The sequence below is a fragment of the Schistocerca cancellata genome, chromosome 5 (genome assembly GCF_023864275.1).
Source record: "Schistocerca cancellata isolate TAMUIC-IGC-003103 chromosome 5, iqSchCanc2.1, whole genome shotgun sequence".
Classification (NCBI taxonomy): Eukaryota; Metazoa; Arthropoda; class Insecta; order Orthoptera; family Acrididae; genus Schistocerca; species Schistocerca cancellata.
The window spans coordinates 375,047,575-375,191,753 of NC_064630.1; the positions used below are offsets into that span (position 1 = coordinate 375,047,575).

Sequence of the window (144,179 nt, forward strand, 5' to 3'; positions counted from 1 at the left end):
TCCCATACATTACAACACACTGTTGTACTTCTCAACCTTGTTTCATTATTGTTGGCCTACTACAGTACTTTGAATTGTGTTTGCATTAGGTAGTCACAAAATGGAAGGCAAGAAAAGAAGACTACCATATGAATCTACTTTCAAACATAAAGTAATTCTTTATGCTGAAAAATATGGTAACAGAAGAACAAGAAGAGAGTTCAATGTAGGTGAGAGTAACATTTGCTGATGGATAAAACAGAAATTGGGATTATTTGCAATTACCGCTACTAGAAAGAAATTCACTGGATCTCGCAAAGGAAGGCATCCTGACGTTGAAGTAAATGTTTTGGAATTCATTCAAGAATGGAGGAAGAATGGGCAACCTGTGACCAGTGACGCCATAATAAAAAAAGCAAAAGAGGTGGCTGCAGATCTTAATATATCGAAGCAAGAGTTTAAGGCTAGCTGGGGATGGGTTCAGCGCATTATGAAACAAGCGGGCTTATCTCTGTGACACTGTACAACAATATGCCAAAAGCTTCCACAGGATTTTGAAAAGAAACTTCAAGAATTTCAGTGGTATGTTATCACCTTTCAGAAAGTGAAGAACTTTTCAATGGGCCAAATAGGCAATGCTGATAAGACTCCAATTTTGGTTGATATGCCATGTAATTATATAATTGACAAGAAGGGTACAAAAGATGTTACCATCAAAACACCTGAGTGTGAAAAACAGTAATTTTGGCAATCACAGCAGATGGGAACAAACTTTCCCCTTTTTTAATCTTCAAGCAAAAAACAAGCACCAAGACTCCAAAAAAATAAAAGCTATTTCCTGATGATGTCATTGTTCCGAATCAAGAGAAGGGAAGGGTGACTGAAACTTTGATTCTTTACTGACTCTGAAATGTGTGGGAACTCCGTCCTGGTAGGCTTTCCAAGCAACTGTCAATGATTTGTCTTGATGCATTTCGTGGTCATCTCACTGACGACGTAAGCAAGAAGATCCACAGCGTACTGAGTGACCTTGCCATTATTCCTGGAGGAATTACTTCTTTATTACAAACCTTGGACATTAGTATAAATAAACCTTTCAAAGGTTATGTTCGGGAACAGTACAAAAACTGGTTCTGTAAGCCAAATCATGAACTGACTCTGACAGGAAAAATTAAACATGCTGCACCCTACATTATTGCACACTGGGTTTTGGCTGCCTGGAAACACATCAAAGTACCAATGATTGTAAAATCAATCAAGAAATGCTGTATTTCAAATACTCTGGATTGCAGTGGAGATGATGATCTCTCAAATAACACCAAGGATGGTGGGGAAGGCGGAAATGAATCTATTTCTCATGTAGACTCTTCTGAGGATTCCAGTAATGAAGACATTAGTGAATAATGATGCTTATAATTTACAGTATGTTTCTTTGTATGTCATGTAGGTAATCATGTTAGGCGTTCTTTTTTAATAATGAAAATGTCATTTACTACCATAATGACTAACTTAAAAATAAATTACTGTTGTTTTTCATAGTTCATGTATACATTCACTATTGTTTGAAATAAAGTTAACATTGTAAAATAAATTTCAACAATACAAAAATACCCTACCTGTGATGTGCCACCTTTTTTTTATTAATTTAATTTTTAAAATTAGAATGCGCATTACATTCAATGGCACTTTAGATTCACATAAATATGGTGTTGTTATTTCTCTCCTGTGATGAAATCTGGAGCCAGGAACTCAACAAATGCTACAAGTAACTATCTCATGAGGAAAAAACCAGATTTGTTGGAGTGTACTTCGCTATTTTCAGGGCCATTTTGTTAAAACTATGAAAAAATGTTCACAGTTCATTCCTTGAACCTTTAGATCCTAGCTCTGGAAAGGCTCCGAAGAATTTGAAAGGCAAAGAGTTTTGCTGCCTTTAAAAATGTCTGCTCGTGTCTGTGTATGTGCAGATAGATATGTGTGTGTGTGCGAGTGTATACCTGTCCTTTTTCCCCCCTAAGGTAAGTCTTTCCGCTCCCGGGATTGGAATGACTCCTTACCCTCTCCCTTAAAACTCACATCCTTTTGTCTTTCCCTCTCCTTCCCTCTTTCCTGACAAAGCAACCGTTGGTTGCGAAAGCTTGAATTTTGTGTGTATGTTTGTATTTGTTTGTGTGTCTATCGACCTGCCAGCACTTTTGTTTGGTAAGTCACATCATCTTTGTTTTTAGATATATTTTTCTCAATGGAAATCAGTTAGAATAATTAATGACTCCAGGACAAAATGTTTAAGAACAGTTTACAAGAGACAATGTGGAATTAAACCTGTAATGAAACAAATGCTAACATAAAATTTAATCTATTCCATGACAAATTCATATCATTATTTGAAAATAGCTTTCCACTTAAGCTAATCAGAAAGGACATTAAACTGCCATGTAAAAAAACCATGGATCACTAGAGGGATTAAATTATCTTATGAATGGAAAAGGGAAATGTATCTGTTGGCAGGAAGAAGTAGAGATCCTGCACTAGTTGCACACTACAAAAACTGCTCAAAATTATTAAGAAATGTTACTAAAAATCAAGGAACATGCACATCATGTCAGATCAGTAATTCTAACAACAGACTTAAGGCTATATGCATGGCAGTGAAACAGAAAGGACAACTAGCCACAGAACAGGATAGCATCACTATTGAACTATAAGGGCTACAAGTAATGAGCTACAAGTAGCAAATAAATTTAATAATTATTTTTTTAAATATAGTAGAAAATATAGAGAAACAGTTCAAGAGAAAAGTCATAGCAGTATATTGAAAAAGTAACTCTCATATAATTCAGTCATATAAATGTATCAACAACTTTTCCTTCTGAAATTATATATATAAAAACAAAGGTGAAGTGACTTGCCAAAAGAAAGCGCTGGCAGGTCGATAAACAAACACAAACATACACACAAAATTCGAGCTTTCGCAACCCCCGGTTGCTTCGTCAGGAAAGAGGGAAGGAGAGGGAAAGATGAAAGGATGTGGGTTTTAAGGGAGAGGGTAAGGAGTCATTCCAATCCCGGGAGCAGAAAGACTTACCTTAGGGGGGAAAAAAGGACAGGTATACACTCGCGTACACACACACATATCCATCCGCACATACACAGACACAAGCAGACATTTGTAAAGACAAAGAGTTTGGGCAGAGATGTCAGTCGAGGCGGAAGTAAAGAGGCAAAGATGTTGTTGAAAGACAGGTGAGGTATGAGTGGCGGCAACTTGAAATTAGCGGAGGTTGAGGCCTGGCGGATAAAGGGAAGAGAGGATATATTGAAGGGCAAGTTCCCATCTCCGGAGTTCGGATAGGTTGGTGTTACTGGGAAGTATCCAGATAACCCGGACGGCGTAACACTGTGCCAAGATGTGCTGGCCATGCACCAAGGCATGTTTAGCCACAGGGTGATCCTCATTACCAACAAACACTGTCTGCCTGTGTCCATTCATGCGAATGGACAGTTTGTTGCTGGTCATTCCCACATAGAATGCGTCACAGTGTAGGCAGGTCAGTTGGTAAATCACGTGGGTGCTTTCACACGTGGCTCTGCCTTTGATCGTGTACACCTTCCGGGTTACAGGACTGGAGTAGGTGGTGATGGGAGGGTGCATGGGACAGGTTTTACACTGGGGGCGGTTACAAGGGTAGGAGCCAGAGGGTAGGGAAGTTGGTTTGGGGATTTCATAGGGATGAACTAAGAGGTTACGAAGGTTAGGTGGACGGTGGAAAGACACTCTTGGTGGAGTGGGGAGGATTTCGTGAAGGATGGATCTCATTTCATTTCTCATCTCATTTTTGAAATGAGAGGAAAGTTGCTACTCACCACATAGCGGAGATGTTGAGTCGTGATAGGCACAACAAAAAAATTCACACAATTATAGCTTTTGCCCATTAAGACCTTTGTAACATTCCAGCCTGGATTTCACATTGTTTGATTTAACTCACATCTGTATATTACAATCAATAAATAAATAAATGTTCAGAATGTACAAATTTACAATGCAAATGTAAAATGACTCATTCCACAACATGAAACTAAGTAAATAAATACCTACCAGCGTGTCGAGTTCCCTGCCATATACACTGAAGAGCCATAGAAACTGGTACACCTACCTAATATTGTGCAGGGCCCCCCACGACCACACAGAAGTGCTGCAACACGATGTGGCATGGACTCAACTAATGCCCGAAGTATTGCTGGTTGGAATTGACACCATGAATCTTGCAGGGCTGTCCATAAATCCATAAGAGTACGAGGTCGTGGAGGTCTCTTCTGAACAGCACATTGCAAGGCATTCCAGGTATGCTCAATAATGTTCACCTATGGGGAGTTTGCTGGCCAACAGGAGCGTTTAAACTCGAGTCTTTCTGGAGCCACTCTCTAGAAATTCTAGATGTGTGGGGTGTTGGATTGTCCTGCTGAAATTGCCCAAGTCCGTCGGAATGCACAATGGACATGAACAGATGCAGGTGATCAGAAAGGATACTTACATATGTGTCATCGGTCAGAATTGTATCTAGATGTGTCAGGGGTCCAATATCACAAACACATCCATCCACTCGATACGATTTGAAACAAGACTCACATGACCAAGCTACATGTTTGCAGTCATAAACAGCAGTGTTGAGGGGCCCAGGCCAGGTGTAAAGCAATCATCAAGAATACATGAGTGGGTCTTCAGCTCTGAAAGCCCATATTGATGATGTTTCATTGAATGGTTTGCATGCTGACATTTGTTGATGGCCCAGCACTGAAACCTGCAGCAATTTGTAGAAGGGTTGCACTTATGTCATGTTGAATGATTCTCTTCAGTCATTGGTCGTGTTCTTGCAGGATCTTTTTCCAGCCGCAATGATGTCGGAGATTTGATGTTTTATCCAATTCCTGATATTCACAGTACACTCGTGAACTGATGATATGGGAAAATCCCCACTTCACGACTACCTCGGAGATGCTGTGTCCCATCACTCATGTGCCGACTATAGCACCACGTTCAAACTCGCTTAAATCTTGAAAACCTGCCATTGTAGCCGCAGTAATCGATCTAAGAACTATGACAGCAATTGTTTTATATAGACATTGCCATCTGCAGCACTGTATTCTGCCTTTTACATACCTCTCTATTTGGAAACACATGCCTATACCAGTTTCTTTGGCGCTTCAGTGCATATCAGTGGTGGAACTTTGAACCTGACTGAGCACCAGACTATAGAACTCACTGTCACATGCTTATAGAATATTTTGTGTTTGTTTCTCACAAGATAGAAAAGTTACCAAATGGTCACAGTAGCACACATTAGTGACTTTACCTGTGGAAGCAGGTAGTGACACTGTTGTGTTTAAGTCATCTATGAAAATCATGTGCACGCAGTGCTCTACAGCTTGTAAATATCTATTAAAAGACATTTTGCTGTACACGGTAAGCTGCATGTAAAAATATACAACAACTAGACTGGTATTTGGAAATACAGCCCATCATCATTGGCATATACTATGTATATCTGCATCAAATGATGTGTACATCAAGTATTAATTTAGCATTTGATAGCTATAAGTCATACATTAAATATTTTCACATTCCATTCATATTGTTGTCTTCAGTCATAAGACTGGTTTGATGCAGCTCTCCATGCTACTCTATCCTGTGCCAGCTTCTTCATCTCCCAGTACTTACTGCAACTTACATCCTTCTTAATCTGCTTAGTGTATTCATCTCTTGGTCTCCCTCTATGATTTTTACCCTCCACACTGCCCTCAATGCTAAATTTGCGATTCCTTGATGCCTCACAATATGTCCTACCAACCAATCCCTTCATCTAGTCAAGTTGTTTCACAAACTTCTCTTCTCCCCAATCCTATTCAATACCTCCTCATTAGTTATGTGATCTACCCATCTAATCTTCAGCATTCTTCTGTAGCACCACATTTTGAAAGCTTCTGTTCTCTTCTTGTCCAAACTGTTTATCGTCCACGTTTCACTTCGATATATATCTACAGTCCATACAAATACTTTCAGAAACGCTTCCTGACACTTAAATCTATACTCGATGTTAACAAATTTCTCTTCTTCAGAAACGCTTTCCTTGCCATTGCCAGTCTACATTTTATATCCTCTCTACTTCGACTGTCATCAGTTATTTTGCTCCCCAAATAGCAAAACTCCTTTACTACTTTAAGTGTGTCATTTCCTAATCTAATTCCCTCAGCATCACCCGACTTAATTTGACTACATTCCATTATCCTTGTTTTGCTTTTGTTGATGTTCATCTTACATCCTCCTTTCAAGACACTGCCCATTCCGTTCAACTGCTCTTCCAAGTCTGTCAACACCTGCTTTCTTTGGGATTGGAATTATTATATTCTTCTTGAAGTCTGATGGTATTACGCCTGTCTCATACATCTTGCTCACCAGATGGTAGAGTTTTGTCAGGACTGGCTCTCCCAAGGCTGTCAGTAGTTGTAATGCAAAGTTGTCTACTCCCAGGGTCTTGTAATGACTCAGGTCTTTCAATTCTCTGTCAAACTCTTTAACGCAGTATCATATCTCCCATTTCATCTTCAGCTACATCCTCTTCCATTTCCATAATATTGTCCTCAAGTACATTGCCCTTGTATAGACCCTCTATATACTCCTTCCACCTTTCTGCTTTCCCTTCTTTGCTTAGAACTGGGATTCCATCTGAGCTCTTGATATTCTTGCAAGTGGTTCTTTTTTCTCCAAAGGTCTCTTTAATGTTCCTGTAGGCAGCATCTATCTTACCCCTACTGAGATAAGCCTCTACAGCCTTACATTTGTCCTCTAGCCATCCCTGCTTAGCTATTTTGCACTTCCTGTCGATCTCATTTTTGAGACGTTTGTATTCCTTTTTGCCTGCTTCATTTACTGTATTTTTATATTTTCTCCTTTCATCAACTAAATTCAATATTTTTTCTGTTACCCAAGGATTTCTACTAGCCCTCATCTCTTTACTTACTTGATCCTCAGCTGCCTTCACTACTTCATCCCTCAAAGTTACCCATTCTTCTTCTACTGTATTTCTTTCCCCCATTCGTGACAATTGTTCCCTTATGCTCTCCCTGAAACTCTGTACAACCTCTGGTTCTTTCAGTTTATCCAGGTCCCATCTCCTTAAATTCCCACCTTTTTGCAGTTTCTTCAGTTTTAATCTACTGTTCATAACCAATAGATTGCGGTCAGAGTCCACATCTGCCCCTGGAAATGTATTACAATTTAAAACCTGATTCCTAAATCTCTGTCTTACCATTATATGAACTATCTGATACCTTCTAGTATCTCCAGAATTCTTCCATGTACACAACCTTCTTTTATGATTCTTGAACCAAGTGTTAGTTATGATTTAGTTATGCTCTGTGCAAAATTCTACCAGACAGCTTCCTCTTTCATTTCTTACCCCCAATCCATATTCACCTACTACGTCTCCTTCTCTCCCTTTTCCTACTGCCGAATTCCAGTCACCCATGACTATTAAATTTTTGTCTCCCTTCACTACCTGAATAATTTCTTTTATCTCATCATACATTTCATCTATTTCTTCATCATCTGCAGAGCTAATTGGCATATAAACTTGTACTACTGTAGTAGGCGTTTGCTTCATGTCTATCTTGGCCACAATAATGCGTTCACTATGCTGTTTGTAGTAGCTTACCCACACTCCTATTTTTTATTCATTATTAAACCTACTCCTGCATTACCCCTATTTGATTTTGTATTTATAACCCTGTATTCACCTGACCAAAAGTCTTGTTCCTGCTTCCACCGAACTTCACTAATTCCCACTATATCTAACTTTAACCTATCCATTTCCCTTTTTAAATTTTCTAACCTACCTGCCCGATTAAGGGATCTGACATTCCACGCTCCGATCCGTAGAACGCCAGTTTTCTTTCTCCTGATAACGACATCCTCCTGAGTAGTCCCCACCCGGAGATCCGAATGGGGGACTATTTTACCTCCGGAATATTTTACCCAAGAGGACGCCATCATCATTTAACTATACATTAAAGCTGCATGCCCTCGGGAAAAATTAAGGCTGTAGTTTCCCCTTGCTTTCAGCCGTTCGCAGTACCAGCACAGCAAGGCCGTTTTGGTTAGTGTTACAAGGCCAGATCAGTCAATCATCCAGACTGTTGCCCCTGCAACTACTGAAAAGGCTGCTGCCCGTCTTCAGGAACCATACGTTTGTCTGGCCTCTCAATAGATACCCCTCCATTGTGGTTGCACCTACGGTACGGCCATCTGTATCGCTGAGGCACGCAAGCCTCCCATGCAATGGCAATGTCCATGGTTCATGGGGGGGGATTCCATTCATGTTGTGTAGCAAAGACTCATCAATATTTAGCACATGTTGCAATTAGTTCAATATTATTCTTCTGGGTGTGCTTCTGTGAGTATAAAATGACCATCAGTATTATACACCAGATCTGTTAGGTAATATAGTCTGACAATTTCCCAGCTCAGGGGTGCTCTTATACAAGGGACTTCAAAAAGTAAGTCATGCATTATTATGGCAGGCCAAGTAACTTCTATTTAATGTTGCATTACACTTCAAAGTGGCATCGTTTATCAATAAAATCACCAAATCTCTGTAAATTATAGTCAGAATATTCTACCATTTGTTCAATTCCTCGGCGATAGAAATCTGCTCCTTGGTCATGGAGCCATTAGTGAATCACCGTGTTAATGTCCTCATCATGTGCAAATATGCAATTATTGTGAGTCTGTTTCTCAACTCCTGGACATTTTCACCTGTTGTCGATATCAATGGCCTCCGTTCCCAACCAGCATCACTCACATCTTACTGCCTCGATCAAATTGTAGGCACCATCTCACTACAGCTGGATGCAACATTGCATTGCATACATATATTAGATTCTCATGGTGAATCTGTGTGAAATTTAGCTGTTTTACCCATAAGAATCATTCTGTCCTGCATACTTATACTCTGGAAAACATTTCCAGTTGCTGCACCATTTCACTCCCACACTGTGAGGCACCTGTTCAATTTCAGTTTCAATTTATTGCTCGTCACATGTAATTTTACATGCATGTGCATTTTCATCTAAGTATAAAGGTTTTACAATTACAATTTTTTTAGTTTACATTATAATTCATGATAAATTCAAGTTATAAGGGCATTTTTGGATAAGCCACTTCTTGACTCACTTTTTAAAAGTATCCTCGTCAGTATCTTAAGCACATTTGGTAACAAGTTATTAAAAACAGCTCCTTTGACATAGTGACTTTTCGCTGTTAAAGTTAATCTTCTGTTAACCATATGAATGTCTTTTGTATGCCTTGTTTCATAGTTGTGAATATCCATGTTTCTTTTTGTGATCTTTCTGTCTTCTTTCACTAGTATTATTGTTTCTAGTATAAATGTGGCATAGACTGTGAAAATAGTGTGTCTAATGAATAGGGCTTTCCCTGACGTTTCTGGTTTTACTTTTGCTATGATTCTCAAGGCTCACTTCTGAAGTATGAAAACCCTTTTCGTATTAGTTTGGCATGTCCCACTCCACGATAAGATTCCTTAAGACAAGAAAGGGTATGATAATCCATAATATAGAGTCCTTAGGATTTCAGAATTGAGATATAGTGATTAATCTTCTTGATACATATAGACTGGGTGTTATTTTTTTACAGACATAATCAGCTTGCTGCTTCCATGAATGTTGATCATCAGTGCATACACCCAAGAATTTACAGTCTGTACAGGTTTTTGGTAGAATTTCATCAATCACAGTATTTTGTCTGTTTGGACCACTTGGTTTAAATTGAATAATATTAGTATTTTTTATGTTTATTTTTAGGTTGTCTCTTTCAGAGTGAACTCTTGCCTTTTTAATAAAGTTATGTATCTCTTCAACTAGGTTGGGCTCACTGTCTGCATAGCAGACACCTGATGTATTGTCCACATACATAGTGATCAATTGCTTGTTGTCAAGGTAACTTGGGAAATCATTTATACAGCATATGAATAGGACTGGACCTAAAATGGAGCCCTAAGGAACGCCAAGATGTATATTTCTTATACTTGACATTCTCCTCTACAGTATTTATCCATTAGAGTATATCATCTCTGTGCACTGCTGCCTACCCTTTAAATTTGTTTCTAGCAATTGCATGAGTTTTCCAGTGAGACCACTCTTTGCAGTGTTTGATTAGAGCACATCATGATGTACACTATCAAAAGCCCTTGACAGGTACAGGAATACCTTCTTGGGATTTTGCATTTATTTTTTCAAGTACATGATGGACAAATTACACTACTACTGATGTGATACTTCGACCTCTTCTGAAAACATGCTGGATATCAGTTAATGTGTCAGCATCGTTGTAATGTTCACGGACTTTTTTTAATATTATTTTCTCTATCAGTTTGCTGAAAGTTGAGGTTAGGGCAATGGGTCTATAGTTCTGTACATTCTCTATTTCCCCCTTTTTGTGTATTGGTTTAACTACAGCCAGTTCCAACTTATGAGGGAACACACCTTCTTCGCGAGCACAGTTTATTAGATGAACTAGTAGTTCCATTAGTTCATGTTTGCATTTCTTCAATAGACATGGAGAAATTTCGTCTAATCCTGCTGATTTTTTGTTTCTGAAGCTATCAGTAAGCTGCAGAGTGTCATATGTGCATACTGTGGGTAGTGTACTGCAGTTCTGTTACTGGACTCGAATGTGTGCTGTGTATCCTCATTTCATAAAGATGTCGTTTTCAACAGTATCTATGACGTAATTATAAAAAATATTGCTGACTAGAAGTGGATCAGAAATATCATCATTATACCAGTTAATTGCACATTATTTATTTCAGTTTCTGTTTAATTGCTTCAGGTTTTAGCTACAGTTGACCAGCATGTCTTTGAACCATTACCTGCGCCTCGTATCTGATGGCTGATTCTTTCTGATTTTAATCTCCTGACTTCTTTGCGGTGCTTATATTTGTACTGCTTGTAGAGTTCTTTATCTAACTCTGAGTTTGTCAGTCTGTGTAAGCTATACATGATTTCCATTTTATCTTTCAGATCTCTTGTTTTAAAATTTAGTGACACAGGTTTTGATTTTGAAGGTTGATTTTTCTGGATACTCACTTTTTTTAGTGGCATGGCTCTATTTGCATGCCCAGTCAGAATTTCTATGAACATGTTCCATTTATTGTTGACACCAATGGTTGTCATAACTGATTCCCGTGATTCCTGGCTTAAACTACGTCTTAGTGTAGCAGTTGTTGTTCACAGATAATATTCACCTGTACTCGTACACTTTTCTTGGTCTGAATTTGGTAATACATTTCAGCACTAGTGTTTGGCCTAACAATTTGAGAGGTGACTATTTATGATGATGTCTGTTGAGATGATGTAGTCATATATGTGATAACACGATCAACTGAACTACTATGTGTGTTAGCTGTTCTGGTGAGTATTAGTCCAAAAAGATCTTAAGCCCCATAAAAAAATAAAAAAAGGATACAATCTGTAAAATGTTTGCTTGCCTGACCAGTATGACAAGATTTACACTTCTACAATCTGACATCAATTTACTTAAAACTCCATCAACTGATTTCAGAAAAGCATCAAAATTTCCACAGGGGGATCTATATACTTCTATGATATAGAAAGGAACAGTGCAAAATGTGAGTTTAAGAATTTCAATTTCGAAATCTTTTTCAACACAGAAATTGTTTCCCCATAGCATTTTTTTCCATGGTGGTTATGAACTTACATTTTCTTGAGTAGATGGCAACATCAACACGTGTTTACAGTAGAACATAGCTAGGTTGTAACCTTCTAACTTGCAATACTGAATGTTGTCCACCGTTTTCTGGTGTTCTGTAACTATTACTATATGTGGAGATAGTCCTGTGATAAACGATTCAAAAGCTTCTATTTTGTTTCCTAAGCCCTGTGCATTATAATGCAAAAGTTATAAATTATTCTTGTGTGGATTGAAGTCTGTGTAAGGCACATATGAATCACATACACTTACATCTGGTGTTGCACTGGTGTAAGGTTTTATTGTCCTAAAAGCGTTGCTCTTGTCCCACCAATGTATTGTTTTTCTGACCTGGCATTTCATCACTGATTCTCCCAAGTATTCGTTATTTTTATCCTTGAGAGGGATGGCCTCTGTAGCACAACATTTCACATTCAATTTGCTGTTTATTACTTTTTGGGTCCGTGTTATAACTAAGTCCTTCCCTAGTCTGTTGAGATGTAAGCCATGGGATGTGTGGAATCTCCTTCCTATGCAGCTTATGTTCACAAATATAACACTTTCCAACCTCATACATATATTTAGGATCTGTTTATTTGTGGTTCGCACTTCTTTATTTACACACAACCAGATTGAGAAGTCATGTCTATGTGGAACAAAGAAGATGATCATGTTTGAACTTCTCAGCTCATGTAGCCTTCTTTTGAGTGAGATTACTAGGTCTTTCATTTCATTTTTTGCTACATCATTTGTTCCCACTAAGCACACGAACAAGTTGTTATTTGTTGTTGCTGTTTTCATGTTGTGGTTCATGGAATCACTGCCTGAAATTTTGCACCTGGTTTCACTATGCTAGTTATTTTGTGATTGCTTCTAGACAGAAATTCGGCAGCTGTGTTCTGTCCTTGATTATCTGCAAACAGGTTTATTTTACACATTTTTGCTGGTTGATGATAACTGATTTTCGGCCTGCCAGTACTTGGGTGTTGTGTGGTGGCACTGTTTGTTTTGTCTTGTTTGTTCATATTAGTCGATCACCGATCTTGACGGATAGTTGATTATGATTCAATGTCAGCGACTACACTCGTGGTAGAAAATTTTTTTTTCCCACCCTGTGGTTGAAAGCGACTCTGTCATTCTTTGTTTTTGATGTCCTTTTTCTTCCCATGTGATGCAATGTAGCTAACTGAGATATCACAGTCTACAGTTGAAAGCACCTCACAAGTCTGACACACATTCCTTTAACTTCATGATTTTGTCTTTACAATTTGTACACGCCTTTTTAATGGCAAAATCAACTCTTTTCTGCAGAAAAACATGTCGAACCTTCACATTATCCATATTGCAACAAAACTGTGCCTGCAGGAGACCCAGGAAGTGTACCCCCTTCTGGCAATGCACCACTCTTGTTGTGCAGTAGTCTCTGTTGTGACTTGGCAAGACAGCCAAGCCACTATGATTGGTAGCCGAAAAACACGCGTTTAAGCTCACGCAGGCTGGCATGAGGTCTGGAACAGGACAATGTAATTAATATAGCCAATAAGGTACGTTGCTGCTGGAATACTTAACTTTAATTCATAATTGATGAACATCGGTCTGACGGTACATGCATCACAAGATAAATAGCAAATGATAATGGCGCCTTGCTAGGTCGTAGCAAATGACGTAGCTGAAGGTTATGCTAACTATCGTCTCGGCAAATGAGAGCGTAATTTGTCAGTGAACCATCTCTAGCAAAGTCGGCTGTACAACTGGGGCGAGTGCTAGGAAGTGTCTCTAGACCAGCCGTGTGGCGGCACTCGGTCTGCAATCACTGACAGTGGCGACACGCGGGTCCGTCGTATACTAGTGGACCGCGGCCGATTTAAAGGCTACCACCTAGCAAGTGTGGTGTCTGGTGGTGACACCACATTCCTCCCCCGCAAATTGGTTAATGGTTGTGTTATAAGGCTTCCGCCCACCATGGGGAGGACCCCATGTTGCCGTATGCGACGAGGTGGGGAGCCTAACAACAGGCGAGGCTGTGCCACCCGCACCCTGCCATTCGGTCCGAGGGGAGCTAGGAAACGCCTGAAAACCTAGTCCAGGGTGCACGCCAACATGCGGTGTACACGCCCGTAGAGAGACAGGAGGGGCCGAAGAGTCGACCTCCATCGGGTCAGAGCACCCGACGGGCGAAGATGACACATGGTCCGGAGCGGGCAAAAGTTCCATGGCGGAGGACAACTGGTCACGTGAAGCGATTGGCGGCGGTGGCAGCGCGTCGCCATGGGACAAAATGGAAGGCAGCGTCGGTAACACCTGGGGTTGAGGCGAGCCAGTGGATGGGTCCCCAGGGCGCTGACCAGACGGCACCATCACTGAAAGCAGACGGGGAGCGGCAGAACCCGTGCGATGACAGAGGCGCAGCTGATTGAGATGCCGACGCACCTCACCAGAGGCCCCCAAAACCAGATACATAGCACGGCCGAGGCAGCGAAGAACATGCCCTGCGAGCCAACGCCGTGAACCGCGATAGTTGCGATAGTATACAATGTCGCCTGGGGCAAAAGCAGGTGTCTGCCGCTGCACAGGAACCTGATGCGGTAGATGTAGCAAAGACATCAAGGTTCGATGAGGGCGACCGTAGAACAACTCAGCCGGCGAGCGACCATCTCGGGGCTGAGAGCGATACGAGGACAAAAAGAGCAATAACGCGTCCTCCCGAGAATGCGACTCTTTCAACTTCAACATCTGTGACTTGAAAGTCCTGACCAATCGTTCAGCGGCACCATTTGACTGTGGCGAAAACGGCGTGGACATCAGATGTTGAATGCCATTGGCCGTGCAGAATGACCGAAATTCTGCAGACATGAAGTGTGGGCCATTGTCGGAAACAATAGTCTGTGGAAGACCTTCAATGCAAAAGATAGCGGATAACGCTTGGATGGTGGCAGATGCCGTCGTGGAAGACATCCGGACAATAAAAGGAAAATTACTGAATGAATCGACTGCAACCAACCATTGAGCATTCCAGAATGGACCAGCAAAATCGATGTGTAAGCGTTGCCAAGGGGAAGTGGCTTTTGGCCATGCAAAGAATTTCCGCGGTGGTGCGGATTGTTGTTCGGCACACGCCATGCAAGAAGAGCACATATTCGTAATCGCGGCATCGATTCCGAACCAAGTACAGTGCTGACGAGCAAGTTGTTTCGTTCTCACTATATCCCAATGTCCTTGGTGGAGAAGCCATAAGACAGAGGACTGTAACGAACGTGGGACCACGACCCTGGACTGATCATTATCAGAACGCAACAGCAAACACCACGTCGTACAAAAAGTCTCTCCTTGTGAGCAAAAAATCGGCGAACCAACGGATCCTCGATCCATGACTTTGACAAGGGCCATTGCGTAGCAACAAAACGCAAAATGGTAGCAAGAACAGGGTTGGCAGCTGTAGCTGTAGCTACACGACGAAAATCAATCGGAAACGATTCGACCACGTCATCGGTTTCCGAATCAATGAACATGCAAGCAAGCTCGGAAGTATCGAATGCTCTATCCTCAGCAACAGGCAAATGGGACAACGCATCGGCGTTTCTGTCCTTAGCAGTGGACCGATACAAGATATCATAGTGGTACGTACTGCGAGAGGAAAATAGACCAGCGAATGAATTTCTGCGCTGTACGTGGAGGTACAGGCTTGGTCAGATGAAAAAGCGATGTCAAAGGTTTGTGGTCTGTGTTGATGGTAAAGTGATGACCATACAAGAAATCATGAAACTTTGTAACACCAAATACGAGAGCCAAAGCTTCTTTCTCGATCTGTGAATAATTTCTTTGCGCAGAGCAATTTGGACGCAAAGGCAATAGAGCGATCGTGTGAACCATCTTTGTGCGCAAGCACAGCACCGATCCTGAAATCCGATGCATCCACCTCAACAAAAGGGGTTTCTGGGGATCGAATAGTGTAAGGTAGGTATTGGAAAGCAACGCCGATTTCAACTGGCGAAAGGCGCGTTCGCATTCTGTCGTCCAAACGATCGGAACACCCTTACGGTGTAAGCGATGAAGCGGAGCTGAAATGGACGAGGCATGGCTCACATATTTCTGATAGTAATTGATTTTTCCCAGCACACTCTGTAGCTGCTTCAAATTCTGCAGTGGAGGCAAGTCTGGTATGGCACGGAGGTGCTCTGGACTGGGATGTATGCCTTGGGCATTGGGTACATGTCCCAGATATGGCAAATCATGAGCAAAAAACACACATTTGTCCTTCCGCAAGCGAAGACCAATTTGTCGCAAGACCTGAAATAATGTTCTGAGATTGGCTAAATGTTCTTCTTCCGTCTGTCCAGAGATCACAATATCGTCCAGATAGTTTGCCGCTGTAGGGACCGACGCACAAACAGTTTGTAGATATTGCTGAAACAATGCAGGGGTGGATGCACACCCGAATGGCAGTCTTTTGAATCGGTACAAACCAAGATGCGTGTTAACCACCAATACGCACTGGGATTCTTCGTCCACCGGTATTTGCAAGTACGCATCTGCTAGGTCCAACTTTGAAAAATATTTACCCAGGCACAGTTTGTCAAAAAGATCTTCCGGGCAGGGTAAAGAAAAAGTTGCAGTCACTAGTTGTGGATTCACTGTTGCCTTGAAGTCCACACAAAGTCTCAATTTTCTGGATGGTTTTGGCAAAATTACTAAGGATGATGCCCAGAGAGAAGCCTGCACACGTTCAATTACACCTTATGATTCCAAATCATTTAATGTTTTTGCGACCTCATCACGCAATGCGTGGGGAACATTGCGCGCTCTGAAAAGTTTTGGTTGCGCGTTAACTTTCAGTTCCAAATGTGCTTTATAGTTCTTAGCGCAACCAAGGCCCGGTGCAAAAATGTCCACAAATTCTTCACATACATGAGAAACACTGGCTGAAGGCACAGTCTGGTTCACTGATAGGACCTGATTTACTATAGACAAGTTAAACAACTGAAATAAATCGAAACCAAACAAGTTCACTGCAGAAGAAGAACGAAGTACGTAAAATGACACAAGTTTTGTTTGTCCCTTGTATGTTGCAAGAAGGCTGCACTGTCCTAACACAGGGATCGCCTGTCCGGAATAACTAGTTAGCTTAACAGTTGCCGCATGCAACGGAGGTGTGCCCAGCAGTTTGTAAGTGTCTTGATTGATCAGTGAAACTGCAGCCCCGGTATCGAGCTGGAATGGTATCACTTTGCCATTAATGTCCAAGTCCACAAAAAGTTTATTGTCCTGCTAACGACAGAGCGACTGTCTCGTGCAACGTGAACTGACACCGGTACAGAATCACTTGCGACATGACGGGATTTCCGGCGATGTCGACGCACACTATTTGTGGGGTGAAATCAGTCACTGTTAGAGAGAGTAGCACTGGGCGGAGTGGAATGAACTACATGAATTTCCATAGGCGAAGTGTCGCAAGCCTGAGTATCCTTGGTTCGATTCCGACGCGAAGCAAAGGGCCTGGAATGGTTGTGAGTGTCCGATCGGAGCTTTTTCTGGCAAACACTTTGAACATGTCCTTTTTTATTACAGAAAAAGCAAATAGCCTGGTGTGACGGGCAATTCTCATGCGAATGTCTAGTAGCACACCGCGGGCATGATTTCACTGTAGTTGCATGCCGGCACGGGACACGTGGCTGAGAGCCAGGCGGGTTTGGCGCTGCCAGGCGCGAGGACTGTTTACTGTTCCGTGCAGCTCGCCCGGCAGGCCGGTTAACGTGACACACAGGTGGCGAAGTTTCAAATCATTCCTGAGCAAAGTCAAGTGTGTCCTGCCGATCCAATATGTCCATCACTTGTTGAAGGCAGGGATTGACTAGTTTCAAAATCTGTTCCCGTATGCGAACATCAGAAACGTTCTGTGCAATTGCATCACGCACCATAGTATCTGAATAAGGGAGTCCACATTCACACTCAAAAGCACAATCCCTAGTAAGGCCTTGCAAGGTTGCAACCCACTCCCTATTAGTCTGACTGGCCGTACGTTTTGTATGAAAGAATGTATACCTCTTCGCAACTACATTGACTGATTCTTTGAAATATGCATCTAATGCAGACAAAATTTCTTCATAGGACAGAGTTGCTACGTCGCGTCGGGGAAATAATTTGACTATCACACGGTACGTGGTCACCCCGACGGAAGACAACAAAAAAGGCTGCCATTCGTTACCTTGAATTCTGTAGGCGGCAAGATGGAATCCAAATTGGCGTGACCTCTCCGTCCAGCTTTCCAGTGCAGCATCAAAAGGACAAAAAGTTGGTGCAACTGCGTGTTGTGGCTGCGTTAGCGGTGGAGCGGCGGCTGCCGTATCGTTTTGCAGTGCACGTTGACCCTGGACAAGCTGTCCAAGGGCATCCAACAAGGCCTGCGTCTGCTGATTCTGCAAGCGATAAAATTCAGACAGTACATCTGGAGAATGTGGCAAAGCCATTACACAAGTAAATCAGAAAATCTATACGAATGCAAAATTCTTGTCGCCAATTTGTTGTGACTTGGCAAGACAGCCAAGCCACTATGATTGGTAGCCGAAAAGCACACGTTTAAGCTCATGCAGGCTGGCGTGAGGTCTGGAACAGGACAATGTAATTAATATAGCCAATAAGGTGTGTTGCTGCTGGAATACTTAACTTTAATTCATAATTGATGAACATCGGTCTGTTGGTACATGCATCACAAGATAAATAGCAAATGATAATGGCGCCTTGCTAGGTCGTAGCAAATGACGTAGCTGAAGGTTATGCTAACTATCGTCTCGGCAAATGAGAGCGTAATTTGTCAGTGAACCATCTCTAGCAAAGTCGGCTGTACAACTGGGGCGAGTGCTAGGAAGTGTCTGTAGACCTGCCGTGTGGCGGCGCTCGGTCTGCAATCACTGACAGTGGCGACACGCGGGTCCGTTGTATACTAGCAGACTGCGGCCGATTTAAAGGCTACCACCTAGCAAGTGTGGTGTCTGGCAGTGACACCACAGTCTCAGCATAGGAGGACAAGTATAACTTACTTTTTGAAGTCCTCTCATAGTACTCACCAATACAGGAATGGTGATCCCATGAACACATATATAATTTAGCACACTGTTTCATTACTGCAGATCTATTGTACTTTTGTAGGTTAGCAAGTCAAATGACAAGAATGTGAACAATAACATCAGTTTCTAAATTTTGCCCAACCTGCTGACACCAACGCCATATTCTCTGTGTGTGACTGTGTGACGGTGGCCCTGTCTCAGAAAAGGTGACAATGAGGCTTTAGATGGACCATGAATTGTCACTGTACTGTGTTCATTCGCACAATATACTTCACTGACAAGAAGCATGATTAAATCCAGGTTAGACACAACACAGCACAAGAGTCAGCTGAGTAAACTGGGTATCCTGAAAACAAGAGCAAGAGGATAGTTATATTGCAATTAAAATAACTTTGTGATTGGTATGTCACCAAGTTGAGTGTTGGGGGTCAGCCATCACCCATTCATAGTTCTTTCTTGAGCACTATGGGCTAGCTCTGTTGCCTGTTTCACAGGTATATGCAAAGCTTCCCCCAAAAGTACGAGGGTGAGTCATATGAAAACCTTAAATATTTTTTAAAATATTATTTATTGTGCAGAAGTGGTACAAAGCTGTATCACTTTTCAACATAATCTCCCCCACGCTCAACGCAAGTCCTCCAGCGCTTACAAAGTGCATAAATTCCTTTAGAAAAAATTCTTTTGTTAGTCTGTGCAATCACTCATGCACTTCGTGACGTACCTCTTCATCAGAACGGAACTTCTTTCCTCCCATTACGTCTTTGAGTGGTCCAAACATATGTAAATCACTTGGGGCAAGGTCTGGTGAGTATGGTTAATGAGGAAGACACTCAAAATGCAGGTCTATGATTGTTGCAACTGTTGTACGGGCAGTGTGGGGCCTTGCATTGTCATGTTGCCAAAGGACACCCGCTGACAGCAATCCACGTTGCTTTGATTTGATTTCAGGCCGCAGATTTCTTTTTAGGAGATCTGTGTATGATGCACTAGTGACAGTGGTCCCTCTAGGCATGTAATGCTCCAAAATGACGCCTTTTTTGTCCCAAATGAGAGTCAGCATAACCTTCCCTGCTGATGGTTCTGTTTGAAACTACTTTGGTTTTGGTGATGACAAATGGCGCAATTCCTTGCTCACTCTCTTCATTTCTGATTGGTGGAAGTGAACCCAGGTTTCGTCCCCAGTAATGATTCTTGCAAGAAGCCATCTCCTTCTCGTTCAAAGCACCGAAGAAGTTCTTCACAAGCATCAACACGTCGTTCTCTCATCTCAGGAGTCGTCTGCCGTGGCACCCATCTTGCAGACACTTTTTGAAAGTGGAGCACATCATGCACAATGTGGTGTGCTGACCCATGACTAATATGTAAACATGCTGCAGTGTCATTCAGTGTCACTCGGCAGTTTTCCTTCACTATGGCTTCAACTGCTGCACTGTTCTGTGGAGTCACAACTCATTGTGCCTGCCCTGGACGAGGAGCATCTTCCACTGAAGTCACACCATTTACGAAATTCCTTCTCCATTCGTAGACTTGCTGCTGTGATGAACATGCATCACTGTACTGAACCTTCATTCGTCGATGAATTTCAATAGGTTTCACACCTTCACTATGCAAAAACCGAATAACAGAACGCTGTTCTTCCCTGGTGCAAGTCGCAAGTGAGGTGGCCACCTTTATACTGCTACTGCAACGGTATGTGTGCATCTGCACTATGCTGCCACCTAGAGGCCATTCTGCATGCTGTTTGTAGCATGCTTACCAACTTACAGGATAACAGTGCAAAATTTCGATTTGTTACTACAAATTTAAGGTTTTCATTTGACTCACTCTTGTACGTTGGAGTTTACATCGCTTGCCTTATGGTTATTGTATATGTGTACATTGGTGGAAATATATGTTAACATATATAATGAAGGCTATGGTTTCAGAATGGACATTGTAGTCTGAAATAGCCACTGCAAATCAAAATTTTTGAACATAACTGTGATAGAAACACAAGGAAAAAATAAAAAATAAAAAGGATGTAACAACTATGGGATCTGGAGCAAATATTACAGTCCACTACCACATAAAGTTTGTTTAATAGGTCAGACAACTGTTGCAGATGCAACTAAAAAGGCATGTCAAATTTAAATCAACACAAAATTCCCAAGACTGGCGAAGTTTTACAGAAGCTGAAAATTTAGCATGGACTTCAGCGTAAGTTATAATAATGTCAGGAAATCTAAGGAGATATTAGTTTATATAATGCAATCAACACCTTCACCATGCTAATTTGTAATTTATTTGTGTGAAACATGTAATTACATGCATAGCAATTGGTAGTACAATACAACAGTACATAATCTAATTTTACTTTATAATAGGAACTTAATTAAGACTGTAGTCCAAATTATTTGACATAATAATACTTTAGATTTTAGTTTCTACAGTAAGCTATAGAAGCACTGTTCAATGAGCCATGATTTTAGATGTTTTTTGAATGTCTCTAGAGTTATTACCTTCAGTTCATTTGGCAGTGCATTGAAGTATTTTGCTCCATTAATATATGGACTGTTTGCTGTTTTTCTCAGTCTTCTGTGTATCATATGGTAATTTTGTGCATGTCTAGTATTGTGATCATGAATTTCTGCATTATGACATGTATATTTCTTATCTTCTACTGTTAATACTATTGTTTCAAACATATACATATAATAGATAGTCAGAATTTTAAATTCTATAAACAATCCCTTACATGATGTTCGTGCATCTTTTTTTACTAATATTCTCAAGGCTCTTTTCTGGAATTTAAATACTCGGTCTACATGACTTTTGGAAGCACCGTCTACATGACTTTTGGAAGCACCACCCCACAATGAAAGACCACATGCTAGAAATGGATGTATTAAACCAAAATACATCATCCTCATGTTTGGGTATTGACGTATGGAGCTATTCTTCTTAAAACATATAGGCTAGATGATAGCCTTGCACATACATTGTCAATTTGTTGCTATAGCAATGCTAATGGTAATGTTCCTGATGACAGTGCCATTAAAGCAGAGTTACTAAATATAGTTTTCCAAAACTCCTCCACCCAAGAAGACCAAGTAAATTTCCAGAATTTGAATGAGGAACAGCTGTCAATGTGAGTAACTTAGATATAGATATACTCATTGCAGATAAGCAGCTTAAATCACTGAATAAGGGCAAGCCTTCTGTTGCAGATTGTATAACAATTGGGTTGCTTTCAGAGTATGCTGATACAATAACTCCATACTGCAATCATATACAATCGCTCACTCGATGAAAGATCTGTACTTAAATACTGGCAAGTTGCACAGGTCACACCAATACTGAAGAAAGTAAACAGGAATTATCCATTGAATTACAGACTGATAACATTGCAATCAATTTGCAGTAGGATTTTGGAACATACACTTTGTTAGAACATCAGAATGACTTCTAAGAAAATGATCTATTGACATGTAGCCAGTGTGGATTCACAAATAGCTCTTTGGTCTCATAAAGTAATGGATGCTATAGACAGTGCATCTCAAATTGATCACATATATGTAGATTTCCAGAAAGCTTTTGACACAGATCGTCACAAGCAACTTCTAATTAAGTTCCATGCCTACAGAGTAACCTCTCAGTTGTGTGAGTGGACCTGTAATATCCTGTCAGAAACGTCATAATTTACATTCTTCTGCACCTGATGCACAGTATATGTCTTTTAAGGACATTGTATAATTATAATTCGAAGTACGTTGCTAAGTTGGAATCCTTTTATTTTACAACAGCCTTATTTCAGCTGAATTTCCATCACCAGGTTATTTGTAAGTAAATGGTATATAATTTTGGTACATTATTACTAATTTTATAGGCAATTACTAAATGAGTTCCATTATTGCACACTTTTATGTACATCTGATGGTTCTCACATCCATGTGATACGGGCAGTTCTGTCATTGATTATTTGCTCGTTAGTTATATTCCGTTGGTGTTATTGTAGTAATAATGATTGGTTATCACCTTATCTGACTTATTACTTTATTCAGTTGTGAAAACCATCAGATGTATGTAAGAATGTGTAATAGTGAAATGCATTTAATAATTACCTACAAAATTAAAAATAATGTACCAAAACCATGTACCAATGTTATCGAAAGGATATTTGCTACTCATCATATAGCGGAGATGCTGAGTCACAAAAGGCACAACAAAAAGACTGTCAGAAAGTTAGCTTTCAGTCAGCAAGCCCTTTGTCAAAAATAGACATCACACACACACACACACACACACACACACACACACACACAAGGTGTGGTAAAGAGGACGCTGGCGCAGGGGGGAGGAAGGGATAGCAGGGTAGGGGAAGGGGTCAGTAAAGTTCTGCTGTGAGCTTGCAGGGATGAGGTGGAGAGTAGGGCAGCTAGGTATGGTCAGCAGGTTAGGAGGGCAGGGGAGAGAGGGCAGGTAGTGGAAAAGGAGGCAAGTAAAAGACTGGGAGTATTGGTGGAATAGAGAGCTGTGTAGTGCTGGAATGGGAACAGGGAAGGGGTTAGATGGGTAAGGACAATGACTAACGATGGTTGAGCCAAGGAGGGTTACAGGGATGTAGCATATACCGGGTGATCAAAAAGTCAGTATAAATTTGAAAACTTAATAAACCACGGAATAATGTAGATAGAGAGGTAAAAATTGACACACATGCTTGGAATGACATGGGGTTTTATTTGGAAAAAAAAGTACACAAAATGTCCGACAGATGGCGCTGGACAGCAAAATGTCAGTGACTGCGCATGACAATTTGTGTAACTGCTACTGTGACGGGTGAGAGGTACGCCAATATGTTACAGAATCGCATCATCCCCAGCCTGGCTGATTAACATCTGCTGGAACGTATGATTTTCATGCAGGATGGCGCTCCACCCCATATTGCTAGATGCGTGAAAGATCTCTTGCGCGCGTCGTTTCGTGATGATCGTGTGCTCAGCCGCCACTTTCACCTCCCAGGTCCCCAGACCTCAGTCCGTGCAATTATTGGCTTTGGGGTTACCTGAAGTCGTAAGTGTATCATGATCAACTGACATCTCTAGGGATGCTGAAAGACAACATCTGACGCAAATGCCTCACCATAACTCCGGACATGCTTTACAGGGCTTTTCACAACATTATTCCTCAACTACAGCTATTGTTGAGGAATGATGGTGGATGTACTGAGCATTTCCTGTAAAGAACATCATCTTTGCTTTGTCTTACTTTGTTATGCTAATTACTGCTATTCTGATCAGATGAAGCACCATCTGTCGGACTTTTTTGAACTTTTGTATTTTTTTTTTATCTAATAAAATCCCATATCTTTCCAGGCATGTGTGTCAATTTGTACCTCTCTATCTACATTATTCCGTGATTTATTCAGTTTTCAAATTTATACTGACTTTTTGATCACCCTGTATACTGCAGGAAGACTTCCCACTTGTGCAATTCAGAAAAGCTGGTGTGGTGGGAAGGATCCAGGCTGTGAAATAGTCATTGAAATGAAGAACATCGTGTTAGGCAGCATGCTCAGCAACACAGTGGTCCAATTATTTCTTGGCCACAGTTTGTTGGTGGCCATTCAGGCGGACAGGGTTGATGGTCATGCCCATGCAGAATGCAGCACAGTGGTTGCAGCTTAGCTTGTAGACACATGACTGGTTTCACAGGTAGCCCTGCCTTTGATGGGATAGGTGATGTTTGTGACCAGACTGAAGTACATGGTGGTGGGAGCATGTATGGGACAGGTCTTGCATCTAGGTCTATTAGAGGGATATGAGCCATGAGCCAAGGGGTTGGGATCAGGGATTGTGTAGGGATGGATGAGGATATTGTTTAGGTTTGGTGGGTAGCAGAATACGACTGTGGGAAGGGTGGGAAAGATAGTGGGTATGATAGTTCTCATTTCAGGGCACAACGGGAGGTAGTCAAAGCCCCAGCTGAGAATATATTTCAGTTGGTCCAGTCCTGAGTCACGAGGGGAATGCTCCTCTGCGACCGGACAGTGGGACTTTGGGAGTTCTTGGGTGACTGGAAAAGTAAGGCACAGGAGATCCGTTTTTGTACAAGGCTGAGTGGATAATTATGATCTGCAAAGATCTCAGTGAGACCCTCAATATATTTCGAGAGGGACCGCTTGTCACTACAGATGCGACAGCCATAGGTGGCTATGATATATGGAAGGGACTTCGTAGTATGGAATGTGTTGCAGCTGTCGAAGTGGATGTATTGCTGGTGGTTGGTAGGTTTGATATGGACAGAGGTATTGATATTGCCATGTTTGAGGTGGAGGTCAAAATCAAGGAAGGTGGCTCGATGGGTTGAGTAGGATCACGTTAAGCAAATGAGGGAGAAGGTGTTGAGGTTCTAGAACTTGGATAGGGTGTCCTCACTGTTGATCCAGATCACGAAGATGTCATCAGTGCATCTGAACCAGATGAGGAGATTGTGATTTGGGTGTTTAGGTAGGATTCCTCTATATGGCTCATGAATACGTTGGCATAAGATGGTGTCATGTGGATGCCCACAGCCACATCCCAGATTTGTTTGTAGGTAATGTCTTCAAAGATGAACTAATAGTGGGTGAGGATATAGTTGGTCATGGCAACTATGAAGGAGGTGGTTGGTTTGGAATGTGTTGGGTGTTGGGAAATGTTTTGTTCAATAGTAATAAGGGCATGTCCAATAGGAATGTTAGTGTAGAGGGAGGTGGCAACAATTGTGACAAGCAGGAACAGGAACTGTGGAGGAGTCGGCAGTGGAAATTGTTGGTATCTTTTATATGGAGGGTAGGTAGCAAGTAATATGATGAAGGTGTTGGTCTACAAGAGCAGATATTCTCTCAGTAGGGGCACAGTAACCAGCCACAATGGGGTGTCCTGGGTGGTGGTTAGTTTTATGAACTTTAGGAAGCGTGTAGAATGTAGTAGTGCAGGGAGTGGTAGAGGTGAGGATAGAGATGGACTCCAGGGAGAGGTTTGGCATGGGTGTAAGGTTTTGAGGAGAGACTGGAGATCCTGCTGGATTTCTGGAATGCTGTCACTGTGACAGGGTTTGTATGTGGATGAAACAGACATTTGGCAGAGCCCTTTTCCAAGGTTATGTTAGTGGTTCAACAACAGTGGTGGAGCCTGTATCAGCATATCGGATTATAAGGTCGGGATCAGTTTTTAGGCAGTGGATTGCAGATCTCACTGTAGATGTAAGGTTAGTTTGCACATTGAGGGATTTGGGGAATAATGGTGAGGTAAGTTTGAGGCTAAGAAATTCTGTGAAGTCAATAGGAGATGATTTGGGGGCTGTGGGGGTGGATCATGGTTGGATGGAGGCAGGGTTCAACACTGATCATTGGTTGAGTCTGATTGGTAGGGTTGTGCAAACTAAACTTACATCCACAGAAATATCCAGACCTTATAATCCTGCCTGCTGACAAAGGGTCCACCACTTTCATTTTGAACTGCAAGGATTACCTGACAGCTGTCAGATTCATCCACCTACAAACCCTAGTGACTCCATTCCAGAAATCCAGCAGGATTTCCAGTCTCTCCTCAAATCCTTACGCCTATCCCAGAACCTCTCCTCAGAGTCCATCTCTCTCCTCACCCCTACCTCTCCGTACACTCCTACCTTGTACATGCTTCCTGAAGTCCATAAACTCAACCACCCTGGACACCCCACTGTCGCGGGTGCTGTGCCCCTACTGAGAGAATCTCTGCTCTCATAGACCAGCACCTCCAGCTGCTACCCGCAACCTACCTTCCTATATAAAAGATACCAACCATTTCCACCACCAACTCCTCCACAGTTCCTGTTCCTGCTTGTCACTATTGATGCCACCTCCCTCTGCACTAACGTTCCTACTGCACATGTCCTTATTACTATTGAACAAAACATTTCCCAACACCCAACACACTCCAAACCAACCACCTCCTTCATAGTTGCCATGTAAATCTGGGATGTGGCTGTGGGCATCCACATGGCACCACCATATGCCAACGTATTCATGGGTCATATAGAGGAATCATAACTAAACACCCAGAATCCCAATCTTCTCATCTGGTTCAGATGCACTGATGACATCTTCGTGATTTGGATCAATGGTGAGGAGACCCTATCCATGTTCTTCTAAAACCTCAACACCTTCTCCCTCATTTGCTTCACGTGATCCTACTTCACCCATCGAGCCACCTTTCTTGATGTTGACCTCCACCTTAAACATGGCTATATCAATACCTATGTTCATATGAAACCTACCAGCTACCAGCAATACTTCCACTTCGACAGGTGCAACCCACTCCATACCAAGAAGTCCCTTCCATACAGCCTAGCCACCTGTGGCCGTCGCATCTGTAGTGACAAGAAATATATTGAGGACCTCACTGTGGTCTTTTGCAGATGATAATTACCCACTCAGCCTTGTACAAAAACGGATCTCCTGTACCTTATTTTTCCAGTCACCCAACAACTCCCAAAGTCCCACTGTCCGGTCGCAGAGGAGCATTCCCCCGTGACTCAGGACTGGACCAACTGAAGTTCTCCACCAGGGTTTCGACTACCTCTTGTTGTGCCCTGAAATGAGAAGTGTCCTACTCACTATCCTTCCCACCCATCCCACAGTGGCATTACACTGCCCACTGAACCTAAACAATATCCTCACCCGTCCCTACATAACCCCTGCTCCCAACACCTTGGCTCATGGCTCATATCCCTCTAATAGCTCTAGATGCAAGACCTGTCCCATACATGCTCCCACCACCACATACTCCAGTCCGGTTACAAACATCACCTATCCCATCAAAGGCAGGGCTACCTATGAGACCAGTCATGTGATCTAAAAGCTCAGTTTCAACCACTGTGCTGCATTCTACATGGGCAAGACAAACAACAAGCTGTCTGTCCACGTGAATTGCCACCAACAAATTGTGCCAAAGAAATAATTGAACGACCCTGTTGCTGAGCACGCTACCCAACACAATGTTCATTTCAATGACTGCTTCACAGCCTGTGCCATCTGGGTCCTTCCCACCAATACCAGCTTTTCTGAATTGCACAGATGGGAACTCTCCCTGCAATAGATCCTACATTCCCATAACCATCCTTGCCTCAACCATCATTTGTCATTGGCCTTACTCATCAACCCCCTTCCCTTTTTCCAGCCCAGCACTACACAGACCTCTATTCTACCAACACATCCAGTCTTTTTACTTGTTTCTGCTAACCCCCCTCCCTCCCCCAGCCTCTTGTCTCCTACCTCCATCTATCCTCCAGACAGCATCTAGCCACCCTACTCTCCACCCTGTCCCTGCAAGCTCCCAGCAGCAAGTGCTTTACTTTACTTTACTTTACTTTACTTTCCCCCACCCCTACGCTGCTATCTCATCTTCCTTCCTGCTCTAGCCTCCTCCTTACCCCACCCAGCTGCCTCTCCCAGAATGTGTTGCTGCTCACAGTCTGCCTCCAGCTTCCAGAGCCTATGTTCATGCGCGCGCGCGTGTGTGTGTGTGTGTGTGTGTGTGTGTGTGTGTGTGTGTGTGTGTGTGGTCTATTTGTGACAAAGACCTTGTTGGCTGAAAGCTAACTTTCTGACACTCTTTTTGCTGTGCCTTTTGCAACTCAGCGTCTCTGCTATATGGTGAGTAGCAACTATCTTTTTCACAATATTGTTATATTCCATCCTGGATTTTCCACTGTTTAAAATTATGTACCATTTGCTACAGATAACATGATTATGGGAATTCAGCTGAAATAGGGCTACTGTAAAATAACAGCAGTCAAAGTAGCTTACCTGGAATTATAAATGATAATTATACAGGGTGTCCGAAAAGTCTTTCCCTGAGTACATAAATTGATAACTCAGGCTAGAAGTAAGATACAAATATGAAACTGGTGTCTAATTGTTTACAAACTATCAAAGTTTTTTTCACACATCACATCAGCAAACTTCCTCATGAGCACCCTTGGTAGCACGTAGCACATCTAGGCGATATTCAATTTCTGTCCACACATTAGTCAACATCACTGGAGGGATCGATTCAACAATTGTGGTTATCCGTTGCCGCACGGTTTCAAGATCTGGTACATGTGTTCTTGACATAACCCCATAAAAAGAAGTCTAATGGGGTTATGTCAGGAGAGCGTGGAGGCCAAACTGTTGGCCCATCATGACCAATCCATCGCCCAGGAAAGGTCATATCGAGATAGGCACGGACGTCCAAACCCCAATGAGGCAGTGCACCATCTTGCTGAAACAAGACATCAGGGTGATACTGAAGCAGCTGAGGAACAGCATACAGTTGCAACATGTCCAGATACACTGCAGATGTGACAGTAGCCTCAGCGAAGAAGAATGGCCCGATAATTCGATCATGCAATAGCGCACACCAAACATTCACCTTTGGACTGACTCTGGTGCACTCCATGACCTCGCCAGGGGGTTGTGAACCCCAAATGCACACATTATGACGATTCACTACTCCACTGACAAAAAATGTAGCTTCATCGGAAAAGGCAATTCGTCTGAGATAACCATCATCGTCCTCAATACGTGATAGCATTTCGACCACAAAGTCATATCAACGTGTACTGTCATTGGGCAACAAGGCCTGACCGATTTGCACTTTGTATGCACGGAACAATAAGCGTTTGTGTAAAATGTCATGGAGAGAGCTTTTTGGCATCTTTAATTCGCGTGAGGCCCTGAGCACTGATTTCTTCGGACTTCGCAGGAAAGACTGCCTTCGAGCTTCCACCCTGCCTGCTGAGATTCTTGGTCGACCAGACCTCAGAAGGTCAGCAACCGATCCTGTGTTATTGAAACTCTCATACCACGCTTTAATACTCTTGACATCATGTGTATTCCTTCCAAATGTTGTCTGGAAGTGTCTCTGCACTGAGGTTGGTGATCGTGTCTCATGGTACCACAGGACACACTGTGCCTTATCCTGATTGGTTAACATGGCTTCTTGGGCACTGCACCTCATCCACTACTTATGTACTGCGAACCTAAAACAGAAAAAAACTTTGATAGTTGTAAACAGTTCGACACAAGTTTCATATTTGTATCTTACTTCTAGCCTGAGTTATCACTTTACGTAATCAGGGAAAGACTTTTCGGACACCCTGTACTATGTCCTTGAACAAAAGATCATAGCTTGTAGTAACTGACAGTAATGATTTAAGAGACAATCTGAGCAGTCCTATTAGATTGTTTGCAGTTGATGCCTCATTTACTGTCTAGTAAAGTCATCAGAAGATCAAAATCAGTTGCAAAATGATTTAGACAAGATATCGTATGGTGTAAGAAGTGGCAATTGGACCTAAATAATCAAAAGTGTAAGGTAATCCACATGAGTACTGAAAGGAATCCATTACATTTCAGTTACATGATAAATCAGACAAATCTAAATGCTGTCAATTCAACTAAATATTAAGGGATTACAATTATAAACAACTTGGATTGGAACAACCTCATAGACACTGTTGTAGCCAAGTTGAAACAAAGACTGTGTTTTAGTGGCAGAACACTAAGAATATGCAACAAATCTGCTAAAGAGATTGCCTACACTGTGCTTCTCTGTCCTTTGCTAGAGTATTTCTGTATGGCACTGTATTATCCTTACAGATAGAGTTAGTGGAGAACTTGCAAAAAAGTTCAAAGAAGGACAGCTTATTTTGTATTATTGCAAAATAGAGGAGATAGTTTCATGGATATGATATGTGAGTTAAGGTGGCAATCATTAAAAAGAAGGCATTATTCATTGCAATGAGATCTTTTCATGAAATTTCAATGCACAACATTCTCTTCCAATTGCAAAAACATTTTGTTGACACCCACGTACATAGGGAAAAATCATCATCACAATAAAATTAGAGAACTCAGGGGCTCGCACAGAAAGATTTAAGTGTTCGTATTTCCTGTGTGCTGTTTGAGAGTGGAACTGCAGAGAAATAATGTGAGAGCGATTCGATGAATCTTCTAGGCACTTAAATGTGAACGTCACGTAAATGTAGATGTAACCACCGAACAGTGGCTAAAATGTTATTTCAGATTGTGGTAATAAATAATTTAATAGGGATACTCGAAGCAAACAAAGGAATATCATTTTTAATAGCACAGTAAGCAGTATCAGTTACTGGACTAAATCTTAGGAAAATTGTCCACATATACAAGTCCCTCATTTTCTACCGCTGCACCTATGCATACACTCCTGGAAATGGAAAAAAAAACACATTGACACCGGTGTGTCAGACCCACCATACTTGCTCCGGACACTGCGAGAGGGCTGTACAAGCAATGATCACACGCACGGCACAGCGGACACACCAGGAACCGCGGTGTTGGCCGTCGAATGGCGCTAGCTGCGCAGCATTTGTGCACCGCCTCCGTCAGTGTCAGCCAGTTTGCCGTGGCATACGGAGCTCCATCGCAGTCTTTAACACTGGTAGCATGCCGCGACAGCGGGGACGTGAACCGTATGTGCAGTTGACGGACTTTGAGCGAGGGCGTATAGTGGGCATGCGGGAGGCCGGGTGGACATACCGCCGAATTGCTCAACACGTGGGGCATGAGGTCTCCACAGTACATCGATGTTGTCGCCAGTGGTCGGTGGAAGGTGCACGTGCCCGTCGACCTGGGACCGGACCGCAGCGACGCACGGATGCACGCCAAGACCGTAGGATCCTACGCAGTGCCGTAGGGGACCGCACCGCCACTTCCCAGCAAATTAGTGACACTGTTGCTCCTGGGGTATCAGCGAGGACCATTCGCAACCGTCTCCATGAAGCTGGGCTACGGTCCCGCACACCGCTAGGCCGTCTTCCGCTCACGCCCCAACATCGTGCAGCCCGCCTCCAGTGGTGTCGCGACAGGCGTGAATGGAGGGACGAATGGAGACGTGTCGTCTTCAGCGATGAGAGTCGCTTCTGCCTTGGTGCCAATGATGGTCGTATGCGTGTTTGGCGCCGTGCAGGTGAGCGCCACAATCAGGACTGCATACGACCGAGGCACACAGGGCCAACACCCGGCATCATGGTGTGGGGAGCGATCTCCTACACTGGCCGTACACCACTGGTGATCGTCGAGGGGACACTGAATAGTGCACGGTACATCCAAACCGTCATCGAACCCATCGTTCTACCATTCCTAGACCGGCAAGGGAACTTGCTGTTCCAACAGGACAATGCACGTCCGCATGTATCCCGTGCCACCCAACGTGCTCTAGAAGGTGTAAGTCAACTACCCTGGCCAGCAAGATCTCCGGATCTGTCCCCCATTGAGCATGTTTGGGACTGGATGAAGCGTCGTCTCACGCGGTCTGCACGTCCAGCACGAACGCTGGTCCAACTGAGGCGCCAGGTGGAAATGGCATGACAAGCCGTTCCACAGGACTACATCCAGCATCTCTACGATCGTCTCCATGGGAGAATAGCAGCCTGCATCGCTGCGAAAGGTGGATATACACTGTACTAGTGCCGACATTGTGCATGCTCTGTTGCCTGTGTCTATGTGCCTGTGGTTCTGTCAGTGTGATCATGTGATGTATCTGACCCCAGGAATGTGTCAATAAAGGTTCCCCTTCCTGGGACAATGAATTCACGGTGTTCTTATTTCAATTTCCAGGAGTGTATGTAGTAGGTACTGATGCAGCTCCTCCAAGTTATGCCACTCTCTTGCTGTTTGAATCCAAATACCTGCCTTCAGCTATTTGCTGGACCAGCTCACAAATTTGCACATCACCTAAAACACATATATCTTTCTGCACATATCCTTTGTTTTGCCAATATCTATCAACTCAGTAGTACCAGTGGACTCAGTTTAGAGTACATAAACATGTATACAAGTTTATTAAATATAAGCATAATATTCTATACAAATTCTATTTGTTCAAATCATGAAAATAACAAGGTGATAAAAGGATAGGCCCCTACATATGTTTAAAGTATATATTTCAAAATATATATAACACATCTAAGGCTTCATATGAATTTAATATTTCCTTACCCCCATTCATGAGTGGCACCCTTATGTCATTCAGAAGAGAAGATAAAAGTAACACCACAGTTACATATATAATGATAGTTACACATTTTTATAGATCAAGGATATAAGTTTTCCCACATTAACTCACATTTGGAAGAAAAGCCAACTATGTCATTGTATTTGTCTATTGGTGATCATCATGTCAGCCTGTCTTGTGATTTCCTTCGACACACTTTTTCAGCACAGAAGCTCTGTGTTTCCAGCAAAATATGGTGTAATTTGCTATTTTTTGTTTTGCCCCATCAGAGAATGGTGAAAGGAGCAGACTCCCATGGGATGGAGTGGAAAGTGGAAGGAATTACCGCTGCCCTGGACACAGACTATTGTGAGGAGAAGTGGGATTAGTGTGTAACCATTACCTCACACAATGACAGCCTAACAGCATTAGAAATAGAAAACATTTGTTGTTAACTTTGAGAAATTATAAATTTAAAACTGATCACAGAGGTACGAAATACAATAATTTAGAGAAAACTGAAATGTCTATTCCCTCAGAATATTCAAACACAACACTACAAAACAGCAGACAACTTTCTTAAATTACACAGAAAAGAAAAACAAGAATAATAAGGAGTAGTAAAGGATCTGTTGAAAAATCAAAACTAATGGAAATTGCAGGAGTATTGCATAAAGAATAATATACAAAATTTCTGTCAGATCTTGAAAAACAATCTAAACAGCTATCCAGCACTGAATATTTGCTTCAGAGATGTAAATACAAAATTGTCTTTAACAATAACAAGAACTCTGAAATACATTCAAAATACTTTAAAAACTTTCCAGAACACATGGATTAGAAAGACATGGATTAGAACTCCCAGAGATTAATGAAAACCTAGAAACTGATTCCCCACTTATAGTTAAGGAAGTAGAGTAGCAATGAAATCTCTAAAAAATAATGAAGTGAGTGAGGAAGTCACCATTACACTTTATTTCTTAAAGTGGTCCAAACCAAAAAGATCCCCGAGGAATATAGTGTGGCCCTAATACAACTACTGCAGAAGAAGAGTAACAAGCAAGCTAGACGTTGATGATTATAGAGATATAATTCTTTTACCAATTGCTTATAAAACATTCTCAAGAATATTATTGAATCAGGGTATAATCCATGCTTGAGAGTTAACTAGGCGAATATAAAGGTGGTTTTAGAAAGGGAGATCCTGCTTCAATTATATTTTCAATCTGAAGTCCATTATTAATAACAGATGAATGAACTCCAAAGACATACAACATTTATTGATTTTAAAAAAGCTTTTGACCTTGTCAATAGAGAAACACCAAATAAAGTCATCCATGAATTTGGAGTTAAATCTAAATTGGGAAATCTTATCCACGAAACACTTAAAAACACAATTTCATAAAATTTATGGGTGTGGTATCCTAAGCTTTAAAAATAAATACAGTTCTTAGACGAGGCAGTGGCTTATCTCCACTCCTTTTCATTTGCATCTTGGAAGACTTTAAGAGACTTTAGAATGAAGAATTTCACTCATACTGGGAAGAAAGTGTGGTGTCACCGCCAGACACCACACTTCCTAGGTGGTAGCCTTTAAATCAGCCGTGGTCCGTTAGTATACGTCGGACCCGTGTGTCGCCACTATCAGTGACTGCAGACCGAGCGCCGCCACACGGCAGGTCTAGAGAGACTTCCTAGCACTCGCCCCAGTTGTACAACCGAATTTGCTAGTGATGGTTCACTGACAAAATACGCTCTCATTTGCTGAGATGATAGTTAGCATAGCCTTCAGCTACGTCATTTGCTACGACCTAGCAAGGCGCCATGTTCAGTTACTATTGATATTGTGAATAATGTACAGTCAAGAGCAATGTTCACCATTTATGGATTAAAGTTAAGTATTCCACCAGCTATGTCCGTTTTTCTAAATTCTAATTTTCTTGACCTGTTCCAGACCTCACGCCAGCCTGCGTGAGCTAAAACGCGTTCCTTTCGGCTTCCTCTAATAACACGGTGTTGGCTCTCCTGCCAACCCACAACATTGGCGACGAGGCAATACCACATTCGTAACTATACTGCCCTGATTTACTTGTGTAATGGCTTCGCCACCATCTCCAGATGTACTGTCCGAATTTTATCGCTTACAGAATCAGCAAATGCAGGCATTACTGGGTGCCCTTGGACAGCTCGTCCAGGGTCAACATGCAATGCAAAACGATGCGGCAGCCGCCGCTCCACCACTAACGCAGCCACAACACGCAGTTGCACCAACTTTTTGTCCTTTTGATGCTGCACTGGAAAGCTGGACGGAGTGGTCACGCCAATTTGGATTCCATCTTGCTGCCTACAGAATTCAAGGTAACGAGCGGCAGCCTTTTTTGTTATCTTCCGTCGGGGTGACCACGTACCGTGTGATAGTCAAATTATTTCCCCAACGCGACGTAGCAACTCTGTCCTACGACGAAATTTTGTCTGCATTAGATGCATATTTCAAAGAATCAGTCAATGTAGTAGCCAAAGGGTATACCTTCTTTCGCACAAAACGTACGGCAGGCCAGACTAATAGGGAGTGGGTTGCAACCTTGCAAGGCCTTACTAGGGATTGTGCTTTTGAGTGTCAAAGTGGACTCCCTTATTCAGATATTATGGTACGTGATGCAATTGCACAGAACATTTCGGGAGTTCGTATAAGGGAACAGATTTTGAAACTAGTCAATCCCTCCCTTCAATGAGTAATGGACATATTGGATCGGCAGGACACACTTGACTTTGCTCAGGAATCAATTGAAACTTAGCCACCCGTGTGTCAGGTTAACCGGCCCACCAGGCGAGCTGCACGGAACAGTAAACAGTCCTCACTCCTGGCCGCACTGCTGCCGCCAGGCTTTCAGCCACGTGTACCACGCCGGCAAGCAAATGCAGTGCTAAAATCATGCCCGCGGTGTGCTACTAGACATTCGCGTGAGAATTGCCCATCACGCCAAGCTATTTGCTTTTACTGTAATAAAAAAGGACATATTCAAAGTGTTTTCCAGAAAAAGCTCAGATCGAAAACTCAAAATCATTCCAGGCCCTTTGCTTCGCGCCGGAATCGGAACAGAACCAAGGATACTCAGGCTCACAAAACTTCGCCCATGGAGATTCATATAGTCAATTCCACTCCGCCCAGTACCATTCTGTCTAACAGTGACTGTGTTCATCCCACTAATAGTGTGCGTCGACATCGCAGGAGCTCCCGTCAAGTCGCAAGTGATTTTGTACCAGTGTCAGTTCACGTTGCACGAGACAGTCGCTCTTGTCATCAGCAGGGCAATAAACTTTTTGTGGACTTGGACATTAATGGCAAAGTGATACCATTCCAGCTTGATACCGGGGCTGCAGTTTCACTGATCAATCAAGACACTTACAAACTGCTGGGCACACCTCCGTTGCGTGCCGCAACTGTTAAGTTAACTACCTATTCAGGTCACAAGACCCCTGTGTTAGGACAGTGCTGCCTTCTTGCAACATACAAGGGACAAACAAAACTTGTGTCACTTTACGTCCTTCATTCTTCTTCTGCAGTGAACTTGTTTGGTTTCGATTTATTTCAGTTGTTTAACTTGTCTATAGTAAATCAGGTCCTATCAGTGAACCAGACTGTGCCTTCAGCCAGTGTTTCTCGTCTATGTGAAGAATTTTCAGGCATTTTTGCACTGGGCCTCGGTTGCACTAAGAACTATAAAGCACATTTGGAACTGAAAGTAAACGCGCAACTGAAATTTTTCAGAGCGCGCAATGTTCCCCACGCATTGCTTGATGGGGTCGCAAAAACATTACACGATTTGGAATCACAAGGTGTAATTGAACATGTGCAGGCTTCTCTCTGGGCATCATCCTTAGTAATTTTGCCAAAACCATCCAGAAAATTGAGACTTTGTGTGGACTTCAAGGCAACAGTGAATCCAAACTAGTGACTGCAACTTTTCCTTTACCCTGCCCGGAAGATCTTTTCGACAAACTGTGCCTGGGTAAATATTTTTCGAAGTTGGACCTAGCAGATGCGTACTTGCAAATACCGGTGGACGAAGAATCCCTGTGAGTTTTGGTGGTTAACACACATCTTGGTTTGTTTCGATTCAAATGACTGCCATTCAGGTATGCATCTGCCCCTGCGTTGTTTCAGCAATATCTACAAACCGTTTGTGCGTCGGTCCCTACTGTGGCAAACTATCTGGACGATATTGTGATCTCTCGAAAGATGGAAGAAGAACATTTAGCCAATCTCAGAACATTATTTCAGGTCTTGCGACAAAATGGTCTTTGCTTGCAGAAGGACAAATGTGTGTTTTTTGCTCGTGACTTACCCTACCTGGGACATGTACTCAATGCCCAAGGCATACATCCCAGTCCAGAGCACCTCCGTGCCATACAAGACTTGCCTTCGCCATAGAATTTGAAGCAGCTACAGAGTGTGGTGGGCAAAATTAACTATTATCATCGCTATGTTCCCCATGCCTCTTCCATTTCAGCTCTGCTTCATCGCTTACGTCGTAAAGGTGTCCCGTTCATCTGGACGACAGAATGCGAACGCGCCTTTCGCCAGTTGAAATCGGCGTTGCTTTCCAATACTTGCCTTATGCCATTTGATCCCCAGAAGCCCCTTTTGTTGATGGTGGATGCATCGGATTTCGGGATCGGTGCTGTGCTTGCGCACGAAGATGGATCGCACGATCACCCTATTGCCTTTGCGTCCAAATTGCTCTCGTCTGCGCAAAGAAATTATTCACAGATCGAGAAAGAAGCATTGGCTCTTGTATTTGGTGTTACAAAGTTTCATGATTTCTTGTATGGTCGTCACACATCGATTTTGCTGGTCCATTCTGGAATGCTCGATGGTTGGTTGTGGTAGATTCATTCAGTAATTTTCCTCTTGTTGTCCGGATGTCTTCCACGATGTCATCTGCCACCATCCAAACGTTATCTTATATCTTTTGCATTGAAGGTCTTCCACAGACTATTGTTTCCGACAATGGCCCACAATTCCTGTCTGCAGAATTTCAGTCATTCTGCAAGGCCAATGGTATTCAACATCTGACGTCCGCACCGTTTTCGCCACAGTCAAACGGTGCTGCTGAATGATTGGTCAGGACTTTAAAGTCACAGATGTTGAAGTTGAAAGAGTCGCATTCTCGGGAGGACGCGTTATTGCTCTTTTTGTCCTCGTATCGCTCTCAGCCCCGAGATGGTCGCTCGCCGGCTGAGTTGCTCTACGGTCGCCCTCATCGAACCTTGATGTCTTTGCTACATCCACCGCATCAGGTTCCTGTGCAGTCGCAGACACCTGCTTTTTCCCCAGGCGACGTTGTCTACTACGGCCACTATCGAGGTTCACGGCGTTGGCTCGAAGGGCGCATTCTTCGCTGCCTCGGCCGTGCTATGTATCTGGTTTTGGGGGCCTCTGGTGAGGTGCGTCGGCATCTCAATCAGCTGCGCCTCTGTCGTCGCACGGGTTCTGCCGCTCCCCGTCTGCTTTCAGCAATGGTGCCGTCCGATCAGCGCCCTGGGGACGCATATACTGGCTCGCCTCAGCCCCAGGTGTTACCGACGCTGCCTTCCATTTTGCCCCATGGCGACGCGCCGCCTGTTCTCCCGCCGGCGACACCTGCAGTGGACGCGCCGCTGCAACTGTCGGGCGCCTCCCTGGGTCACGCACCGCCGATCGCTTCCCGTGACCAGTTGTCCTCCGACATGGAACTCTTGCCCGCTCCGGACCATATGTCGTCTTCGCCCGTCGGGTGCCCCGGCCCGATGGAGGTCGACCCGTCGGCCCCTCCTGCCTCTCTGCGGGCGCATACACCGCATGTTGGCGTGCACCCTGGAGCAGGTTTTCAGGCGTTTCCTAGCTCCCCGCGTTCCGAATGGCAGGGTGCGGGTGGCACAGCCTCGCCTGTTGTTAGGCTCCCCACCTCGTCACATACGTCAACATGGGATCCTCCCCACGGCGGGCAGAAGCCTTATGCCACAACCATACGCCGATTTGCGGGGGAGGAATGTGGTGTCACCGCCAGACACCACACTTGCTAGGTGGTAGCCTTTAAATCGGCTGCAGTCCGTTAGTATACGTCGGACCCGCGTGTCGCCACTATCAGTGATTGCAGACCGAGTGCTGCCACACGGCAGGTCTAGAGGAACTTCCTAGCACTCGCCCCAGTTGTACAACCAACTTTGCTAGCGATGGTTCACTGACAAAATACGCTCTCATTTGCCGAGACGATAGTTAGCATAGCCTTCAGCTACGTCAATTGCTACGACCTAGCAAGGCACCATTACCAGTTACTGTTGATATTGTGAATAATGTACAGTCAAGAGCGACGTTCACCATTTATGGATTAAAGTTAAGTATTCCACCAACTATGTCCGTTTTTCTAAATTCTAATTTCCTTGACCTGTTCCAGACCTCACGCCAGCCTGCATGAGCTAAAACGCGTGCCTTTCGGCTTCCTCTAATAACACAGTGTTGGCCCCCCTCCAACGCACAACAGAAAGAATTCTGACTCACTAATTTAAATTTCCTTGTCTGCAACATCCATATAGGTGTCTCACATGGAGAAATTCTTTGCCAATATGGAAATAAACAGAGTGCAGATCTTAAACTCCTTTTGGGATATAGAAGTCTGATTATCATTCTAGTGCTCAGTCTCTTCTTTCTTTGGTTTTCATTCTTTTTATTGGTGAAAAATACTCTTTCCATGCTTATCAATGACTGATAACATGCGAACCATTTGTGTTCCATCTCCCCACTTCATCTTATGCACAGAGAGCATTTCAGAATTCATCAGGATCTGTACTGTGCATTCCTACTTACATAGTACGTAGAGCTTCCATTTATTGTCAGTTTCTTGAATGTTGTTTATCATTAAATAGAAATTTTTATGCAAGTCTAGCAATAGATGGAATTCTCTTGTCTCTGATGAAAACTGGAACAAGTTCCTCCATAAATTTTACAGTGTTATCTACGAAAGGGAAGTCTGTTCAGCATTTTCAGTCACATCATCAAAATTCTGTACCTTCAAAGTTCTTCCACTGGTCACAAGTCAGTCCATATTTATATTAATTTTCAACAAAACCTATGTTCCTACACTTCATCAAGAGATTGAAAATAAGAAAAAGATAGATTGCTACTCCCTGTAAAGATGACATGTTGAGTTGCAGACAGGCACAAGGAAACACACATATTCATTCACACAAGGAATCACATTTCAACCACACATGACCGCCATCTCCAGGAGCTCAGACCGTATTCAACTGACACGTGGAATGGAAGCAGCAATCTGGAGGAGCAAGGAAGGGGAAAGGGTAGCAGGGTATGGATTGGGGGGGGGGATCGGGGAGCAAAAAAAGGACAGGAGCAGGAAAGAGGAAAGAGTCTTACAGATTAGCTTTTGCTCAGAGCTTTCCTCAGAAACGGAAACACACACACACATTCATTCATTCACACAAACAAGTGCAGGGGTCTGGTGCTTTGGGAGGCTAGGAAAGTCTCATCCACATGGCTCATAAACAGGTCGGCATGTGGGTGCCCATGGCTGTGCCACAGATTTGTTTGTATAATTTTCCATCAAAGGTCAAGTCGTTATGAATTAGGATAAAGTTAGTACGGTGTATGGGGAATGAGCTAGTGGATTTGGAATCTGAAGGAGATTGAGAAAGGTAGGCGACGAAGGAAGTGGTTGGTATCTTTGATGTGGGAGGCTAGATTACAGGCAATTGGTTAGAGGTGTTGGCCAGAGAGAGGCAAAATTCTTTCAGTGGGGGCACAATAACCAGCTACAGTGGGGCATTCTGGATTGTTGGGTTTGTGGATTTTGGAGAGCATATACACTCCTGGAAATTGAAATAAGAACACCGTGAATTCATTGTCCCAGGAAGGGGAAACTTTATTGACACATTCCTGGGGTCAGATACATCACATGATCACACTGACAGAACCACAGGCACATAGACACAGGCAACAGAGCATGCACAATGTCGGCACTAGTACAGTGTATATCCACCTTTCGCAGCAATGCAGGCTGCTATTCTCCCATGGAGACGATCGTAGAGATGCTGGATGTAGTCCTGTGGAATGGCTTGCCATGCCATTTCCACCTGGCGCCTCAGTTGGACCAGCGTTCGTGCTGGACGTGCAGACCGCGTGAGACGACGCTTCATCCAGTCCCAAACATGCTCAATGGGGGACAGATCCGGAGATCTTGCTGGCCAGGGTAGTTAACTTACACCTTCTAGAGCACGTTGGGTGGCACGGGATACATGCGGACGTGCATTGTCCTGTTGGAACAGCAAGTTCCCTTGCCGGTCTAGGAATGGTAGAACGATGGGTTCAATGACGGTTTGGATGTACCGTGCACTATTCAGTGTCCCCTCGATGATCACCAGTGGTGTACAGCCAGTGTAGGAGATCGCTCCCCACACCATGATGCCGGGTGTTGGCCCTGTGTGCCTCGGTCGTATGCAGTCCTGATTGTGGCGCTCACCTGCACGGCGCCAAACACGCATACGACCATCATTGGCACCAAGGCAGAAGCGACTCTCATCGCTGAAGACGACACGTCTCCATTCGTCCCTCCATTCACGCCTGTCGCGACACTACTGGAGGCGGGCTGCACGATGTTGGGGCATGAGCGGAAGACGGTCTAACGGTGTGCGGGACCGTAGCCCAGCTTCATGGAGGCGGTTGCGAATGGTCCTCGCCGATACCCCAGGAGCAACAGTGTCCCTAATTTGCTGGGAAGTGGCGGTGCGGTCCCCTAAGGCACTGCGTAGGATCCTACGGTCTAGGCGTGCATCCGTGCGTCGCTGCTGTCCGGTCCCAGGTCGACGGGCACGTGCAACTTCCGCCGACCACTGGCGACAACATCGATGTACTGTGGAGACCTCATGCCCCACGTGTTGAGCAATTCGGCGGTACGTCCACCCGGCCTCCCGCATGCCCACTATACGCCCTCGCTCAAAGTCCGTCAACTGCACATACGGTTCACGTCCACGCTGTCACGGCATGCTACCAGTGTTAAGGACTGCGATGGAGCTCCGTATGCCACGGCAAACTGGCTGACACTGACGGCGGCGGTGCACAAATGCTGCGCAGCTAGCGCCATTCGACGGCCAACACCTCGGTTCCTGGTGTGTCCGCTGTGCCGTGCGTGTGATCATTGCTTGTACAGCCCTCTCGCAGTGTCCGGAGCACGTATGGTGGGTCTGACACACCGGTGTCAATGTGTTCTTTTTTCCATTTCCAGGAGTGTAGAAGGTGGGTGTCCAGGGTGTCATAGGGGTGAAGAGGGAAATGAATTCAGGAGACTGGTTCTGGGAAAGGCCTAAGGCTTTAAACGAGGCTTGGAGGTTATGTTGGACTTCTAGGATGGAATCACTCTGGCTGAGTTTATAGGTGGAGGAGTCACATAATTGGCAAAGGCCTTCCTTCAGGTAGTCACTGCAATTCATAACAATAGTGGTGGAACCTTTGTCTGCGGGTAGGATGACTGAGTCAGGATTTCTTTTGAGGCTGTACATGGCTTTCCTTTCTTCTGCTGAAATGGTGGTGTTCTGAGGAAGGGACTCGGGGAAGGATGGTGACACAAAGTTGAAGGGAAGAAATTCCTGGAAGGTGAGCAGGGGATGGGGTGCTTAGGTGGGGGAGGGGGGATGATCATGGTTGCATGGTGATACAAACCACGAGAGGCAGGTTTCAATGTTGGCTTCGGTTGGAGGGATTGGAGGCGAAGAAGTGTTTCCATTTCAGGGATTGGCAGAAAGAGAGTAGGTCTTTGGAGGGCTAAACATGAGGCCTTTGGATTAGACTGAAAATCTTCTGTGGGGCTGAGCGTCTTGGTTGACAGGTTAACAGCAGTGTTACAGGAATGTTTCAGCTCTGGATTTGGTGGAGTGTTGGTAAGGAGTTTCAGGGGATGTGGCAAGTTGAAAAAATCAGCTAGGCAGGGTCTGGGTGCTATGAGGGGTAGACAAGGAGGAACACTGTGGGTAGGATAGTGGTGCCACAAGTTGGCAGGTAGGATAGTGGTGCCACAAGTTGGCAGCAGACTGTAAGCAGTCTGGATAACTTATGGGAGTGCTGTATTGAATGCTCCTCCAGGTGCTGGAGAGATGAGTTGTGTGTAACAAGGATTGCACAGTAGCAGTATCTTCCAGAGGGAGCAGAGGTGGCTCTGGGACACCTGTGCCATGCAGATGTGGTTTTGCAATATCAGGTTTGTGAGGGCCAGAGACTGGCAGAATCTGTGAAAGGAGAGGTGGGATCCACAGAGAATGAATTTTTACAGTTAGGCCATGGGGGTGGATTAGGTGGTTTAGACAACATTTAGGGAACACGATGTGGGGCTGAGTTTTTTGCCAGAGAAGGGGTACTTTTCTGACATGGTGCAGAAAGTTGGATCAGGTGTTCATTGTGACAGAGACAGGGTAGGGAAAAAAAGGAATGATATGTAAATATATGCATAAATATGCAAAAATGCATGAAAATACATAAAAATATGTTAAAAATGAACAGAAGAGGGGGAGAACAGGAATGCCTGAAGTATGGGATTATGTGTGTGAGTGCTGAGAAGAGAGAGCGAAGGGGAGTGGCAAAGATTAGAATCACAAGATTGTATGGCATGGATTGATGTGAAAAATAAAACACTAAAACATGTGAGGATGATGGAGGAAGTGGGATCAATAGGAGTAAATACAATTAACAAAGGAAGAATTTGAGGCTTTATATTCTGCAACAACAATAAGTGTGTTGTATGCACACAGGAACGTAGATATAACATGCCTCGAAAGTGCATATAGTTTGAAAGGCTGTGAATAGACACAGGAAAGAGGGGAAAGATTGGACACTGAGAAGAATTTTGCTATACAGAATAGTAACAAAGGAAAACATTATGGGATTGGTGCATAGAAGAAAAGCTATTAGGCAGAATCAAACAATGGAAACTCCAAGTTGGAATAGAAACAGTATAAGGAAGAGATGGACTGCTGTTCACCATAAAGATGAAACACTGAATTGTAGGTGGGCACAACAAAAAGCCACTTACACGTTAGCTTTTGGCCTAAGCCTTCTTCAGAAAAGGAAACACACAAACAATCATTCGCACAAGCAAGCACACATCACACACGCTTGACTGCCATCTCTGGCAGCTTGGACTGGAATGCAGCTGTAGAATGGAGGCAGCAATCTGGAGAAGGCAGGGAAGGGGAAGGGATAGCAGGTTGTGGGTGGGGGAGAGAAGAGTGCTGTCTGACAGTGTGTGCAGGGACTAGACTTTTAACAGGTGCAGCATCATGAGGCTGTGGGGCAATTAGGTGTGAGGGGAGGGGGGTGGTGAGCAACAACGGAAAGGAGAGGGGAAGGGGAAAGTAGCAGAACATAACACTTTCGATTTATAGTAGGAAATACTGAATACTTCCAGTATCTAATCAGCGAACAATCTTGGAAAGAAGTATATGATACCTCTATTACCAATGAAAAAATGGAAATTTTTTGAACATTTTCAAGCATAACTTTGACATAGCTTTTCCACAAAGGAAAGTGATTTCCAAAACCACAGATAGATTCAAAAACTGGATTACATCATGTATCTTATAAAAGAAAGTGGGAACTTTTTCTGCAGTCAAAAACTCATAGCAGTCCAGAATTTATTAATTATTTCAAAAATACTAGCTGGTTTTTAAACGTGTCATAAAAGAGGCAAAAATTAAGGAAAATGACAAATATATTACGAATTCATCCAATAAAACTAAGTCCATGTGGATAGTTGTGCAGGATCTTACAAGGAAGAAGACAACTCACAAAAATATTGTGATATCACATGATGGAAAGAATGTCACTGACACTAGGGCAGTTGCAAACAGTTCCAATTCTTATTATGCAACTGTTGCTGGAAAATTAGTGAAGGAAAAATTTGGAAATCCACATAATACAACATGGAAAGAACTTTCATCTATTGAAATAAATAATATATCCATGTTCCTCAGCCCAATAAGCCCAACAGAGCGCCTAAATGTCATTAATTCACTAAAGAGTAATTATTCAACTGGTATTGATGACATTCCAGATTATATTATAAAAATAACAACAAGACAAATACTGTGGCCTTTATTGGACATATGCAATTCATCCTTATTATGTGGTGTCTTCCCTCAGCAACAAAAATGGCAAAAGTAATACCCCTATATAAAAAAGGTGATCAATGTATGGGTAACTATAGGCCTGTGTCTCTATTGTCAGCAATTTCGAAAATTATTGAAAAAGTATTCCTTTCAAAACTAACTACATTCTTCAACAATAATAATATTATTTCTGGATGTCTGCATGGCTTTCTATTGAAACAGCCACTTTCAATCTGATAATTGTCTTAAATGCAGTGGACAACCACAGAAATATCTCAGGTTTATTCTTGGACCTAAAAAAGTTTTTGATGTGATTGATCATTCTGTACTCCTGAGGATGTTTGAATGGTATGGTGTAAGAGGTGTGCCAAATCAGTGGATTAAATCATATTTGGAATATCACTCTCAGGTAACTGAAATTAAGCACATGGAAGGAAATGAACTTCAGGTACACCTTTCAGAACCATGTGGACTAAGTCATGGTGTTCCACAGGGCTCCATTTTAGGTCCCTTTCTTTTTTTCGGTTTACATTAATGATTCCCTTTCCTTTTTTGGTTTACATTAATGATATCCCATCACACGTCAGAGATTATGAACCAGTACTGTTTGTAGATGATACCAGTCTATTGATTGAAGGGAATAAAGAAGAAAATCTTACTGCATCTGCAAAAGTATTACAAAAGGAGTGTCTGAATGGTTTAGCCAGAAACAGGCTAATAGTTAATCCCCAAAAAACAATACTCATGAATTTCCACACTGATCAAAATAAAAATCTGGCACAACCTATAATATGTATAGATAGCCGAAACATTAGTGCTGTCAATGAAACTAATTTTCTTGGGATTCATATCCAGGAAAATCTTAAACGGAGCACTCGTATCACATCCCTAAATTCAAAACTAGCAACAATGAGCTATGTAGTAAGAATTCTTTGCAACAATACTCGTGCAGAAACAGTTAGGGCTGTATACTTTGCTCATGTACATTCAATACTGAAGTACGGTATCATTTTCTGTGGAAATGTACACCAGGCCATAACAGTTTTCAGGAAACAAAAGGCAATTATAAGAATAATGAAACAAGTGAGCAGCAGGAAACCATGCAAACCTTTCTTTAAAGTTCTAAAGAGCCTACCACTTCCCTGCATGTATATACTGGAAGTAATCATGCATGTCAAAAACAGCATACTGAGAAAAGAAAACCTTTTTCCTCGAAACAAAAGTGTCCATGATTACTGCACCTGGTCAGACAGTGACATACATGTTAATCATAGTAACACCACATTATGCCAAAAAGGTGTATATCACGCAGGAACAAAACTTTACAACAGATTACCAAGATACATAAAATCTCTTCCTGAACTACAGAGCTTTAAAAAGTCTGTGACAGCCTACCTTCTGAAAAACTGCTACTATTCAATCTCACAGTATCTTATGCAAGAAAAAAAAGTAATTTGTATCTTTAATTGTAGAAATAAGTTATAAATATACAGTATTTCAAAAAAATTGTAGTTATTAACTGTATAGATCCAATTTGTTATAAAAATTTAAATAATGTATGTTTGACATGTGAAAAACCAATAGCTAAAAAGGTTTTCTGTCCAATATCCTTTGTACAATATAAGTACTGAAAATGAGATTTATATGCACAAATAAATAAATAATAAGTAGATTTCAGTGGGTACTTCACCACCTGAGCCACCAGCTTTTCTGAACTGCACAAATGGGGGTTATGGTTATCTTTACAACACATTCTCCACTCACTAAATTATCCTGGCCTCAACCTGTGGTAACTTGCTGACCCCACACACTGCACCCAACAGTTTCTGCTCTCTCTGCCCTATCACCTCTTCCCTATTTTAGTTCCCTCTCTCTCTTTTTGTGCCACTAACTGCCAATGTAACTGCCTGCCTTTCCCCTTTCCCTCTCCTTTCCATTTTTGCTCACTATCCCCCTCACACCTCATTGCCCCACAGCCTCATGATGCTGCACCTGTTAAAAGTCTAGTCCCTGCACACACTGTCAGACAGCACTCTTCTCTCCCCCACCCACAACCTGCTATCCCTTCCCCTTCCCTGCCTTCTCCAGATTGCTGCCTGCATTCTACAGCTGCATTCCAGTCCAAGCTGCCAGAGATGGCAGTCAAGCGTGTGTGATGTGTGCTTGCTTGTGCGAATGATTGTTTGTGTGTTTCCTTTTCTGAAGAAGGCTTAGGCCAAAATATAATGTGTAAGTGGCTTTTTGTTGTGCCCACCTACAATTCAGTGTTTCATCTTTATGTCATCCCACAGGGTGGTCTACTTTACTCTTGGGCACAGTTTTAGGGTGACCATTCATTCTGATTTGGCAGTAATACCAATTTAAAAACCTGTGCTTAGTCAGTGGATCAAGGATGGAAAAGACCCACTGGAAAAGACCCACTGTAGCTTAATAACGAAATTCAGAAAATGAAGCAAAGGCTGTTGCACTCTCTGTTCAAAATAGGACACATAAATGACAGCAGGCAGAGATTAGTAGAGATTCATGCAACTGTGAAAAGATCTATGCTTGAAGTATACAACAGCTACCACCATCATACCTTGGCTAAAGATCTGGTGAAGAATCTGAAAAATTCTTGTCCTATATAAAATCTCTAAGCAGTCCAAGGCTTCCATCCAGTCAGTTGTTAACAGTCTCATTTGGTAATAGAAGATAGCAAAAGGAAGGCTGAAGTTTTAAATTCAACATTTAAGAAATTGTTCACACAGGAACATTTCACAGTATCCCCTATGGCTAACATAGTAATGAGCATCCCTGGTGTAGAGAAACGACTGAACAGGTTGAAAACAAATAAGTCACCTGGTTCGAATGAAATCCCAATTTGGTTTTACAAAGAGTACTCCACATCATAGGCCCCTTACTTTGTTTGCATTTATCGTAAAACTTTTGAACAGTGCAAAGTGCCAAGTGACTGGAAAAGAGCAAAGGTACTCCTGTATATAAAAAGGGTAAAAGAATGGACTGGCAAAATTACAGACTAATATCCTAAACATCGGTTTGCTGCAGAATTCTAGAACCTATTCTGAGTTTGAATATAATAATTTCCTAGAGACCAAAAAGCTCATGTCCATGATTTAGCATGGCTTTAGAAAGCATCACTCATGCGAAACTCAGCTTTCTCTTTTCTCACATGATACATTGCAATCTATGGATGAATGGAACAGGCAGATTCCATATTTCTAGATTTCCAAAAAGCATTTGACATGGTACCCAACTGCAGACTGTTAACGAAGCTAAGTGCATACAGAATAGGCTCCCAGATATGTGACTGGCTCAAAGACTTCTTAAATAACAGAATGTAGTATGTTATCCTCGATGGCGAGTGTTCAACAGAGACATCAGGTAACATCAGAAATGCACTCGTGAAATGTGATAGGACCAATTTTCTGTATACATAAATGATGTTGCAGAAATGGTGAGCATCAATCACCATCAGGTGGCTTGCGGAGTATGGATGTAGATGTAGATGATGATGATGTGGTGTACAGGAAGGCGTCGAAGGTAAGTGACTGTATATTGATACAAGATTATCTAGACGAAGTTTTGAGTTGGTGTGATGAATGGTGACTGGCTCTTAATGTAGGAAAATGTAAGTTAATGCAGATGAGTAGGGAAAACAAACCCATGTTGAGATACAGCATTAGTGGTGTCCTTGACATAGTCACATCATTTAAATATCTGGGCATGACGCTGCAAAGCGATATGAAATGGTATGAGAGGACTGCGGTAGACTTCGGTTAATTGGGAGAATTGTAGGAAAGTGTTGTTCAACTGCAAAGGAGGACTGCATATGCTAGTGCGACCTATTCTTGAGTACTGCTCAAGTGCTTGGGATCCACACCAGGTCAGATTGAAAGAAGACATTGAAGCAGTTCTGAGATGAGCTGCTAGATTCGTTGACAGTAGGTTCAATCAGCATGCAGGTGTTGCGGATATGCTTCCGGAGCTCAAATGGGAATCCTTGGATAAAGGCAGACATTCATTTTAAAGAACACTACTGAGAAAATTTAGAGAACTGGCATTCGAAGCTGACTGCAGAACGATCATACTGCCGCCAACATACATTTTGTGTAGGGACCATGAAGATAATATATGAGAAATTAGGGGTCATATAAAACCATATAAACAGTTGTTTTTCCTTCACTCTATCTCAGAGTGGAACAGGAAAGGAAACGACTAGTTGTGGTAAAGGGTATCATCTGCCATTCATTGTATGGTGGCTTGCGGTGTATGGATATAGATGTAGATTGCAGCATAGCTGTATATGACATCGCTGCTTTCGCAAGTGACCTGGCCTCTGATGGGAGTAGGATAAGCCTGTGACAGGATTGGAATAGGAAATGATGGGTGGACTGGGTAGGTCATACATTTGGATCTTCCACAGGGATATGTTCCCTGTGGCAAGGGTGTGGCATTGGAAGTGGCATAGGGATGATCTAGGATGTTGTGGAGGTTGGGTGGGTGACTGATCATCTCTTTAAGAGGGTTAGGAAAACACCTAGACTGGTTCTGGTTATTGATTATACCTTCTAAGATCTGGACTCAGGGCCAAGACACCCTATCCTCATTCCTTCATGACCTCAACCCTTCTCTTCCATCCGCTTCACCTGACCCCCTCAACCCAGCATGCCACCTTTCTGGACGTTTACCCTCTCCTCTCTGATGGCTCCAGGACTGTTGTAGTCCTCATTAAACCCACCAACCACCAACAGTATCTACATTTGGACAGTTATTATCCCTTCCACACTACAAAAATGCCTCCCACACATCCTGGCCACTTGGGGACAGTGTATCTGCTGACAAGAACTCCCTCACCCAGTATGCTGAGGGATTCACTAGGGGCTTCACAGATAGGCATTATCCTCCTAACCTTATCCACAAACACATCTCCTGTGCTATTTCCCCACACTTCCCAACACTCCCACATCCCCCAAGAACCAGCCACAAAGGTGCACCCCTTCATCACACAACATTACCTTGGACTGGAACAACTGAAACACATTCTTCATCAGGGCTTTGATTACCTGTCATCATGCCCTGAAATGAGAGAGATCATATCCAAGATCCTTCCCATCCCTCCTAAGGATGTGTTCATCACCCACCCAACCTCCACAACATCCTAGTCCATACCTATGCTACTTCCAATTCCACCCCTTGCCACAGGGATCATATCCCAGTGGAAGACCCAGGTGCAAGACCAACCCAATCCACTCACTCAGCATTTCTCATTCCAATCCTGTCACGGGCTTATCCTACCCCATCAGATGCCAGACCACCTTGAAAGCAGTTATGTCATATACCAGCTCTGCTGCAGTCATTGCACAGTATTTTATATTGGTATGACTAACAAACAGCTGTCCAGAAGAATGAATGGCCACTGCCAAACTGGGCCCAAGAGTAAAGTAAACCACACTGTTGCACAACAAGTAGCAGAACATAACACACTTGATTTCAATGGCATCTCCACTACCTGTTCGATCTGGATCCTCTCCTTCACCACCATCTTTTCTGAACAGCATGGATGGGTGTTATCTTTACAACAAATTCTCCACTCTCTAAATTATCCCGGTCTCAAGCTACAATAACTTGCTGTACCCACATCCTCCATACAACATTTTCTGCCCCCTGTGTGCTATCACATCCTCCCTGTTGTAGTTCCCTCACCCTCTTTGTGAGCTGCCCTCTGCCAATGCACCCGCTCATCTTTCCCCTCCCCCTCTCCTTTTTTGTCCCCCCCCCCCCTCCCTCCACTCTAGCCCATGCATGTACCAGCAGACAGCACTTTTCTCTTCCCCCACCTATACCCTGCTATGCTTTCCCCTTTCTTGACCCCTCCAGATTGCTGCTTCTATTCTAAATGACAGCTGTATTCCAGTCTGACCTGCCAGATATGGCAGTCATATGTGTGTGAGGTGTGCATGCTAGAGTGAATGGATGTGTGAGTATGCTTCCTTGGTTTTGACCAAAAGCTGATATGTAAGTGGCTCTCTTCAATATTCCTGTCTGCAACTCAATGTACCATCTTTATGGTGAGTAGTGATCTATCTTTTCCTTGCATTGTTGATATTCCAACCTGTAGTTTCCATTGTTTAATTTTGCCTAACGGCTTTTCTTCTATCTGACAACCCTGTGATGTTTTCTTTTGTTACTATTCTCTATAGCACTTCTCATTCTTTCTATTTTTTCCTGTGTTTATTCACTGCCTTCCAAACCACACACACTCGAGTCACATTGTATCAACTATCTCATCTGGCCATGCAGATTGTTGATGTAGCATCTGATGTCCCTGATTATTCCCACCAATAATTATATTTACTCCTGTTGGTCCCACTTCCTCCCTCATCTTTGCACATTTTAGAATTTATTTTCCACATCTACCCATACCACACAAACTTGTGATCCTCGATCTTCCTCCTTCTCCCTCCCTTCCCTTTTTAACGTATTTGTTCATAATTTTACATAGTTTCATGCCTTTTTTGCATTTGTGTGTATTTATATGTAGTTTCTGTGCATACTTATACATAGTTTCGAGCATTGCTACATATTTTTACATACTTGTGTGTATTTTTACGTATCTGTGCGTTTTACTGTGTGTCTTTTAAGTATTTTTTACACCACTTTTCTGCTGTCCAGCTCCCCTCACAACTGTCTAACACCTTCATTTGCCCACTCCTGTGTCATCCTGTTCCCCCTACCCTCTCCCTGCCACACTGGACCCCTGCTCCATCTTTCTGTACCAGTTCAGAAAAGTATTCTTTTCCCTGGCAAAAACCAAGCTCACATCCTCTTTCTTAAATGCTGCCCCACCAAAAGCCTAGTCATAAAAATTTCTTTCTCTTGATCCCACCTTTCCTTTTACAATGACCTTCAGCTTTTAGGATTCCACCAGTCACTGGGCCTGGTACAGCCAAAACACACCTCCATGGCACAGACATTCCAGAACCACCTCTACTTTCTTTGGATGATGCTGCTACTGTGCAATTCTTGCTATGTACATCACATCTCTGAAATTGAATCCCTTGCTCCAGAAACCACATTTGTAAGTTATCCAACTGGCTGACAGCCTACTGCCACCTGGGGGCAACACTATCCAAACCATATCCTAATCACAGTGGCAACCCCTCATAGCACCCAGTCCCTGTCTCACTGACCTTTTCTGCCTAGCTGAGATTTTCAGTCTGCCACATCCCCAAAACTCCCTACCAGCATTCCACCAAATCCAGAGCCAAAACATTCCTTAACACTGTTACTAACCTTCCCACCAAAACCCTCAGCCTCACAGACATATCAGTCCTATCCAAAGGCCACACCTGTAGCCCTACACCCAAATTTAACCATGTTGGACTTGTCAGAGACCTACTCTCCTTCTCCCAATCCCTGCAATGGAAACACTTCTTTGTTCCCAATCCCTCCAACCAAAGTGAACCTAATCCTAACATTGAACCCTGCCTCTCCCAGTTCCACCATCCGCCAGTGATCCTGCCCCTTTCCTACCTAATCTTGACCTGGTCACCTTCCATGGATTCCATACCTCCAACTTGGCCTAACCAACCTTCCTCACATCCCTTCCTCAGAACACTAACCTTTCACAAGAAGAAATGACAGCCATACACAAACTTGCAACAAATCCTGACTTAATCATCTATAAACTCTGCCAGAGTGATTCCATCCAGCATAACCTGCAATTCCTGCTTCAAGTCTTAGGCCCCACTTAGAACCTGTCCCCTGAATCCATTTCCCTCCTCACTCCTATGACACCACACACACACACACACACACACACACAATCCACAATCCCAACAACACAGGATGCCCCAGTGTAGCTGGTTATTGTGCTCCCACTGCAATGATTTTGGCCTTCACTGACCAACACTTCCAACAAACTGTCCATAATCTAGCCTGCATGCCAAAGATACCAACCACTTCAGTCCCCACCATCCACATCTCTTTACTTCCTGGATCCCTATTCGTTACTGTTGATGACACTTCTCTATACAACAACATTCCTCATGCTCTTGGTCTTATTGATACTGAACACTACCTTTCCCAACATCCTTCAGATTCCACTCATTCCTCATACACCTTACTAGCATTATCATAGCTCACAACTACTTCTCCTTTTCAGGAAAGTTATACAAACAAATCGCTGCCATGGGCAACTGCATGTGAACCTGTTATGGATCATCTAGAGGAGACCTTCCTAGTTTCCCAAAGTGCCAAATCCATGGTCTGGTTCAGGTTCATTGATGATACCTTTGTGATCTGGACTCAATGCCAGAACACCCTGTTTTCATATCTTCACAACCTTAACACCTTCTGTCCCATCCACTTCACCTGGTCCTCCTCAACCCAGCATGCTACCTTCCTGGACATTGACCTCCTCCTCTCTGATGGCTCCATTCACATTCCTGTCCACATTAAACCCACCAACCACAAACAGTACGTGCATTTCAACATCTGTCGTCCCTTCCACACCAAAAAATTCCTCCTATACAGCCTGGCCCCCTGCAGATGGAGTATCTGCTGTGACAAGAACTTCCTTGATCAGTATGCTGAGGGTCTCACTGAGGCCTTCAGACAGGCACTAACCCCCAAACCTAGTTCACACCCCTAATCCTCCCACCACTCCCAAGAAGAACCAGCTACAAAGGAGTGAACCCCTCGTCACTCAGTACCATTTCTGACTGGCACAACTGAAACACATCCTTCATCAGGTCTTTGATTACCTGTTAACATGCTCTGAAATGAGGGACATCCTACCCATGATCCTTTCCACCTACTCTAGTCGTCACAAGCATCACCTATCCCATGAAAGGCAGGGCTACCTGAGAAATCAGCCATGCGGTCTAAAAGCTAACCTGCATCCATTGTGCTGCATTCTATGTGGACATAACAACCAACTAGCTGTCTGTTTGCATGAATGGCCACTGACAAACTGTGACCAAGAAACAGTTGGACCACCCTGTTGCTGAGCACGTCACCCAACATGACTTTCTTCATTTCAGTGACTGCTTCACAGCCTGTGCCTTTTGGATCCTTCCCACCAACACCATCTTTTCTGAACTGTGCAGGTGGGAACTCTCCCATCAATATTTCCTACATTCCCATAACCTTCTTGGCCTCAGCCTTCAGTAGTCCTTACCCATCTAGCGCCTTCCATGTTCCCAGTTCCCACTGCAGCACTACACAGCCTTCTATTCCACCAACACACTCTCAGTCTTTTTACTTCTCTCCTTTTCTGCTACCCCCACCCCCCACCCCTCTGTCTAACCTTCTGACTGTACATAGCTGCCCTACCCTTTCTCCAACTCATCCCTGTTCGCTCTCAGAAATAGCACTTTACCGCCCCCCCCCCCCCTTACCCTGCTATCCCTTCCCCTCCTCAGCACCCTGATTTGTGTGTGTGTGTGTGTGTGTGTGTGTGTGTGTGTGTGTGTGTGTGTGTGCTGGAATGTTGCCTATTTTTGACAAAGGCCTTGCTGGCCAAAATCTCACTTTCTGACAGCATTTTCCTAACACTGTTGATATTCCAACCTAGAGTTTCCATTGTTTGATATAAAATGAGAGATGTTCCTACATACAACATTTTATAGGGTTGATTCTAAATAATTTTCCCTTTGGTAACATTCTAATAGTTTTTTCAATGTTGCCTCAACAACATGATATATGGCATAGATTTTAGGAGACTGATTGCATCTTAAGGTTAAGCGTGTTGAAAATAGACTAATTAAAATCCATGCAATTAAGAAAGAGCCTTTATAGGATTAATATTTAAGTTCTGTAGAAGTTACTTCCTAAAAGTCAATCATTAGTCACAGCGGCAATAAAATGGCTTCAGACATGATTATGTTCAAGAAACCTGAATACAACCATATGTAAAAGAAATCAGCATGTAATTTGAGAAGTTTAAAATTTGGAAAGATATTTCAGTTTGTCAAGAAATTTGCATCCTTACTGAAAATAATTAAATATGTTCTCTGCTAGGTCTTCTATACCTCTAGGTATGATTAAGCTGGTTCAAGAAGCACATAGTACATATGAATGAAAAATGCATTTCATCATAAACAGCTTTGAAATATTTTGCTTAAATAAAATGGAAAAGAAATGATGGGACCTTCTCATAGCAAAACCTATCATATTCTGTTTGTAACAAATATTATTGCAGCAGAATTAACTTCACCTAACCCGCCTTGGCTGTAAAATCATTTACGATTCCAGCTACTTTCGTTCTGCTGCAATGAATGTGGTTTTTCAGCACATGGAAACTAAAGAAGCAGAGAGGCAACAATAAAATGCTTGCCTGACATTGGGCAGTTGCTGACTACCACCAGGTGACAAACAGCAACCTTTGGCCAAATAGTGGAGTGTTGTGCTTGCATTGATATGAATTTGAATTAATGATTCCAATTACTTTTGTTCTGCTGCAGTGAACACTTTTCTATCTATGGATCAGGTCTATATATGTCCGAGTATACTTTCAATCACTCAGAGTGGCAAATCCTGGTCTGCAAGGAAACTGGTAAGGTGAATTTCACTGGCCTTACCTGTGTCTTGTAATCTAGAGTTGTCTTTAATTGATGGTATATATCAGTGAGTTTAGGTTGTCTTTGCTGAGCACATTTAATTATGTGCTCCTTTCTACTATCATACTTTGCTGTATCACTTTTAAAAGATGCAATTTTTAGATGGACAAAAAATTCCCTGAGCATTTCAGGAGTGTGGAGGAAGATGGTGTCAAGGAGCTCCTGATAAATTCTGGGGAGAGGGAGGGGAGGGGGGGGGGGGGGCATATGGTGAGCAGGAGGGCAAGGAGGGGGTTGGCAAACCACAATAATGACATTTTTTGTCTCGGCTGGCTGAGCTATATACTAGACATAAGCAGTAGTTAAACAACAGTTTGTAAACTCTGACAATTTATGCTGAGTAAATTCTGGTGTGGGTCCCGCACACTTAAGCAATGTTCTAGAACTAGTTGCACAAGTGAACTGTAATCAATTTCCTTTGTAGATTGGTTGCACTTCCCCAGTATTCTACCAATAAACCAAAGTCTACCATTTGCGCCATCCACGACTGAACCTAAGCATTCATTCCATTCCATATTTCTATAAAAGTCACACCCAGGTATTTGTATGAGTTGGCCAATTCCAACAGTGACTCAGTGGTATTATAGTCATAGGATACTAGGTTTTTTTCCCATTTTGTGAAGTGCAAAATTTTATATTTCTGGACATTTAGAGCAAGTTACCAATCTCTGCATCACGTTGAAAACTTATCAAGCTCTGCCTCAATATTTATGCAGCTTCTTTCAGATTGCAAAAAACCTTTTTACTATTAATATTGTGTGAGAAGTCCAGGTTTACTTGAAGAATTGCTACTCTGTTAGAACAAAGTCCAGGTTTACCTGAAGAATTGCTACTCTGTTAGATCATAACCTCGTGCATAGCATAGGACATTTTGTGCTGCTGCTGGGCCAACCATTAAACATTGTCTCTTTTTCCCACTGTGGATTATATTTCACAACAAATTTTACCTTCCTCAACACTGCCACCACAGATTCAGAATCCAAATTCGAGCTCATATCAACACAATCATGACACTCCAAGGTCATAGTGTCACCTTGTGAGAGTCAGCAATGGCCCAGTGTCTTGGATGCACTTAATTGCTGTCCCTCTGCTTCTTTTATTTTCCATGGCTGAAAAATGTATTCATTGCAGCAGACCAAAAGCAACTGGAATCCTTGGCAGTATCAGAAGGCATATTAAAAACAGCCTATTTCACAGAACACATAAAATCAAGAATTGGTAAATGCTGGGGTGTCAATGCAAGGTTTAAACCTTCCACTAAAACAGAGTCCCTTGTCACAAGAACCTATCAAGTGCCTTTAATCTTGTTGTCTTATCCTCTGACATGCCCTGTAGCAATACACCTTGCTACTCTGTAGAAACCACTAGTTCAGGTGTACAACTCATTAAGGATTCGGCAGATTTCTTAGAGTGAATAGAGAAATTGAATTTGAATGACTCTAATATATTATTAAGTTTTGATGTGATCTCTCTGTTTACTCGTGTCCCTCTTTCTGATTCATTATGGATCATTGAAGTTGGGTTTGATGTTGACATGTATTGACTTCTACTTACTCTTTATTCACTGAGCATTTCTGTGAATAGAGAGATGGAGTTGTGATGGGAAGCCATTTGACATCTTTTATTGACAGTCTGTTTATGGAAGGTTTCAAGGAACTTGCTCTGGAATCAACACCATTGAAGTTGCATGCTTTTTTAGATATGAAGATAATATTTTTGTTGTTTGGTCTCATGTAAGTGAGAATTTAAACAGCTTTTAGAATATCTGAATTCAGTACACTCGAATATTCACTTCACTATGGAGGTGGAAAAGGATGGTTGTCTTCCCTTCATTGATGTGTTGGTCAGTTGGAAGATTAATGGTACTTTGGGATACGCTGTTTCCAGAAAGCCATCTCACGCCGATCTGTATTTTCAGGCTAACAGTTGTCACCATCTGGTTTACTGTAATAACTGTCACCATCTGGCTCAGTGTGAAGGAGTACTCCATACCTTCGTTCATGGAGGTCAAATTATCTTTGACCCTGGAAGTTTGTCAGCTGACTTAGCCCTCCTCGAAGTCACCTTTTACCAGAACACTTATAGTGAAAGATAGATCATACATGTGTAGCACTATCAACCAATAAGTCTACAGTTCTTTTACCTTACACAGATAGTATTTCCAACACAATTGGTTGTATTCTACAGAAAAACAATGTGAAGTATGTTTTTCAACTACTATCTGAGATTAGAGTCCTTTTATATTCTGTTAAGGATGATCTTGGTTTGTGTAAGGTCAATGTCTACTGTATCTCTTGCAGTTGTGCCATGCCACACAGTGCTCATACTATCAGGACTGTGGAAGACCAGTGTATTGAACATAAGCATCACACATGCTTAGTACAGCTGGAAAAATTTGCTGTTGCATAATACTGCCTTGGTAAGGTCATCTATCAAATACTGGTATGCAGTTCCAGCTATTAGAGTAGTGTTATTATGGAAGTAGTTGACGTTAAATTTGCAAGTGACAGAATAAATAGAGACAGTGGCTTTCACTTAAATTCTGCGTGGAATCCCACTCAAATGACATAGGGACAGAGTTAATGGTGCTTGCTCACACGCTGGTAATTTATATTCACTACGGATAATTTCTGATGTTGGTCATCTTTGGTTCTGCAGCAATGCTAGTTGTACACAGTGTGTTGCTGTATTTCAATGCAAATCCTGGTGCAGAGAATCTGAGGATACTTTGAATGATGTAACAGGCTGCCCTCATGAACTACACAAACAATACAGCATGGTAATTCCACTCCTCTCATGTTAAAAGTCTCCTGTTAAGCAAGTGCAGAGCAGTCCCATTTAACAATATGGGTGCCCCAGAAGCAATACTGACAGCACCACTATAATGGCATCACATACCTTTCCATGAGTAAACTAAACATGGTGAAGTCTCCAGTGTAGATACGGATCACAGTTCATGACTACCAATTATTTAATTGTAAATAAGTGATGATACTGACTTTCAACAAGTGTTAGAAATGTTGGGAATTATATCTAAAAAGTACACAAAAACAAAAACTGGAATCAAAAAATAGCAACTGATAAGAGTACAGCAAATATATGTAAGTAAACTGATTTGTAAAAAAAAAAAAAAAAAAAAAAAAATATGATGTTGAGCAATTTTTTTGTTGTTGCTGAAGATGTCTGTGATGTTTCAATAGAGCCTACAATTACTATGTGAACATTTAGGCTATAAGGAACAAATAACTTTCAGTTTGAAGCAATCAATCAATCAATGAGTCACATTGAGTGGTTACAATTGATGTTTGATTGATAAAAGAAGCATTGTATTCAATAGAACAGAATCACACTGTGCATTGTTTGTCTGGAGAGTCCTGACTTCTGCCGAGAGATCATGTCGATTTCTGTTATCAAAATGAGTTTTTATGTTGCAGGAGGCTCTGTCAGTAGTGTACCAGTGCTGTGAGAAGCTGCGAGAGCCAGTTCCGCAAAGGACAGAGGCAGCTATGGGCCGCAGCATGCTGGGGGCAGCAGTACATGCAACATGGGCAATGGTAGCAGAAGCAGTAGCACAGGAGGCAGAGCGGTTGCGTGCCACCTGGGGACTGCCCCTCAAGCCGCCAGGTTACTTCTGGCAGCCACCAGTTATACTGCCAATCTCCTCCAGGCCCTCCACAAAAGCCACCGACAAGGCCTCCTCTGCCAGTGAGTGGCAACATACGTTCTACAGTAATTTACAGTACGTTAGTAGTAAATTCTCACTATAAGATATAATAACAGTTACAAGAGAAGTTTTAACAGTTCTTGGCCTCATAGAAGGTGCATGAATGTATCCCTAATAGTCTTATCTTTAAAAATTAAGATGTCACACTCTGAAGTTACAGAGATGAACGTTTTTAGCTGTCTGTATGTGGGAAATGTATAAACGCTTCAATATTAAAACTTTAATAAAAAATGAATAAATTGAATTACATGCTATGAGAGTCCAAAATCTCATAACAGAGGCTGGACTATGACTAAAATTCAAAGTGTCATACTCATTATCACTGATTAAAAGGATACAAATTTGCTCACTTTGAAAATATCGTGATTAGCCATCTCCATCACAATAACACAAAATTTTGTTTGAACAGAAATCCATTTAGTGTCTGGGACAAACCCACAATTTTAGGTGAAAAATGGTGTCACCATGTCATCACTACATTCAAAACAACCAACAGCAAAAGGCAAAAGTTCAAGAAGGAAGAAAAAAGTAATTCACTTACGATAAAAGTAATGGCTAGGGTTTTCCAAGATTTTCATCATGTAGTACTAACAGATTACATTCATGAGAGCAAACCCACTACCAGAGAGATGTATATTCATTACTGGACATACTGACATAAGCACTTCAGGAAACCATCCACTTTTTGCAAAGACAAAGTCTTTCAGAATGGGCTTGAAAACTATTTGGTCTTGTTATGTTCCCAGCCATCACTTTTTGTTCCTTAACCTTGAAGAAATAGCTGGACAGATAATGATTCACATCAAATGGTGGGATTGATTTTTATGGAAGCACATGTTTATTTTGCACAGCTGGACAGCTTTTATAGTACAGAAGATCTAAAATTTTGAAAAATCATTGGATGTTGAATGTACCTCATAAGCTTAATCATAATGCACTAGTATCCAAAACATGTAGCCATCACACATACTTGTTGGCAGCATTTCATGCTCTTTGTAATGTTCCACGACCTGTATCGACAGCCACGCACATCACACTAAAAGAGCTGTGCTGCATTCTAGAATGTCTTTGTGTGCACATCCTGTAGAAGTTTAGCTTTGCTGTATTTAACCCATGGTTTAAGGCTAATGTCTTTGATTAGTAATCAAAATATCTTTGATCCCACATTCTAACACTGCCACAGCTTAAACTTTAAATAAAAATCATGAGCAATGGCTGCTAAAGACTTCCAGTGTAAGAAGGCACCCTTATTCCGCCAATGGCCTTCTCAAAGAGGGCAGAGCAGTAGACAGAGGTTCAGGGCATTCTTTTGTTCCTAGGGTGGGAAACTGCACCTAAGTGGCAGGAGAATCAGCACTGATCAACAGCATGAGAATGCAGAAGGCAATGGAAGGCACTGCATTAAAGACACACAACATTTATCCACAGTACATGTGGTTTGTAACTGAAAAAGTGTCATGATGATCCCTCACAATCGGCAAAATATTACAGAGTAGTTCCCCATTCGGATCTCCTGGAGGGGACTGCCAAGGCGGAGGTGACCATGTGGAAAAGATTGAATAACCAATGAAACAATAACATTCTATGATTCAAGGCAAGGAATGCCAGAAGTGTGAACATAGTAGGGAAACTAATAAATTTGAAAATGGAAATGCTAAGGCTCAATCCTAGGTATAGTGAACATCAATGAAGTGAAATGGATTGAAGTTGAACATTTCTGGTCAGACGAGTATAGGGTATAGTATCACAGCAGCAGAAAGTGGTATAGCGGCACTAGGATTCGTTATGAATAGGAAGGTAGGACAGGAAGTGAGTTACTGTGAACAGTTCAATGATAGAGTTGTTTTCATCAGAAGTAACAACAAACCAGCATGGTCAACAATAGCTCAGAAAAAAAAAACATGCTGACGTTGCATGCAGAAGGTGAAGAGATAGAGAAAGGATACTGAATGGGTAATTAAGTGTGTAAAGGGAGATGAAAATCTAATAGTCATGGGGGCCTGAAATGTATTTGCAGTGGAAGGAGTAAAATAAAGGATTATGGGAAAAAAGGGCTTGGTAGTAGGAATGACAGAGGAGAAAGCCATAAATTTCATACGATAACAGCAAAAACTATGTTCAAGAATCACAAGAGGAGGAGATATACTTGGAAAAGACAGGAAGATACAGGAAGATTTCAGTTACATTACATCATGGTATGAGGTAATGGGCGAGTTGTGGCGCCCTGGAAATATTATATGTTCGGAGGAGTTGGGGCGGCCGCACAGGATGCTCGTCAAAGCTGCGGCTCAGCAGCGACCACATGGTGCTGAACGTTAGCTTAGCAACCGCGTGATGCCGCACAAATGCCGGTGCAGCCATGTGGCTGGGAATTCCATGGTGACACTGTGTTGATAAAGGAGACACGCTGGGAGTGCCAAAGATGGCGGACTTTGTGAAAACTTAATGGCAGACATTTCATAGTTCGTATGGAAATTAATAGTAGCCAGATGAATCATGATACCTCAAAAAGAAACATGTACGTTACTATTATTTGCACGACGATTCTGATGGTGTAATCAGAATTTTAATATATTTATTAGTTTAAAGTTTAGTATCTGACGGTAAATTATACAAGTAACACCCAGCAACGAATTTCCAAAATAGAAGCACTTCATCCCCTTTTATCAATAGCCGTGTCTTTAGAAAGCTGTTAGTGTAAACCTAAATTGGTATGAATTACAGGGATGTAACTTAAATAGTACATGAGTTATTGGAGGTCAAAGTGGCCGATTACTATCGATCATGTCAGGCCATAAGTACTCCACAGTTAAATGAAAAAACAGTAGCAGCACGTTTATAAATATATTTATTCATCTATGTCTTTGTTTATATCTGATATGTACTATTCATGAAGAAATTGGTTAAATATTTACCATGTTTTAGAAAGCACAGAGACATTAGGCTACTGGCCTACCTTTTGTTGCTATTCCTTAGATATATGTTTATTTAATTTGTTTATGTATTTAATAATGTGCTTTAGAGCATGTTAGTGGTCCAGCTGTAGGAATATTTATTTAATTTCAAGTTATTTAAATGTAAATCCAGTATTTAAAATATGTCTCATTATGTTTGTGTGGATACGTTGGCTTGGAGACATGGAGGGAGCACTCTAGCCAATCACAGCGCTCATTACTAAGAGAGACGTATGGAGGTTGGGGAAGAACACGGTTTCCAGAGAGGACATGAGGTAGTTCGGGAGTGTGGCAGTTCTGGACAGTACAGACAGGACACGGGAGGTGCTGGATGCGATGGCGCGACAGACGCACAGTCACGAGAGGGACTTGGAGAGTGTGGAGTGGCTTACACGTGGTTGCGGCAGATAGAAATATTTCGTAGTACTGACGTATGCACTTGTGAGATTTCCGTGGCTTCTACAGTGAAGATGTAGTGTGCGTTTAAAAGTGAATATCTTGCGAGCTTTGTTGTTGTTCATAACTAATTATGTGCAGTAGGAATCTATTGTTTCCATGGTATTCAACTTATATTTTATTTAATTGCTGGACCAGCGACACCAATAAGTGTTTTGCAAAAATATACCGCATTCTTAAAAGTACTTCTACTATCGTACTCATCATTTAAAGTCGTTAAGATAGTACCTGCATATTTTATTTAATTGCAATCTTTCATTTATAAAGTTATATGTTGCTTTCATAATTCGCAATTGCCGAGTGATAGAAACCTTTGACCATTCGCTTCATGTGTGTATTCTTATCGTATACTGTAGACTCGGCTGTATTTGGCTTATAATGAGGCAACTACGTATCTCAGGCCCTAGACAACGAAACCATCCAAAACTTTTAATATTTCAACTCTGAGTCTGAGGGTACATAGTTGAGGGTCACCACAACACATTACCAACACCAGTTTACATTTATTGTGAAAGCCCACAATGGTAAGGCAGAGATTCCAAAATCAAATATTGGACTGTAAGATGTGCCCATGGGCAGGTATAGACTCAGATCACAATTTGGTAATGATGAAGAGTAAGCTGAAGTTTAAGAGACTACTCAGGAAGAATCAGTGTGCAAAGTAGTGGGATACAGAAGTACTAAGAAATGAAGAGATATGCTTGAAGTTCTCTGAGGCTTTAGATACTGCAATAATAAATAGCTCAGTAGGCAATCTGTTGAAGAGGAATGGACACCTCTAAACAGGGCAATCACAGAAGTTGGAGAGAAAGAGAGAGAAAGGTAACTGCAAAAAAAACCATAGGTAACAAAGAGAAATACTACATCTGATCGACAAAAAAGGGAAGTACAAAAATGTTCAGGGAAACTCAGGACTACAGAAATACAGGTCACTTAGGAATAATATAAATTGGAAGTGCAGGGAAGCTAAGGCAAAATGACTCTATGAAACATGTAATGAAATCAAAAAAGAAATGATTGTCAGAAGAATTGACTCGGCATACGGAAAAGTCAAAACAAGCTTCGGTGAAATTAAAAACAAGAGCAGTAACATTAAGAATGCAATGGGAATTCCACTATTGAATGCAGAGTAAAGAGCAAATAGATGGAAAGAGTACAATGAGGTCCTCTATGAGGGGGAAGACTTATCTGATGACATGACAGAAAAAGAAACAGGAGTTGATATGGAAGAGATAGGGGATCCAGTATCAGAATCGGAACTTATAAAGAGTTTTGGAAGACTTAAAGTCAAATAAGGCAGAAGGGACGAATTTCTAGAATCACTAAGGTATGTGGCAACAAAAAGATTATTCATATTGGTGCACAGAATGAATGAGATTGGTGGTGTAACATTAGACTTTCAGAAAAACATTATCCACACAATTCCCAAGATTATAAGAGGCAGCAAGTGTGAGAATTATCACAGAATTGGAAAAACATCATCCACACAATTCTCAAGATTGCAAGTGCAAGAATTATTGCACACCCAGCTTAACAGCTCACGCATCCAAGTTGCCGACAAGAATAGCATACAGCAGAAAGGGAAAGAAAGTTGAGGACCTGTTAGATTACGATCAGTTTGGCTTTAGGAAAGGTAAAGGTACCATAAAGGCAGTTCTGATGTTGTGGTTGAGAATGAAGCAACACTGAAAAAAATCAAGACACATTCACAGCATTTGTCAAGCTGGAAAAAGTGTTTGACAATGTAAAATGATGTTTGAAATCATGATAAAAGTAGGGGTAAGCTACAGGAAAAGCCAGTAACATACAATATATACAATAACCAAGCAGGAACAATAACAGTGGGAGACCAAGAACGAAGCACACAAATTAAAAATGGTGTGAGATAGGGCTGAGGACATTTGCCCCTGCTGTTGAATTTATACGTCAAAGAAGAAATGACAGAAATGAAAGAAAGATTCAGGAGTGTGATCAAAATTCAAGATGGAAGGATACCAGTGTCATGATTCGCTGATGACATTGCTATCCTCAGTGAATTACAGGACCTGTTAAGTGGAACAAACAGTCTAATGAGCACAGAATATGGATCAATGAATTAGAAAAATACAAAAATAATTAGAGGTAACAGGAATGGGAACAGCGAGAAACTTAATATCATAATTGACGATCACAAAGCACATAATGAAGTTAACAAATTCTGCTACCTAGGCAGCAAAATAACCCATGACATATGGAGCAAGGAGGACATAAAAAGCAGACTAGCACTGGAAAAAAGCAGACTTGTCTTGACCAAGACAAGTCTGCTAGTACCAAATACAGGTCTTAATTTGAGGAAGAAATTTCTGAGAATGTACATTTAGAGCACAGCATTGTACAGAGGTGAAATATGGACCATGGAAAAACCAAAACAGAAGAGAATATAAGCATTTGAGGTGTGGTGCTACAGGACAATGTTGAAAATTAACTAGTTTGGTAAGGTAAGGAATAATGAGTTTCTCTGCAGAATCAGTGAGGAAAGGAATACATGGAAAACGCTGACAAGAAGAAGGGAGAGGATGACAGTACCTCTGTTGAGACATCAGGGAATAACTTCCATGATATTAGAGGGTGCTGCAGAGGGTAAAAACTGTAGAAGAAGACAGAGATTGTGATACAATCAGCAAACAATTGAGAACATAGGTTGCAAGTACTGCTCTCTGATGAAAATGATGGCGCAGTAGAGGAATTCGTGGTGGGTTGCATCAAACCAGTGAGAAGACTGATGACTTAAAAAAGTTTCATTTAAGTTAGGTCTATTTCCTGGTGGAAATTTCATGATTTTCACTATGAATAAGTTGGATACTGATAACTTGCTGCATACACTCATCAGGAAAAGTTTCCACACTGTCAGAATGTTGTCTCTTACCAGTAGTGAAGTGACATGCAGGTATTCCCTGCATTTTGTGATGTGAACAAAATGTGTATGTATGTGGCAAATGCTTTCAGTGTTATTATACATAAAGCTCTAGTGCAAAGATTTCTTCACAAGAGTTTTCCTAGGAAACACAGTGAGTGACCAACAAGTTTCAGAGTTTGTTACAAGGCCGTATGTAAGGTTCCTAGTTGAAGTGCTAACTTGAGTTCAGTCTTGGGCTTCAGCACAGTTGATCACAAGGTAGCAGTTTAGCAAGGAGTATTATATTCTTAGTCATGTTCAGTAAAGACTGAAGAGCTTAGGTGGCTACTACTGTCACAAATAAATCATGACAAACATCAAATTAATTTTTATCTTTTAAAGAATGCTTTTTAGGTACCATGACCCATATACTAGCAGTAATAGGAATATAAAGGCTGCTCTTTTTCAATCGCTTAGGGACAACTCACTTTGGTCATGCCACGCATATAAACATTTGGAATGACGGCTCAAAGCTGTCATAATACACAGTCAAGTATTACATCATATTGCACTGTACCCGGTGATTCAAAAAGAAATACACTGTGACTACACCACAAGAGGAATCATTTTGTGTATTGGAATTTGTGTGAAGTCAATCCATTGTTCAAGTGCAACATGCATTCCACTGTTGTTTCAGCACGAAGCCTCCTCTGCACAAGCAGATTTATGACTGGCATACAAAATTCTTGGAAGTTGGTTGCATATGCAAAAGTAAGAGCTCTGTTGGGCTACGTACATATGATGAAAGTGTGGAGCATGTGCTTTACTGTATGAGTAAATGATGATGGCGTCCTCTTGGGTAAAATATTCCAGAGACAAAAATAGTCCCCCATTCAGATCTCCGGGCGGGGACTACTCAAGAGGACGTCGTTATCAGGAGAAAGAAAACTGGCGTTCTACGGATCGGAGCGTGGAATGTCAGATCCCTTAATCGGGCAGGTAGGTAAGAAAATTTAAAAAGGGAAATGGATAGGTTAAAGTCAGATATAGTTGGAATTAGCGAAGTTCGGTGGCAGGAGGAACAAGACTTATGGTCAGGTGAATACAGGGTTATAAATACAAAATCAAATAGGGGTAATGCAGGAGTCGGTTTAATAATGAATAAAAAAATAGGAGTGCAGGTAAGCTACTACAAACAGCATAGTGAACGCATTATTGTGGCCAAGATAGATACAAAGCCCACGCCTGCTACAGTAGTACAAGTTTATATGCCAACTAGCTCTGCAGATGACGAAGAAATTGAAGAAATGTATGATGAAATCAAAGAAATTATTCAGATAGTGAAGGGTGACGAAAATTTAATAGACATGGGTGACTGGAATTCGGTAGTAGGAAAAGGGAGAGAAGGAAACATAGTAGGTGAATATGGATTGGGGCTAAGAAATGAAAGAGGAAGCTGCCTGGTAGAATTTTGCACAGAGCACAACTTAATCATAGCTAACACTTGGTTCAAGAATCATAAAAGAAGGTTGTATACATGGAAGAAGCCTGGAGATACTGACAGGTTTCAGATAGATTACATAATGGTAAGACAGAGATTTAGGAACCAGGTTTTAAATTGTAAGACATTTCCAGGGGCAGATTATTGGTTATGAACCGTAGATTAAAACTGAAGAAACTGCAAAAAGGTGGGAATTTAAGGAGATGGGACTTGGATAAACTGAAAGAACCAGAGGTTGTACAGAGCTTCAGGGGGAGCATAAGGGAACAATTGACAGGAATGGGGGAATGAAATACAGTAGAAGAATAATGGGTAGCTTTGAGATATGAAGTAGTGAAGGCAGCAGAGGACCTAGTAGGTAAAAAGACGAGGGCTAGTAGAAATCCTTGGGTAACAGAAGAAATACTGAATTTAATTGATAAAAGGAGAAAATATAAAAATACAGTAAATGAAGCAGGCAAAAAGGAATACAAACATCTCAAAAACGAGATCGACAGGAAGTGCAAAATGGCTAAGCAGGGATGGCTAGAGGACAAATGTAAGGATGTAGAGGGTTATCTCACTAGGGGTAAGATAGATACTGCCTACAGGAAAATTAAAGAGACCTTTGGAGATAAGAGAACCACTTGTATGAACATCAAGAGCTCAGATGGAAACCCAGTTCTAAGCAAAGAAGGGAAAGCAGAAAGATGGAGGGAGTATATAGAGGGCCTATACAAGGGCAATGTACTTGAGGACAATATTATTGAAATGGAGGAGGATGTAGATGAAGATGAAATGGGAGATACGATACTGCGTGAAGAGTTTGACAGAGCACTGAAAGACCTAAGTCGAAACAAGGCCCCGGGAGTAGACAACATTCCATTAGAACTACTGACGGCCTTGGGAGAGCCAGTCCTGACAAAACTCCACCATCTGGCAAGCAAAATGTATGAGACAGGTGAAATACCCTCAGACTTCAAGAAGAATATAATAATTCCAATCCCAAAGAAAGCAGGTGCTGACAGACGTGAAAATTACCAAACAATCAGTTTAATAAGTCACGGATGCAAAATACTAACGTGTATTCTCTACAGACGAATGGAAAAACTGGTAGAGGCTGACCTCGGGGAATATCAGTTTGGATTCCGTAGAAATATTGGAACACGTGAGGCAATACTGACCCTACGACTTGTCTTAGAAGCTAGATTAAGGAAAAGCAAATCTATGTTTCTATCATTTGTAGACTTAGAGAAAGCTTTTGACAATGTTGACTGGAATACTCTCTTTCAAATTCTGAAGGTGGCAGGGGTAAAATACAGGGAGCGAAAGGCTATTTACAATTTGTACAGAAACCAGATGGCAGTTATAAGAGTTGAGGGGCACAAAAGGGAAGCAGTGGTTGGGAAGGGAGTGAGACAGGGTTGTAGCCTATCCCCGATGTTATTCAATCTGTATATTGAGCAATCAGTGAAGGAAACAAAAGAAAAATTCGGAGTAAGTATTAAAATCCATGGAGAAGAAATAAAAACTTTGAGGTTCGCCGATGACATTGTAATTCTGTCAGAGACAGCAAAGGACTTGGAAGAGTAGTTGAACGGAATGGACAGTGTCTTGAATGGAGGATATAAGATGAACATCAACAAAAGCAAAATGAGGATAATGGAATGTAGTCGAATTAAGTTGGGTGATGCTGAGGGAATTAGATTAGGAAATGAGACACTTAAAGTAGGAAAGGAGTTTTGCTATTTGGGGAGCAAACTAACTGATGATGGTCGAAGTAGAGAGGATATAAAATGTAGACTGGCAATGGCAAGGAAAGCCTTTCTGAAGAAGAGAAATTTGTTAACATCGAGTATTGATTTAAGTGTCAGGAAGTAGTTTCTGAAAGTATTTGTATGGAGCATAGCCATGTATGGAAGCGAAATATGGACGATAAATAGTTTGGACAAGAAGAGAATAGAAGCTTCCGAAATGTGGTGCTACAGATGAATGCTGAAGATTAGATGGGTAGATCATATAACTAATGAGGAGGTATTGAATAGGATTGGGGAGAAGAGAAGTTTGTGGCACAACTTAACTAGAAGAAGGGATCGGTTGGTAGGACATGTTCTGAGGCATCAAGGAATCACCAATTTAGCATTGGAGGGCAGTGTGGAGGGTAAAAATTGTAGAGGGAGACCAAGAGATGAATACACTAAATAGATTCAGAAGGATGTAGGTTGCAGTAGGTACTGGGAGATGAAGAAGCTTGCACAGGATAGAGTAGCATGGATAGCTGCATCAAACCATTCTCAGGACTGAAGACCACAACAACAACATCAGAGATGCAGCCATATGAGCCCTCAGAAGTCTACATCTACATCTACATCTACATACATACTCCGCAATCCACCATACGGTGCATGGCGGAGGGTACCTGGTACCACAACTAATATCTCTCCCTGTTCCACTCCCAAACAGAACGAGGGAAAAATGACTGCCTATATGGCTCTGTACGAGATGGGCAAGCCAGTATTTTCAACTTGAAAATTTGGTTTGTTTAGAAATAATTTACAGCAAAATAATAGCTATTTTAATCAACATTACAAACACTAAATTCATCATGGCTTCGTGCAATGACCTACATGGGAAGTACCTAACTTCTTTCTTCCTTCCAATACACAAAGAATTGTGGCTTAGAACATGATTGTTTTTATGAATCACAGTAAGATAAATTAGTTACAAATTAGTGTTACAAAGTAAACTAGAATTATTCACTCATATACAACATTATGCCATAAAATTGTATATTTTTAACTCTGGCACTTTAAGTCATTGTATTGTAAATCACTGTGAATTATTTAACATAATATATATACTGTGCAAGTTATTATATGTACTCACAGTGTGAACTATTATATGCCTATACTGTGTAGATTGTAAGTATACTGACGTGTCCTATGTTACAAGTACATAACTGCACAAGAGGTAATTTATGAGACTAATAAAATCACAGTCACAATCTATTAACCCTGTAACTGAATATACTGCTGAATTTCAGAAAATTTATTCCTCCTATGGGTTGAAAAAACCATAATTTCATTGAACTAAGTATAAGTTTAATCGAGAAGAGCATGTTAACAAATAAAATATTTGAAAAATACTTTAATTCCTGCATTTTTATCACACACTTTTCATTTTACACCCATAAGCTCTGGAGAGAAAGCACCTACCCTTAGTTGCACTCTGATCCTTGCAAACATGTATTAATCAAAAACAACTTGCGTAAACCATACATAATTCATATATACATGTATAAGGCATATCACAAAACTAAGGGTCAACTGTCTAATGATATTGCTGTGAAGAAACATTCACAGATCTGCCATTTGCAAATAGACAAAACTCCAGGAATTGAAGTAACAGCAAATAAAGGTATTTCTGCTGTGCAACAAATTTATTATGAACCATGGATCTTGTCATTAGTTGGTTAGCTTATGAGCCTCAGCAACACAGATAGCAGCACCATAGGTGCAACCACAATGGATGGATATCTGTTGATAGGCTAGATAAACAAGTAGTTGCTGAAGATGGGCAGCAGCCTTTTCAGTAGTTACAGGGCAACAGTCTGGATGATTGACTGATATGGTCTTGTAATATCAACCAAAATAGCCTGGTTGTGTTGATACTACGAACAGCTGAAAGCAAGGGGAAACTACAGCCATAATTTTCCCCAAGGGCATGTAGCTCTGCCGTATGGTTAACTGAGGATATCCTCTTGGGTAAAATATTTTGGAGGTAATATGGCCACCATTCAAACCCCTGAGCAGAGACTACTCACGAGGATGTCATCATCAGGAGAAACGTAACTGGTATTCTAAGAGTCCAAGCAGAAAATGTTATATTTCTTAGCTGAGCAGGTAGATCAGAAAATCCCACACCCACCACAGTAGTATAAGTTTATATGCCAAGTAGCTACACAGGTGAAAAAAAAGTGTGATGGCATAAAAGAAATTATACATATGGAGAAGAAAATTTAATTGTGCTGGGGGACTGGAATTTGATAGCAGGAAAAGGAAGAGAAGGAAAAAGAGTAGGTGAATGTGAACTGAGGGAAAGAAGGTTGTACAGGTGGAAGACAGCTGGAAACACTGGATGGTTTCAGACTGATTATACAGAGTGTTCATAAATAGTCTGAAAAGCCTGTTAAGGTTTTGCAAGGTAGGTTATGATGAGAAATACAAGGTAAGACAAACATCTGACACATTGCACCATTGCTGAGTTGATAAGCATTGAAGCTAGCCAATCAGGCTGCCACACATCGAAATTCAAGTGGCCCACCAGAGACAGTGTTGCCAAATATGTTTTTCATTTGCTTTCCTACAACCAAACAAGAGAGTTATAAAAAAATTGTACACAGGACAGTAGTAAGGATTGAACCTGAGCAAAAGGCTGAGCAGTCTCATGCACTGTCATCAGTGCTATAAGGACAAATGACAATAACTGTATCTGGAAGGCTGTTCAAATTTGTGCACACAGTGGTCTGGTCAACTAACTTCAATGCTAATTAACTCGGGAATGGCACAACGTATTGATTCAAACCCCCCCCCCCCCCCCTCCTTCCCCCTTAACAATTATTTCTCAGCACAATCTATCCTTCAACATCCTTACAAGGTTTTCGGACTGTTTCTGACTACCTGAATAATGGTAAGACAGAGGTTTTGGAATTGGATTTTAGATTGTAAGACATTTCCATGGGCCAACTTGGACTCTGACCACAATTGATTGGTTATGCACTGTAGATTAAAACTGAAGAAACTGCAAAAATATAGGAAATTAGGGAGATGGGACCAGCATAAGTAGAAAGAACCAGAGGTTACTGCAAGTATCAGAGGGAGCATTGGAGAACGATTGATTGGAACAGGGGAAAGGATACAGTAGACGACACATGGGTAGCTTTGAGAGATGAAACAGTGAAGGCAGCAGAGGATCAACTGGTAAAAAGAGAAGGCCTTATAGAAATCCTTGGATATAACAGGATGTATTGGTGAAAGACGAAAATATAAAAATGCAGGAAATGAAGTAGACAGAAGGGAATACAAACATATAAAAAATGAGACTGACAGGAAGTGCAAAATGGCCAAGCAGGAATGGCTATGTGACAAATCTGGATTTAGAGTCACATGTTGCTGTTATGGTCTTCAGTCCTGAGACTGGTCTGATGCAGCTCTCCATGCTACTCTATCCTGTGCAAGCTTCTTCATCTCCCAGTACCTACTGCAACCTACATCCTTCTGAATCTGCTTAGTGTATTCATATCTTGGTCTCCCTCTATGATTTTTACCCTCCACTCTGCCCTCCAATACTAAATTGGCGATCCCTTGATGCCGCAGAACATGTCCTACCAACCGATCCCTTCTTCTGGTCAAGTTGTGCCACAAACTTCTCTTCTCCCCAAACCTATTCAATACTTCCTCATTAGTTATGTGATCTACACATCTAATCTTCAGCATTCTTCTGTAGCACGACATTTCGAAAGCTGCTATTCTCTTCTTGTCCAAACTATTTATCGTCCATGTTTCACTTCCATACATGGCTACACTCCATGCAAATACTTTTAGAAATGACTTCCTGACACTTAAATCTATACTCGGTGTTAACAAATTTCTCTTCTTCAGAAAGGCTTTCCTTGCCATTGCCAGTCTACATTTTATATCCTCTCTACTTCGACCATCATCAGTTATTTTGCTCCCCAAATAGCAAAACTCCTTTCCTACTTTAAGTGTCTCATTTCCTAATCTAATTCCCTCAGCATCACTCGACTTAATTCGACTACATTCCATTATCCTCGTTTTGCTTTTGTTGATGTTCATCTTATATCCTCCTTTCAAGACACTATCCATTCCGTTCAACTGCTCTTCCAAGTCCTTTGCTGTCTCTGACAGAATTACAATGTCATCGGCGAACCTCAAGTTTTTATTTCTTCTCCATGGATTTTAATATCTACTCCGAATTTTTCTTTTGTTTCCTTCACTGATTGCTCAATATACAGATTGAATAACATCGGGTAGAGATTACAACCCTGTCTCACTCCCTTCCCAATTCCCTTTCATGTCCCTCGACTCTTATAACTGCCATCTGGTTTCTGTACAAATTGTAAATAGCCTTTCGCTCCCTGTATTTTACCCCTGCCACCTTCAGAATTTGAAAGAGAGTATTCCAGTCAACATTGTCAAAAGCATTCTCTAAGTCTACAAATGCTAGAAATGTAGGTTTGCCCTTCCTTAATCTAGCTTCTAAGATAAGTCGTATGGTCAGTATTGACTCATGTGTTCCAACATTTCTACGGAATCCAAACTGATCTTCCCCGAGGTCGGCTTCTACTAGTTTTTCCATTTGTCTGTAAAGAATTCGCGTTAGTATTTTGCAGCTGTGACTTATTAAACTGATAGTTCGGTAATTTTCACATCTGTCAACACCTGCTTTCTTTGGAATTGGAATTATTATAGTCTTCTTGAAGTCTGAGGGTATTTCGCCTGTTTCATACACCTTGCTCACCAGATGGTAGAGTTTTGTCAGGACTGGCTCTCCCAAGGCCGTCAGTAGTTCCAATGGAATGTTGTCTACTCCAGGGGCCTTGTTTCGACTCAGGTCTTTCAGTGCTCTGTCAAACTCTTCACGCAGTATCGTATCTCCCATTTCATCTTCATCTACATCCTCCTCCATTTCCATAATATTGTCCTCAAGTACATCGCCTTTGTACAGACCCTCTATATACTGCTTCCAACTTTCTGCTTTCCCTCCTTTGCTTAGAACTGGGTTTCCATCTGAGCTCTTGATATTCATACAAGTGGTTCTCTTTTCTCCAAAGGTCTCTTTAATTTTCCTGTAGGCAGTATCTATCTTACCCCTAGTGAGATAAGCCTCTACATCCTTACATTTGTCCTCTAGCCATCCCTGCTTAGCCATTTTGCACTTCCTGTCAATCTCATTTTTGAGAAGTTTGTGTTCCTTTTTGCCTGCTTCATTTACTGTATTTTTATATTTTCTCCTTTCATCAATTAAATTCAATATTTCTTCTGTTACCCAAGGATTTCTACTAGCCCTCGTCTTTTTACCTACTTGATCCTCTGCTGCCTTCACTACTTCATCCTTCAAAGCTATCCATTCTTCTTCTACTGTATTTCTTTCCCCCATTCCTGTCAATTGTTCCCTTATGCTCTCCCTAAAACTCTGTACAACCTCTGGTTCTTTCAGTTTATCCAGGTCCCATCTCCTTAAATTCCCACCTTTTTGCAGTTTCTTGAGTTTTAATCTACAGGTCATAACCAATAGATTGTGGTCAGATTCCACATCTGCCCCTGGAAATGTCTTACAATTTAAAACCTGGTTCCTAAATCTCTGTCTTACCATTATATAATCTATCTGAAACCCTTCCATGTATAAAGCCTTTTTTTATGATTTTTGAACCAAGTGTTAGCTATGATTAAGTTGTGCTCTGTGCAAAATTCTACCAGGCAGCTTCCTCTTTCATTTCTTAGCCCCAATCCATATTCACCTACTATGTTTCCTTCTCTCCCTTTTCCTACTACCGAATTCCAGTCACCCATGTCTATTAAATTTTCGTCACCCTTCACTATCTGAATAATTTCTTTGATTTCATCATACATTTCTTCAATTTCTTCGTCATCTGCAGAGCTAGTTGGCATATAAACTTTTACTACTGTAGTAGGTGTGGGCTTCGTATCTATCTTGGCCACAATAATGCGTTCACTATGCTGTTCGTAGTAGTTTATCCGCATTCCTATTTTCCTATTCATTATAAAACCTACTCCTGCATTACCCCTATTTGATTTTGTATTTATAACCCTGTAGTCACCTGACCAGAAGTCTTGTTCCTCCTGCCACTGAACTTCACTAATTCCCACTATATCTAACTTTAACCTATCCATTTCCCTTTTTAAATTTTCTAACCTACCTGCCCGATTAAGGGATCTCACATTCCACGCTCTGATCCATAGAACGCCAGTTTTCTTTCTCATGATAACGCCGTCCTCTTGAGTAGTCCCCGCCCGGAGACCTGAATGGGGGACTATTTTACCTCCGGAATATTTTACCCAAGAGGACGCCATCATCATTTAATCAAACAGTAAAGCTGCATGCCCTCGGGAAAAATTACGGCCATAGTTTCCCCTTGCTTTCAGCCGTTCACAGTACCAGCACAGCAAGGCCGTTTTGGTTATTGTTACAGGGCCAGATCAGTCAATCATCCAGACTGTTGCCCTTGCAACATGCAACTAGGGAAAAGATGGGTATCACCTACAGGAATATTAAAGAGATGTTTGGAAAAAAGAGAAGCAACTGTATGATTATCAAGAGCTAGAATGGAAAACTAAGCAAGGAAGGGAAAACTGAAGGGTGGAAGAAGTATATAGAGGGTCTATATACGGTAGATGAAGTTGAAGGCAGTAATATATAAAGGGAACGAGACCCCAGGGGTTGACGGCATTCCATCAGAACTACTGATATCCTTGAGAGAGCCAGCTATGACAAAACTATTCCATCTTGTGTGCAAGATTTATGAGAAAGACATGAAATAATCTCAGACTTCAAAAAGAAAGTAACAATTCCAATAACAAAGAAAGCAGTGTTGACAGAGGTGAATATTACTGAACTACCAGTTTTATAAGTCATGGCTGCAAAATACTAACACCAATTCTTTATAAAAGAATGGAAAAAAAGGAAGATCAGTTTGGATTCCAGAGACATGTAGCAAACACACAAGGCAACATTGAACCTACAACTTCTCTTAGAACATAAGTTAACAAAAGGCAGACATACATTTACAGTATTTGTAGACTTAGAGAATTTTTGACAATGTTGACTGGAATACTCCCTTTGAGTAAAATACAGGGTGCAAAAGGCTGTTTAAATCTGGTACAGAAACCAGACAGCAGTTATAATAGTCAAGGGGCATGAAATTCCAAGCAGCAGTTGAGATGGGTGTGAGACAGGGTTATAACCTGTTGTTCAATCTTACACTGAGCAAGCAGTAAAGGAAATCAAAGAAAAATATGGAGTAGGAATTAAAGTTCAGGGAGAGGAAATAAAAAAGATCAGGTTTGCCAGTGAAACTGTAATTCTGTCAGAGATAGCAAAAACCCTATAAGAGCAGCTGAATGGAATGGACATTGTCTTGAAAGAAGAATACGAGATGAGCATCAACAAAAATAAGACAAGGATAATGGAATGTAGTAGAATTAAATCATATGATGCTGAGAATTAGATTAGGAAATGGGACACCCCACTCAGTATACTTAAAGCAGTAGATGAGTTTGGCTATTTGGATAGAAAAATGACTCATGAGGGTTGAAGTAGAGATGATGTAAAATGTAGACTGGCAATGGCAAGAAACATGTTTCTGAAGAAGAGCAATTTGTTAACATCATATCTAGATTTAGGTGTAAAGAAGTCTTTTCTGAAGGTATTTGTATGGAGTGTAGCCATGTATGGAAGTGAAACATGGACAACAAACAGTTTAGACAAGAAGAGACCATAAGCTTTTGAAATGTGGTGCTGCAGAAGAATGCTGAAGATTAGATGAGTAGATCATTTAACTAATGAGGAGGTATTAAACAGAACTGGGGAGAAAAGAAGGAATTGGTTGATAGGACACATTATGAGACATCAAGGAATCACCAATTTAGTGTTAGAGGGAAGTGTGAAGGGTAAAAATCATAGATGGAGAAAAACATGTATACAGTAACCAAGATTCAAAGGAGTAGGTTGCAATAGTTATTTGGAGATGAAGAGCCTTGCACAGCATAGAGTAGCATGGAGAGCTATATCAAACCAGTCTAGACTGAAGAGCACAACAATAACAATATGTCAGTTAAGTACTGAAAAGAGCAATTTATGCAGTATTATCATTCCAATTCTCCAAAGCTGAAACTATGCACATGGACATACACTGCTTTAGACCATAGAGTTATTGTCCATGGTCATCTCTGCTGATGAATGCAGAATGTGTTCATGATGATCATTGTCTGTATACAATTGCATAACCTGGAAATTATATATCACTAAGCAAGGTGACATAGTGGTTGGAACATTGGACCCACATTTGGGAGGACGACGGATCAAACCCACATGCAGCCATCCTGATTTAGGTTTTCCATGAGTTCCCTAAATCGCTTCAGGCAAAAGCTGGGATGGTTCTGGTGAAAGGGTACAACTGATTTCCTTCTCCATCCTTCCCTTAATCGAGCTTGTGCAAAAGTTAAATACTAATCTCCTCTTCCTTCTGGAAATTATCTTGTAGAGCTACTAACGGTATCTGTCTGCTCATTTATGAATAACGTGAACAGTTACAGTGTTCATCACACTTCTTTGCTGTATGCTTGATGTTACACCAGATTCTAGCTGTATGTTACCAATGAGGATATTGTGCTGAGTTGTGTTTGAGAAGAAGCCTTCAGCCTAACCATATATCTAATGTTACATTGCAAGAGTATATTATTAGTATGTTAGATGGTAGCATGAAATTATAACTAAGTGTATCTGCAATCAACAAACATGGCATCAATTTGGTCTCATCTGTAATAATGATCTGATTGATATAAATGAAATGAATGAGATGGTGCAACAGTTAATACACTCGATTAATATTTGGGGCAAATGGCATTCAAATCTACACCCAGCCACCTGTAACTTGGTATTTGGCGATTTCTCTATATAACTAAAGTGAATGCTGGAACGGTTATTTTATTAAGACCACACCCAGTTTCTTGGTCCCTTCTTGCTTGGGACCTAATCTATAATGCTTTCACTCTCAGCAACACAACTTCCACCTGCCTCCATAGCTGCGGTTACTAACACACACCTTTACAGTGGCACCCAATTCAGTAGTTGGCCACTTCAGATTACAGTAGTGGAAGAATTCTTTATTGCCAGTATTTGGTCAGCAAGGTGAGAAGTAATGGTAACATGAAGTACCAGATCTGTAGATTTGGTGCCAGTATCCTGCATTATAGTCTGATTAATCACAGAGATTGGCTTACGTTACATAAATTTCACACAACATTAATGAAGCCAAATTTTTTAAGGCTGCAATTAATCGTTGCGACTGTGTCACCAGACTCATAAATACAACTTTCTGCAGTGTAATAACATAGCATAGTGATTAACGTATAAACCTGACGCATGGAAGTCATAGGTTCAAATCCCACCAAATGCAGCAAAATTTCTTATTTTTCTACATCTGATCGAAAGACTTTACCTTTTTTTCATTTAATTGGTTTAAATGTAATTTTTTTATTTCTAATCCTTTGGTGTGCCATTCTCGTCATCGTATTGACTTTTCTTGTGTGCTCTTATTTTTCTCCCTGTCATTCTTTTTTTGGTTGGGATCTGCTTGTGTAACCTGTAATTAGCAACTTAAGTGCCAACCAGGACTGTTCACCCCCTGTATCCAATGTGGGTATAGTTCCAGGTAAACAATGACAGTGAGAAATTACAGTTTTCTTTTACTGCTGAAACTGAAATTTTGCTGCAGAAGATGGCTATGGAAACAGACATATTATGAAATTTTTCTATCTTGAGTTTGCTTATAGAGATTAGCCTTAAATGCCATGAACAAAGTGATACTTATTTTAGTTCTGTCACAGATTATTGATCACTGTTTTCTTGTATACATTACACAAAACGAGGTGGTTAGGTTAGGACATGAGTTTAAATTCAGGATTATAAAATGTACCTTCTGCTGCAGTTTAGTCATTGGTCACTCAAAGTCAGCTGTTGACAGAGCATCTCCTGTTTCCATCATACATCGTGGCGGCCATTTCCAAAATTGCTCGAAATTACACATTAACAGCATTTGTGCAGTTATCCACCATGTTTGTGTGTTGCCTATAACTGAGTGGTAGGCAGCAGCAGATGTGGCGGCACTGTAGTTGCAAGTGACAGACTTCAATTATCAAGTAATTTTATTCAGACTATTGTTGAAACTACTCAACAATGAGTGCATTTGATATTGCTGGCAGTAGTCTGTTCATGGGCTGTAAACATTAACTCTGTTGGGGCCTGCAGAGCTATTCAACAGGAGTAAACTTGTCCCTCAATTTGATACACAATACAAACACTAAATTCTTCACGGCTTCATGCAGTGACCTACATCGAAAGTAATGAAAAGAACAACTGGATTTCACATAACTGATGCTTGCAAAATCCATATTGAATTGTTCTGTCTCAAGAAAAGTCATCATATGTGCAAAGCCTTTGTTCCATTATTGTATAACAAATTAACAAAAGCAATGCAGGGCTGCATTTCTGTGTATCAATCCTATGACCCAATCTCTGTTGAGCTTCACATTAATTGTTTTCTATCCTGCCTTTTTCAGGTCGGCAGAAGCGCTCTGGAAAGCAGGCATCACCCTCGTCATCAGTACAACCATCAGCCTCACAAGAGTCCGGCCTCAAGGCAGAAGTAGACCCGGCAACAGAGCATACTTATCTGGCAGCTCTGTATGTGTGCACCTACCACCACGTGGCCACTGCTGTCGACTGGACAACTGCTGCGATAGAGTCACATACTGTGCTCACACCCTGAACCTGCTGCTAGTTGCCCAAGCGAAAATAAATGTACCTGTAAGTGAAAAATATATTGCCTGGTCAGTTACAGTTGTCATTGTTAGTGGAAGGAAATGAACATTTTGGGTAATACATGGTCTTATATGCAGAGAAGTTGCCCACACTATCTCTTACAAACAGCCATATTACATATTTATGTAAAGTGCACAGCAGTAGGCACTTTTAATCAATGAAAATAAATGTAAATAAATGTTACATTTATTTACGTTCAGGGCCAACTGCCAGAGCCTGCACGAGTCATCAATGCTCTGCGGGTTGTTCTGCAAATTCTTACTATCTTCTGCTGTTGCTACTTTGGTATAGACAACTGCATCATCTTGTAACCTCCCCCTCACTTATCGACCTTAATGACAGTAAAAATTAAACCGCGTGTATCTAATGGCAATTTTCATCAATGAAAAGTGCCTACTGCTGTGTATAACAGCTCTTCCCTTCACAGTATGCATTTGGTGTAATTAGAACAATAAATTTTATGTGAATGGCACACAGGAACTGTACTCAATAGAGAACAATTTAGAACATTTATTACTCTTGAGTGACCAGCTGCATTGTTGGTTCCATTTTTCGTCATACTATATTTTGACAATCTACTCAGTCATCTTCTTCAGGTACTGTGAGCTGTGTTGTTATGCATACTCCTATAGTGGCAGTGGCCATAATGAATGATTTATCTAACAGTAATGATCAAATAGCAGCAATAAACTATCCAATCAATTAGCCTTAGCTAAGAAGGTAAAAGTAGAATTTTACAGGATTATAAGAATCATGTTAGATGACTAAAAATGTTCTAACACTATGAATCCAGTTCTCCTTAACGTCAGGTCAGGGGCTATCATTTTGAAACATTTACAATCAGAGTGTCTTATCTCAGAAAGAGAGAGCTTCATTTAATAAAGAGGACTATGAGCCACTACAAACAGTATTCAAAACTCTTCACTGTGTCTTGCACAAGTGATGCTCTGCAGCTTCAAAGGAGAAAAAATACCTTTCAAAAGACATTTATAACTTGTGCACAGTATTTCCTATCACTTAATATGGCAGCTGCTTATTCACATAATATAACTTGTGTTATACAGGTTGGTCAGAAACAGTCTGGAAAACTTGTAAGTGTGTCAGAGGAAAGGTTGTGCTGGGAAATCATTGTTAAGAAAAAACTTCAATATGTTACACCATTTCCAAGTTAATTAACATTGAAGTTAGTCAATCAGGTCATTGTGTGCACAAATTCAAATGGCCACCAGAGATAGTGTCACAAATCTACATCTACATCATACTCCACAAGCAACAAAATGATATGTGGCAGAGGGTGCTTTCAGTACCACTATCCAATCCCTCGAACCCTGTTCCACTCGCGAATAGTGCGTGCGAAGAATGATTGTTGGTAAGCCTCTATATCGGCTCTAACTTCTCGAATTTTCTCCACGTGGTCAATATGTGAGATGTATGTGGGGGAGGAGGGGGGGGGGGGGGGTAAGTAATATGTTGTCTGACTCCTCCAGAAAAGTGCTTTCCTGAAATTTCAATAGTAAATCTCTCTGTGATGCACAACGTCTCTCTTGTAATGTCTGCCAGTGGAGTTTGTTAAGCATCTCCGTAACACTCTCTCGCCAGCTAAACGATCCCATGATGAAACGCACCACTCTTCATTGGATCTTCTCTATCTCCTCTATCAGTCCAACCTGATAGGGATCCCAGATGGATGAACAATACTCAAGAATCAAGTGAACAAGTGGCGTATAAGTCACTTCTTTCATGTATGAGTTCAATTTCCTTAAGATTCTTCCGATGTATCTGAGTCTTGTATCCGCTTTTCCACTATCCATTTTATATGGTCATTCCACTTAAGGTTGCTCTGGATAGTTATGCCTAGATATTTTACAGCAGACGCTGTCTCCAGCTGTTTGTCATCAATAGTGTAGCTGTACAGTAGTGGATTTATTCTCCTATGCATGCTCAATATGTTACATTTATTTACATTCAGGGCCAACTGCCAGAGCCTGCACGAGTCATCAATGCTCTGCGGGTTGTTCTGCAAATTCTTACAATCTTCTGCTGTTGCTACTTTGGTATAGACAACTGCATCATCTTGTAACCTCCCCCTCACTTATCGACCTTAATGACAGTAAAAATTAAACCTTGTGTACCTAATGGCAATTTGGGATAAGCAATCGTCACCGAAGTTAATCTGTTGGTAAAAAGGGAGGAAAGGGTTACATCTAAATGAAAGGAAAAATGCAAATGAAACTGGTGGAAATTAATTTTGAAAAGGGGTAAAGTTAATAAAGAAAGTAAATGTGCGGCCGTTACGTTAACAATTAATTGGCGTTAATTAGAGATTTGAGGAAAATTATGGTCGCCAGTCCTATGGACAACTACTATAATAACTGAAAATGAGAGATTAATGCACATATAATTAGCTCTAATAGCGTGGCAACTGAAGGTTGACACGTGCTGTGTGAAAACTGAATGTTTGTCAGAAGTAATAAATTTCGCTACACTCTGACTTAATTTAGCAAAAGAATTAATAAAACTGGAAAGTTGAAAGTTAATTTAGTGACTGAAATTAATAGTGAACTTTGTTTCTGACGCACTACGAAATTCAATAAAATAAGGTTAGTCTTGGGCTACCTCAACAATCATTTCAAAAGCTACTTGAATCTATGCAATTTAGAAATAAGAGATTTAACTTTGAACTTGAATTAAATGATTCTGAACAATTAACAATAGTAAAATTTAGTACGTACCAAGCTGAGCAGCAGTCGCAGGTAAGCTAAAATATGGTAACAAAACTCGCACTCTTAATTTGTGCTTGCGTAATCTAAATATTGTAGCCAGCTATGAATACCTTTACTGAACTTTGGAATCAAAGCAGTGAAATGGAATGATATTACTTTAATGTTGGCGTTTGAATTTCAACGACACTCGGGATCATTTCGGAAAAGGAAGGGACACTGCTTGGTAATGCAATTGGGACAATGAGCAACAAAGGTTCATGCTAAGTTGCTGTAATTTTGATGCAACAGTTTGAAAAGCTGAGGTCTGCCATACAGTTCTAAAACTTTACGTGCTTTTAGTCTTCCTTGTTGATTGATTGAAGGTTTGAAGTCGTCGATCGAGGAGGTGGCGACAGTCACTCATTGTCGGCCGTCACTGTTGCAGAAGCTGGATGTTGGCGCACCTTCTTCTCGACACGGTCACCAGACGAAACGGGCTCTTGATGTGCGCCAGCTAATGCTTCCCATCCGCGACACCGTGTCAGAAACTATCATAGCAAGTCGAGCGCAATTACATGCTGCCAAACCCCGAAAGCGCGGCAACTCACGGGAGCGTCACACAACACACATGCTCCACCGCCCTACTCCAGCCAGACTCCCCTCCGCTTGCGCTCCACGCGGCAGAGTTAACACTCTCAAAGATCATAAACACTTTGGTTCTCCACACGACCTATCGATGTAGTCATTCGGTAGCATAGTTTTACCCAGGCAAGACCCAGTGTAAAAATACAAATAATATTTACAAAACAAACCAATTATACATCGACATAAATGCAGAAATATATATATATACAAACAGTAAAACAATTACAATATATAAAGCGATGGAAATGTCATATCTTCAGGTGACAAAATAAGGAAAAAAATTTATAGTACAATAGATGGAAATAGGAGGATATGCATTTCCGGCATTACATGTGCCCCACATTGTCTGAGGATGTTCGTGTAACCTAAACAGACTCAGAAAATGCCCCAAAAAAAGAAACAGCAGAAATGCATATGCTCAAAACATCAACAAAATTTAGCATTCGTCTAATTAACCATAAATCAATTTTTAGACCATAATAATTGAGTGAAGACACTCCTAATCTTATTCCACTCTGTCATCTTGCACAAAATAAAACAGGTTGACAACATATTAAAATTAATAGAAAACATAGAAAATGCTTTAGATATTCTAAAATCATTAAAATTCGTAACACTATCAAGAAATGGAATACTATTTACAAAATTAATCGAGTACATGGTCATAAAAACAGGTAGATCAAAATACACGAATTAATAATTAATTACATAGAATACACATTTTTATGTAACCTTTTCATAATTAATATTCTCGCCATGAGAGTCCACTTAATGCTAAACACGAAAATAATATTCAGCAGATCGAAAAAGACATAAATATTGACAGTAGAATTCTTTCACATCAGCTGTCCGGGAAGAAAAACTACTCCGCCTTTCGTACCCGCAAGTACAAAGAATGCCGACAGCAGCACAAGAGCCGACAGTGGCTCTGCCTCGCCACTATTGTTGCGCCCACCTGTGCAGCATGCTTGATCTCACTCGTCTCTGTAACGGCATTTCCAGAACGTCTGTTTCACTGAATTCTTTCGGAAAAACTCACTCCCAAGTAATCTCAAGAAGTCCATTAACACTATCACAGTGGATAACTCAACACTGTCCATCATCACACACATGTACTAGCCTGAAACTTAAAACAGCATCTAAGTACATCGGCAATGACTAGTAGAGCACATATTTATGAAATCTTAAGCTAGTTACAAAATCATATTTACATTCCTTTATCTACTGAGACTCAGCTGAAAACTTAAACTAGCAGCTTGGATTTTTCAATTGATTAATAATCAGTTACTCTTAAATCATTTAGTCAAAATTAATTACTTATTAATTACAACTACTTTAATGACCTCTTGGTCAGGCAAAAGCATGGCAACCTAGCAAATCCGTAAATCCTACACTCTATATTGACATACTTTACAAATTACCTATTCTGTGGTATTAATCAATCCTTGGTTGGTACAATTTCAAGTCTACAATGTTACGTATACCTAATAGTTTTCCAGAGCTTGGATACTTTAAGCAATAAGCATTTGTATGAGGTATACCAATTACTTTATATGGTCCATTATAAACAAACTTAAATTTAGAGATTTCATTATCTATCTCACTCTAATTCTCATGAACTTTTACAAGTACTAAGTCTCCGATTGCAAACTTAGCAAAATGCGCTTTAGCGTCATGACAACATATGCGAGCATCGGCTTTTAGCTTCATTATTTCTCGCAAATGATCTTTTTTCACACCAATACTAATGTCAATCCGTGGAGGGAATTTGATTATCTCTTCCACTAAACTTTTACTTCTGTCATCTACAATACTTTCCAATTCACTTTCTACACTATTGTCAATGCTGAGATTCCTCGCATTACAGTAGTTCAAATTCATGCCTACGTCAATGGCATCCGGCCAGTTCACAATGTGTATAGGCTGGTATTGCCAACGCACACTGTCTCCCGCCTCGTCAAAACTGGCTACTATTGTTTTATCTTGTGACATACATGTCAAAGTTTTGCTTTCGCAGTTAAGCACTGCACGGTACTTTAATAGCCAATCTAACCCGATAATTACTTCCGTAGTTAAGTCAGGCACAACGACAAACTCTTGTTCAAATCGTGCCCCACGTATCTCGAAGTTGACAAAAATCTGTTTTGTGACCGGTTTACTGGCCTTCCCAGTAGCACCGATAATTTTCACTCCTGTTACTGGCATAACTATGATGCCGGGTCTGTCTTTCAGTAACTCAAATATTTTCCCAGATACAGCACTCAATTCTGCACCGGTGTCAATCAACACGTTTAGTTGTAGAACGTGCATATTAACAGACACTACTATCTGTCTACACTTATCCTCGACTGTTTCTTTATTTTCCCACAATAAATCCTCGTCTATATCCAGGTCATTCCAGAAAAAACCATCTGGCTTTGTTCCTAAATCCTGCTTATCTGGCGGCTTTTTCCGCCTCTGTTCACATACAGTTTTAATTTCAACATGTTTGTCCTGAGGCTTAGTCTGTAGCTTCGCCTCCAATACCGAAACCTTTTCCTGTAATTCATCAACTAGTGAGTGTTGCTTTGCTATCAGTTCACTAATTGTCACCTTCATTGATTCCTCTTTGGTCAGATTGATCTCATCTGCCAATCTACCTGGAGGAATGTGCCCAGTAGTATCTGGAATTACTTCCTCTGGATCTGCGCAACCCACACTGCCATCGTCCGACCGTATAACGTCAGCTCTAACCTCATACACGCTGTAATCTACGTGCTTTTCTACCAATCGTGTCCGGCTATCACTAAAATTCTCGTAATCTTTCTCCTTAATACTCTCGCAATGTTTAAACTGGAGTTTTGCGTCGGATGGGTCGGCTACTTCTACCACTATAACTTTCAGTAAGGTCTGCCGGTTAGGGCCAGAACTTTCCATTACTACTTCAACATCAAACTCCTGTGGGATGAACCATGATGAATCTTGCTCGTGCTCCCCATTAACACCAACTACTTTTGGTAAAGTCTGCCAGTTAGGGCCAGAACTTTCTATCACTTCACAACCACTATCTTCCTGCAGGACGAGATGCAGCAAATCCTGCCTGCGCTCCCCATCAACACTTCTCCTGTACAGGCCCCTATAATCTCTTAGTTCATCTTATAAATGACCGAACTGCCTTAACCAGACCTCATCCCTCTCTGCATCCCCTCACTCGATGACGGACGTGTTATCCGACATCGGATCTTCTCTCAACAATTGCGAATCATTCTTAAACTCAATCTCCAGTTCCGCTGTGGGTGTTACAGCTGCCAGTTTATAATCGATTTCCGGAACACTACTTAAATTGTTCTCACTGACAGTGAATGTATTTTCCACTGCCATGTCTACAACTGATCTACTACTTGTGGGCGCATTCCTTTCTCCTAACACTGGCACACTCTCCTGCCGTTGATTATTCTATAGGGAATTTTCATAACGACGACACCTCAGTTTTCTACTGTTATTGGGCCGCCAAGGGAATTATATACCGAACCTACTTTGTCCCCATATTGGCATACGGAAGTGAGACATGGGTAATGCACAAAAGCGACAAAAGTAGAATACAGGCTAGCGAAATGAAGTTCCAGAGGAGCAGGTTGGGTGTAACAAGACGAGACAGATTGCGAAATGAGTATGTGAGGGAAAGACTAAAGGAGGAACCAGTACAGGACAGGATAGAAAAATCAAGACTGCAGTGGTATGGACACATGAAGAGAATGGATGAGGGAAGAATTCCTAAGAGGATGTTTGATCTGCAACTGGAGGGGAAGAGGCCCAGAGGAAGACCAAGAGATAGATGGGTGAAGGGAGTGAAGGAATGTGTGACGAGAAGAGGAGAGAACTGGACGAAGGTGGAAGAGGGGGAATGGTGGAAAGACAGAACACGATGGAGAGGCTTGTGTTCCCGACAGACCCAGCCAGTGGCTGGAAACTGTCCAAGATGATGATGATGATGATGATTGGGCCGCCAAAATTTCACCACGCCTGGTCGGCCCCTCACAGGCACGGCTAATGGTTTCCCTGTCTCGTCCCAGCATATACGCTCCCCGGATGCTGCTGAGGCGGCTGATCACACCCTCTGGCATTGTTACCATTCTGCGAAGCCCGTATCACACTAGTATACTGGTTTCCGTCACTCCTGTTATTATTTGCATTGTACCAATTGTCATTACAGCCCGAACCACTATTGTTATTGCGGCCAAGGTTGCGGTATACATTATTCCCATGGTTATCGTTGTTGTGGTACCAGTTGTTGTTACCACGACCTCTACCATTATCGCTATTATTGTGCCAATTGTCCTCGTCCTCAACTCTCTCCAGGAAATCATTGATTGTCCTGTAATTGCGTCCTACGTAGCATTTTGTATCATCTGGAAGCTTCTTGTAGAGTTCCCAGACTATTTCCGATTCTGTGCGGCGATCACGCAAATATTCCAACTTGCGGATCCAGCCCTCACAAAACTCCTTCATTGCGCCATGCGAATTGACATCGAGAGGCCTCAATACGACAAATTCGTGCCAGACTCTTTGTTGTTTTTGCTCTGACCAGTATTCAGCCAGAAACAAATTTTTAAACTTGTCGAAAGTCAGGTTTGTGATGTTGAGGTTTAAGCCCCAACGCTTGGCATCACCAGCCAACACATCAATAACCGCATTAATTTTTCTCTCATTAGTCCATGATCTGGGTAAAACTCTTTCACAATTTTTAATGAAATCTGTCACATGTATACCGCTCCTCTTTTGTCAACAATTCCGAACTTTGTGCACAGATTGGCACATAGCTCTGTTTTTCGTCAAGTTTCTTTTCTAATTCCGACACTCTCATAATAACTTGGCAAGTGGTTGTCGCAAGCGTTTCCACTTCCCTCTTTTTCTCTTCACAGGTATTAGCCTGCTTCCTCACTTTAGTATCTACCTCGGATACTAAAGCCTTTAAAGTTTCCACATTCTGTTGATCCTCTTTTTTCACTAATTGAATTTGTTCCATCACCTTATTCTCGATGATCGGAGCAACTGCTTCTCCTACACTTTTCTCGATTCTGCTAATTTCAGAATCAAAACGAGTATTTATGCTCGCAATTTCTGCCTGAACGCTTATCATTTCCTGTTTAAGATTACCGATTTCGGTATTAATCACAACAATATCTTCCATGATTTTATCAACTTTTGTGGCAACATTAATAGCTTTGTTCTGATTGTCTAGCTTCCTGTCAATTTTTTCAGACTGAGCTTTAATTTCTGCCGATTGACTCTTCATTTTGTTAATCAAAACATTCAATAAATCAGTTAAATTCCCGGAAACTACCGGTTTTACTTCCGTAGCTGGTTCCTCTATATATGTCCCCCCGTATTCTTCATCAAGGGGTTCAGATTTTATTTTCACTTCCGTTTCCCAAACATTTTCTAAAGTTTGGAATTCCATTTCTGCTCTTTGTTGCGTTTTGGCGGTCGCGTCTTTCATGCTAGCCGCCTGCCCCTGAACAATGGGTTCCGCGGTGCGCGTTTCCCACTGTTCGACCGATTGTTCCGTACCCAAGTCTACCAAATTCTGGTAATTGTTGCCTTCACTCATTTTACAAGTTTTCAATATAAATGACAAATCTCAAATCTAATTAGGATTCATCCCACTACTTATTCTCGCTGATGTAACGACCTGTTTATAACCAATACTTTGTTACGAGATTTGCGCAATGCAAAATTCGTATCCAGAACAACCTCAAATCCGAAGATTGTCCTGTCACCAGGTCGCCACGTGTAACCTCCCCCTCACTTAACGACCTTAATGACAGTAAAAATTAAACCGTGTGTACCTAATGGAAATTTGGGATGAGCAATCGTCACCGAAGTTAATCTGTCGGTAAAGAGGGAGGAAAGGGTTACATCTAAATGAAAGGAAAAATGCAAATGAAACTGGTGGAAATTAATTTTGAAAAGGGGTAAAGTTAATAAAGAAAGCAAATGTGCAGTCGTTATGTTAACAATTAGCTGGTGTTAATTAGAGATTTGAGATTTGGGGGAAATTATGGTCACCAGTCCTATGGACAACTACTATAATAACTGAAAATGAAAGATTAATGCACATATAATTAGCACTAATAGCGTGGCAACTGAAGGTTGACACATGCTGTGTGAAAACTGAATGTTTGTCAGAAGTAATAAATTTCGCTACACTCTGACTTAATTTAGCAAAAGAATTAATAAAACTGGAAAGTTGAAAGTTAATTTAGTGACTGAAATTAATAGTGAACTTTGTTTCTGACGCACTACGAAATTCAATAAAATAAGGTTAGTCTTGGGCTACCTCAACAATCATTTCAAAAGCTACTTGAATCTATGCAATTTAGAAATAAGAGATTTAACTCTGAACTTGAATTAAATGATCCTGAACAATTAACAATAGTAAAATTTAGTACGTACCAAGCTGAGCAGCAGTCGCAGGTAAGCTAAAATATGGTAACAAAACTCACACTCTTAATTTATGCTTGTGTAATCTAAATATTGTAGCCAGCTATGAATACCTTAACTGAACTTTGGAATCAAAGCAGTGAAATGGAATGATATTATTTTAATGTTGGCGTTTGAATTTCAATGACACTCGGGATCATTTCGGAAAAGGAAGGGACCCTGCTTGGTAATGCATTTGGGACAATGAGCAACAAAGGTTCATGCTAAGTTGCTGTAATTTTGATGTGACAGTTTGAAAAGCTGAGGTCTGCCATACAGTTCTAAAACTTTACGTGCTTTTAGTCTTCCTTGTTGATTGATTGAAGGTTTGAAGTCGTCGATCGAGGAGGTGGCGACAGTCACTCATTGTCGGCCGTCACTGTTGCAGAAGCTGGATGTTGGCGCACCTTCTTCTCGACACGGTTACCAGACGAAACGGGCTCTTGATGTGCGCCAGCTAATGCTTCCCATCCGCGACATCGTGTCAGAAACTATCATAGCAAGTCGAGCGCAATTACATGCTACCAAACCCCGAAAGTGCGGCAACTCGCGGGAGCATCACACAACACACATGCTCCACCGCCCTACTCCAGCCAGACTCCCCTCCGCTTGCACTCCACGCGGCAGAGTTAACACTCTCAAAGATCGTAAACACTTTGGTTCTCCACACGACCTATCGATGTAATCATTCGGTAGCATAGTTTTACCCAGGCAAGACCCAGCGTAAAAATACAAATAATATTTACAAAACAAACCAATTATACATTGACATAAATGCATAAATATATATATATATATATATATACAAACAATTACAATATATAAAGAGATGGAAATGTCATATCTTCAGGTGACAAAATAAGGAAAAAAATTTATAGTACAATAGATGGAAATAGGAGGATATGCATTTCTGGTGTTACAATCTGTGAACAGTCTTAAAGAGTATCCGACGCTTTCTACTAGATCATTTATATATATTGTAAACAGCAACGGTCCTGTCACACTTCTCTGTGGAACTCCGTATATTACCTTTACACCGGTCTATTTTGTCCCGTTAAGAGCGAAGTGTTGAGTTCCATCTGCAAAACAGTCTTGAATTCAGTCCCAAGTCCACTCTCATACTCCGTAAGCTCTTATTTTTTTCATTAAACGGCAATGCAGGGCAGTGTCAAATGCCTTACTGAAATTCAGGAACACAGAATCAACCTGAGTGCCATTGTCCATTGCACTGTGGATCTCATAGAGGAACAGCGAGCTGAGTTTTGCAGGATCTCGTTTGCGGAATCCATGTTGGTTTTTATAGAGGAGATGTTCATTTTCAAATAGTCATAATTCTTGAGCATAAAACATTTTCCATAATTCTACAGCAGATTGACATCAATGCTATAGATCTATAATTGTGTGGATCTGTCTTATGAACTTTCTTAAGAATGGGAATGACCTGCGCTTTTTTCCAGTTGTTAGGTACCTTTCGTTGCTCAAGTGATCCACTATAAATTACTGCTAGAAGGGGAGCAAGTTCTTTCACAGAATCTTTATAGAATTTTATAGGTATCTCATCTGGTCCTGATGCACTATCAAGTGGTTGTAGCTGCTTTTCAGTTCTGCGATCAGTTATCTCAATATCTGCCATTTCAACATTCATATGACGATTGAAATGAGGGACAGTGTCACGATCTTTTGCAATGAAACAACTTTGAAAGACCATATTCAGTATTCGGCCTTCTCACTGTTATCTTCCGTTTCGGTGCTTCTCTCATTGCTCTCCTTATGCTCATTTTCGCTTTGTTCAGCTTTTGTTTGTCAGACAGGTTTTTACTTCTCTTGAATCTGAGATGAAGTGCTCTTTGTTTACATAGTACTTTTCTAACATGGCTATTAAACCATGATGGATCTTAAAACCTTACTCAGAACACACTTGTCTAGGACATACTGAACGATGCCTTTGAATTTTTTCCATTTGTTCTCCACACCTTCGTCCTCATCACTAAATATTTCATGCCGACTGCTGAGATATTCTGAAATTTGTATCCTGTCACCCTTACTGAGCAAATATATCTTCCTACCTTTCTTAACATTCCTTGTAGGACCCATCATCATAGATTTTATCACAGCGTTATGATCACTGATTCGATAAGTTCAGGTCTGTTTGTTGCCAGGAGGTCTAAGAAGTTGCCCTCATGAGTTGGTTCTCTAACTATCTGCTCAAGGTAATTTTCAGACAACACATCGAGAACAATACCACACAAATCCCTGTCTCTGGTACCAGTTTTAATGGCATACTACTCCCAATATATACCTGGCAACTTGAAGTCACTCTATATTACAACAGCATGATCAGGAAAATTACTAATGATATTCTGCAAATTCTGTCTGGCGTGCTCTACAACTACGGATCCTGACCCAGGTTGTCTATAAAAGCATCCGATCACCATTTTTTACCGTTCTTTGATACTCAGTTTCACCCAGATTAATTCACATTCAGAATCCATGATAAACTCGCTACATTTTATCAAATTTTTTACTGCAATAAACATGCCACCACCACTGGCGACTAACTTATCCTTTCAATAAATATTCCAATCTGAACTTAGGATTTCGGTGTCATTGAAGGATGGTTTCAACCAGCTTTCTGTTCCCAATACTGTCTGTGCATTATAATCTTCAGTAAGCGATACTAATTCTGGGATCTTTCCTTGGATGCCCCTGCAGTTTACTAAAGCCATATTAATCTCTTATATCTCTGATCTACAAGGGTCAAGATTCTCTGAGCTCACTGTGACTTTTTTAACCCGAGCCACTGAGCCAATGTTTGAGCAGTCTTGTGTGCTGTTATATATGCTATGAGCACAGCTGACGTTAATTGTATCTGGCGGGCTACTGGAATTTGTGCACACAACATCCTGATTGGCCAATTCGATTCTAATTAAATCAGACACAGTGGAAGTACAAAAACTTTTTCTTCACAATTATTGCTTAGTAACATCCTTAAAAGCTTCCCAGACTGTTTCTGACCACCCTGTACACTGGTTTCTTAGCATGTGCCAAAGACTTTTGCCAGTAACAGCCACTTAATTATCTATGTACACAGAGATGTGCTAAACATCCAAAGATATTGATTTAGTTGTTTATTTCATAGATTATGTAATGTAATTTCTTAATCCTGTTATCTATGTTAACAGAATTTCTAAACAAAGGAATGTACTTCAGAACTAAATGTTAAAATGAGGATACTGGTGAAATTTTTAATTAACTTTTTTAGGTCAGTCTGTTCATTCAAAATAGTATTAGCTGTGTTGCCACACATACTGGAAATCAGGGATTATCACAGAATTTCGAACATGTCAGGGAAATCAAGGAAATATCAGGGAAATTTGGAAAAAAAGCTGGAAAAATCTCATTTTTGTCTCAGTAGATGAAATGGTTGGTTTACTGATATGTCATGCATTGTCGCTGGCGGGGCACAGCTGAGAACATGCGCTGCTTTCCTAATCCCCCATTCTTACTGCTTCTCCTCTTCCTACCACTCCCCTCAGCTTGTAGTCAGTGCTGCCACCACTTCTTGCCCCTAGCCTAGTAGCTGCCAATGAGAGGCAGGGAAGCATGAGAAGTTGTTTGTTTGGATTTGATTCTCAGAGGTAGTTGACACAGTGGCCGGTGACGGCAGTCATGTGCATGAGTTGTGCCTGAGTGATTGTGTGAATTTGTGCGTGCTCTCATTTTTGACAAAGGCTATGGCTGAAAATTTATTTGTGAGAGTGTGATTGTCTTTTCTATGTGCCTGTCTGCGGCTCAGTAGACTCTTTACGCTGTGTTGCTACCTATCCTCATTAGTATTGATTCTTAGAGTATTTGCGCAAGTAATCTGTTGCATGGATATATCACTGCGGTCTCATTTCATCAACATGCTGTTTGTGACATGTGAATAACTGCTCAAAAGAGTTGATTTCTGCGACGGGCCAAAACTGCAGGCCATTTCTGTGGGTATCCCTAATGGACTAGGCCTGCCGATCTGAAGCCCATTGTTTCCCACTAATGTGCAGACCGTGTTCTTCTAGTCTCACCAATCTGTCCGGAGACCAGGTTGTTTGTGTGTGGCATAATGCGGGGGATTCTTGTGGTTTATCCATGGACCCAAGACCGAGGTGCTCCTCAGCAGGCCAGAGGCCACGGGCAATGGATTTCAGGAATTGTGACTGTCTCACCGCAAGTACATTGTACGGTGGTGTTTTGTAGACATTTATTGTACTAAATTTTGGAACTTCAAAAGTAGTTTATATATTAGAAACTATGGACGACAAGAAGAAAAAAATTCTGGCAGTTTGTACACTATAGTCACATATTTCTCAAAAGAAAAATCACACAATACCTGTAAAATAATAGACATAACACAGTGGGTAATAATCAACAATTACGAACATAGCAGAACCAACATTTTATTGGCGGTCACCTATATTGTTGGTTTACACAACTCTTCATTGCCTTCTACACTTCTTTCAAGAGGCCTGCTTTATTCTGAAGTTATTTCTGAAATCAGTGAAGGTGTTTTAAATCTGAATCTTTCTTGCAACTCCAAGGAAATGTGTATTTTTGTCACCAGATGCGTTTCATTTTATTGAAAAACATAACAGTGGTCTTAATGAAACACATATACCATTTGGCTTGCTTTCCCCATCTAAAAATATTTCATTACAAAAGATGTTGATGTTAGTTTTACTCACATGGGAGAGAAATACAGAAATCCTTACAATTTTTGTCAACTTATGTCTTTACTTACCCTTGAGATCTCAAAATCTGTCAGGGAAAAATGCTAAAACTTGTCTGGAAATAGGGAAATTGCAGGAAAAATTCATTTGGGGAAACCCTGGTTAGGATGTTTCGTGAATGTGAAAATTTGCGACATTATTATGACTAAAAGTATTGATCTAAAATTTAAAAAAAAAAAAAAAATCAAAATTTTCGCCAATACGCTCATAAACCATTAATGCTGAAATACATTCATTGTAAATTGTTTATGAATTCCAGTACACAAATAATATCATGTATTATGTACAAAAGAATGAAAGCTTCAAGAACAAACCCAATCAAATGTGGGTCATTCTAGACTATGAAACAAATAAATCCATCAAAAATGATACTGAACTGCCTGATGACAATAGTAACAACAAGTACGATGTTAAATTCAAATATTGGCCACTAAATTCAGTGAATTCTACCAAACAATAGCTGTAAACACAGGTACAAAAATGAACATTTGAAATCACATCCATTAGACTTACTTAAGCAGGCACTGATAACTCCACCATCAGACATCACTTTATCCAGACCAACTGCCAAAGAGATCACAAAAATGATTACTTCTCTCAAAAGCAATAACTCTTCTAACTATGATGGTATTTCAGTTGAAGTAGCAAAATCTTCTGCAGACTTGGTAGCATCTTACTTGACTAATATTTGTAACCAGTCAATGAGTTAAGGAGCATTTTCTGAAAGGCCGAAGTATGTCGGAGTAACACTAATTTACAGAAGTGGAGACAAGTAAGTGACTTTTAGTTGCAAATTCATATCCCTTGCTCCCACATTCTCAGTTTTCTTTAGAAAGTAGCTTATAAAAATATTGAACAATCTATTTGTTTACAACAGCACACTTTTGGTCTTCATAGGGGCTTATCCACTGAGAAACAAATATATGATCTTACAAACGCTGCTCTGAGATAATTAAATGTGAAAAACTATGCTGCTGGACAAAATCAGACAATGGAAAGTCCAGGATGAAATAACAGGTAGTCAGACACGGAGTGTTTGAGTTGTGTTTGTGTGAATGTTTGTGTGTTTCCTACTCCAGAAGAAGGACTTTGTCCAAAAGCTTAAATATTGTAGCCGTCTTTTTCTTGTTCCTGTCCGTGACACAGTGTATCCTCTTATGGTGAGTAGCAATCTACTGAAACTATGCTGTTGGCATTTTCTGTAATCTTGCTAAGGCCTTCAGTTGTGTAAATCATAAAATTAAACTTAGTGAACTAGAATGGTAGAGTGTGCACCTACCACCACGTGGCCACTGCTATCGACTGGACAACTGCTGCAATAGAGTCACATACTGTGCTCACACCCTGAACCTGCTGCTAGTTGCCCAAGCTCTTGATGGATAAAGTCTTATCTTACCAACGAAAACTGAGAGACACATTTATAATTTATCAACAGAAATAAAACCAACTCTGAAATGTGTAAACATTAAATATGGTATCCCAATGGTTTGGTGCTTAGCATACTCCTCCTTTTTACCTACATCAATTATTTATCCAAGAACTGCAGGATTCTTCAAAAATTATGATGACATTAGTCTATCAATAAAGGATCCAAACACATTCGTACATGGCACAGCCAGGAGAATAATGATATCATAACTGATACAAAGCAATCATGGTAACACTTTATCCTACAAAGACTCATATTATGCTGTTCAACACAAATATAGATGAAAATCACTTACAGGTATGAGGCCCCCGAGGTCAATGGACACACATTCGATGAGGTTTTTGTGAATGAAGTTCCTAAGGACCCATGTGGATAGTAAGCTGAGGGGACAAGTGGATAAGTTAGCAAAAACCTATAATTTTGTCTGCTTTGCAACTAGAAATGTCTCATTATGTGGGCCTGCAGATGGCATTGCTAACAGGACTGATTCCACAAAAGTGACACATAATTTTGCCCCCCCCCCCTCCCCCCTGCCCAACTGGCCTCTTTTTTAAGACCTTTAAAAATAAATTTAACCCTAGTGATTGTGGATACAGGATGACTTTTCTTTTTAAATAAGTACTACGTAGACATTCAACTGTAACAGAAATAAATGTCTAAATCTTATTCTAGTGCTAAATATTAAGAGAAGAAACAATTCATTTCTGTTTAAAATAGTTCCTGAGATCTGTAAAAAATCTTAGTGAAAAATTTTTGTTCATAAATATACAGGCTGTATCACAATTAACAGTGAAAACTGACAATGCAAAAGCATACAAAAACAGAAGAACAAATTGTGAGTGTGTGGTTATCAGTTCTCCTAGTTAGTACACATGTGACTGAAATGTAAATTGATTAAGTTCCATCTAATTGAATTCAAATTTCACCCATGTCGTCCTAGCTTAGCTTGTGTAATATTGAAGAATGTGGTACACGCATGATGAGGCACTGGCACATTTTCAGCTGATATAAAATTATGCCTTATGCACTCATACAGTCAAAGCTGGATAAATCAAAAACAGACTTCACCTTGGCCATTAAGATCACATGCCCTCGATGCTCTGTATTTTTGCCCGAGTATCATCTCAAAAATGAAATGTACAAAACTCCCATTGATACGGTTGAAGAACTGGATCAGCAAATTGTACAGTTGTGTCACGACTGATGAGATGAGCCGGGAGTGTTTGAAAGAATTCACAACCCACAGCAGGGATGAATGCTGTTCTGCAACACACATACAATGAAGAGCCAAAAAAACTGGTACACCTGCCTAATAACGTGTAGGGCTCCCATGAGCGCAAAGAAGTGCCATGACATGACATGGTCTCGACTAATGTCTGAAGTGGTGCTGGAGGGAAATGACACCATGAATCCTGTAGGGCTGTCCATAAATAAATAAAGAGTACTAGGGGGTGGAGATCTCTTCTGAACAACACGTTGCAAGGCGTGTCGGATATGCTCAATAATGTTCATGTATAGAGTTTGATGGCCAGTGGAAGTGTTTAAACTTAGAAGAGACTTCCTGGACCCACTCTGTAGCAATTCTGGCTGTGTGGAGTTTTGCATTGTCCTGCTAGAATTGCCCAAGTCCATCGGAATGCACAATGGATATGAATGGATGCAGGTGATCAGGCAGGATGTTTATGTACATGTCACCTGTCGGAGTCGTATCTAGATGTAACAGGGGTCCCACATCACTCCCACTGCACATTTCCCACGCCATTACAGAGCCTCCACCAGCTTGAACAGTCCCCTGCTGATATGCAGGGTCCAGGGATTCATGAGGTTGTCTCCATACCCGTACACATCCATCCTCTTGATACAATTTGAAACGAGACTTGTCCGGCCAGGCAACATGTTTCCAGTCAACAGTCCAAAGTCAGTGTTGATGGGCCAAGGCGAGGTGTGATGTGAAGCTTTGTGTTGTGCAGTCATGAAGGGTATACGAGAGGGTCATTGGCTCCGAAAGCCCATATCGATGATGTTTTGTTGAATGGTTTGAACACTGACACTTGTTGATGGCCCAGCACTGAAACCTGCAACAATTTGCAGAAGGGTTGCACTTCTGTCATGTTGAACAATTCTCTTCAGTCATCGTTGGTCCCGTTCTTCTAGGATCTTTTCCCGGGCACAGTGATGTCAGAGATTTGATGTTTTACCAAAGTCCTGATATTCACTGTACATTCGTGAAATGGTTGTATAGGAAAATTGCCACTTCATCGCTACCTCAGAGACGCCGTATCCCATTGCTAGTGTGCTGACCATAACACCATGTTCAAACTCACTTAAATCTTAATAACCTGCCACAGTAGCAGCAGTAACCAATCTAAGAACTGCGCCAGACACTTGTTGCCTTATATAGGGATTGCTGACTTAAGTGCCGTATTCTGCCTGTTTATATATCTCTGTATTTGAATATGTGCGCCTATTATTTGGCACTTCAGTATATATGAATGTAGGGGAAATTGTAACACATTAATGCTGAAATAAAATTGTATTTTTTGTTAAAGTAGGCCAAAGGTGAAATCTGAACCTAATTAGATGGGACTTGATCAAAATATTTGCATTTCAAATATATTTATACTAACTAGGACACTATTTCCTACATAAGTCAATTGCAGTCATAATTGTACCCTTTTACTTATCTCACAAACAGTTCATTTGTGGCCTCATCTTTAATCAGACATTTTTGCTACAAATTATTTTTCACTCCATATGCGAATCCTGCACCTCTAAGCTTAGCACCACAGAATTCTTTGTAATTGTAAAAATAATTCTTATCAAATTTGTGTACAGCACTCTCCATTTTTCAACATTTGACTGCTAAAGTTGTATGCATATGCTAGGTTTCTCACGAATACACATGGACACACTTCACAGTGAGCTGGCACTTGCGAATGCAAAAGCTGAAATTGTAACATGAAAAAACACGTTCAGTATGTAGGAATGCAGTGGGTTGTGGAGAGATAGGCCCAGCAGGCAGACACAAACATGTGTAGAGAAAACTCCTTGAACAATCACCAAGATATGAATAAACACTGACTGCATAACCTCCAAAGGCACAGAAACAAAGATGAAGAAATTATGTGAAAGATATATGAGAATGATTTGATAAGCCCAGTAAAAAAACAGATAAAGGGTTTTTTTCATAAGAAACTCACTTTACTTCTCGACATATTCTCCTTTGAGGGTGGTCCATCTGAAGTTCGGATGAGATTATCTCAAAGACTATACATTGGGTAAAACTAGTGGGTAAGACAAGTTCATTAGCTTGAAGGGGGACATCAAATGATACTACACATGACCCCTTGCCCCCGCCCCCTTGGATGGGGCAGGGGGCAACTTTTAAACCTTAAATGGAAACCCCCATTTTTTATTGCAGATTCGGATTCTCCATAAAAAAAATATCCAAGTTCTGTCTGAAACATTTTTTAAACCATTGACAGGTGGCACTGAAATCAAGAAAAATTAAAATTGGGGAAGAATTCCAATTTATTTAGAATGATCCAAGAAAGATGCATGAAATCATTAAAAAAGGTGCACTAATTCTTTCATTATGCCAAATTAGCTATTTTTATACAAAATTCTCCATAAAAAAGTAATCAAGTTCTGTCTGAAACATTATTTAAACCATTGACAGGTGGCACTGAAATCTAGAAAAATTAAAATTGGGGAAGAATTCCAATTTATTTAGAATGATCCGAGAAAGACACAGGAAATGAATAAAAAATGTGCACTAAATCTTTCATTACACCAAATTAGCTATTTTTATACAAAATGTATCCTACTTGTCACAGTTTTTGATGGAGGGAGGTGGAATGGTATTAAAATCTCATTAGGGAACTCTTCACAATTGCATTACCTACCTGACTATGGCACTACTGTGGCCATACTGCGAACTATGGCTAGTATAAAGGTCAGTGCAACGCGATCAGATATCACTTCACTTTCAGATTGTGAACTGTAAACATCAACTGATGAAAGTAAATTGTTCTTTAGCGAAACATGGCTCACTATCCTCCTACAGAGATTGTTGATATGATGTTAATTTTAGGTGAATTCCATAACAATTACACTGCAGGTGCACAACTGTATGCGGATCGTTTCCCAAACAGGCGACATCCAAGCGAAAACATTATTCGAAATTGCAATCAACAAACTTGAAATGGATATATGCACCGTCCACCCCTACATCGCGAATACCATGAAAATGACACTCGTACCATTACCGTTCTCGCCTGTGTTCAACGGGATCCCAAAATTAGTAGTCATGCGATTCAGAGAGAAATTGGAATACCAAAATCAACTGTTTTGAGGATTTTGATGGCACATAATTATCATGCATATCATATCACACTGACACAGGCATTAACACCAAAAGATATGCAAATACATGTGCATTTCTGCCAATGGGCCTTGGAAATGAATAAGAGGTGACAATGATTTTTTTAGATATGTTATGTTCACCGATGAAGCCACATTAAAAAACAATGGTGAATTAAATTGTCATGATTGTCATTATTAGTACCTATCAATCCACACTGGCACAGACCTGCTGACAATCAACACAAACGGTCATTAATGGTCTGGTGTGCAATTTTAAATGGTTACTCGATAGGACCATATTTTTTTGACCGGAATGTTACTGGGGAATCTTATGTACAACTTCTCCGTGATAATTTGTAAGAACTAATGGAAGATGTTGATTTAGAAACTAGGCAACAAATGTGGTTCCAACAGGATGGAGCAGCTCCCCATTATGCTAAAAATGTGCATAACATTTTAAATTTAGGGTATCTTGGTCGGTGGATAGGATGCGATGGACCAATTCAGCGGCCTCCACGTTCACCAGACCTAACATATCCTGATTTTTTCTTGTGGGGTTATTTAAAAAATAATGTTTATGAAAGACAGCCCACAATCCGAAACAGTATGGAGCAATGCATTCGAAGAGCGTGTGCAGCCATACCATGGGATGTGCTGCTCAAAACTGTGGACAACTTTCGCAGACAATTGACTTTATGCACTGAAGCAAATTGGGATAGTTTTGAACAATTTCGTTGTGGATAGCACCCAAAATTGTGAGAGACAAGGGGACTCACACTAATGAAGCACGCCAACATGTGAGAGGCAAGGGTACTCACACTAATGAAGCACCCCAACATGTGAGAGGCAAGAGGACTCACACTAATGAAGCACACCATTGGAACATCATTCTACGATGTCCATGTCGTTGTTCCTGGTTAATGCTAAAAGTAGGATACAGTACATTTTGTATAAAAATAGCTTAATGTGGCATAATGAAAGAATTAGTGCACATTTTTTATCGATTTCATGCGTCTTTCTCAGATAATTCTAAATAAATCAGATTTCTTCCCCAGTTTTACTCTTTTCTCAATTTCACCATCATCTGTCAATGGTTTATAAATGTTTCAGACAAAACTTCATTACTTTTTTTATAGAGAATCCGAATCTGCAATAAAAAATGGGTGTTTCCATTTAAGATTTAAAAGTTGTCCCCCACCCCACACAAGGGGACGGGGGCTGGAGGTCACATGTAGTATCATTTGATGTCCTCCTTTGAGCTTACAAACTTGTCTTACCCACTATTTTTACCCAATGTATAGTTTTCGTGATAATCTCATCCGAAACTTCAGATGGACCACCCTGTACATCTCATCCAGAGATCTTCCGGCTTTTATATCCCATTGGAAAAAAAGTTTCTGTCAAACTCTGCAAAATACTCATTGCCTATAAACTATCACATGATCATTTGAAAAAAAAAAAAAAAATCTTCCCAGCAAGCCAAAGTTTCAAGTTATGGAACAGACAGAGGTCACTTAGGGCTAAGTCTGGTGAACAGGATGGATGACAAACCAATTCACAGCCCAGTACTTGCACTTTCGCCACAGTTATTGCTGATGAGTGGGATGGTGCATTACCCTGGTGAAAGAGCACTTTCTTGTGTGCCACCCTTTGGTTTTATTCAGCCAATGCAAGATTCAAATGATGCAACAGTGAAGTGTAGTAGGGTACAGTTATGGTTCTGCCATTTTCCAAGTAATCTATGAGGATTATCCTTTGGGAATCCCAAAGGACAATGGTCATCACCTTACCAGCTGACAAAATGGCCTTTACCCTCTTTGGTGCACTTGTACCAGTCTCTGCCAACTGTTTTGATGCTGGTGTATAACGGTGGATCTAAGTTTTATCAAAAACCATGAATTGGTGCAAAAGTCTTGTGGATTGTGATGAAACATTACCAGACACTGCACTGAAATGTTGTACCAGATGGGCTTTTGTTCAACTGTGAGCAATTGCGGCACCCACCTCGCACACAACTTCTTCGTAGCTAATTCTCCAATGCAAGATACTATGCAGTCACTCATTTCATATCCCTACAGTCTCAGCTATGTCACGAACCTTTACTCAAGGGTCTTGCATTACCATATTATGGATTTTGTCAGTGGTTTCCTTTGTAGTAACCTCAGTTGGACAGCCGCAGCGTGCTTCATCCCTTGTGCTTGTCTGACCACATTTAAATTCATTAATCCAAATGTAATTGGTCTTCAGTAGTGGTGCAGATTCCATGTGAAATTCATACAACTCTGTTTTGCTTTGTGCAGCAGTCCATTTCAAATGAAAATGTTTAATAACAGCACGAAGCTTGGTGTTCTACAATTTCAGTCATAGTCGACCCCCTGACCAATTCAGACAGCTGTTAACTGTATGCTGTACTACATCTTTATATGATCCTTGGAACTAATCGAGCTTACCAGCCATGAAGGTGGAACAAAAATGCTCCATTCTTTAATGGAAATTTACCAGACGTATCAAACCAGCCTTATACTACACATCACTGTTGCAGTCACTTTTTATTTGGCTATCATTATGTCGCTACCCCTCACCCCACTTTTTCTTTGTAAAACATAAACATGGAGTTCCAGGGATGTCAGGGAACTGTTGTGTGATCTCAAGTCCAGCAAGTGTCCTTGTCAGCAGAAATTTCTGCATCCTAGCTATTGAGTCCCATGCCTTGACATTCAAGCTGCTGTCGCTTGCATCACCTGTCAGTGGTATGCAGTCTGCAGGAAGATGTGGCAGCGGCAGCTGCTGTGTTCCCTGTCTCCAGATCCAGATCCAGATGAGCTGGTTTAAGCTATCTGTTTTGACACCATCTACTCACATTTGTTCTACCGAATCTTGAAGTGTGTTGCATCGCTCTGTATGGTTTATGTAAGGAGCTGATAGTGGAAGAGGGTGAACAGTCATCACAAAGCTACACGTAGGATGAGTTGAACAGGTCCCTGTCAACAAAAATGGGTTTGTCCATGTAAGGCTTAAGAGCAGTTGGTCAAAGGACACCCATGGTCATCACAGAACTGTCTTCCAAACTCGACAAAACTGAAAGGATATTTGTCGGCTTGTTTGAAATCAATTTGAGTGGCAGATGTAATGTTTTGTCATAAGCCAACTGTGCCGGTGTATGTTCCATGTCTTCCTTGAAGGATGACCACAACCGTAACAACACAGTTGGTAGAGCCCTCATCCATGTAACCTCATTACACATCAGTGCCACCTTCAAGGTGCGATGGAAACTTTCCACCATCCCATTACTGAATGGGTGTGGAACATGCCAAATCTTGCAATCAAACTCCTGAGTAGTGTCCTCACCATTGGTTGCAGCAGTGATACCAGCGACTGGGAAGGCCTCAGCCCATCTTGTGAAATTGTTCACAATGGTTACCAAATAACAGTAACCATTCAACTACGAGTTGGATAGTCGCCTGACCAGATAGTCACGAGTGTGCCCAAATTGTGCTGTAGGCATGGTGATGGATCCTGTCAGTCCAGACACATACCACCTCCTTAGTTAGCAGCAGTGCAGTAGCTCATACTCCTGGATGCAGCAGACTGTGGAACACAACAAACACACTGCACCAAAAACCCAGGGAAGGAAAATCCATGTTATGCGATGTAAAAATATCACACCACACGGTTAAACTGCCAGCAGGGCATGTAGCTCTGGGTCAAGTGCTTGTGTGTAGGTTGCAGCAGTTGTGCCACTATATAAACTTCACGCATATGCAATATCTTGACAGGCAACCGGCAATTATGTTTTTGCTACCACTTATGTAGTGCATGTCTGTTGTGCAAGCCTAATCAACCTGAGTAAACCACTGGACATTAATTCCCTGAATAGGGCTGCAGTTGGTGTGTGATCTGTATAAAGTTTCTTCTTTTGATTGAATCCCTGAAATGTTGGACTTCTGTATACTCTGCATACAGATCTCTGTCAATAGCACTCCAAGACCTTTGCATGTCTGTGAGTAGCTTGGAAAAGAAAGCTAAAGGCTGCCAAGCACCCTCAATTAAATGCTGGCATACCATCCGCATAGCCACCTGACTTTCACCAACCATGAGAGGCATTGGTGCCTTCAGCCATGGATATGCCACCATAACTGCCCACACAGCATATCCCTTTCCTTTCTTGAATGCTGTCACTTGCAAGATACCATTTTTGACCTGCTGCGTGTTTTCTGTTAAGCAGTTTTGTTAATGGTGCCAGCAATGTTGTAGACTGGGGTAAGTGCTGCCAATAGTAATTTAACATTCCAAAGAGTCTTCTTAGATATTTCAATGTCTTCAGGCTGGAAACATTTTGAATGGCAGTGTAAGCCCTTTTGCCTCTGTTGACTACAACACCAGCATCCTGTAGGCATATAAAAACTTGCAACAGAAGTTTTTTATGGTGGTCTCACAACTGCAAAAAGACTAGAATATTGTCCATACACTAGGGTGACAAAAGTAGTGGGATACCTCCTAATATTATGTCAGACCTTCTTTTGACTGGTGTAGTGCAGGAATATGGCTGGGTATTGAATCAACAACTCGCTGGAAGTCCCCTGCAGAAATACTGAGACCATCTGTAATTTAGAATATGCTGCTGGTGCAGGATTTTGTGCACAAACTTACCTCTTGTTTATGTCCCCTAAATGTTCAACAGGATTCATGCCAGGCAATTTGGGTGTAAAATCATTCGCTTCAATTGTCCAGAGTGTTCTTCAAATCAATCGCAACCAGTTGTGGCCCAGCGACATGGCGCATAGTCATTCATAAAAATTCCATCATTGTTTGGGAACACGAAATCCATGAATGGCTGCAAATGGTCTCCAAGTAGCCAAACATAACCATTTCCAGTCAATGACCATTCAGTTGGACCAGAGAACTCAGTCCATTCCATGTAAACACAGACCACATTATTAAGGAACCACCACCAGCTTGCACAGTGCCTTGTTGACAACTTGGGTACATGGCTTCATGGGGTCTGCACTACACTTGAATCCTACCATCCACTCTTATCAACTGAAATTGGAAATCATCAGACAAGTCCATGGTTTTCCAGTCATCTGTGGTCCAAGCAGTATCGTCACAAACCCAGTAGAGGGTGCTGCAGGTTGTCATGCTGTTAGCAAAGGCACTCACATTAGTCGTCTGCTGCCATAGCCCAGTAACGCAAAATTTCGTGTCACTGTCCTAACGGATATGTTCATTGTACATCCCACAGAAACCAGATGGCTGTTATAAGAGTCGAGGGCCACAAAGGGGAGCAGTGGTTGGGAAGGGAGTGAGACAGGGTTGTAGTCTCTTCCCGATGCTATTCAATCTGTATATTGACCAAGCAGTAAAGGAAACAAAAGAAAAGTTTGGAATAGGCATTAAAATCCATGGAGAAGAAATAAAAACTTTGAGGTTCGCCGATGAGATTGTAATTCTGTCAGAAACGGAAAAGGACTTGGAAGAGCAGTTGAACGGAATGGACAGTATCTTGAAAGGAGGGTATAAGATGAACATCAACAAAAGCAAAACGAGGATAATGGAATGTAGTCAAATTAAATTGGGCGATGCTGAGGGAATTAGATTAGAAAATGAGACACTAAAAGTAGTAAAGGAGTTTTGCTATTTGGGGAGCAAAATAACTGATGATAGTCGAAGTAGAGAGGATATAAAATGTAGACTGGCAATGGCAAGGAAAGCATTTCTGAAGAAGAGAAATTTGTTAACATCGAGTATAGATTTAAGTGTCAGGAAGTTGTTTCTGAAAGTATTTGTATCGAGTGTAGCCATGTATGGAAGTGAAACATGGATGATAAATAGTTTAGACAAGAAGAGAATAGAAGCTTTTGAAATGTGGTGCTACAGAAGAATGCTGAAGATTAGATGGGTAGATCACATAACTAATGAGGAAATATTGAATAGAATTGGGGAGAAGAGGAGTTTGTGGCACAACTTGACTAGAAGAAGGGATCGGTTGGTAGGACATGTTCTGAGGCATCAAGGGATCACCAATTTAGTACTGGAGGGCAGTGTAGAGGGTAAAAATCGTAGAGGAAGACCAAGAGATGAATGCACTAAGCAGATTCAGAAGGATGTAGGGTGCAGTAGGTACTGGTAGATGAAGAAGTTTGCACAGGATATAGTAGCATGGAGAGCTGCATCAAACCAGTCTCAGGACTGAAGACCACAACAACAACAACAACAACAACATTGATTTCTGCATTTATTTCATGCAGTGTTGCTTTTTTGTTAGCACTGCCAACTCTACACAAATGCCACTGCTCTCGATCATTAAGTGAAGCTGTTGACCATGGTGAGAGGTAATGCCTGAAATCCAGTATTCTTGGCACACTCCCGACACCTTTGATCTTGGACTATTGAATTCCCTAACAATCTCCAAAATGGAATCTCTTGTGTCTAGCTTATACTATCATTCCACCTTCAGAATCTGTGAATTCCAGTCATGTAGCCGTAATTGTGTAGGACATCCTTTCACATGAATCACCACAAATGACAGCTCCACCAAAGCACTGCCCTTTTGTACGATACTACTGTGATATGTGCATATCGCTATCACGTCTTTTGTCACCTCAGTGTATAACAGAATAAACAGTAGAATCCTTGGAGCACTAGTGAATGAAACACTGCCACATTTGGACAATGGTTTTCAATCCATACGACATATCACAATATTCAAATAAGGCAAAGGGTGTGGGAACTGCCATCTTGGCTTGTCAGATGATGCCATGGGAATTTGGGAGTATGCGTGGGTGCAGTCAATAACGGATAATATTGTGGCACCTGCCATTGAATTGTTTACATTTATAACATGTGGCACAGAATACCAATCTGGAATCGTCCTTGAATTTAATATCGAGTAGTTGCTGCAAGGCAGGGGCTTAGTTACCATCGTATCAATGATATGGGGCCGAACATGTGCTTGCAAAAATCCATAAGATGTTTACCACAATCTCACTCAAGTCTTAGGGGCAACAATGATTGCGATGTTTCTCCTTTTCAGTTAAATAAGCACAATCTATATGTGTTAATTTCAATCAGTGCACGAGATTCATGACATTCAAACTTCGTAAATCTAGTGATTATTTGTTCATTAATAAGTTTAATTGTGAAAGAAATGAGTGAAAGACAGAGAGATTCTCCAGTGGAGCTATGAAAAAAAGAAATAAACAGAAGGAAGAAGTTATAAAGAAATTGCCCAAAATTTCTTCATTTTTTCAGGAATCAGATTCTGTGAGTGATTTACTTTGCAGTGGTAAGTACTAAAATCTTATCTATCTCCATGGAAAAAAACACTTCATGCATATAATTTAGGTCACATTATGTAGCATTCTAAACTGTGTAACTTAGGACTCACAAGTATCATTACACGTCCTCGCAGAAATGTACAACATACATAATATTATTTGAATTATGGTAACAATTCGATTACTCGATAAATAGTACAATTCTCAAGGCTGTCAATTCAACTAAGTACCTGGGTGTTAAAATTACGAACAACTTCAGTTGGAAAGACCACATAGATAATATTGTGGGGAAGGCGAGTCAAAGGTTGCATTTCATTGGCAGGACACTTAGAAGATGCAACAAGTCCACTAAAGAGACAGCTTACACTACACTCGTTCGTCTTCTGTTAGAATATTGCTGCGCGGTGTGGGATCCTTACCAGGTGGGATTGACGGAGGACATCGAAAGGGTGCAAAAAAGGGCAGCTCGTTTTGTATTATCATGTAATAGGGGAGAGAGTGTGGCAGATATGATATGCGAATTGGGATGGAAGTCATTAAAGCAAAGACGTTTTTCGTCGTGGCGAGATCTATTTATGAAATTTCAATCACCAACTTTCTCTTCTGAATGCGAAAGTATTTTGTTGAGCCCAGCCTACATAGGTAGGAATGATAATCAAAATAAAATAAGAGAAATGAGAGCTCAAACAGAAAGGTTTAGGTGTTCGTTTTTCCTGCGCGCTGTTCGGGAGTGGAATGGTAGAGAGATAGTATGATTGTGGTTCGATGAACCCTCTGCCAAGCACTTAAACATGAATTGCAGAGTATTCATGTAGATGTAGATGTAGATGAACAACAGGGTTAGATGAAGAGTGTGCATGCAATCTATGTCTCTCGAGAGCAGCAGCATGTGAAAAGGTGCATCTAGGTCTATCATCTAGTTGAACAAATTGCACTAGGTAAATACACAGCATGTGAAAAGGTGCATCTAGGTCTATCATCTAGTTGAACAAATTGCACTAGGCAAATACATGTGAGCAGTGTGTTTGCTAGATTTGTACACATGCAGTACACATCTTTATAAGAAACTACATTACCTAATTTTATATACAGAAGTTTTCTCACATTAGGTGCATGTACATGAATGTTTAATTTTTTTGCACTTCATGCAGAATGTATTAATTAATTAAATTTTTATGGTACACAATTAACAAGATAGTGAGACATTAAATTTGTTTACAATAGTGAGCTTATATGTATAACATTCTCGGTTTTCTTGTCGCGTCAATTTGAGGTAACACCCAAATTGGCAAAGCAAGAAATCTGAGAATGTTTTACATATCAGTGCCATTGCGAAAGACTTCGTTCTCACATTACTTTGCTCTATGGGGAGGACACTGCATGCCAGGTTCGTCAACTGGAGAAGCTGGATGTCAAATATGCACAGTTGTGGAGTAATTTGGCATTTCTGCAATGCTGTCGCGACAAGGAGTTTGTGCCTAAGTTTGCTGTGGTTAAACACCATACCAAGTCAGTTGGAATGAAGAATATATTAAAGAAGACCAGGTGGCCGATCATCAAAGAAAGGTTGCGACACAAGGTACGAACTGGATTTTAATACATGCAGTCTTATATATAGGGTAATGCCAAAAGTAAGGTCTCCTATTTTTTATAAATACAGAACTCTGTTTGTTTGGCAGTTGGTCACACTGTTATGAAGAGTGCTTCACACACTGTGTGTAAACATTCGCACACCGTGCTGAGGTGCTCAGTTTTGGCTTGGCAGCCCTTGAGAATGGAGCTCCCATTGGACGTCACCGCCAAGCGCGAATTGTGCGCAGTTATTCAATTTTTGAACGCAAAGGGCACTGCGCCGATTGAAATCCATCGCCAATTGATGGAAGTGTATGGTGAGTCATGCATGGATGTCAAAAATGTTTGTAAGTGGTGTAGAGAGTTTGCCGCTGGTCGGACCGAAATTCACAACGAACAAAGGATTGGGAGACCATCAATTTCTGAGGAGATAGTGTTGAAGTTTGAGCAAAGCATGTGTGAAGATTGGCTGGTCACCCTGAATGATCTCTTCACGTTCGTTCCTGAGGTTTCCCGAAGCACCGCTCACAGAATTTTAATGGAAACATTGAACTACCGGAAGGTGTGCGCAAGATGGGTGCCACGCATGCCGACTGAGAACCACTTGCAGCAACGAATTGATGCTTCCCGCGCATTTCTTCACCACCTTTCAGCCGAACAGGACAACTTTCTGGACTCAATTGTCATGGGTGACGAAACCTGAGCATATCACTTTACACCTGAGACCAAGCCAAGCTTTGCCAAAGCCACGGAAATTCAAACATACACAGTCTGCCGGTAAAGTCATGAAAACCGGTTTTTGGGATCGGAAAGGGGTATTGTTGGTCGACTTTATGCCCACTGGGACCATAATTAACGCTGACAGGTACTGTGAGACTCTGTAAAAACTCAAACGGGCAATTCAGAACTGGAGAAGAGGAATGTTGAGCAAGGGCGTACACATTCTCCATGACAACGCTCGCCCACACATCGCTCAGCAAACCGTTGCTCTCCTGCAACAGTTTCAGTGGAACATAATCACCCACCCACCCTATAGTCCTGACTTGGTGCCCAGTGACTATCACCTGTTCCCTAGGTTAAAAGAACTTTTGGCCGGAAAGCAATTCAGCTCCGACGACGAGGTGAAAGAAGAGGTTCATAACTTTCTGAACAGAATGGCAGCGAGCTGGTATGAAATGGGCATACAAGAACTTCCACAGCGTATACAAAAATGCATCAACAGAAATGGTGATGATGTTGAAAAATAGCTAAATGTTCAAGCTGTAAATTGATGTAAACCATTGTAGAAATAAACAGGTCTATGTACTTATAAAAAAAAATAGGAGACGTTACTTTTGGGATTACCCTCATAAGTGCCATCTTTTGTTATCTACAGTTCTCTTGCCTTTTGACTGGGAGCGGGTCTATATGACAACGGCTGCTCATCAAAGAACTCATTTTAGCAATACACTGGTTAAACAAGTAAAGAAATTTGAGTGTTTTGCAGCTATGCAAAGATCGGAGTCATCATATGAAACAGCACACACTGTCATCAACCTGTCAGACAAGAACCTGGACAAAGGAGCCAATCTTGGCCCTTAATAAAGGTTTGAATTTTGCTCTCACACCATGTACTATACCCATCGTGGATCTTATCAATGGTGCAGAACAGACAGTGTAGCATCTTGCACAGGACGACGCCAACGAAGTGAGACTTATTACCAGTCACTTTGTGGCCTCAGCTAAGCCTTCCAAATATAATATCAGTAGAGAGGGGAGAGAGGGGCTCCGTTTGCTTCGGAGAGATGAAGATCTTGTAATATTACCAGATGACAAAGGAAATGCCACCATCATTCTTAATACTACCAAATATCATAGCAAAATGACATCAATATTGGAGGACAGTGCATGTAAGTGTCTTAAGGGGACCACACCTTGCCTATCGAACCCATGTTAATTTAGGCAACTATTTGACCCATTTCAGAAAAAAAAACTATTTGATGCAGGACCTTAATATTTTTACTGTATGTTACATGATGCTAACAGAGTCAACTGTACTAAATTCTACTTTATCCATTTTATACTTTTTAAGAAATACTTTTTTAAATTTATTAAGAAAAAATATCAAGTTTTTTCTGCAGAAAATATTTTTTTGTAAACTTCCTCTTGGGGGAATATTAATGAATATAGTACCAGAGGTGGCTTTTTATGTTATGCAGAGTCTCTGAAAATTTCATTCATTTATCTATGATAGTTTCTGATATTATGGGGCACATGTACTGAAAATTTTAGTTTGCGGGAAATTGACTTTAAAGAAAAGCTTTTGAAATTTGTTACTTATAGTTAATTAAAACTGTCCTGCTGCATATGATGGCCTTCTTTGGCCTCTAGCAGGTCTACCAGCTTCTTTTTCACCTTCCTGGATGTTTGTCTTGCTTTCTTGGCAATATTAGATGCAGACCTGTCTGCATTGGCTATGCTCATTTTATCGCAATGTTGCAGCCAAGTGATCATATTTTTACCAGCTTTTTAAGTACCAACACTTTCCAATATTACCACAATTTAAAACTATCCTGCTGCATATGATGGCCTTCTTTGGCCTCTAGCAGGTCTTCCAGCTTCTTTTTCACCTTCAGCATCATGAACTCCAAGTTTCATTGTATGCATGCCTACAAATACAGTTTTAGGAAGGCAGTTCCAAATTATGCTGTTGAAATATTCACTTGGGTTCTGTGTCTGTCCATGCAGACATTTCCTTAGAAGGTCAGGATGAGCCAAGTCTCTGAAAATATGTATAATTGCTGTAATAACAGTATCAGGAAGAGAATGCTGGTGAGAATAAGATTCTCCAGTTGCCTGAGCCCTATTGTATTTGAACCACGAATTTTCTCCTGATAGACATGTGGCGCCGATGAAATCGACACCAACATCGATATGCATTCATCCTTGAACTCTAAGCATAATCGTTGGCTGTTCTGCCATGTTCAGTTCAGTTCTTTGTGATCCTTGTATGTGTTATGGTTAATGAATGAACTATTGCTAAATGGGTGTGATTATTGGTGCAACCAACCCGGTAATCCAACTCACTGGTGACCCCGAGTTGTATAGTCTTCCGTTTTCGCCATTTTACTGTGTCAGCGACCTCCGCATCCGTTATTATCCCGTGTATTACATTGACACAGCATTCGAACAATAACGCCGGATTTTGTGACCAACATGCATCGTGTTGCGGGCGATGTACACCCGCCAGGACTGCAACACGGTGCCTCTCACTCGATGATTCCACCGATTTCGCTGGACGTTTCCGAGCCTGCAACAGTAAGTGAGGTTAGGAGTGCGCATGACTTCGGCTATCAAATGCCTTTGTTCTCGCCACACGTGCCCTCCCTCATCGACTGTGCAGTTACCTCTTACAGATCTCCGTGCAATGCCGTTTTCTGCAAATGCTTTGTCGGACAACCTTCGTCGGACAATCTACTACCACCAGAACAATGATTTGCCATGCCGCAATCCGTGCAGTACCACACGGATACTTGCCACGTGGCCGGAACTGCTTCGTTCACAGGTCTACCTCCTCAGCATCTGACCACGTTAACGCCTACCTCGGTTCAGCATCAGCACATGCCTTCCTACTTCGATACCTCGGCCTGCAACAGGAACAATAACTTGTTATCTGTGCCTGACCTCCACCTCCGTCCCACTGCTATGCCTCAGTGTTTTGTGCCACGACATTCACCTTATCTGCACACCATTTTGAGTGGAGTGACTAAGAACAGTGATCGTTCACACAGTCTGTCCCACGTTCTAAATCATTTCCCACACTGTGCTTCTGGACAGCCCACACCTCCGCAACCTCCCTGCAACAAAGGTGGCCCAGGCTCTGATCATACGTCGAGCTTTTCGTGGACTAGCACACGTTCTCAAACTTTGAACTTTTTCTCACCTGTCGCCCCCGCGTCGGCTCCAGTCGAGGTTTCGCTACCATTCTCGGCGCATCTCGGTGCCTCATCCACGTCGGTCTTCCGTGACACATCAATCCGAACACACCCGCAACGTGTTGAGCTTCCGCAACCGCAACGACAAATTACGGTGTCACAACCGCGTCGGCCTTCCGCATCACAACGGATCGCACTCAACCACAACATGTCACCTTCACGCTGCCACCCAAACAGCCGTCATTGCCACATCTCCTGGAGGCACACTCTCCTGGAATACTACAGCAACAACAGCTCGATTCAGGCAGTGCCCCTACGAACTCAACTCAACCTGTTCTTCCGAACATTCTACAACGCTTACCGACGTTGCCGCCATTCAATCCCGACAGAGCAACAACCTGGTTCAAAATTGTAGACAAAGTGTTCGACCGTTACAAACTCGACGAGTCAACCAGGTTTCTGTGCCTCATCACCCACCTGCATGACCAGGAGGACTTGATTGCTGACCTGGTCGACGCCCCGGTCTCATCTACCCAGTACACTCTAGCCAAAAAGACAGTTCTACGTCGGCTTGCATGCTCAACTGAGGCAGCAAAACGGCACGTGCTCCATGTTAAGCAACTAGGCAACGACAAACCTTCCCAGCTCTGGAGACGGCTACGTGCCCTGGTCAGCGCCGATCTATTCTCTGACACAGCTCTCCTTGCCATCTAGTTGGATAAACTATCTCCTCACATCCGCTTTGCTCTGGCTCAAAGGTCTCCTGAACCTGTTGAGCAAAGAATGACAGTTGTTGATAAGGTACACCAGTGACGGCCAAGAATGTAGCACATGTGCATGCATCGTGCTGAGCTTTCACACGCGTGCGGATCGCTCCCTTCTGACGTCACACGTCCCCCACTACCACACCAGCTGACTGCGCACGCATGCACGGAACTATGAACATGCCGCATGTGACAGTGCGTTCGTGTAAAGAACACCGCCCTGCTAGCATACGGCTTAGTTTCATATTACGACATTTGATAATATTAAGCTTTGTACAACACATCATGTAGAGCAATACTGAATCTTTGTTGGATGTTCGTACACCTACAGAAAAATAACAATAACGCTGGGTTTGAAACTGCATTACACCAACAATATCAAGCTTCTCACATCGTCACTCGTAAAATTCTTACAACATTTAAGCTGAGTTATAGAAACTGACTCGAAAGTAGTATACAACATGCAGTATTAGAGATGGGGGATCCGCTCCTGAACTGATTCATAGAGTTGAATCTTTCAAAGTAGTGAACAATCAGTGATTCAAAAAAAAAGAACGGTAGCTCCAAACGTTTCCCACAGCAGAGAAAGAAAGAGAGAGAGAGAGAGAGAGAGAGAGAGAGAGAGTCGGAGCAGATCAGCGGGGCCTCTGCTGGTCAGAGCACACTGCACGCCACACAACACAGCCAGTGCCGGCCTCTGCCATGCTTCTGCCTTGGCTGCCTGCATTTTTCAGTGCCCCAATGGATTTTGTGTTTCACATATGCCGTGCTGTCTCTGTGCTTCCTCTGCCACGTGCAGTGTCTGGCGCACCTTAACTTAGCATCGCACTCCGTCGGCAATCGTTTCAGTCGCACGTCCTGCCCTCTGGGCAGTTGATGCGAGCAACAGGACAGAGAGCCTCCTAGCGGAGAACATAAGAACTACTTGCAACAACCTGCTCGCAAGAGAACGGACGATTTGTCTCAGAGCGGGTGACTGGTGGACGAAACGTTAGCGACAGCCCTGGGTGGTGCACAAGTCCCGCCCAATCACCCCCCTCCACACCAATCCATTTTCTAAGCTCCGCCCAAGGTCTGCCGCATGTTCCAACATCAAAGTTGTTCGTATCACAGATATGCCAGTCATAAGAAGGGAGAAAATCAATATTTATTACGAAATACAGTTTTACCAGTACCATTGTGAAAAGAATTAGAAATATGTTCATTGAAAAATCATCAATAAGAATGAAAAATAAAAATGGTATCCACACTGTCTTTTTTATTTCATGAGCTTTTATCTGCACTATATCAAAGAATATGATATTTGTTAACTGCAGTGAGCGCAAATTTCCGTCACCTCGCGTAGTGTAAGAAATTCTGTTGGGAAATATTAATTGGTAGTATCGCCAAGGATGCTGTCCATTATCTCGATTGTCTAAAGTCAATGTTGGGCATAAACAAGGCAAAGTCGATGTCTTGGTTTGTTTCTGATTATCTCATTAAGACTAAAGAATATAAGAGTGGGATAATGTAGGATTGCGTAATGCAAGCAGTCAGATATTTATACAGTGACATTCTTCATTACTATTTGCCTGTGTAATGGGTGAATTTTTACTTGTGAACTGTTATGACTGCTTGCTTATAGCAGATACGAGATTGCTTTGAGTTCTTCTTCAGTGTTTGAGAGCTTTAGAGTTGCCTATTGTTAAACATATGTACATAATTTCGTCAGTGTCATTCCAAAGCGTCTTATCGTACTTTAATGTCTGTTAGATATCAGTTTTGACAGCAATTGGCCACAACAATCAGGATTAGGTACCTTGTGTATGATAACTTTATTGAGAGTGCATATCTATGTTTCATTTTGACAGTATTACACAAACTGCTAAGAAGTAGTAACAACACAACACTGCTAGTATGAACAACCGCGGTAACACAAAAAACGACGACCAAAAATTCGACAGCGACGAGGACTACCAAAGATCATATTGATGCGCTCTTCTTTGGTGTGGCGGGGGGTAGGTGTGGAGGGGGGTAAATGGGCGGGGCTTGTGCAAATGTCCGGGGCTGTCGCTAACGTTTCCTGACTGGTGGCCGTTCACTGCTCCCCCCACCCTCGGAACTCGCCCACTCAACGCTCACCCCACTGTTCTCGACTCTAGCCAGAGCATTGAGCAAAGCATCTCAGGTGTCACTCTGGTCTCCTGGTCTCTGCGGTGAGCGGTCTTAGCTCACGCAGTAATACAGCTCGCGGCTCGATCTGCTTGACTCAGCGCCTCTGCATCGGAGTTCGTCTCTACGGGATATTGTTCTTCGTAGTAATACCAGTATGTATATTACATAATTATGTTATATATACATCATTTGTTTTTATTTTATTTTTATTTGTTTAAACTGATCAGATTAGGTTCCTGACAACTCCTGTTACTATAGGATTTTTATTATGGACACTCGAATTTACGCTTTAATTACGAGCGAACCGATAAACGTATCGCAAAATGTGATACACAAATATTTTCCTTGTTTTATTCTGTGTAAGGCTATATGCAGCACTTTGGTCTTACAGTCAAATTTATATTTTTTTTTTCTTATTGTAGTGTGGATTTTGTAGTACAGATTTTGCGATTTTAGGCGTCTTCGGAAGGAAACGTTCACTTTAAAAATATGTGGCTTGCGATGTATTTGTACAAGGTTAATGAAATTTTAATACATTATAGCCAAATATATTGTTAATATAAATCTCAAGTTACAACATTTTTCGATCACCCTAAAAAAAGTTCTTATTATTTTCGTAAACTAACTTTTTCTTATCACAGGATAAATATAAACAGAAATCGTGGGTTCGTTTTGAAGGTCTATTTCATGGTTGTAAGAAGCTGTAACCATTGCGACCATACAGTGGGGTATGGATTTTATACAAAGTGATATTTGATAGTGGTTGTGTGCGTGTTTGACCGTGCAGTTTGCAGTGTCCGGCGGAGCGCAGCATTGTCAATTACCGTTTCCTACCCCCGGCGGCTGGGAAAAACAGCCACAGACAAAGCAAGCTCACAGGCGTTAATTCCTTCCGTGCTGCCACTGTTACGCCTGAACGCGACAACATAGCAACTGATTTCCCTACCGCACGCACTATTAAACTCACGGTCAAACACGCTCACAATCGTTATACAATATCACTCTGTATAAAATCCGTATCCCACTGTATGGTCACAGTGGTTGCAGCTTCTTACAACCATGAAAGAGGCCTTCAAAACAAACCCACGCTCGCAGTTATATATTTATCCTGTGATGAGAAAAATTTAGTTTATGAAAATCAAGAACTTTTTTGGGTGATCGGAAAATGTTGAATCTTGAGATTTCCATTAAAAATATATTTGGCTATAACATATTAAAATTTCATTAACCTGGAACAAATACATCGCAAGCTGTATATTTTTAAAGTGAACGTTTCCTTCTGAAGACGCCTAAAATCGCAAAATCCGTATTACAATATGAAAAAAGTATATAAATTTGACTTTAAGACCAAATTGCTGCATATAGCCTTACGCAGTATAAAACAAGGAAAATATTGGTGTACACATTTTGCAATACATTTATTGTTTTGTTTGTAATTAAAGTGTAAACTCAAGTGTCCATAATAAAAAATCAGATAGTAGCTTGGCCAGGTCAGGGAACTATAAAACTTAGTACATCACAGCTACTTAACAAACATATTATAACATATGTCTTCTTTATGCATGTACTAGGCATTATTATCTTATGCCACTTATAGTAGAAAGGATCATACTCTAATGCAGGACTTCCCAACGTGTGGTCCGTGGACCCCTTAGGGGTCCGCCGCCTCTTTCTAGGGGGTCCGCGGCCACCCTTCACCAAATCGTGTAAAATAATGAGTAAAATTATTGAATAAAAATGTGAAAATCAAATTCATCACTATTTTTCTTTCATGTGAAAAAAGTGTGTACTTTTACTTCAGGTCGTATTCCCAAGCAGCCTTTGCAGTTCCTAAGTGAGAACGCATACACAGTTTAGTGCCGGAGAATGCAGCTTCTCTGATCGACTGTTTCGCAACAATACGGGGGTCGTTTGTGCGCCGGCTCACGGCTCTAGATGCGCGGAGCGAGCTTCATCAACCAATCACAGCGCTCGCTGGCACGTATGCAGCCCCAGGCATCATTAAACTTGCTTTGTCAGTGCGCTACCTATTTCATATCAATTATTGACATTCAAGTTGTTTTCATTCATCTCTAAACCAAAGACTATTGATACTTTGTGAGGGGGGGGGGGGTCATTGGGAACAGACTAGGGGTCCGCCATGGATTTTCGACTGAAGAAGCGGTCCACCTGCTGAAAAGGTTGGGAAGCGCTGCTCTAATGGAAACGAGTATTTCTGCTGTGTTGTCCAGGCAAGAGCCTTTAGGTCTAAGGAAGTAACGAGCAGTAGTTATAGCGTAGTATTGTGTCAATAATAAACTTGATCATTTGGACTGTGATGCCGTCCTGTACAGAGGATGCTCATCTGATAAAAATGATGGATTTATCGATAGTGTTTCCAGCTTAAGAAAGAATTTGTCATAGCTAGTGTTATTCACCTCTGTGAAATATTCGTTTAGGACAATGGGATCCGCTGTAGCTTTTACTTTGCCTGCACTTAGTCAACGCTTGTCTTGTAGATTCATGTATCAGCTTGCCTGAGTTGTCTTTTCTCTCAGATTGATTGACTCTTCCTTTTTTGCTTGTAAACTATTTGTAGGTTCAATTTGTAGCATGAGATTCATCTGCTGTTATAATTCATCCGTTAGCCAAGGCATAAGTTTCCCCGTAAGGTTTCCATCTCCAGTGGGCCATATTTATCTTGTAGTTGAGTTACTTTCTTAGTAAATCCAAGTTTGTATATTATGTCCGGTAACAGAATGGAAGTAGTCTCCTAAATTCTCTCTTGTGCCCTTGCAGATTGTCATGAGCAGAATTCCAAATTTTAATGTTTGAGAGGTATAAATTACGCTGTTTGGAGATTTCGTTTCAAATATATGTATGAAACTGTAACTGTTTGCTGCATTATGGATAGGTCCAAGTGGAAGTAGGCAAGTAGCGTCATATTTGAAGAGAAAGCTTAGGCTTGAATTTCACTGTGGAGATACTGAAAAATTATGTTAGCGTCACCAGCATTAATTGCATGCTCTGACGCCAATTCTAATCTTGAAAGGGCAGTTTCGAAACACTCTGCATTCAAAGGTTTGTAGAGGATACAGTTTGAGGGGCCCAACCATGATCCCTGTGAAAATTTGGCCTTACGTAATGAAATCAGGTTTCCTGCTAAATGAAAAAAAAGTCTTCAGATTTAGAATGTTAATAGAACGACTGCTTTCACACTAGCCCTGTCAAGATAGCTCTACTTTCCCTTTAACCACACAGCTTTGATGAATACCGCTGCGGTCCTCCTCCACGTCAACCGACAACAATGCAGATTTCCATTTCTCTCGCAGGCAGCCGCTGCTTGTGCCGAAATACTGGCACCAGAAACGTTTGATGTCTCCCACCGGAGGGGTATGCCTTTTGCCTGTAATACTATACAAAGTGCCCTGCGTAGGCGGAGATCCACAGGTAGTCTATGGTGACAGCCCTCAACCCTTCACATTAACATGCAGTTGGGAATTTACACTGTTCATCTTGGGCAGGTTTGCATAAAGGGCCCTAATGTTTTCAGTATCAGTAATATGACGCAGAGGGCACTTTTCCAACTGTGAAATCTACTTTGGCATACGTAAGAAAGGCCTTTCTGAAAGATGTGGAAAAATAGATGGTAATTTTTTTATAATGGGGTCAACTAAAACCAAATCAGATTTGGTTTAATGTTACTGTAATGTTAAGTCGCACCTAATACATTGTTAGATTCCTGTTTTTCAGTTCTATTTTGTACTGGTTTTAGATACAGGTTCATCCATTTTAAATGGATATTTTCCTTGTTTAAGTGTATGTTTTAGATATTTTTGTGCATATTTTAACTATAAATGCGTACATTTAACATGACAAGGCGAACTTGTGATCTAGCTGGGGCAAAAGCACCGTCGTGTTGACATAAAAAAAGATTTATTGAGATTTTATGAAATCTACTCCAAGTTGTATTCTTACAACTGGGTCTTCACACTTTACACTCCATACAAAGAAATCATTGAATTAAAATGTGTTTTTTTACCAATTCCTAAGCCCATGCAAAGTCACAGGTATGCCACTACTTAATATACTGTTGGCCTGTCTGTAAATAGATTCAAAAAAACCTCATGCCATCGTTTTGATCAAAACTGTATAATCACTAAAGTCATAGAAAGTGTAGTCGAAATTACATTATACACAAAAATAGGGGTGGGCCCAAAATCACAGAGAGCCCTGAAATTCCATAAAACTTCCCAGCCCCACCATAATTTTCGTTTACAAATATTAATGCATGTGCATTTGTTGTCATTTTACGTTTTTACTATTTAAGAGGTCTATCTGAAGAGTAAATACTTTAATTTCCAATGTACTTTTCAGTACTGGAGGACAGTATGTCAGCTACATCGCCTTCACCTAGAAGAATTTGGAGCGACATATGGAACCATTTTACCAAAATGGAAAAAAAAAGGAAAATGCCATTACTGCCAGTAGATAATTTCCATTTCCTCTGGCTCCAATTCAAACCTGAAGAGACATCTAAAATCGAAGCATCAAACAATACCTGCAGAACGGTGTGGGTCAAGAAGCCGATCAAGATTGCCATCAATGGATGCAGAAATTCAAGAAATCATTTCTTGCGAATCTACTTCCACCTCAAATGAAGGTATTCTCCCAGAAAGCCAAACTGAGTCTCAAGCTGTATCCAGCCCATCACTGTCATCTGGTTCTGGACCAAGTCCTGATTTATCTTCTTTTGTGACCCCCTCAACTCCAACTGTTTATCATTTGCAACAACCCATAAATAGATTTGTTAATATTATGAAGCCAATCACATTAAACAAAAGTATGGCATTAGATACACAACTTATGAAAATGATTTGCAAAGAGTACCATCCTTTCTCTATAGTTGAAGATGCAGAGTTTAAAAAATTTATATCTATGCTTTGCCCAAATTATAATTTACTGAATCGAAAAACATTGTCAAACTTTTTAATGCCCAGATTGTATCACAAGTTATTAAAAATGATTTGGCCGCTGCAAAGGCAGTTTGCCTTATATCTGACAGATGGACAAGTATAAATAACATAAGTTTCTATGCAGTCGCAGCACATTTCATAGATGTGAACAGTCAGCTGAAGTCATACCTTCTAGATGCTCACAGTTCGAAGAAAGGGACACCGCAGAAAACATTTCGAATTGGGTAAAGGCTGTTATTGCAAAATATAATATCAATTTTAAAGTCACTGAAATGATCACAGACAATGCATCAAACATGAAAGCAACTGTCGTGCTTCTGAAACTTCCGCATATCCCATGTTTCCCACATACATTAAACCTCATTGTGCAACACGCGATGCACAAGTCAATTCAGAAAATTGTTGATGAGGTGAAAAAGACAGTAATGTACTTCCAGAAGAGTTCTTTTGCATTAAACAAATTTGCTGAAATGCAAAAAAATTGAAAAAAAGATAAATTGAAACTGAAACAAGACGTGCCAACGAGATGGAATTCTACTTACGACATGTTAGAAAGATTTCTATTGAATAAAGATCCCATCATTTCTTGCCTAGCTATTTTGGGTGGAAAGTCGATTACTTTAAACTTGAAAGACACTGACTGGGATATAATTCAACAATGTATAAGAATTTTGAAAGTTTTCGATGAGGTAACCAAAGAAATGTCCTCAGAGAAAACAGTCTCCCTGTCAAAAATGATGATCTTGCCAAGATTAATGGCACGGCAACTACAGTCTTTTAAATACAAAAATTAAAAATATCCTGAAGAAACACATGCATTAATAAATAATTTGCTGAAAGGCTTGTCAGAGCGATGTGGGGTCATCTCCAGCAGCGAAGTGGTTGCACAAGCAACTTTATTGGACCCCTGGTTCAAAAAACAAGGATATGCTGATGAGTCAACATTCCATGACTGCTACATGAGTGTCATAGCAAAAATGAAATCACTGCTAGCTCAACAAGAAGAAACACATCAACAATCTGAACCAGTTACCACTGTAACAGGCGAGAGCTCTTCAATTTAGGAGGACTTCGATGAAACAATAAATCAGCTCCAAGGAAGTCATGATCCAGGATGTGCAGCAATTGTCGAACTAAACAAATATTTGTCTGAGGAATATTTGTGTAGAAACAGCAATCCATTAAACTGGTGGGGCACTAGAAGGTTGCTGTACCCAACACTGTATGAACTAGTCCTGCAAATGTTATGCATCCCGGCTACATCAGTTCCCTGTGAGCGTATCTTCTCAAAAGCAGGACAAATATGCAACGACAGAAGGAACAGACTCACTTCGAGTAAAATTGAACAAATTTTATTTATAAACCAGAACACTGATTAGTTTTTCCTATAACATATACTCATTGTGTGTGTCGACTGTGCATACTAAAATATATTACAGTTTTTGTATGTTACTTTTTATGCAATTAAAGTTTGTTTACATAACATGAATCAGTTATTTTCAGAATTTCCCTACCTGATAAAAATACTTAGAATTTTATTGTAATATTTTTATTTTTTCCACCAGATGAAATGTATAACTTTTCTATCTCAAAGTGACTCAGGATGTAATATAAACCTATCAGGGACTTTTCCTTCATTGCGGACTGCAGTCATACTGTACTTTATGAATGAAAATGCAACCATTTGATTAAGTTTCATTATTACTTCATTTCACACTATCACTATTTAGATGTCGAGATTTGTTTTGCGGGGCACTCAAAAGTATCGTTATCAGCCTATTTTAGCTTTGTAGCCATTATCACATGCAAAGGTGGAATATTTATTACATATCTGACATGTCTGAATGATTGTTGTCACAATATTACAATCATTCAGACATGTCAGATATTTTATGACTTTTCACCTTTGATCATGATAATGGCTACTAAGCCAAAACCACGATAGTTCAAAATAAATCAATAATCAAAAACTTTGTCACATCGTGGAAATTTCAATAAACAATACAAAATTCTTACTCATTATCTGTGTTACTTCAAAATAGGATGAAATAAGATCAAAATACAGATATAGTACTGGAATAAAGCAAGTTTAAAGGGCAATGTGCCATTTATTTTCTATTGTGAATGAGTGGCGAGTCATGAAAAAGAGCTAGTTCATTTCAGGGAGTGAACAGTTCTGATCCGATCTCTGAAAAGAACAGTTTTGCCCATTTCTGTGCAGTATGATGTGGAATAAGTGATTCCAACTACATGTGAAACAAGCAAATTTTATGTTCTGGAACTACTGCACAAAATTTGCAATAACTACAATTCTCAACAAAACATATGACAAATACAACAAAATTATCACCATTAATTTAATTATTTTTGGTTCACTGTAGACATAATAAAGTACATATCCGGCGCAAACTGACGGTACATGGACAAATGCAGACAGTTTCCCATATTTTCGCCACTCAGACTGCCACATAATTCTGACTTATTTAGTTTCATAATTGAAATAAACCTTTCACACACGTATGTCGATCCAAACACTGATATAACTTTTGCAGCCTCATTGTGGAGACGGGGAAACTCTTCCCGAGGAAAATCTGCGTAAAATTCCTGGACAGTTTTTACGTAAAAAAATTTGTCCTTTAAACGGGAATTACACTGCAGATCGATCAGTTCCAATTGGAAATGCACTGGAGTACTTTCAACTGAAATGGCAAAGGGTCTAGAAAATAGTTCAAAAACAGATTTCAGACTAGCAGTGTCCTGAAAATGTTTAGAAAATTGTGCCTGTAGTTCCTCCAACACAGAAATGAATTCATCAGAAGTTGCGTTCTCTCTGACTTTAGAGAGCGTAGGGCAATGGGCGGTATTCATTTTCATGAGTTGTTCCTTCCACAATGCGAGTTTCTTATTAAATGCATCCACTTTTTTCATCAGATCAGAAATAAGCTGCTACTCACCTTGCAAAGTCTTATTGAGAGCGTTCAAGTGTGCAGTCAGATCAACTAAAAAGGCGAGGTCTGCAATCCATTTTGGATCTTCTAATTTTGGCTCTGCCTTTCCTTTTTCCTTCAAGAACTCAACAATAGCAAGTCTTAAATTGAAAAAATCTTTCCAGGCATGATCCTCGACTTAACCAACGTATTTCCCAGTGGTAAATAACATCTCCGTACTCTTTGTTCAGTTCCATGAGAAGCTGTTGAAACTGACAGTGTACTAAGCCATGCGACTTCAAAAAATGTACTATGGTGACTACCAACTTCATCATGTGCTCCAAATTTGCATACTTAGCACAAAGAGCTTCTTGGTGTACGCAACAATGCTACAAGCCCATATTGAGCACCTCGAATTGCTGGCACTCCATCTGCGGTGACTGAAACTTAACATTTTCCAATTCAGGACAACGGCCTCAACTACCTCTTCAACTGCTTTTAGCAAGTCGATACCCCTCGTTGTATGTTTCATTGGTACTAAATCTAACAGTTCTTCTGTCACGTGCAAATTTGTGTTGACTCCACCAACATAAATCGTTGGTTGTGCTGTGTCCGAAATGTCGGTCGACTCGTCCAAAGCAATAGAGAATGCAATAAACTTGCAGGCACTATCAGTTAACTGCCTGTAGACATCCGCTGCCATACCAGCTATGCGGCAAGCTATTGTCTGTCTGGAAAGACTAACTTCACTAAACTTCTTTACTTCCAGTGGCGTCAAGAGTTCTGCTGCCTCAACAATACACTCCTTGATGAAATCACCATCACTGAAAGGCTTATTTGCTCTTGCAATTTTGAGTGCTATTTTGTAGCTTGCTCTTAAAGACAGGTCGCTAAGTTCGGTTGCAGGCTAAAAAAAGGAAACAAAAATTGAGTGAACTCTAAATTAGAATTCTAATGACAACTATGTACAAATACAAACATCAGAAACACAAAGATTTGTAAGTGGTATTCGCGTTCAGTCCGTCTCGCTGCATAATACTGTCTTCTTAATTCCACCAACTTGTTTGATCTATCAACCCAACTAAATCATTAAGTGCTTTGTGTGTGATGTTATAATGCCATTCTATTGCAAATTTGCAGTGCCCGGTGAGTGTGCGACTGCATGATAGACATTGAGAATTTTCATCCTTCTCTTCGAAAATATATTGCAATTTCCATTCAGCTCTGAAGGCTCGTGATGTTGTCACTACCCCACCTCTTTGTGAGCATGTGTTCCATTGCAACAACCACTGTACAGTACTTATAAACTTCCTGTGAATCACTAACAAATAGCAAGGAATAAACATGGCTGCCACTACGAATCAACTAATGCACCCAATGCCGGATGAAAAGATGTCACATCGCACAGCTAGCCTAATGTCGCGCTGAGTCAAGCAGTGCCGTGAAAGACTGAGGAAAGCCAAGTAGTGGCGAGGCAGACCGAGCCCTGGATGGCACGCATGCAGCACATCTGCACACGCGTGCAGTTTGGCACGCTGTGGCCATCCCTGAGCTACACGATGCATCACTGCCTACCTGACAAGTCTCAGGTTCAGGCTCATCGCCCTGCGGCCGGATGCAGTTGGGGCCATACTGTGCTGACCGTTCCGCTTGCTCCGGGAAGCAGTGATCAAGCAACTGGGACATCACCAGCTCTGCCCACGGTCACGCCCGTTCCTGTAACCGAACCTGCTGTGGCCACCAAACCTCGGCCACCGCCACTGGCAATGAACTTCCCGCAGGAAATGCAACCGCACTACTTGTACTGTTACTTCCACACACGGTTTGGTGAGACAGCACGGAACTGCAGACCACCCTGCTACTTCCCAAACGACAATCGCAGGTAGGTACGGGTGCAGACTCCTGTGCACAACATGACAGGCACCCCCCAGTGCTCCATTCTGTCTGGCAATGACCGGATAATTGCGGACAACTTTACATTAAAGACATTTTGTCGAGATACCTTTTCCTAGTGGACACAGGCGCTGATGTTTCGCTGCTACCTAATTCCTTAGCATCGTCGAACATCCGTCCTCCTCATACTTCACTGCAAGCCGTGAATTCAACTAAACTACAATGCTCAAGTTCAACTTCCCACATCATCTCACTCTCCGCAAACTGCAAACTCGAGTGGACTTTTATAGTGTGGTGAAATTGACGAACCTATACTAGGCATTGACTTCTTGCAACACCACAGACTTTCACTGGACCTAGTGCGAAACACCATGTTTCATCATCCGTCCAAGACTCACTTCCCCTGTGCTCCGTCAAGCAACCCCCCCCCCCCCTCCCCCCTCCGTGACATATCGGTCTGGGCTCATCTTATCCGTACATGCTCGTCTCTGTTGAGGACGTTACAAGAAACCACGCACAAGTGCCTTGTCGAGCTAGAACATGTCGCTCACCTATGCAAGGAAAACTTCGAGTTCTCCCTCCGGCTCCATGAAACACAGCTCCAGCTCTCCAATGCAGAAAGGAATTACAGACACTACAGCAAGGACAAAGCAAGGTCAGTAATTTCGCTGAATCTGCTTGCAATCCCAGCAACTGAACCTCCATGTGTTTACCTTCCGCTACCCCTCGCAACTGTGCTATCAAGACTGCCATAACGTGTACTGACAGTTCTGCAGGGCCACACCCTCCTAACACGGCAGCGTTTGCCACTCGGCCGAACACAAGTGCGCATGCATGACGAGCGTCACGTGTTCCCAAACTGACAGCTCCTACCCCACCCCTCGCGGACACCACCTCAAACTATGCAACTTCGGCTCCTGCACACCGTCATGCGATCGCCACTGACAACACAAACAGTGCACTTGCACCAAGCGTTTCGCCCGCGACCGTGCTGCCACAGACCGTGCCCTTGAACAAGGGGCTCACTAACAGCTCACGAGCTCTACCAAGCTCACCTGACCACTGTGCCACTGCTTCGGGCCGGCGGCCATCTTGTCGTGTTGACTCCTGGGACACTTTGCTGCCTCGGCTCCTGTCGGATCCGCCGAGTGGCTCCGAACACCACAACCACGCCTCGCCTGCCCCGCCCACCACACATTGTAAACAAACTGCCTCCCGTGCCACCAGCAACATTTCCATCGTCACCAAAGGCACAGTTCACAAGATTCGCCTCACACTAGGTCCCCTGATCTCCAGTAAACCACGTCGACTTTGTTCTGAGTGCCTCTCCGACCTTAAAAATCAGATTTCTGAACTACTAAGCTCTGGCGTCATTGAACTCTTTGCCAGTAGCTGGTCTACGCCCATACATATGTCACCCAAGAAAGACAGGTCCTGGCACATGAGCGGAGACTACTGTCGACTAAACACATGAACAATTATGGACACCTACCCCATACCCAACATTGCCGAGTTTACCAGTTCCCTCGTAGGTGCGACCACGTTCTCTGTCATTGATTGCAAATGGGCCTACCACCAGATCCCCATGGCACCTGAAGACATCGAGAAGACAGAAATCACCACCCCGATTGGGTTATTTCAGTTTCGATTCATGCCCTTCGGTCTGAAAAACACAACCCAGACCTGGCAACGCTTCATCAATGAAGAGCTGTTCAACCTAAAATTCTGCTTTGCATATCTTGAGGACATTCTTGTGTTCAGCTCCTCTGTCAAGGACAACATTCGACATGTGCAAACTGTTATGAACACTCTCGCGGCAGCAGGCATCGAGACCAACCAGGACAAATTGCAGCTACATCAACCCGCTGTCTCTTTTATTGGTTTTCAGATCTCTGCCGATGGCATTTCACCGCCCCCTGAGAAAGTACAAACAATACTAAAGACTGGACTGAGCAATACTAAAACTACCCAGACCTTCGTCATTCAAAGAGCTCCGGTGCTTTATGGGGATGGTTAATTATCATCACCGACATCTACCTCAGGCTGCGGAGATTCAAGCTCCACTGACGAATGTCTTGGCAGGCACCAACACTTCCGGATCTCAGCCCGTTCCGTGGACCCCTGCTATGGCTGACTCTTTCACTGCCCTCAAAAATCTTCTTGCTGAGGCCTGCACCATCGCGCATCCTCATCACCACAGACGCGAGTGATACTGCCATCGGCACTGTCCTTAGCCAGACTATCGACGGCCAAACTTAGTCTCTCCAGTTCTTCTCACGCAAGCTCACCAATGCACAACAGAAATATTCCGCGTTTGACAGGGAGTTGCTTGCGGTCTACGAAGTGATTAAGCATTTTAAGACTGATGTTGAGGGACACTCTTTCTATGTTTTAACGGACCACAAACCCGCCAGCTGACCCGCCTCCTCGCCGCTTCAGATACATGGACTTCATATCTCAGTTCACCACCAATGTCAGACACATAAAGGGTGCTGACAATATTGTTGCTGATTTCCTTTCACGAGTCAACGCTGTCCATTCGCTGTTAGACCTCTCTGAACTGCCTAACCTCCAACCCGCTGACAAAGAAACACAAAACCTGATTTCAGACTCTACTTCTTCACTACACTTCATCCACACCACCTTCCCTGGCATTCCTGGTGAGATCTGGTGCAAAGACAGTACAGGCACGTTACACCCCCTCATCCCAACCATGCTCCGTCGAGCTTTCTTCAACGCATTGCATAGTTTAGCCCACCCCGGTGTTCGTGCGTCTGCCCACCTCATAGCAGTGCGCTTTGTGTGGAGAAATATCAACAAGGACTGCCAGCAATGCGCACGCGCCTGTGTCGTATGCCAACGCTGCAAAGTACACAAACACACTTCACCCCCCCCCCCCTCCCCCCTTCCCTTGGCGCCTTTTCGATCCCTCCTGGGCGTTTCCAGCATACTGGTCGTTTCCAGCATATTCATATTGACATTGTCGGCCCTCTCTCCCCCTCTAACGGCTTTACTTATGTTCTCTCGTCTATCGACCAAACAACTCGCTGGCTACCACAGTATATCACTCGCAAAGTAACTGACTAGTCGAGCACTGGCACCGCACTTTCGAGGTGGCTCTTCAATGCCACGACTCTCTATGGATGGAGGCCCTTCCCCTTGTGCTACTCTGCATTCGTACGATTTAGAAGGAAGACCTCAAAGGCACAATATCCGAGTTCATATACAGCCAGAATGGTTGTTCTCCCTGTTGAGCTTGTGAGCCCTTCCGCTTCTCTCCCTCAGTCTGACTTACCTTCCTTCGTGGACCGCATCAGATGCCACTTCATCAACCTCCATATCCCTCCGCCCGCCAGTCATTCCCGCCCTAAGGTTTACATCCCGAAATCTCTGGACAATTGCGAGTACGTCATGCTCTGAGATGACACTGCCCATGCTCCCTTCCAACCTCCATACACTGGCCTGTACCGAGTTCTCTGGCGCTCAGCCAACACCTATGACATGCAGATGAAAGATTCAGCTGTTACAGTCTCTCTCAACAGACTTAAGCCTGCTCATGTCGAGCCTTCTTCGCTCCCCTTCAGGCCACGACCACGCTGCTCTCTGTTGTGGCTCACGACGCTCTGACCACTCCCTCCACATCGGACTTACACACTCCATCGAGTGACTTCCAGCTCCAATCATTGAGCTCACCTCCAACCTCGCCTTCTACTCCGGTCTCACGCACTCCGTCAAGTGACCACATGCTCCCCACATTGAGCTTACCTACGATCATGCCCTTGCCGCCAGGCCCTTCGCCGGTCTCTTTGATCTCTCCACCACCACCTGCCTTGCCCTGTCGAGGTTTCTCACGCCCCCCCGTCTCGAACGTGCCCTCGCTCGAGTTGTTTGTGCCTGTCCCCCCCCCCCCCCCCCAGACATAATCCATGACAACTCAATAATACTGCGCAATTATACACTGTTCGTCATGTGTTTCTCTTCATCCAGTGCTCATGACACAACCTCCTCCATATTCCCTGCCACCTGGTGAAATGGGATCCCCTCCCGCCCAATTTCGACCTGGACATACTTCGTGTGTTCGCCATGCCCACCATAGACATTGTCGTAATCGCTCCGTTCCACCCACAAACCACCGGCCTACCTGTTGCCGCATGACCAGCAGGCCCAGTACGACGCCTGGCTCGCTTCAACGACTTCCGGGTTCGGTGGCCGAACCTTCCTTCACGACATCTACTCACACAACTCCCCGACGACGCTGTCGAGCTGACCATGGTCCGGCTCCCGCAGACCACCCCTACCGACGCCATAGCCCCCCCCCCTCCCCCCGGCCTTACAAGAGTACTCCAAAAGGCGGGGGGGAGGCGCTATGTGGCACCGATGAAATCGACACCAACATCGATATGCATTCATCTTTGGACTCTTAAGCATGATCTTTGGCTGTTCCGCCATGTTCAGTTCAGTTCTTTGTGATCCTTGTATGTGTTAAGGTTAATAAATGAACTATTGCTAAATGGGTGTGATTATTGGTGCAACTAACCCGGTAATCCTCCTCAGACACAATCCATGACATAGCTTATCATCAGTAGAGGACGTATGGAAGAATATGGCCCAAACATCTCTCTTCATTGCCTTCAGATTTTCTTTATTTCTCCTAATTGCCTGCCCATATTGTACCTGCAAGTTTACTATTTCAGTTTTAGTTAACCGACCCTGTCAGGTCAACAATTTTCCATCTTCTAATTGTTTTCCCCTCATATCAACAGTTAGTTTTCTCAGCCTTGTTCCCAAACGTTTTTGAACATGGCCCACACATTCTATTTTGCTAATAATGGCATCTCCATATGGCTTAGAGCTCACCACATTGTTATATGCTTTACTGTTACCATCGCCCAAATATTTGGTGTACCGTATGCCTCTTGTTTCTATGGAGCGATGAAATATTTGTTGTACTCCATGAACTTCCATACCACCACTTGTTCCTCTAAAATTAGCCACACAGTTGTGTTCTTTATGTTGACTTTACAACATTTGCAATATTTAGACATTATCTCCACATCTAACACTCTACCAGTGTCTACACTCGTGGCAGTCACTACTCCATTCAGAGAAGTATGTCCTCTTTTCTGCCAACTTCCATCAAGTGCAACAGCAATATCCGAACATCCATCATTTTCTTCCACTGCTTCCCTAGCAGCCAGTTTCATGCTTTCCTCACTGACCTCACATACAGCTTTCTCTAATATTGCAGTCAGTTTTTCAAATTTATTTGTTGGTTGATGTAAGTTCATCATTGATCAAAATGTTCTCCCTGCAGCCATGCCCTTGCCAATGGATTGTGAGGCATAAACTAATCTAGTATTGATTTCATAAGGGCCACTTGCATCTGGTTTTGAAGAACTCATAAATGAAATCACGGCTGAGCATTTAGTGCAAATTAAATTCAAAGTAATTGCTAGGCCTTTTCTCCCACTGGCACTCTCACAAATTTTCAACTCTGTGACTCACCACACTGTCTACATTGTACAAATTTAGAAATTACATCTGATAATATTCTCAAATTTATAATAATGTTACTGCACCCCTTGTCACTTACAGTAAATTCGTTGTAACTCTCTCAAAATGGTGAGAGCTTCTTTGATGATGCACTTGTTGAAGAATTACAATTAGAAACATCATTGCCAGGTGACATACCCTCTTGTACAGAAAGCTTTCTAAACTTGTTTCCTCTAAATTGTCATTTCTTGAGATTGCCTTTAGTTTTGTCATCTTAAATAAACACAACAAAACAAACGTAAACAAGCACTGCAAAGATAAATATAACTACTACTCGCAATCACTCTTGAACTAAACTAACTGCACATTTGAAAGCGTGTTGTTTACAAACAGCAGAAACAAAAGAATACTGACCGTTGCATTCCAAAGATAGCCAACACACTCGGTAGAAAAAACAATTCCAAACATGCAATGTAGGGGATATAAAGATCTAAAATATATGTAGAAAAGTGGGCGTGGCACATAAACACACGTGGTAGGAAAATGCTCTTTAAAGGCTTGGAAAAAAAAATTTTTCAGCAAAATCCTTTTCAGAGTACTTAAATAAAACCTTAATCTATCGAAATATGATGAAAACCGAAAATCGATTTTTTTCGACCTGAACCACGGTGTGGTCCCCTTAAACAGGACTCAACTTTGACGTACAGCAGAAAAACTATGGATCTGCTGAAGATGTTACAAAAAATCTCAGAGTCTGAACTCCTAGATCTCCCAGGTTGTACGGACTACTGAAGATCCACAAAGATAATGTTCCTTGAGACCTATTGTCAGTGAAATTGGTTCTCTTACTTACAAACTGGCCAAATAACTAACAATGCTGATGACTCCTATAGTTGGCCATTGCGAACATCACAGCAAAAACTCTCACATGTTCATTGAGAAAATCAAACAAATTAAGAGTTCGTCCAAATGGCATTTTAGTCAGCCTGGATGTGATACCACTGTTCACAAAGTTCCTATGGAGGACGCTTTGAAAATGCTGGCGGATCTTTTTCCTCCTGAAACTATAAAGTTGTTCCGGCATGTGATGACAACCACCTACTTTCTGTACAGTAGTAAATTTTATGAAATGATGGGCTCTCTGTTGTCTCCATCATTGACTAACTTTTTTTATGGAGAATTTTTAGGAATGTGCATTAAATTCAGCTCCCCCTCCTTCCATCTTATTTTATTGTTATGTTGACGATACTTTTATGGTCTAGCCATACAGTGCATATGGCCTGGCCACACAGTGCAGAAGCTCTTGAACAATTCATGGAACACGTGAACAGCATACAACCGAACAATCAGTTCACTGTCGAGACGGAGAAGGAAAGGAGGTTAACATTCCTAGACGTTTAGTACAACGACAGGCAGACAGGCATCTCAGACACTCTGTGTACCAGAAGCTGATGCATACCAATTTATATCTTGGTGCACAGAGTTTCCATCATCCTGTTCAGAAGAGAGCCATTTTGAACACATTGGTATAAAGAGCAAAAACTGTTTCTGACAAGGATCACTTGAAATTAACCAATCTGAAGTACGTGTTCCGAAAGAATGGCTATGATGCACACGATATAAAATCAGCATTCTCCAAGGAAAGGAAACGTGAAAATGCTATACACTTGCACGATGAATCACTGACTGTGGTTCTTCCTTTTTGTGGTGCTGTATCCAGTAAAATAGGAAGAGTCCTGGGTAGATGGGGGTATAAGACCGATTTTTCATCCTCCTAAGAAAACGAAGGAGATGATGCGCCCTGTTCAGGACAGTCTCGGCCTCAGGGTCCCTGGAATTTATAATTTCCCTTGAGAGTGTGGAAGCAATTATATTGGTCAGACCATTTGTACGATGCTGTGCAGCACACCAATGGCATATTAAAAATAGAGAACTAGAGAAATCAGCAGTTGTGGAGCACAGCCTCACTAACAAACAAAAACTACTGTTTGATGAAACAAAAATTTTGTCCCATGCCTCCACGTACTGGGATTCTGTTATTAAAGAGGCTGTTGAAATAAGAATAAGCAAGAAGAATTTTAATTGTGATATTGGACATCATCTAAGAAGAGCATGGAAAAGAGCGTTCGATGCAGAGAAGTAACAGACATTCCTTGCAGTGTTTTCGTTCCCACGGGTGCGATGGCACCACCATCGCAGATATAGACACCATCTGTGACAGCAGTACATAATCGCTGACAAATCACAAGCTAACTAATCAGAAACTGTCCATCAGCTACATAAGGCCACCACAGCAACAGTGAAGACAGTCAGTCACTCCTGACGATGACGATGGAGGCTATTGCCGAAAGCTCGAGATTTTATCCCGAACTGACGCGGCAAGAAAATTGAATGTTTTACATATCAGCGCCATCGCAAAAAACTTCTTACTCAATGTAACTACAGAGCTAACTACCCATTGTTGACCTGTTTCTAAAGTATTGTAGGTCGGGAGCCACAATTATCAACATGTACCATACAAATCATCAAAGATTATAAAAGTATGTTTTACAGATATTTGCATTATGTCACGCATAATGAAAGTAAAGTAAGAGCTGATACCTCCAATAGCAAAAAACAAATATTTCCTTGTGAGAACTGGCCCGATGGAAAATCCATTATAAGTAATGACGACAATCGAATTTTTCGAGTAAGATCGATGAATTTATCAATTATAGGTTAAACAAAAACGTCTAAATCAGCAAAATAAATTCCATTACGGTATGTTTTATGTGTTGACTTTGCTGGTTACATATTCCCCACGACCACTAATTTCGTATTAGAGCTGCTACAAATATTTGTTTCTAATCTTGATGCGCCCTGGAAAAGGTCAATATGCTTACAAAGTATTTACTACAACATTCATTTGCCACAAATGGAGGAGAGTATGAAAAATTAGCTCACCAAAGAAAAGCAAGGCACATTTTATATTGAAAACGAAAGGAACACTACAGTATACGTACATAAGTAACACTTTCTAAAAGTGTAACTTGAACGAACAGAGATCTCTCTCGATATACACCAAACTCATAGAGGATTATAAATGGGAAGCGCACAACTAAAGAGACGTCAATCAAACACACATTTCAGTTTTGCAGCTATTGCAAGTTGATATTCATGTGGAATGTTTTTTGCAAACAAATTGCTAACACTCTTTCATAACAAAATGGTTCAAATGGCTCTGAGCACTATGGAACTTAACATCTGAGGTCATTGGTCCCCTAGAACTTAGAACTACTTAAACCTAACTAACCTAAGGACATCACACATATCCATGTCTGAGGCAGGATTCGAACCTGCGACCATAGCAGTCACGTGGTTCCAGACTGAAGCACCTAGAACCGCTTGGTCACAGTGGCCGGCTCTTTCATAACACACAGGCCAATCACTATTATGTTCACCAGTGCCTAGGCACCCACTTAAACCATAAGGCCCGTTTCCAAAGACTCCAGAAACAAAGTGATGTTTTTCGGCATATAATTACTCATATTTCAATAAGGCTGGTATAAAAATTTCAAGGTTATGGCTACATTATTCTAATATTTTAGACAAACAGTATTGTCACTTCAGTTGGTTGTTTGCAGATGGTCAAAGCAAATAATAATTGGTTGCAAGGTAATACCATTGATACTTTACTGCAAAGTGAAATCAGTAGCAAACTTAACTTACGGCGAGATGTGTCGCATGATGTTATTAATGTAATAATTACATTAGCTTCAAGCAATTTACCTTTAAGAGACTATAATTCTGAATCCTGCCCCCTCCCCATTAACCATGGACCTTTCCTGGTGGGGAGGCTTGAGTACCTCAGCAATACAGGTAACTGTACCGTAGGTTCAACCACAGCGGAGGGGTATCTGTAGAGAGGCCAGACAAATGTGTGGTTCCTGAAGAGAGCCAGCAGCCTTTTCAATAGTTGCAGGGGCAACAGTCTGGAGGACTGACTCATCTGGCCTTGTAACATCAATCAAACAGGCCTCGTTGTGCTGACACTGTGAACCACTAAAAGCAAGGGGAAATTACAGCCATAATTTTTCCCAAGGGCATGCAGCTTTACTGTATGGTTAAATAATGATGGTGTCCTTTTGGGTAACATATTCCAGAGGTAAAATAGCCCCCATTTGGAGCTCTCAGGAGGACATCTTTATCAGGAGAAACAAAACTAGCGTTCTATGAATCCGAGCATAGAATGAGAGATCCCTTAATCAGGCAGGTAGGTTAGAAAATTTACAAAGGGAAATGGATAGGTCAAAGTTAGATAAAATGGAAATTTGTGAAGTTCAGTGGCAGGAGCAACAAGAATTCTGGTCAGGTGAATACAGGGTTATAAATACAGAATTAAATAGGGGTAATGTAGGAGTAGGTTTAATAATGAATAAAAAAAATGGGAACACAGATAAGCTACTATGAACATCATAGTGAATGCATTATTGTAGCCAAGATAGACACAAAGCCCATGTCTACCACAGTAATACAACTTCATATGCCGACTAGCTCCGCAGATGAAGAAGAGATTGAAGATATGTATGATGCAATAAAAGAAATTATTCAGATAGTTAAGGGAGACAAAAATTTAATAGTGATGGGGGACTGGATTAGACAGTAGGAGAAGGAAGAGAAGAAAAAATAGTAGGTGAATATGGACTGGAGGTAAGGAATGAAAGAGGAAGTCGTCTGGTAGAGTTTTGCACAGAGCACAACTTAATCACAGCTAACACTTGGTTTAAGAATCATGAAAGAAGGTTGTATATGTGGAAGAGGCCTGAAGACATTGGAAGGTTTCATATATATTATATAATGGTAAGACAGAGATTGAGGAACCAGATTTTAAATTGTATGGCATTTCCAGGGGCAGATGTGGCCTCTGACCGCAATTTATTGGTTATAAACTGTAGATTAAAACTGAAGAAACTGCAAAAATGTAGGAATTTAAGGAGATGGGACCTGGATAAACTGAAAGAACCACAGGTTGTAGAGAGTTTCAGAGAGAGCATCAGGAAACAGTTCACAAGAACAGGGGAAAGAAATACAGCAGAAGAAGAATGGTAGCTTTGAGAGATGAAATAATGAAGGCAGCAGAGGAGCAAGTAGGGAAAAAGACGAGGGCTAGTAGATATCCTTGGGTAACAGAAGAGAGATTGAATTTAACTGATGAAAGGAGAAAATGTAAAAATGTATTAAATGAAGCAGGCGAAAAGGAATATGAACGTCTAAAAAATGATACCAACAAGAAGTGCAAAATGGCTAAGCAGGGATGGCTAGAGGACAAATTAAAGGATGTAGAAGTATATATCATTAGGGATAAGATAGATACTGCCTATAGGAAAATTAAAGATACCTTTGGAGAAAAGAGAACCACCTGTACAAATATAAAGAGCTCAGATCAGTCCTAGGCAAAGAAGGGAAAGCAGAAAGATGGAAGGAGTACATACACGGGCGATGTACTTGAGGGCAATATTATGCAAATGGAAGAGGACATCGGAGAAGATGAAGCGAGAGATATGATACTGCGTGAAGAATTTGACAGACCACTGAAAGACCTAAGTCAAAACAAGGCCTCGGGAATAGACATTCCTTTAGAACTATTGATAGCCTTGGGAGAGCCAGCCATGACAAAATTCTACCATCTGGTGAGCAAGATGCATGAGACAGGTGAAATGCCCTCAGACTTCAAAAAGAATATAATAATTCCAAACCCAAAGAAAGCGGATGTTGACAGGATAGATTGCTACTCACCGTGAAGATGACATAAAGATGACACATTGAGTTGCAGACAGGCACAACAAAAAGACAGTTACACACTGAGCTTATGAACAAAGCATTCTTCAGAAACGAAAGCACGCATGCACACTCACGCAAGCAAGCACACCTCACACACACATGACCATAATCTCTGGCTGTGATGTCTTGTAAGTTGCTATTTATACAAGAAAGAAAGATTCTGAATTTGATGGCTCTGGCTCTGCTGTTTTAATGACATGTGACAAATCTTTGTGTATAAGACTCCAACTCAAAGAGTGGTCACACAGAGGACTTTTGAAGACACTAAAGTTTAACTTGCGCTCTCCACAGTTCAGTCGCAATTTACTTTGCTCTATTTTGATCATCTTTCTGTCTAAAATGTTACATCAGATATGAAAAGAAGAATGGCAATAATTATTGCCATGATAGTGTAAGACACCTGAAATAATGCTTTGATCATGGTTTTTCTGTGTTTTCATACTTTGGTTTTTTGTATGGCACACTCACCGAATGTTTGATAATAAGCCTATGTTCTTTGTAGACGTGTAAACTTTATAAGCTGAATAAAAAGGGACAACTGACGGAACTACAGCATTCTGAAATTTCTTAAATTTTAATCCAGGTCAGTATTCAGACTCTCAGAAATGAAGGTTACTTATCACATAAGATCTAGAGTTTAAATAGGATTTGAAATCTGCTCTTGATATTGCTTTAAGGCATTTTTCTGTGAGATCACTTTGGCTGGGAAATACATCAAATGAAACCCCTTACACATAACCACTTTGGCTTGTTCAAAAAGATACACAGTAATACACCATTGCTGTTGGTAAACTTAACCCTGTAATGAGGTGTTATTCTACAAATTAAATGTAGTGTGAAATTGTAAGAAATAACTAATTTGAGCAGATGTGCCAATTGGGTGGAAAAATAGAGTGTGCATGCGAAACACAAAACATACGTTGGATTCATGCAATCTGTGTAGAGGTTTTTTATATTAAATTACCACTATGACATACCTCCTTACAATTAAATAAATCCATCACTATTCCTATCACACCTCAATATACCCTTGTAAATGTAGACAGAGAAACAATAAAGCACAATGTTTACTCAATTTGCACAAATGATTCTAATATTTCTCTAGTGCGAGTCTACTACTAGTGCCACATTGGCCGAGATGATAAGTCCAAGATGTTGGGTGAATTGCACGCCTGCTGAGCAAAGTGGGGAGGCTAGGAGAATTGTAGTGGACAGTTCCTCAACATAACTCACCTTCAATCAACACAACAGCTGCCCTCTTGCATTTGAATGTCTGCTGTTGTAATGGTTTACCACAATAAACAGTACTTAGGGATGCCACCTTTCAAGAAACCCTGGGATGGACTGCTTCTTGAAGAAAATGCCAATAGTTTGCTACAAATTTCGTAAGTAATATTATCAATTTTTTGTACCTTTAATTTCTGAGCATATCAGTATTATTTTTAATAGTGTGTTAACAGAAAAATAAAAAATAAAATCTTTTTTCAGTCATACTTTTAATGTATGGATTTGTCGTTTAGACATAAAATTATTTTTTTAACAATGTATGCAGGCAATATAATCAGTTCAATTCAAAGTTCTGAAAAAAAATCTTGGAAGAAATGGTCTAGCAGTAACATGGTCACTGTTTTGCATTTCTGAATGAATATTTTGTGTTGTTCTTTGCTGCTTTCAGTAGCCTAGTCCTTCACTATCCCCACCTCCCCCCTCTTTCAGAAAATTCAAGGATTTACCAATACTTTCAGAAGGGTTCACATTTATTTGAAGTTCTCTTTTCTCAAAGGCCATGGACATTTGATTTCTTTCTTCTGACTACAGAACTATCTTCATCATATGGAAGATTGTTTCATCAAATGAATTACTGGTAGGGACTGAAAATATCCTTATATATAAAATTCTCGTGTCACAGTGTTAGTTGCCATACTCCTCTGAAACGGCTCGATCGATTCTGATGAAATTTTACATGTGTATTATGTAGGTCTGAGAATCAGCCATAATCTATTTTTCATACCCCTAAGTGATAAGGGTGGTCCACCCTCAAAATGTTTTTTTCTTATTTTTTGGACATAACTTTTTATTTTTATATTTTTATGATGTGGCATTAAAAAATACACACAAGCCTAAATTTTCACCCTTCTACCACCAACCCCTATTTTTTAATAGCAATTTTAGTAATTTAATAATTTTCAATTCCAGTCGATAACTGATCAATTATCACTTGATCAGTTATCCCTATCAGGTGTCTACTGGTGATAGTCTTTCACTATTCTTTGAATTGACATAACTAGACATAAAAGTTTAACTAGGTAGCAAGCATCATTCGCCAAATCCACATTTACGCCTAGCGCACATGCGACCTTTTTTATCATACAGAAATAAATTGAACGATCAAATTCTTTTAGTGGAACAAAGAAGTTCCTATGCTCTCCTTTGTTCCTCTAAAAGAATTTAATCGTACAATATTTTTATGTACGATAAAAATTGATGCGTGTGCGCTTGGCCTTATTCATAATGCTGGTGAACATATTTTGACACTAAATTGCCGCTATGTTGGTATGCTCATGGACGAGCCGTGTATCGGCTGCAATTGTTAAATCCACGCGATCTACCGTAGAAACACTAGAACTAATAGTGGCCAATACTGCCAGACTTCCCCCTAAGCCTTTTCTCACTCCCTACACAGTTTTCGAAAATTATTATTGTTTGTGTCGAGAGCTCCCGCCAACAACAGCTATTGTGTTACACGTATACATTGTGTTAGTTGTATACATTATTCTTATAGACTAGAGATATTTTATATGGCAAAACAATGTTTGCTGGGTAAGCTATAACATATAAAGATTTTTAGAGGCGGAACGAAGTTCGCCTGTATAGCTACAGTACCTATAGTATAAGCCTACGCATGGGGAATGGGAGATGACAATTGTGTACTGCTGCTTAAAGAAATCTACCTAAATATGGTAATCTGCTTTACTTTTATCAAGTCCAGCATATGCATACCAACAAATCACAAAATTCATTGTGTATGTATGCACACTTAAGCAATGAATGAAAATTTGTACCAAGGACAGGATTCAAACCCAGGTCTCCTGCTTACTAGATAGATGCCCCAACTGTTAATTTTGGATTGAGGAGGGAGACATGCTATTGTAGTCCGTGCAGTTGTGCAAAGCCACTGTGCAAGGACGGTGTAGCAGTTAGTGCATCTGTACCAAGGCCAGATTCAAACCTTGTCTCCTGCCCACTAGGCAAATGCACTATCCACTATGCCACCCTGGCACATTGGCTTTCCACAACTGGGAATTTGGAATGAGGAGGGAGATTTGCTAGGGTAGTCCATGCAGTTGTGCAAAGCCACTGTGCCAGAGTGGCATAGTGGATAGTGCATCTGCCTAGTGGACAGGAGAGAAGGTTCGAATCAGGCTTTGGCACAAATTTTCATTCATTGTTTAAGTCTGCATACATACATAATAGATGTTTGAGATTTTAAAAGGTCTCTGGAACCATACAGTTTCATTTGGTTAAAACACTTATACCTGGGATTCTGGAAGGATTACCCACTTAGTTTGATGCTGAGTCACAGTCCAATACAGTTGGAGAGCCTCTACAATGCTGTTCAAGTTTATGGGAATACCAAGTGGGCTGAGGTGTGAGTGGGGATTTGGGTTGAGAAGGGAGAAATGCTAGGATAGTCAATGCAGTTGTGCAAAGCCACTGTGCCAGGGCACACAATGTCTCAAAAATATCAGCTTCTCTCCCTTTTAAGTAAACCAATGTCCTGTCCATATCTTCCCATTCCACAAACTTTGTCCACTCAAATATGTCAAAACTTGCTAGTTGCTGAGACTGTTTTGTAAGATAAGTAATGATATTGTCATAAAACTCCATTATGTCACTGTGAAATTTTTCAGTGGTTAGTTCAGGGCAGTTATCTTCTACACTTTTAAAATTTTTTAGTTTTCATACCCAAGTTGTGTTCTCAATGAAGACCTTCATTGCATGTCACTACTTTCGATTTTATTTATTAAACTGGAAGTAGGCCCCACTTTCAGGAGCAGAAAAAAAGATCTTTGGTGGTTTTTCTTCTAACAAGAACAAAGATTTCAGAACTTCAACTTCATACAGTTGTAAGATTGTCCTGACTGCAAGCACTAAAGGCAGCCATCTAGTTTTATTTTGTGAGAAAAACTTCTCTATAGCAAGATCCACAAGTTCACAAATATTGGCAATTTTTGAACTTCTGTTAGATGGAAAAGTAGTTAAAAAGTTTCAGCACAATTAACTCAATACCAACTGCTAAAATGACCACAGCAGTTGAAATAGCGGTAGTGTTATGTACAGCAATCCACAATTCTTCCCAAGTTTCGGTTTTAAGTGACTGAACGTTGTTTTCACCTCTATGGTTCAATCCCAGAAACTGATGTTGCAGTTCTTGGCACAAAATGTTACATAATTTTTAAATTAATTTTAACATCCGTGAGTGCTGAAATGTATAAGTTGGATATGGACTCTGATGTTTCATTTTATGCAGAATACCGCTTAATTGGTTTCGTTTTTATCCCTTCACCTACATCAAAAGACTGAAAAACTATGGCATATAATTTCCACGCTTTTTGATTACTGCCATTAGTTGCTAGGCTCAAAACGGAGGTTTTTCTAAAGTTCAATGAACACAGAATTAGGGGCAAGAATACCAGTATGTTTGACCATTGCTGTGGCTTTTGTTCTTGTGACACGGCATTTTTGCAATCACAGAATCGAGATACATAACTGAACACAATTTCATCATGCAATCAAGTGACTTAAATCAATGGTGATGTTTTACAGTTCTACATGCTGCTGTCAGTTCAGCGGTAGCAGTGATAATTTTTTCTCCTGTACCCGATTTTACAAAAAAGCGTTTAAGTTTTGGGGTCTAGTGCAGCAGGGGATACAACCCGTCGGCTTTGAACAATGACGTCATTCCTTAGTCATAGATCGTAATGTCTTCACTTCGAGGCATAGATAATAAAGCAGTTCTGTGTTCTAATAAGCACTATCATTAAAATAATTGAATGTAAATCTAAAAGCGATCGCTTGATATTGGGTGCATCATTAAACGTGTGACTTAATTAACTTAATTATTTGTTTTTTATTCGGCCGGTACTTAATATTTTTCGTAATGATATTGAGGTAATGTGGATTATTAATTTTTTGTTATAGAAAATTTGTTGTTTCAGTTTCGTTTCTTTACTGATTGCTTAATGAAGTAGGATCAGTTTATTCTATCTCGTGAGATTTTTTTTTTAAAAAGCGAAAAAACTTATTATGTACTGAAGGGAGCTAGAACACAAAGAAGAATCGCTTGTCGGCTTTTGACAAGATATTGCTTAATAAAGTAGGATCAGTTTATTCTATCTCGTGAAATTTTTTTTAAAGCCAAAAAACACTTATTAGGTACTGAAGGGGGCTGCTTAATAAAGTAGGATCAGTTTATTCTATCTCGTGAGATTTTTTTTTAAAGTCAAAAAACACTTATTACGTACTGAAGGAAGCTAGAACATTAAGAAGAATCGCTTCTCGGCTTTTGACAAGATATTGCTTAATAAAGTAGGATCAGTTTATTCTATCTCGTGAGATTTTTTTTTTAAAAGTCAAAAAACACTTATGCTTTTGACAAGATCAATGTTTATCTCTCTTGCATTCCTTTGTTTCTCAACATTCTCCTCAGCTCTTTCATCTCTGTAATACATGCTCTCTGGCGACTTGTGACGTCATTGTTCAAAGCCGACGGGTTGTATCCCCTGCTGCACTAGTCCCAAGTTTTGGACTGGATGCCTCTTCAAAAGTACTTCTTTTGTGCTTTTAGGTCTCAATATGACGACTTAAGTAAGATTTCCCTCGACGCTCAACTGAAAAAAATAAAATAAAAACAGGAACTTAGTTCGCAGCATACTTCACCACCTGTGTTGCCTCTTTTTTTATGAATGGCCATATTTCTTTACATCCGTCACTGAAAGAGCACTTGAGTTTCACTTTTGGCATCACAAAACAGTGAGAAGTCACCCACTAGAAAAGAACCATGCACACTGCAATGGTAAAAGAAGTAAAGGAACTCAAATTACTCAACAATATGAACAAGTGAATAATGAATTTTATACAATGTTGCCAACTGCAATGAACTAAACCAGACGTAATATAATGTATTGAAGGAGTAGAATATAAATCTTCGCTTCTCTTATTTAGAACTCGGGACATTTGGTGCCCCAATTGTGCCTTTTTGGAACAGCGGGATATGGAGTAAAAAATGAGAACATTCCCGATTCATCGTCCCGTATGGCAACCGTACTGTACATCGTTCACTGTGTTTACATGCGACACATCTTCCGAAAGATGAGAACTGAATTTCAGGAACTGTTCCAGTTTATGATTTAGTCAGCACTATCCTTGTTTCTGGTCAGTTAGTCAAGGGTAAACAGCTTCATTCTATTGTTTCTACTTATCCTTCAATGTACAAAAAGCCTCTCCGTTCATCTTATCCAAAACACTTTTAAAACAAGGCGAAACCTGACAGCCCAAGCACATTTCCAAGCCGCTTGTGTTGGGTATATGGGAGCAAAAATCAACTGCGGAACTGGAAAACCGGCAACCAGAAACAGATTTTCACAACATATATTGAAGTGTTTACATGACCACCCAGAAGCGGTGTTGAGAAATCGGTTTCCGAAATCCAGTTTTGGCAGCACCATGTAAATGGGGCGAATGAAATGTTTTAGGCCATTCTTACAGTATTATTTATGGAATGGAAGTTGCACTTAGCCCTCAGAATGGATGGAGTTTGATTTCTCAGTTAAGACAGAAGCCGAATTGCTTTATCCATAGTGCACTGGGGCATTGTCAGCGTGGTATACACATTCTTAATTCATATGAAAGCCATTAGATAGACAGATACTGTAATGTTCTTTATTGCATCGAAAATGTCTTAGTGGGTGTCTTTGGAGTCGTCATTAACATTTAGCAACCTCTGACGTATCCTGTGATTTAACATCAAAGTACCTACTGAGTTGCAAAAGGAAAAGTTTTTATATTTCCTGGGTTTGAAGCACACGAGGACACAGAAGAATGAAAGGATTTATGAAGCTCGCCTATGACTAGGGCCTACATCTTGGATGTATTATAGACCAGGAACATTTTGCGAGATAGTTGTTGCCTTGGTTCTTCTACACGAAATTTTAGATGGGATGCTGTCTTGAAACAGGAAACGATGCAATTTTATTTGGGAATCCAGTGAGTGTTAGTGAAGGCTGTGTTTTACACATGAATAA

General features: G+C 41.2%; 1 protein-coding gene across 1 annotated transcript; it reads left to right on the forward strand.

Moving 5' to 3' along the window:
• The first annotated feature begins 35,050 nt into the window (after positions 1-35,050).
• On the forward strand, positions 35,051-120,672 carry LOC126187836 (uncharacterized). Its single transcript, XM_049929139.1, has 4 exons — positions 35,051-35,192; positions 59,041-59,311; positions 79,476-79,722; positions 120,144-120,672. The coding sequence occupies exons 1-3, from the start codon at positions 35,121-35,123 to the stop codon at positions 79,682-79,684; spliced, it is 552 nt and encodes a 183-aa protein (XP_049785096.1). The 5' UTR covers positions 35,051-35,120; the 3' UTR covers positions 79,685-79,722; positions 120,144-120,672.
• The last annotated feature ends 23,507 nt before the right edge of the window (positions 120,673-144,179 follow it).

Excerpts from the sequence above, each read along its gene's own strand:
- LOC126187836 (XM_049929139.1), top strand. The coding sequence starts at position 35,121 with ATGCTGCACTGGAAAGCTGGACGGAGTGGTCACGCCAATTTGGATTCC. Across the intron at positions 35,193-59,040 it reads TGCTGCCTACAGAATTCAAG|GAGGCTCTGTCAGTAGTGTA; the intron begins GTAACGAGCGGC and ends TTTATGTTGCAG. Across the intron at positions 59,312-79,475 it reads CGACAAGGCCTCCTCTGCCA|GTCGGCAGAAGCGCTCTGGA; the intron begins GTGAGTGGCAAC and ends TGCCTTTTTCAG.